The following is a 144179-nucleotide window of genomic DNA, read 5'->3' on the forward strand; positions in this document are numbered from 1 at the left end:
GGATTGCTTGATGCTGCTGGTCTGGCAATAAAAAGTCCTTCAGTGAAGAGTCTGGTCTGCCCCCCGCTGAATAACTCAGTTTTACTGTTTAGGCAAGCTACATGAAATGTGTATTTCTGATTTTTGTTTGTGCTGAGATTCTCAGCTGAACCTGTAGTTTCCTGTAAAAATGATGAATTGCATAATGAGTTCAGTAACTTCTGAAGTCCGGAGAAAACAAAGGAAAAGTAACTTGCACATACTGAAAATATCATTTAGAAAAATCTATACAAATATATTCAAGGAAAGAAAATGCCATTGGTCCAGGCCTGGTTGTGTATATTAGACTTCAAGTACAGTACAGTGATAGTGGTATTGTTAATGTGTGTTTGGTCCCTGGGAGACAAGCTACTGCAAGAAATAGAAACAAGATGTTAGATTATTAGTTAAAGAAAGTGATTTCAGATTAACACTCATAGTTTCACAGCCTCTCTCAGTCTTTGAAACCACAGTCACTTGCACAAAATATTACTGTTTCCTGAAAGCATCGTGGCCTCTTTTATAGTGGTCTTCTTCAGATTTCGTTATTCATTGCCCGAATGAGCCGGATCACCCCAAGATTCATGTGACCTATTTTCTCAAATCCTGAAAAGTTTTATTCATTTGGAGACATGAGATTCTCACCTGACAGCAAAGAGTAGGAACAAGCTTGATACCAGATTTAGAGAAAAGACTGTTTACTGTATGAGAAGGAAGCTCTTAGGAAATATAGCACAGTTTGGTTTACTAGGTGACATGATGTGATGTCTATGTCATCATAGATATTCAAATTAAATTTAATTGGAAACCGTGTATTTAACTGATACTACAGCAGGTCTTTCTGCAAACCAAACATGATTTGTACTTTACGGTCAAACAGGACCTACGGGTACAACTTCTAATAGAAATGAAAACATGTTGATTATATTCCCCCTTAGGTGTTTTTCTAAAGGAAAACGTGAGGCTTGTCAACAGGTTTTTGCAGTGAATGCATCTTACTCATATTAAAATAAAGTCTTTGTCTGCTTCCTCCCCAGAGTCTGTGGATTTCTTGCACGCTGCTTTGTCCTTGTCTGGGTTTGGAGATTGGTCCTTGGTCTTGAAGGGGCCATGATCCTCAGAGTTTGTGCGGAGAGGGCTGGGTCGCTGAACCGAGTCTGACACAGACGCTGCCTTCACTGAACAAAGACAGGGAGAGAAGATGAAGAAAACAGCAAGGGTTGGAATTTCTTAGAAAGATAAATAAGAGGTGAAGGGAGGTAGGAAATATAAATATTTTGACATATTTATTGATATATATTGCTGTAAATTTAAGTATGTTGCTGCTGTAGGGTCATCTTTTGTTACCAGTCTTGCCAGTTGGAATACATGTAGATACATACATGAATGGGCATGATGTTTCCCTTACTAAGAAACACCGCAATCCTATCTCATCTGTGCAGTTTTAGGAAAATGTCTGAACTGAGTATCCAAAGAGAAGAAACCCAGCTGTCGTAGCTAATCTGAAACTATACAAGGAAGGCACATGCAAGTAACTCCCAAGTGATACCAATAGTGTGTTCATATCTTTGGAGCCTGCTGACTGAAGCAGCTTGAAAAAGGCCAACATGATGAAAACTGTTGCTGAAAAAAGAACTACATGAATACAGTTAGATACTTAGACTTATAGGACACCAACCCTTAACAAAAATTAAATGAGCTAGGGAGAAACACTTGGCCCTCTCTTTCTGACTTCCACCTATGACAGGAACCCAACCTTTATCTATAAACCAAATGATATCGATTCAGGAAATTTTAGAACTAAATTGGTCAAAGTTGTGAATCTTGTTGTTGTCACTGTGATGGACTGGTGGTCTGCCCATCTAGAATATTTCCCTATTTTCTGCCCTATGCACACTGGGACAGGCTACAACTCACATAAGTGTGTACATGAAACAAATTAATATACATGAATCTGGCCATGGATAACTAAATTAATCCTGTTGATTTATAGACACATTAAATGAACTAGAAATACCGTCCCACAGTTGTATACCAGTCAAGTTGCAGTTTACATTAATGTCTGTCCAGACTCATAATATTTGTAGTGAAGACTTTGAAGGAATTTAATAAAAGGTATTAAGTGTATTTTTTGGGAAAATGGAGGTCATCACTATATTGACATGTATGATTCCAGTAAATAATTTCCAGTGAGAAACAATCTGTCTTCACTTAGAGACTGTGAAACTTTGTCATAATTAGCATATGAATTCTTGAGTTATGGCCAAAAATGTGTTTTTAAGGTCACAGTGACCTTAAACTTTGACCACCAAATTCTAAATCAGTTCATCCTTGAGTCCAAGTGGACATTTGTGCCAGATGTAATGAAATTCCCTCCAGGTGTTCCTGAGATATCGAGTTCATGAAAATGGGATGGACGGCCAACTTGAAAACATAATGCCTTTGGCCACAGCTGTCGCCAGCGTGGAGGCATAAAAATAAAGCCAGACAGGAAAGGGACAGGGCTTAAATGATGTTTGAAACTGACAGATACTTACCCCTGGATCTGAGAAACCATTGCAGTTCAGTATAAATCACATACATACGTAGACAATTGAGCTGATCTTCTACTACGTGTAGAAAATTTTAGCAGAACGTTTTTGTAGAACTTTTGTAGGCATTTGTAAAACGTGTAGACTCTTCTCTTGTGTATATTGCCACCTTGTGGCTTATACTGTCATAAGTTGAATGATCTGAAGCACACACTTCTTTGCATATGTAGTGATATTTACATTGCTGTCAGACAAAAAAAACCCCAAAAACCCAGTCTTTATTTTTTATTGAACCCTTCATCAAGTGGCAATAATGAGTCAGGTTCAGCGTTCCAGACATCATCAAATCTCAAATGATATAGAAGCAGTGTTGTCTGTACTGTACAATTAAAAACAGTACATTTAAAAGACACACACACACAAAAATCACTGAGCTGCCAGGCTAAGGAAGTGGGATTGAGCGAGAGTTGTGACCCAAATCTATCAGCGTGATTATTGTCATGTTGCACATGGACACATAGACAGACAAAAGTCAATCTCAATGGGAACTGTCACATCCTGACAGTGACATCAAACATCTACCATCTAACACCTGTGGCCAAAAGAGATTTTTTTTAAAAAGCCAGCTGCCATGCATTAGTAAGAAGACATTAAGTGCTGAATTTTATTTTTGTTCATCTGCACTTTCATTGCAGCTCAAAATCCATTTATTTATAAGCAACACTGCCACCGCAGCATCATTAGATTAGGCTCAACAAAGATTCATACAAGCTCAGACAGATGACAGATTTTATGACCCACCTTCCTGAGTGGTTTTGTTGGCAGAGCCTCCAGGATGCAGACTGGTCTGGCCCTCCTTCTCCTTCTCTGATAGCGCCCTCTTCAGCGTGGGAGGGAGAACTGTGACCTTAGGAGACACATTGCCACTGCTGGGGGAATCTGAGCTCTCATCTATTAGAAAGATGATCAAGAAAAAAAGCTGAAAACGAATATTCTGTCCGGTCTGCCATATAATCTCAAAGCAGGACAAAATATGGTTACTGTGTTAAAAGTTGTCTATATTCCTTTTAACAAATCTAACATTGTCAGAACAAGTTCTGGAGAAAACAAAATGTCCATGTATAATTCTCAACGGCTCAATTTGAAATCATATTTAAACTTTAACTTAAAGAGGCTTTGACTGTACCTATGCTCCTGCTGCTACTGGGGTTCCTCGGCTTCTGTGGGAGGGTGGGTCTGGCTGCCAGGGCAGGCTTCGCTCCCTGTGGCACTGGCGGTTTGGGACTTACTGGTCCCCCGGGAGAATTCGAAGAGGACGTAGCCCTGAGACGAGGGGCCGGTTCAGGTTTGGTCTCACCACGAGGTGGGGTCTTCTCTGGAGAACCTGTCGGAGGGTCAGGTTTATTGATGGAGCCACTGGGAGACCTACTTTCTGGAGTGGTGGGCTGGGGCTTGGCTGCTGCCACACCAAAAAAAAAAAAATGCATATAATAATTTAATTTATGTTTATTCAGTAGCTGCCTGAGAAAGAACAAGTAATCCCAACGTAAAGTAAGACCAGCTGCAAGAACTGGTTCTGCATGAACCAAGAATATGGTGATAATACTGGATTAAATTTTCTTTTCCCAAGTTAATTTTATCTCAATAGTCTACTAATTGAGATAAAATTAACTTGAACTTAATATTGAGTATATTAACACAAATAAATCTTAACAACTCACCTGTTGCATTACTGTCAGGTCTGTCGGGGCTGGAAGACTGGAAGAGACATAAGGACAAAATGCTCCATCACTTTTAACCTCCAGGATATACTTTAGTGTAAAAATAATGCTTGTTTAAACACTTAACAAAATATTAACATTATCCCTATTGGTACTTTACAGTCAATTTTGCATTTAAATAACTTAAAAACAGTGTTGATACATTGCTGCTAATCTGAACATAACGTAAAAATAACCATTACTTTTTGTTTCTTAGACAAAATTGTTTTTGCTTTCAATTTTTTAACCTGACAAGAGATTTTAGAGGTGTGGGGTTTGATTCTGCATTTTAACAGAAGGGGGCGCTTTTGTATTAGAAAATGTTGTGGGTACAGCTTGCACACCCAAGCTCTGTATTACTGATGACCTGCATCCTGAGTAGCTCTCTCCATTTTACCTGCACACACAGAAACACACATACATGCACATGTACACACAAACACACACACATACACAGTTGGATGCCAGCCAGAACAAGCAGATGGCTCGAGAAGCTTTAGTGCCACTGATACCGTACAAGGTCAGAAAAAAACCTGCCACAAGCCCTGTAAACCTCTTACTGCACACACACACACACACACACAGACAGTTTGCAGTGCAGTGACTTAGAGACCAATTATACATCGAGTGAACACACACACCCAGGTGCCAAGACCAACTCACATTTTAAAGATACACGTTATCTCACTTAAATGCTTTCCCTTGAATCACACTAATTGTAAAGACCAAATTGTAAATGCTCTTTCTATTGTTTTATGCTTTTTAGGAAATAAACAATTAAAAGTGGAAAAGGAGAGAGCAAAGAAGATGTGCGAACTGAGAACACATTTGGAATTTAGGAATTTAAAGTAGGTGAAATCCCAAGACATTTATGTCATATTTATTTATGAAATTTGCATATCAGTCTTCTTTCTTATTTTCATTCAGTCCATTTGCTGTTCATGTTTCCATCTTTACCACTCCCTCCTCCTCCTTTCACTGCATTGTCTGGTTGAGAAGAGTTTTTTTTTTTTTTAAATCAGCATGTTGCCAGGTGCTATGACTAGCCTGAAGATACACACACTCTGCTTCATACAAACACACTCTCTGCCATGTGGGCACGCTGCAGATGCCTCTCATTTTGCATGTCCTCCCAGCTGGAATTCAGTTAGTGGAATGTTGAACAAAACAGCTGTGACAAGTGGAAACTGACCACCTATAGCTCTTTGTCACCACAACAATATTGAATGTGTCTTTATTTGAATAGGATCTCTCAGTATCTCACCACTTATCTCAGTAATGTTGTACGACTACTGAGGAAACTTTATTTTGTAATGAATCTTTGCGTTGTCTTGGGAAATCTGTCACATAGTTTTTGACAATTAATCAATTAATATAAATATGTTAAAAAAGAAAATTTCTGTTTTTGATGTGGAAAAATCTTTTTAAGAATAGATTTTAAGATGAGATTGTCTTGATTATTATTAATAGCTTGAATGTGGCTTACATAGTGGAGTTAATATCTTCCTTTTATTAAAGCGTCCTTTTTCCAAAGTCTCAGATATACAGATGGAAATCTCGATGTGCCAGCGTGAGTACCGGGAAAATCCTGGTGGGCCGGCTGCTATGTGGGCCGCTTGAGCAGCCCATTATATAAAAACAAGAGTGAGAGAGATACGTTGTTGGCCCAGCAGCAGCAGCAGCAAGTCTTTGTTTTTCTGTCCCAGTCTGACCCTGGGTACCACTGAACTTTGCAAACTCTTGCCTAAAATGCAATTACTGAGTTTAAGACCGTTTATTATCTCAATTTTAACATATTACAATAATCATTTTCTATTTTATTGTATTTCACTATTGTCACATTCTTTTTCGGTCTTCTTTTGTGGCATGTTTACTGTATTTATTTTTGCTTTGTTTTTTCATATGAAAACAAGTGTCTTACCAATAAAACAATCTCAACTCAAGATCCTCTTGCTAGTTCTGGAGCTTTTGACCAAATCACATAGTCCTCATCAGCAGACTGAGTTTGCTCAGTTGCCATTCCATCATTGCCATCAAATTGCAGATGTTAAAACTTCCCATGATTTTGATAACATTGAGGCCTTTTCGTCCATATTGACCTAAAAGTTGATGTAAAATGGTCAAAAGCTACAAAAGAAGGTAGTAAGTGGACCTTAAGTTGAGATTGTTTTGTCAACTGCCGTTTTCAAGGTCAAGAATGTCAAGCTAACTTTGTAAGTTTGGAAAAATGTCTTGCAAATTAGGACCCAACACAAATTTTGCTGGTGCAGGATATATTTACAACCAAGTAGGCAGTCTGCATTATTATCTTGTCTTTCCCCTGAGGGTTCAAATCTTTTTGGCACATGTTGTCTTCTGCCATCTCTCTTCCTTTCTTTGCCTTCTTTCCTGTGACCCCAGTGTTTTCTGCTCAAACTACATCACCTCACCTTATACGCTCTCCTCTCCTGCTTGGCCTTCATCTCTGCCAGTAGGCCGCTGCCCATCATCTGCACACCTGGGTACCGCCTGCCGCCCTGGGGGCTGCCCCTGCCGTCTGAAGCCTCCCATGGCTCGTCTATGGAGTCCGGCGTCCTCACCTCCTCCGACCGATCTGAGCTGCTGCTGTAGTCTGCAGGCTGCGAGCGACTAGAGGCATCTCTGCAGAGGAGATAGCAATGATTGATGGGTAATTTTACCGTTTTAAATCTGAAGGCACGTAAGAAAAAGAACAGCACAAAGTTTGTTCGGTTATACCTGGACTTCAGCTCAGGTGCTGGGCTCTTTACTGCCACCTTTGGTGAGGAGGGCTCCTCAGGGATGGTGGAAGGTGGCGCTGAGCCTACAGAGGCAGAGGATGTACCCGAGGATGGATTGGACACCTGGTTTTTCTCTGACTTATCTGATTTGTCCGATTTATCAGATTTGTCAGATTTGTCAGATTTAGAAGAACGTTTGATGAGGTTGAGGAATCCTCCTTTACTCTTCTTCTTCTCTCCATCCTGAGACTCTGAACTCTTCAGACGTCTGAGAGGAGAAACAGACAGATAAATGTTCAGAAGGACCAATGTTTATGAAACCTGAGTGATAAATACAAGATTGAAATTGTTTTCTTTTCACACCATTCAATATTATGTATTATTATAATTACATGTATTTCAACACCAGAGCCCACTTTAAAATGTCTCCACTGGAAAAATCATCAAATACAGTATAGTCCTTACTTGGAATCCATCTTGGTGACTTTTTTGGAGAAGAATTCATCCACGCCTTCATCCACCCTTCCCATGAGGCCGTTCTGCTCTCCATCCTGAGATGGAGCACTGTTGATTTGCTGAAAGAAGAAGTTGAAGAATCTGACACCATGTTTGTAAAAAAACAAAAGTGTAAATCTTCTGTTTGAATTGTATCTTGCAAGTTAATTTAAGTGTGCCTGTTTAGGGGCTACTAATGTCTTTGGCTAGCCATACTGAACTTTAAACAATGTGTTTTTCTGCTAAGCTTTACTTACAGGTACTTTGCTGGACTGTGTTTTCTTGTTCCTCCGAGGTCTTAGTTTAGTGAAGTGCTGCAGCTTTTTTTCCTCCTCAGATGGCAGCTCCACCATCACACCTGGCAGGCGTTTCTCCAGTTTTGGCAAGGCCTGAGATGGAGTAGGTGGAGTTTGAGATGAAGCTGGTGTGTCCTCCACATGAACAGGCACGTTTTCCAGGGCTTTGTCCAGGTCAAACTCCATCTCTGTTGGTTGGGCAGTCATTAAAAAGTTTGTAACTGGATACTGTATATGTTGAATGTTTAGGTGTACTCTCACCTTTCAGTAAATATTAAGGAATTACTTGAAAAACCAAATACAGAATAATTAAGCATGCCACCTTAACCCATTTAGTAAACCTCTTATAGTACAAAGTGGTAGTACTAAAACAGCTTAATGTCATACAAAATGTGATAATCTCTTACCAAAGGCACGAGACACTGGCCGCAGCATTCTGCTGTGGATGCTTTTCCTCTTGGATTTTGGAGTCATCTGAAAGAGAAGCAGATAATCAGATCAAATTTGTGCTTTAAGTTTGATAATCCATGTTTGTTCTTGTGTGTGTGTGTGTGTTTGTGTGTGTGTGTGTGTGTGTGTGCGCAAACAGAAAGAAAATATCCTGAGTGAACAGGACTGCACATATTATTGTTGGCAAAACCAAACATCAGTTTATTTTATCAAGATATAAGTATTAACAAATCTGTAGAGGTTATTATTGATATCCCTATCACATACAGTATATATATTTATTGTAATGCGTATATATAAAAGATACATTTTCAGAGGTTTCAGGAAGGATGGCATTGAGATCATATGTCCACATTCAAACTTCATGAGTAAGATGTATAAACTGCCAAGATGGCAGTATTAACTAGAATAACGGACCTCTTGATCTAATTCTTACGTTCTTAAGTTAAAAAATCCAAGTTCCTAAAATGTAAAGTGAGAGAATTAGGAAAGCTGTTTGGGTTATAAAGAGACATACACATATTTCTACTGTCTTCATACTGCACATTGGTGACAGTAGCAACCTAACACATGTTGCATATTTATTTGTCCACATTTACAAGGTGGTGATGACAGACATTGAGTGCATTGATGAGAGGAGCAGTGGAATGTGGCTGGATGCATAAAGAAAAATGTAAGTTTTCAGTCATCAGCATTCAACAGTGTAAAATATAATTCAGAGAGTGGGTAAGGATATGATAGATAATATATATGCCCTACTATACTCATACTGTAGTTTTTCTACCATTGGGATCAAATACCCAAATACAGGAGGCTATTTTTACTGTAGAAAACATTACAGAGGACAGTATAGCAGGCAGCTACAGTGAGACAGACAAGGGGAAGAACAGTAAGACAAAAAGAAAGTAGACAGAAAGGAGAGTGTGGAAGGACAGTCCAGAATTACTTACACTGGTGCAGCACAGAGTCTCCATGGAGCAAAGGTGGAAAGAGAAGGAGGAAGAGAGGAAAAGAAGATTGAAGAGAAAGAAAGACAACACACAGTAAGGCCTGATGAAGGCAAAAACAGGAAAAATGAGGGAGACAGCCATGATCCCGGAAAGCACCTTTTATGTAAAACACGATAATGGTAGATAGAACACAGAGGGATCGAAGATGAAAAGAGGGAACAGCACATCTATTTAGTAAGAGACCAGAGGAACAGAGAGGGACACAGACATAAGAACATGCAGCTTCCTGCTGACTGCAGCCTTAATTTACAACACGATTCACTTTAATCTGAATCCTGCCAGATTAAAAAAATAAGAGGATCGGTTTATGAATCAAAATCTTCACAAATAAGAATACTACAAAGTCTAAACCTTCCCCAATCGACTTTCCAAGTATGCAGCACACACTCTCACAAACTTATCCCTTAACCATCTCAGTCCTCAAACCTACCATGCATGTCTCCAGATCTTCCAGCCTCTCAGCCTCCAGGATCTCAGTTGATGCCCTTTTAGGAATCTTCTCCTCTGGAACGTCCAAATCCACCGACTCCTGCTGCACCAAGGGGCGACCTCGCCGCACCAGATGGTCTGCCTGAGAGAGGAGAGGAAACAGAGCAAAGGTGATGTGGAGAGGAGGGATGAAGTAACATGGGGTGAGAATAATGGAGATTTAAAAGGAAGAGGTTAAGAGTGGAAGACAAGAGGGACACAGAGATTAACTCTAAACTGTGATCCTAAATCAACATAATGCTTTGCTTTCTGTGAGTCATTGTGAATGAACCACTGTAAGGACTGAGTCAGTTTAAAGCTCTGATTGATTGCAGTCTTACCAGTGTGTGTTGTGAAGTGGAAAGAGCTTCCAAAATCTCATCGACAATGCGATCGGACAGGAAGGACGCTAGACTCAGCTTCACCTCACTGACACGCAGAGAGGAAGACAATTAGGGTCAGAGGGTGACATAAGACTTTGAGAGGAGATACAAGATAAGTACAAAGAGATCCAAACATAACCACAGAGATATCTCAGTTACATGTACAGCCCTCATCCTCACCACAAACACACACACACACACACACACACACCTGATCTTGTTGATAATATCAACGCCAGACTGCTCCAGGAGGGTTTTAGTGACAAAGCTCTTGGGTACGACCATTTTGGCTGAGCTGGCTTTCACCAGATCTGAGCGTAGATTACTCCTCTTCATCACATGGGGACACAGAGACTCTGCTGCATCCATCATGGACTCCAACAGTGTCTGGAAGGAGTGAAGAAAAGGGTGTAGGTGGATATGCAAGTGTGTGCAGACTAATAATCCATCAACAATTACAGTGCATTTTTTCTTCTATTCATTAAAAACAAACCATGAAAACTACAAATATATATGATGATATGATATGTTCCACATCTGCAGTAAAAACTACATTCCAAGTCTTTGCTGGCTACAATTCATAGTTTAAGAGAGCATCTTTCTATCATCTCTTTATTAAAAGTTATAACCCTACCTGCAGTTGTTGGTCCATGACAGTAGTCACCTCCCCAGCCATAGACTCCAGTTTCTCCTGAATTGGTCCCACTGAGGAGCTGTTCACCTCCTCTCGGGAAGCAGATCCTAGGTGGTAGAGGTTAGGGAGCAGCTGTGAAGACACAGAGAGGAGGACAGGGAGAAAGGAGAGTGAGGGAGAGAAAACAAGAGCATATAAAGATGTCTTTTCATATGTTTTTGTTTTTTAAATAAGATTTAAAAAGTGCTAGAAAACAAATCTTCAAATGTGCTCTTTCATAAAACATGTATATCCTCACCGTTTTAGAGTTCCTAGCATCTTTGATGAGGCTTTCTGCTGATCTGACGTCTTCCACAATGGCATCTGTCTCTGAGTTCCTCAGAGAGTTCAGGTGGTCCTGCACCTTCACACAAATCCTGTCAATCATCTAGAAAACAAAGAACAAGAAGACATAAAAATCTGTATGTGAGATGTCAAAGGCTTAGTGTGTTTTTATGACAAAAGTTAGCATCACTGGACACACAGATACTCTTGGGTTCATTATGTTGTATTAAATTAATACATATATATATAGAAAATATTACATCCGACAACAACTAGTAGCTACTTTCACCTCACTTCTATTTGTGTGACACTGTGGAGGTAGACCAACTGATTAAACACTAATTTCTACATAACTATATTTATTAAATACACTGGTCAAAGAAAATTAGCTTTGTCTACACATAATGTTGATGAAATTCGACAGAAATACCAAAGTGCGGAGAGAGTGCAATGAGCTTTAAAAAAAGATTTCTTTCTAGGTATTAAATGGCACTTCAACAATTGTAGCTTAGTTGTGGTCAAAGATTACAGTGCATATGAGGTCTGTAATAATTGTGTTTGTGTGTGTCTCAGTTTGTTTACACACCTGCTGTGTAGTTGTGGTTACAATGCCTTGTTGAAGCCGATAGGCCTGTTCCTGTAGGTATTTCCTGGTTTCGTGGTTCCTGTACAGATAATTTTCAATCTGTGGAGGAAACACAAAGATGATGTCATGATAATAAACCAAAGGGAAAGTGATGTATAACTTTGTTAGTCAATTTATTCAATTGGATTCTCCCTGAAGTTTTAACCACCATTAGTTTCCAGCCTTTTATACAATATGAAAACCTAGTACCACTTTTGCGAGACAGATGGAGGCCTGATGGGAATTGTTAGCATACCTTTAGCAAGGCGTCCTCTGTTTTCTCAGGGCTGGCCTTCAGAGCCTGGGAGGCATCAATGATGGGGATGGGCATGAAACGAATAGTGAAGTTCCTAACAGACACACAGCCAGAGGATATTATTCAGCACTTAGTTCACATTATAGAGGGAGGGGGAAAATACACAGATGTGGGTGTAGAGGTGTGCAGAAATAGAGGCAAACACTCTATTTGTATAAACATGAAGGAAAATGATGCATTTGAATACACACATATAGCATAATACAATACAATGCACTGTTCAGGGTTTGTAATTTTACTCATTGTAATATGAAAACATATAGTGAAATGCATCCATTTGTGGTGTTTCTTGATATATTCATTTATAATTTAAGATGTCAATATCTGTGGCTTAATTTAATTTCCAGGAAATGTAGTTAAATGAACCCTTGATTGCTGTGTGTGTCTGAGAGAGAGAGAGACAGAGAGAGAGAGAGAGAGTAAGAGAGAGAGAGTGTGTGTGTGTGTGTGTGTGTGTGTGTGTGTGTGTGTGTGTGTGTGCATTTGTGGTAACAAGGTTGAGATAGCACTAGATGTGGCTTGGCACCTCAGCTGCTCTCACACTGGTCCATTACAGAGCCATGAATTGGCACCATTAGAGAGGTTATTGATCATGAAATAGGGGTCACCACATAGCATTAATATTCATATCATGATGGCGGAAAGGAGGGGATGGAAGGAGACGGGATTAATAGAAAAAGAAAAATAGAGAGAAAAGCAGATAAAATAAAATAGAGGGCATTTGGTGGCAAAGGAAAAGCAAGAGAGGCAAATAAAGTGAAAATAGAAATATGCGGCATTTTATATGAACCCTTTTCTCTACTGATCCAATTGCAAGCACATGGAACAAACTCAGAGTTCGATGCTGCCACATCATATTTGTGCTGTCCTTATCATATATGCTTTTATTTACACTACCAAGCTTTAAATGTATGTCCTTGAAATGTACAGTATGTCTGTAATGGTTGAAAACCATTCATACTATAGCTTTAGATGTTGGTGAATGTAGCAGACTTTGAAAAATATACACTGTCTATATTCACTTGAAAATGTCGACTTGCACATATTATTTAGCAGTGCTGAAAGTCTGGGGAAACCTTTGAGGAATATAATGTCAAGCATTATGAAAGATTTTATGACAAAATAGAACACAAGAGACATGAGGAAATTGACTGAAGGGCAGAAAAATATACACAGGCACACAGAGCTGTACTGCTGAACAGAATAGAGAACAGGAGCCAGAAGAAAATGAAAACTGTCATTTCAATAATGCAATACAGAGACTCAGAGAGGAAATGGGGAAATGTGCTGCCGGGAGAATATGATAAACAGAGAGAAAAGATGGGAGAGGAGAGAGACGTGGATGTACAGATGTGTCCCAGAAGCAAATTTAGTTAGATGCACATGTCATCTCACATGTGTCGAAAATTGAACATTCAAATCCACAGACAAAAGCAACTGTCGCCAAAAACCTGATTTATTCTCTCTCAATTTTGTCTCTCTTAATCTGTTCTCTCACTTTTCCTTCCTCAGCATCTCTTCTTCTGCTGTTGTGTCTTTGTTGTTGTATTCTGTTTGTCACTTTCTTGCTTGTCTGGATTCCTTTCTCTCATCCCCTCTCCCACTCTTCCTGTCTAAACACACCTCCAGGTTTCCTCCCGCTCAGCACAAAGCAAAGTGACATCCAGGCTGCAACACCTAACCACACATCCATCCCCTCAGCAGTTTTCATGTAGCACAATGTATGTATACCGTTAGAATAAAGGTACAGAAGTGCACTGTTACAATCACAGGATTTCAACATTTAGAGCTGTAATACATCAGCATGGTCTCATATCAATGTATGAATTTGTACACATATGCAGATAAAGCTACTTACTTCTCTAGAGCAGCTGCTACGTCCTGTAGACCCTGAGGGCTGGTGTTGTTCTTATCCCAGATCACAGTCCTGCACAGAGAAGCACACACTGTGCTATATAACAATAGTTTTTTAACAGAAAGGTGCAGTTACAGAAGATAATTTAATTTCTTACAATGTAATTGCACGTAGGTTCAAATGGCGTTAATCTTAAGCTACATGTTGGGAAGCTTTGTGACCACACAATATCAGGCAACTTAAATATATGTGACTGCACCATAACTGTAATTCTGGTCTGTTATTATTTTTGTCTATGTGTATTTTACTTAATTTTATCTAATTTTTATCTTATTTTAGTTGCATTTATGTAGCTTCATTGTGTTTTTAAATGTTGTTCAAATGCATTTCTTCACCTTATGTAAAGCACTTTGACTTGCCTCTGTGTCTGAAGGGTGCTGTACTAATAAAGCTGCCTTGTTTTGCCTTACAGGCTGGAACTACTTATAGTCTTAGGATCTACTGTGCAGTAGCAAGTCAACTTGTTAATAGCGGCGTCATAAATGAATTAAAATCCAGGGCTACAAAGGGGGCCAGTAGGATAAGTAGACCTTAGCCTGTGACCCCTAAGCATTTACTCACCTGAGTTTGGAGTTGATCTGCAGCGCCTTGGCCAGCATCTTTGCTCCCATGTCCCCCATTGCATTACCGCTGATGTCAAGTCTGGTGAGAGAGGAGTTGCTGCCGAGCGCGTTCAGAACGATGGTCAGATCACTCTTAAGTCTGGAGTCTGCTAGAGACAGAGAGGTGAGGGGCTGGGGAGGGAAGGATTGAGGGAGAAGAAAGTGTACATATAGGGTGGGAGGAGGAGAAAAGCGAAAGGTGTTGAAAGAGAAAGAAAAACATTATCATATATAAATATATTATTACCTCATATAAGAAATAAAAGGGTAAAATACAATCTTATGACTGACTGTTCTATCTAGTGTGTCTCTGGCAGTGTTATTGGAAAGTTGGACAGTCTTTAGTTTTATCTGCCACCTGCAGACTATATAATACAGGCAGAACTGATGAGCTGCCTTCCAGTTGTGTGTGTGTATTCAGCTTTGGCACCACCAGTGAGCATTTGAAAGGGTCTTTTTGGCCCTTGTTGTAAATCACTGCCAACTTTAACAAAAGCTATTGTAATTTATGTCATTCAGAGCATTAATATTCCTTTTGGCAGCTTGTTTTCCTGTCAAAGTGTCCTTGAATTTATTCACTGTCCATGGACATTTGGTTCCCTTGTGTCTTCTTTTTTATTTATTTTAATGCTGACTCTGTTTGTTCTCTTTTCCCACCCTGTGATCTTTGGCACTTCCCTTGAGAAAGTGTACAGTTGCCCATGACAGTCAGACCTCACAGCAACTCTGACACCATTAGAAAAGTCTCTAAAGTTTCTTAAAATCCCTGTAAACTACAACAACATTACATTCATAAGCTGCAAGGATTCACTTGCTGACTACAATAAGTAGATAACTAAGCCATTGTCATTACCTGGTTTATAGAAGCTTTCCTACAGTAAAAATCTGAATTTTCAAAATGGATTGTCCTAACTCTCACAAATATACCAGTAATTATAAAAAAAAATTCCCGGAGGGGCTGGTGTCTCAAAAGGGCAAACTTCAATTAAACATTTATCTGAGGTTTATCAGAGGATTAAGTGGACTGTAAGAATATTTTAGGCAAATTGCAAGAGACCGCTCTAAAATGTCAGAGATATTATCTTCCACAGCTCACGAGGCAAAATAAAACATTCAGCACTGGATCAAGTGGATTTCCTTATGATGAGAGAGCGATACGAGGTTTTACAAATCTCCAGCACAGCCCGTCTGTTCACCAGTGTTGAGCTGCTGCTGACATGCGTGTCATCTACACAGCTGGAGACTTCTGATCTGCCTTCAATAACTGTCTTCACTGTCTGACATACATGTTTCCTTTTTGTGTTAGCTTTTTGTAGGCATTACAGCGATTAGACACTTCATGCTCAGTAAAAATTAGAAATCACTCTAAGAAAATAATAACTGTGTAGCATTTTTAACAGCACAGAATTCATTTTTCCGAATAGGAGCCTCTCATCTCAACATAGATTAAAGCAGTGTGAAGGTACGGTATATGTGGTGCTCTGTGACTACACATGGATGCAAATGCACACAGCAATGCAAGAAACACTGTTAGCCCAGTGGTTTTATAGCTCAGCAACTGATGAAAAAGAAAAAAAAAAACAAGTCAAGAGATTAAATCCAGTGATCATCTGTTTATCTGTGTAGGTTTTGTGCGTGACATAAACAGAGGAGAGGAAACAAAGTAATGAATGTTATGTGAATTGTGATAGTAACAAGTATTTCCCTCTTCGTTTAAGCTTTTGTTTTTGAAGGGGGGTGATAAAGAGCTGTATTTTATAAATAGATTATTTTGGGCAGCAATGCATGTGTGGTGGTGAGTGCGTGTGTGTGGTGATGAGCAATAATATCAACATGGTTATAAAGGCAGAAAATTACTTTTTTATGTCTTGTCTGAGGATGCAGAGAGAATTATTTACTGCCTGCATGTGCTCCTGTGGGCCACGGAGCAGACATTAAACATGCAAATTTAAATAGATACAAGTTTATGCACCAGTAGCCACAGTAGCTAATTATGTCTTCAGTGCTGTAAAGAAGGAACAAGATCCCTATCACTGGGTTCCTGCACTGTTTCTTACACCTACACAAGAATTAAAAACTCTGCCTAAAAATATCAGAAAAGCAGAAGCAGCACGCCTATAACATCTGGATCTAGCAATAAATGTAGAGGAAAGGAAGTTCACAGTGACAACATCTGTATGATGAGCCAACAAAAATACAACTCCCATCCTTCCTTATGGCTGAAGCAACTGACTCTCAGCGGTTCATATTCTCAGCCTTTATTATCACTAAAACTATGAAATCATTACTCAGGATACACATACGTATCTTGTTTAATAAAAAGGAGAAAATGAGAAATTGTAACCCAAGACACAGAAATAAAAGTGACCTTATACCAGAGACAAATTAACCTATTTAATGTCCATCCATTAAATGATGAATTGTGTTTAATGTTGTAATGGATCTAAGTTATTCTTCAGTGTGTCTTCAGCAATGTAACATCATATCTCTCCACTACATTCTTCAATACCACTGCATAGAGTCTTTCTTAAACACGATGATTTTATCATTACCATAATTCAGGAAAATAGAGGTTGTACAAATATTCTTAATTGTTTTTACTTTCACATGTCTCTTGTCATCTTCTCCAATCTTGTACAGAGGAATTTGAGGTTGTTTATAGATATCACAGTGATATCAGCTTTCTCCTGGAAAGAAAACCACGTATGTATATTTTCCAAAATGTTAAACTATTCCTTTAATGGAGCAGATGATGCCTTTTCACCACTGAAACGCATAATACAGTTTGCGTATCTGTTTATCTTCTGGCAGCCAGGAGACATCGCGGGTCTAACAGCCTGAACTCAGGCCAGGACACGGAAACACAGCAGGGTAAATGTGCTGCCTGGAGCTGTGTCTCCCACTTTGTGTGTGAGTGTGTGTTTATGTGTGTTTTTACAGGCTATGCATGACGGCAGAAGAAAAGATGAGCTGTTGAATAGAATTTGCAACTTGTTATCTCCACAGGCCTTTTTTTATCGGTGTTTGCACGTCAGCTCACGTTACACATTTCTTTCTCTCTAACTGACACACACTGTGAGACATGCACGTAAACACACGCACACCCAAAACACACACACACTTTACCTTAGATATTTTTTTCATGGGCCCCTTGTCTAAACAATCCCTGAACTCTTTCTTTTAACAAAACCAACAAACCCTTCAGAGATTACCTCTATTGTTTATGTTACAAAACTCTCCTTTCTACCTTAATTTTTTTCCCTCTTCCTCTCTATCCACCATCAAAACATAATTTGGCCTAACACCTTCAACCTCCTGCTATCTCTTTCTCAGTATCCATTCATTAAGTTCCTCCATCCCTTCCTTCTTTCTTTGTATTCCAGCATCCGTCTGCACAGCCAGATAACCAGCTCATATCCCTACGCCATCGTCTCATACACATAATGAAACACACACACACACACACACACACACACACACACACACACACACACACACACACACACACACACACACACACACACACACACACACGCACTACAAGCACCAAGAGACCCCAATCCAGCACAAAGCAGTTCAATAGGACTATCAATCTAGCACATCCAGCACTGTGGGAGACAAAGAAGGACAGGCATCGGGGCTGTGTTACGGCTTCCATGATGGAGAGAGAGATAAAACGAGTTAGATGGATTGAGGGGAGGAGGAAGGAAGGGAGATAGCTACAAGCAGAAGAAGCTGTCTTCATTTCATTGCAGGTTTTCTTTCATAATCTGCCATTAGACATTGACAGACACAAAGAGAGAAAATCCAATGGACAGAAGGCTGTAGAGGCTTCGATGATTTTTGAATTCTCACTAGATGATGTATAGATGATGACCATCAGCTGAGAGTAATAAGGATGTAAAATGTTACAGTACTTGCCAGTTAGTATAAAATCTTCTGTCATAATCCATGTGTGTGTCAGGAAATATAAATCACTGACAGCAGTGAACTAAAAACATATTTTTATGATGTACTGTACCTGGGTGGGTCCTTTTGTAGTTTAATTGGACGACTCATGGTCCCAACTATTTCATAGCTAAATAATTTATTTTTGGATTAAATTTAACAAAAAGTTAACACCCAGCTTTATGCAGCTGCTACTTGACTAAGCGAGAACGCACTAAAGCATGAACACTCACATACTTAAACCAGATGGTTTTGGTTTAATATGACTCAGTTGATCAATATTGGGAAATTTTATTCACACCATCCTCCACTGGAGGGGTCAGAGGTCAGCAATAGAGCAGCTGGTGCAGATTCAGTGATTTGCCCAAGGATGCTTTATGCTTTGGTTGGGTGCCGGCTGATAGCGCATTGAACCTAAAGCATCTGTTTGGAGGAAGGCCTCTGTTACCACTAAGCTACTGTCCCTCACAAAACCAGACAGAGAAGGAAATGAAAAACTCACCGACTCCTCCTCCTGAATCATATGAACCAGGCTGTCTAACACTGGAGCGAGGTTTCTAAATCAGAGAGAAGAAAGACAAGAAGTGGAATTAAAGAAACTCACAGAGATGTGGTGAGAAAATGAGAAATGAGTTTAAAACTGCACAGCATGGTTTAATTAGTCAATTATAAAAGCCTAGTAACACGCATCTGGAGTGGGGTTGGTATCAAGCTAAATCATAACTAAGCCCAGCAGCACACACCAGCTCCACATCCTATCCTCTCGCCCTTCAATTCTTACTTAGACTTGATGTTGTTGAAGTTCTTGCCCAGAGACAAGTGTCTGATGGACCGGTTTTTGGCCAACCACACCAGCAGAGTGGACAGGTCTGAGTCCAGGCCTGGAGGTAGAAAAACACGAGTTAGAAACGATACTACATTTGACTAATCAATATTGATTTTTGTTATTGAGTGTTGTTGATATTATTTGGGTAACAATGAGGTGTTAGGGTTATTGAAAGTTGAAAAGTTGGCTGCCATCTCACCGTTGTCAGATATATCTAAGCTTGAGATGTTTGGGATCTCTGCAATGCAGCCTTCAAGGATCTGAGAACCTCCAGATCGCAACTGTAAAGACAAGAGGGCAAACTTTAGATACACAGCTACACAGACACAAATGTTAAAAGGTGATTCCTCTACTGCTTGCTGTACTGCTGCTGGACCATGGCAGTAGTTAGCAACTTCTACACTATGACTGCAAAGTAGATGCATATAAGAGGTTATAGTGCTTATAGAAAAGCTTCAATGTGCAAATTTAACAGCAGAACAATCAAGGATCTTTGAACCTGTGTGCACCTGTAAAGACAATAAAGGAGATGGTTTCAAACTAAAAGATGCACAAGCTTCTTCAGCTAAAACACGCAACTACTGATGGAATCATATCGGGAAGGCTTGGAATGTGTGATTTATCATTTAAACATGGTAAATGGAAAATGACATATAATTTAAAATAACAACATAGATGGAAGCTTCTGGATATAACCTCTTATTAATCTTTTTATGAAATGAATGAATGTGAAATGTTGATGGAAAAATGACAGTGATGATGAGAAAATTAAGTATCTGATAAAACAGGCGTGCAAACTAAAAATGAGGAGAAACGAGCAGTTAATTATTAAGAGTGAGCACGTTAGTACTTACACAATGGCCAAGCTTACAGAGGCATTAAGTAGAGAGAAAAGCATGTCAGAGCCAAGCCAACAATTACCAGCAACAAAACACGCAGATGGTTAATGATCATACTCCTATTCAAACACTTGCACACAAACCACTGACACACAGATTTGCACAAATGCAGTCAACAGGGAGTCATACGCAGTCCCTATTTTGCACACTGTCAGCCCACTCAGAGAGCAGTTTTTGCTGCCTCCACCCAACGGTTCATTAAGGCTTCGAGAAAGGACGGAACGCATCATTTCCCCCCGCAGCTTCAATCTGGGAAGATTTCTATGGGAATCTGGAATTGGATTTCCTGTGTAATTTGTATTCATGAGTTATCTTTAGCAATCCCATTGAATTTGCAGCAAGCTGTCTTTTTGTTCTTGTTTGAGCAGGAGTGGAGATGAAGGCAAGGGACTGGTGTGTGTGTGAGTAGGAGAGAGAGAGAGAGAGAGAGAGAGAGAGAGAGAGAGAGAGAGAGAGAGAGAGAGAGAGAGAGAGAGAGAGAGAGAGAGAGAGAGAGAGAGATGTGATGAAACAATTAGAGACCACCCCCCCTCACTCCCCTCTCCACCCCCCACCTGCTGTCTGCCAAGTATTCCATTATATAGCCTCTTAGCGGTGTCACTGGCCTGTCAAATGGTTTTGGAGTGGATCCTAAAAAAGCTGATTGCTTTGGAGGAGTATTACCTCCAAACTATTAAAAACCACACTCACCAAAGTTTAGCCGACACAGGCACTTCAACATATGCTACAACTACTAGAAACATGAAGTATAGAACAGAAACCCCTCTAAAATCCACTAGATAGATTTCACAGTATTTTGGAGCATTGTACTTAAAATGTGCTTTCATAATAAAACAGGAGTCCTTTGTGTTGAACAAATTTACCATCAGCATCACTGTGCTGTGCATGACATTTAACTGTAGCTGTGGGATCTAGACCTATTGTCCTCTGCAAATGCTCATGGAAAAACACTTTTGTCAATGCATTCATCAATTTAAAACACTTAAGTCATCTCTAATGAATATTACTGCTTTCACACATCGACGGGAATCACTACATTGCAAAATAGGAAACACAACCAGTGAGAGTGTACCTACAAGAGAATGATGCCCTGCTAGAAGGGTATACATGTGCAAATTGATGATATAAAGATACTATATGTTAAATTTAAATAAAATAATTTGGAAATGACTGTTCAGTGCATCTCCATGGGTCTTACCTCACAGCAGCTGAGGTCAACAGACACATCCTTCAGACTGGGGTTACTGGCCAGGCCAAGCAGTAGAGCTCTACAATATTACATGCAATTAAAAACATTAAGATTAATCAGAAATCATGAAAAACTGGAAAGGTATTAAGAGATATAATTTTGACTTTTGAAATTCTTTCTTCATGTAACTTAACATTGGTCACAGATCCCCGACTTACTGTAAGTATAATAATCATAGCTGGTGAGGATGAAAACCATATAGAAATTGTTTAGGTAGCAGGTTAAACCTATTTGTGACTTTCACTTTCTCTGGACTGAGTACTGTTTAAGAAAAGGCTTTATATTTTTCAGTTCATCTCTATATTTGTCTTTGTTCTGTCAGTGTGGTGCAGCTCCATTGTGTGATAATTTTTACCTGAAAATCTTACAAAAATTTACAGCTAAAACCATTTGCAGCATTTACAGAACATGAAGGACAGAAGGAGCTGCTCCTCAGATACACTAAATTTGAGTGAATCATTGTCTCACTTGAGGGCCTCTGGCGGCAGCTTCGTTCCTGACACGTTGATGGAGCTGAGAGACATGGCGCTGCTGAAGAAGTGCTTGAATGATGGAGGCACCTCTTTGCCTTTCCTACAGAAACAAAGAGAGAGAGAGAGCAGCAAATAAAACAATGCCAGAGGGATATGCCAAGGACTTCAAATACAACATGTCAACTTTTCAGACAATTTTTAAACCTCTTTTATAAAACTCTGTGATGTAGTTCATTCAACCCACATTCAGGGTAAGTTGTCATGGCCTGAAAACCTGTGATCCATTTTAGGTTTGATCTGTTGTTTGAGAAAATGTTCCACAAAACAAAACAAAAGATACAGAGGGGATTTTCAAAAGCCGAAGCACTTGAAGTCTTGGATACATTATTAGCATCTATAACTCAAGGATATTAAATGAAAATGATAAAAATAACCCTCTGCCACTGTGCTGTGTACATTGTCAATTGTTCACCTCATCCACACTATCCACTCGCCTCCATTCCCTTTTTATACACCCACTTCTGCTACACTCGTGTCCTCTTCTCACCTTTTCTCTGCTCATCTTCCCTCTCCAACCCCCCTTCCCCCATCCTCTGCTCCCCTCATCCCTTGATGAAGTCCTCAACTCCCTTGAGACACACTGGAAAGAGAGATAATAATTGGAAGAAAACTCCACCCCTCACCCATCTGTTACACATAATGTATGCACTCACCTATCCTGTATTTCATCTTTCTTGTTTGTAATGGCACTTGGCCACCAGAAGGTGTCGCATACCAAGGTAGTGACTGCATTTCCAGCTACTGGGAACTACTGTACTGTAAAAAGTCTGTCATGTCAAGTCATATCTGCCTTTTGGGGCCAAAACAAACTTTGTAAGACGTGCATGGACAGAACCACAATGAGCTGAGATGACAAAATCACAGCTGGTGGGATGCTGTATTAGAAACACACTGCACAGTGCTATGGTAAAGTCTGACAGGTTATTGTTCTTTTAGAAATCACTTGATGAATAATAATGTGCAGGAGTTGATTTCATATGAAAACAGATTTGGAATGCAACTGACAATTATAAATTGACATCGTAATAATGTCCCAAATTTACAAAAAGATGCAGGTAGCAGCTGTGGATAAGATTTTATTGAGAAACAGACTACTTCTGCAAGACATCATTTGAAATGCATGCATGGTTTTAGCCCAAAAAGTGTAGGTATTTAAAAAATAATAATACAGAACTCAGGGTGACTGGAGGAGGAGGTAGATGTGTAAATGGGTCAGCTAAGTGTATCAAAAGATGGATGACATCTTGTTTAACATCGCAGGGTTAAAAGGGTGCAAGCAGACAAGTCAATTTGTGTGATCCACACTGGTTAATGTGCTTCCCTTGTCATCAGACACCTATTTTACCTATTTTATGAAACCCAGATGGGTTCTCACCTGTGAGGGAAGATGCTCTTTGACACATTGAGAACACAGAGGTGTTGGACTGAGCCTCGCAAAAGAGCAGAGCAAACCTGGGAAAAAACAGGCACACAATTTCATCCTCACTTCATAACTGAATAAAACGTCTCAAGTATTGTTTGTTTTGTTTTTTCTATACACATTAAAACCCTTTCTCTTCATCTCATTGTATCTGTCTTGTGTGTTTAAAAGTGTGTAAATGTATTTATATCTGGCTCTTAGTGAGAAAGACAGAACGTGATTGAGCAGCTAATCAATATCTTCTGTGACAGACTGACAGCTGGCTACATCTCAGACTAATCAATAAGCTGTATTTGGCTCTCAGACCAACGTCAATACATCACATACAGTATTCAGACCCTTACACAAGCAGTGAATAGCAACACAGGTTGAGTGGGTGTATACCATTGGATTACATACAATGCAACACAGATATCAATGGATAACACATCTTACAATGCAATATAATTAGGTACAACTCTAATTGCATTGTTTATTTACAGAAAGTAATTCTGTATTTTTTATTTTATTTTATTCATCTTTACCCATTTATCTTCTAATTTAGCTACTTTATTCCTGTAACACAAAGCAGTATATCATATAAGCGTGCCTCCTGACTCACCTGGTCCAATGAGCAGTCGGTGTTGGAGAGGTCAAGGGTTGCCAGGCTGTTGGGTTGAGCCAGGAAATGGTAGAAATGCTAGAGAAAAAAAAGCATAAAACAAAAACAAAACACAGCACAAATTGTTAAAAAACAGATGCCTTGTTAATGTACTGTAGAGAGATGTGATCACCGTTCTGCAAAATATCTTTGTAATTTGATGCATGTGTCGATCATGATAACAAATGCTTCTTAATGTGTTCGTGTATCAGTGCTTTTGTGTCAGTTAACTATTTTCCAGCCTTTCCATCATTTCTGATTTCCCACATCAAACCTCCATCAAATATTTCACAAATTTCATGTCTACATATCTGTCCGATCATTTGTTAGATGCTGATCTTTAACATATCACTGTGATTGTGTCTTTCTACAAACTGATGGAGCCTATATCACGTTCATTTAAAGCTCAAACTAAATTGAAAATGATGTTAATAGTCTAGTTGAGTAAAAAATCTTCATTCATTCATTTCCGATACCAGCTTATCATGTTCAGGGTATTGGGGGGAAAAACAGAAACCATTAATTTCTTTGTTTCGTAATCCAGCTACACCAGTAATAGGAGTAAGTGTTTTCTTGCACAATGTAAATTAAACCATACTTTCTGTCACTGATGAAAATAACTTCTGTCTGTATGTTTTATGATTTGCTTCCCAGCTACAAATACAGTATATCACTGTGATGGATGTGATTGTGTCTGTTACACTGGATTGTGATTTGCAGCCTTACAGTTGAGCATTTTTCCCAAGTCCCTGTCACTGAACAGATGTCGATGCTCTCCAGCACAGTGACATGCTAACTGATTTATAACAGTCTGAAAAGGCCTCCTCACAACTGCAGCACTGAACTGTTTCAATCAATTAAGTGTTATCGATACTAGCTTTAAGATGAGTGAGAAGCTGTGTGTGTGTGTGTGTGTGTACCTGCATGTCGTCTCCTCGGAGGATATTCCCTGAGAGGTCCAGATGGACCAGGCTGCTGGGGATGGATGGGTTGGCACTCAGTGACTGGCAAAGGCTGTTCACCCCTAAAACACACACACACACACGCACACACACACACACACACACACACACACACACACACACATACACATACACATACAGAAGCAGCGTCAGCATTATGACAACTATCAAATCTCCACTTGATGTTTTGACAGTGTATTGGAGGAAATAGCAGAGGAAATGAGCAGTGGGTGAAGACAGGAAAGAAAAGGATCAGACTACAGAGGGAATGCATGGAAAGTAAAAAGTATATGCATTCTCATGGTTGTGTAAATTTAAAGCTATGCCTTTGCCAGTGTCAAGCTATGTTGAGTATGAGGCTTTATTTTTAAGTTGTAAAGATACATAAAGAAATAAATGTAATAAAGGCATAATTCTGTACTTAATCATTTTTAAAACATTGGTACAACAACTGTACGCAACCTAACAAAATGCTTCAAATGATAAGGATGTGTTTGAGACAGAGAAAATGTGAGCGTGTCTTCTGCACAGTGTGTGCGCGTGACATCGACACACTATGCGTACAATCACCGACTCGAGTCACGTCTGTCACATGGCTGTCACACTGAACTTGCACTTTTGTCAATTCCTGACGCTGTCTGCCAGTAAATCATGGCATGACTGTGAAGTGACTGATTTGACTAGACAGATGAGAAGAGATGAAAAACAGTGTGATGCAGGAAACATGAGAGAAATAAAAAGGTAAAATAAATAGTATTGGAGATTATTGCAATAGATGCAAATATTTCAACACCTTTGGGTTACATTCAACTTAAACTGAAATTGAACTGAGCAAAAGATTAATCTGCTCAATTACAAGCTACATCAACCAAATCAGTGCTACAAAAAGAAAAAATCATGTCCTCAATCCTCTTCCTTTGCTCTGAGCATTGGGGCATTTGGGGGTTTGGATTATGGATTGGGCCTTCAGCAAGATGAGCAGGGCTCAGTTAAAGCAGCTCTCTCACTAACCCTACACTGTGGAATATGATAGCTCTTTATTGATTGCCTGAGAGCAAAGTATGTTTACAGTGTATCCCTAAAAGACAGTGCCAGGTGCTGGAGCGCTTGCTTTGGATGAGAACCAAGAGGAAATTTCACCTGTAAGTGACTGTTGACAACAACCACATTTAATCTAGAAAATTATGAGAACAACAACTACACATCCTCTGCATTTTTTTAGCTGAAAGCTTCTGCACAATCAGCTTCTTTATGGCATTTCATTAAAGGTCATTAATGCAGAAGGACTTTTCCATCATGCCAAGAGGTTGTAGCTCTGATGAATGAGGTAAAGTGGTTTAGTGAGCAGCGTTTAAGCAAATGAAAACACGCATTCTGCAAATCCCACATATTAAAATACATAATTTTCTGTCTTCCTCTCGCTCACATGCAGTTAACAGTGCAATAATTAAGTTTAATTAGCATCACAGCTGTAAGTGCAATCTGATTAGTGGAGGATGCGAATTGCACCTGATTGTAGAGGAGAATGAAAATAAAAACACAAACAGTAATGCCAGCTGATCACAATGCAATAATTATATTATTTTTCATATGTTACTGAATCAATCAACTCCAATTCAAAACAGCAAAATGTTTCCATTAACCCATCCACCCATTTCAACAACTGCATACATACAAATGACAGGGGAAGACAGCACATACCTTTGGGTGATAGTGAGGTTTTGGAGAAATTTAAATGCTTGAGCCCCATACGAAGTTTGGCAAACTGAGCACCGAGGGAGGAGATACCTGCAGCAAGACAGATGAAACAGAAGCATCAGTTGTATCTCATGATGCTGCTACAGCTTTTTCAGTCAAAGCCAGCATGATTGTTAGGATTTTATCATTTTAAATATTTTTTTATTGCTACCAATACAGATTATTATTTAACACATGTATTAACACTGTATGCCATCACCCAACTTCTATCTCTCTGCTACAGTGGGTCAAAATTTATTTTAAAGGTTGCCTACCAAGGGTTTTATGAACAAACCTTGCTTAAATAAAAACAGCCAATAATACATACAATTCTCACCAATGCAACTGAAATGACTTCCTTATGTCAGCTTCTTTTCTTCGTAATATGTATTATGTAATCAGTTCAGTGACTACTGAACAGGCAAAAATATATACATAATATTCTATATAAATGCAAAAAATGTCTAATGTATAAATATCTATCAAGGCCAAATGACAAAGAGCCAAAATGTCAGAAAATATGTTATTGTTCTTTAAATGAGAAAATATTCAACAGATTGTGGTGATAAATGTTAAATGAGAACAAATAAGCCAGAGATTGGTGAGCCCCAGATATCTGTTGTACTATATGTTTACATCAACTTCCTGAATATTTGGTGGAATGTATCTTTAATTCATGTGTCCTGGATACACTGACAGGTCTAAGGATAGAGGTGATGAAATATTAAACTTCTCACTCAATGTACTGCAACAGAAAGCATAACTGTCTATATTAACATACTTCAAACCTCCCACAGTAGCTTATATAGTATAAACAGAAATATGCTGAACATTTAATAGTTGTCATTGTTCAATGAGTACTGAAAGTTTAATGTATTCAATATTTCACTATAGAGGAGGTCCCTGTCAAACCTGATGCTCAGGATTTTTTTTTCTTGAATAATAAGCCACAAGAAACAGTATGTTACCACATGAATGACCTTTATCCTGACTGTTTATTCTATTCTTGTCCTGCCTCCTGATGAGTACACTAGACTATAGATGAGAGCAGATAGCGCACCTCTGTCCTCCAGTGGGTTGTTGGCAAGATTGATGTTGGTGAGTCCTGAGCTGGGGTTATGGGCCAGGGCAGCAGCTAGCTTCTGGGCAAAATCACTGTGGAGTGTGAGAGACTGTATGACATTATGTTTGTATGACCAATGCACATATGCAAACTATCAAACTGCTTTGGCTTTGGTAAAGGTAACCAAATGTGTTCAACACAAATAAAATCTTCTCAAACATCTGAATTCATAGAAACAGGATTAAAAACCACTTCCCTCACAGAGTTGAAAAAAAGTAGACATCCAGCCAAAGGTGCTGCATGTATCCAAGTCAACATGCATGGGGAACTTTTAGCTTTTCAAATTCACATCAGGTACAAATTCAGAAATTAAGTATTGTAACAACACAGGAATATGTGTGAAACAGGGTTCGCTGCGCATCTTCCAGCAAAATGCAGCTGAGTCAGGTGCTTCTCAGTTCAAGGAGAGCAGACTTCCAGAGAACAAAAGGGACTGATTAATTTACATCCTTTAATTGTGCAAACAGACTAACATTTCAACACTACTGTTTCTTCATCAGAGTCAGACTCTGACTCTGATTAACCATTAAAGACTGTGAATTAATCAGTGTGCTCCAGTCTCTTTAGTTCACAGGAATATGTGTATATGTATGACATTTCCTTGGTTGCAGACACAAACAGTTTTCTCTTGCTTTGATAATCATTCAATTGATACTTTAATTCCAGTGTGTTCAAAAACTAAATCAGTACATTTTACACTTGTCATTTAATAATATGCATAATCTCACGTTTTGAGTCCTGCGTTGTCCAGAACCAACTCTTCCAGTCGACTGGACCTTGATACCACCCGGAGGATCTGCTCGCACACATCTGCAGACTAAAGATACACACATACAAACACAATTCCAATTTTTGTTGTGCATAATTTTACAGGTAATATTGTGCAAAAAGAAAAAGGAAAAAATATTGTAACGCCTTCTGTAAACTTGCTATAGTTATGTTCCTGCTCTATAACACTGTAGATTGTGAGAGATATGAAATGCAAGAAGGACGGAAACAGTTCAGTAGATCTTAGCTCACTGATCTATTAAGCACTTTTGTTCATCACTTTTTATCAAAAAAACCCCCCCATAAAACTGATACTAATTAACTGAACCAGCTCCAAGGCTAAAAATGCTATTTTAACCAGAGCAGCAAAGCTTGGACTGAAACATTCAAGGTCAGAGAAATAACACAGAAATGTACTTTTGGGACAGATGATTCCCTGTGCAAAATGCAGTGAAACCACTCCAGAAAGCTGTTCATTTATGCTAATTAAAACTCTACTGTAGAACCTAAAAAAGCAGCATACAAGTGAATTCTTTCTCCTTCACTTTAAGACCATCCATGCGTAACATGGAGAGACTGGGGACAGCAGACTTTTGGCACTTCAGAGGGAGAAAGTTGTCTCGCTTCTGTAGTCTGAGCACCACAGGAGACAGAGTCGGGGGAGCGAAAGCACTCATATTTAGACAGAATTAAAAATTCAACAGTTGGATGTTCATGCCCTACCTAGATGTTCACTGACCCAGTTCACCGTGTGCTACGTCATACTCAAACATGTCGACACATTCCGTTTCATTGCAGTTTTACTGCAAGTCTTTAATTATCTACACCAACTCATAACACAAACATTCTCTGTCGTAATAACCGAACTTTACTGGACCATTGAATCCTTGTTATTCTTGGTAATTGACATTCCTGCTATAAGGGACCGTTTCTCTCAGCCAGCAGCCTCAGTGTGGCCAAAACACTGGCGACATTGTCCCAGACTGCTATCTACAGTGAGGGGGAGAGAGGGAGAGAAAGAGGGGAGAGAAGACAGGCAGAAACAACGAGAGGGAGAGATATTGTAGAAGAAAGCGCCTGTTGTTCACATGTTTATTCTATGAAACTGTAATACAGAATAGGAATAAGAATGATGGGAGGGCAGCGAGGAATGACACATAATACAGAAAGAAAGGAGATATGAGGGTAGTGATGGATGAAATGGAGAAAAAGAGGGGAGAGAGGAGTCGGTCATAGCGCAGCAGAGAGGCAGAGAGCATACAAAGGAGGCTGTATTTTCCGCAAGAGTCACAATAAAACTGTTGGGGACGGCACAGTGACACTGTCAGCATGTGTATTGCACCATTTACCACTCATTAAAAAAGAGCGTTGTCATGCTGTGCTGTTCTGACCCTACATACTGCTGAAATATCACACATGAGGATTCCCGCTTTGGATAAATACTGTGCGATTATGAGGTAATCAGAAGTCCTCTTATCACTGCTGTCGTCTCTTCTTCCTCTCCTCCTTTCTCATTTTCGGCTCAGCATCTTGATTAGACTCCAAGACAAACAGCCTGATTGAATTGAGGATGAGCAGCATAATCCGTCGCTGTGATAGCCAGCTGTTTGTGTGTATGTGTGTTATATTATCCACTCTACTGCGCATTTCTTATCAGTTTGATGGAGGTAGTTAAAGGCTTTAAGCTTCTGCATTTATTGTTCCAAAGCTTCCTCACACTCACTTTTTTTTCCTTTTCTTCCTTCTGTATAATCCACACACTGTTCTGTTTTAAATAACCCTATAGAAACTGTCCCATCATACTGTATGGTTACAACAGCACAGATACAAGCCGACGGCCAGCGTTGCCCTCGAGTTGAACTTCTGCATGTCCACACTGTAAATTTCACAGGAACTAACTAGTTTATGTCTGGTTGTGGTAAGTGCAGACTGGTTTCCCAAGCTGTAATTTCTAGTTCCTCTTCTCTCTCTCTCTTGGGTTTCATTCTTTCAATCTCTCAATCTCTCTTTCCTGATAACTTCTGACTAATTTCCTTATTCATCTGGCATTTCTCCCTTTCAGTCTGTCCGCTGAACTCTGTACTGACCTTTTTGTTTCTGTCTCACTGCTCTGTTTGCCGTCTTTTTCCTCTCTTTCACTCTGTTCCTCTCTTCTTTCTAACTTGTTATTGTTTCCACTGGCAAATGATCAAAAACAATTCAAAATCATGCTTCAGAGCCCATCAGTGCAGTCCTTGTTTCTCCAGGTTCTACCTTATCACTGTGCAAACACATGTACACCGACAAAAAAATGGGAAAAAAGGACATTTTCCTTAAAAACAACCAAAGGAGTTTCAGTGGCTCTGTTCACACCTTGCATTAACGTGCATCTTGGGTGATCCAATCAGAAGTGATCAGCTCTAAGTATGTCAGTTCACATCTGCTATTAGAATGTGTGTCCACATGTGTCTCGAGTGACACTTGTGATCAGATCTCACTTCCCCACTCTATATGCAAATAAACCCGTATGTCATTTATATTTGCAAAGACCAAACGTGTTGTTGTTTTTAACCAGTGGGAGGCAGCAATGCACTTTCCATGCCTTGTCTGCTAGAAATTAAAAGAAGTAGTAGTTTGCAAATATATTGGCGTGCAGGCAAAACAAAACTTTTCGTCCCAAATGGAAATCAGACAGCGTGTTTCATGTGTAGTTTGAGTACTGTAATTGTTTCGCACAAACAAGTAACTACAGGGGCTTTCTCCTCATTAGCTCCTGTAGCTAACCAGAAGAAAGCCCCCTAGAAATCAAAAGACAAGTTTATTCAGATCGTAAACTCAATGCAACTAAAACATAGTGTACGCAGATATAAGCAGTGTGTCAACAGATTTGCCTTTGCAATATTCCACATTTCTCATATAGCGATAAGACAATAGAAAGAGGTTGGCCACCTAACAAATTATTATGAGATATAGCTACTGATAGCTACCAGGGAAAACAAAAGCACTATCCTCTTCCTCTTTTGTTTGCACAAAGGTAAACGCACTTCCTTTGTGCCGTAAATCGAGCCTTCATTTTCCCTGGAGATCGTACCCGTTGGCAGACAAAATTGCATAGTGAAAACGAGGCTGTTAGGGAACCAATCTAAACGCCGATGGTGTCATTATTCTATAGCCATTACACTGTGCAATCAACATTTACTTCATAATGATAAGTTAAGGCAAAAAAAGTTGTCTATTTCCACCTTAATGCCAGGTGTAAACAGGGCCAGTCAGTAACCCAATAAGCTCACAAACCCACCTTGTGTCTTTGCAAGACACACACAACCCACTGTTCAAAACAGAAGAAATATCTATAGCTAACATCACACCCGCCAAAAAGTTAAACACTATAAAACATTTGAATAAACATGCACTGACTGACACCTTACTGAGACAAAAGCCTTGGGCTCCATTATAATACAAACTAATCTGGTATAGTAAAGACACACGTCAGACACAGCGTACCCGTGTGAGAATTTGTGCATAAACATGCACATGGCATGGTGGTGAGGGACAGGATTTTAAAATCTAATACAAAAGGAATTGTCTGTGACGGAGGGGTGAGATAATTGTTTGGACCAAGGAAGCTGTGTGTGGTAATTGGCGAGACTGAGCGAAGCCTTGAGACGGAGAGTTGGTAATGGACTGCTGCAGGGGGGCAACAGCCTAAGACATTGAGCCCCTTTGTCTCGTTAGGATTAAGAGTCTTATCACACGAGAACATTGGACTGATCCTCAGTCAACTGACAGGAGGGGAAGATGCAGGAAACAAAGGGAAAAAATATTCTTTACAGGCAGATACACACAGTTTGGCAAAATTGGAGTGAGAGGTATACATGTAGAAGTTAATGCAGACAGGAAGACATAGAGGGGATAGATACTCCTACATACATACACTCCTACTACGATAGCATGCTTAAACAAAGAATTAATCAGCAACAATGCTGATAATCGATTTCGTTTTTGTTTTTTTTTAAAATTGACTGGTTCTAGCTTCTCAAATGTGAATAGTTGCTTGTTGGTTTTCTTAGTCTGGTATAATAAATTAAATTTATTTTGAAACTGTTGGTAAGAAAAAAACAGTCATTTGAATTTATCAGATTGGGCCTTGGGAAATTGTGGTGGGCCTTTTTCATTGTTTTCTGACATTTTTTGACCAAACTGTCAGTTGACTACTCAAGAAAATATTGAGCAGATTAACTGATAATGAAAATAATCAGTAATTGCAGCCTTGCATGTCAGCAGCATTTACACGACCAGCTAGAAATTCTGACCTTTCCTTACATGCAAGATTTTAACTGCCATGACAGAGTATTAAAATTCTGCCTTCACAATCTGCTGGTGTCTAGACTGCCTATCACTTGAGATGTGGTATTTGACAGATGGATGTGCAGAGACAAGCCTTCCAGTTTTATTGAGAAGGGGGGGGGAGTCCAACAAATATTGTAACGCACAAAGCAGAAACCACTGCACCGGTACTGTAGTAGTGCAGTACGAAAGTGGGAAGCAGGACCTTTACAGAAGTGACAGGAATAGAAAACAAACAGACAGGCAGACAGACACATCTATCTATTTGTCTTAAGTAGTGACTCTCCAGACTACTTAAAATTCTGAGATGGGATTAAATCTGGATTATATTGCCATTTTGTGGCAGCCAATAATCCTGTCTATTCAGCGTAATGTTGAAATGCACAGTGATGTCTGACAACCTGTTAGTAGATAAAGGAACTATCAGAATGGGAAATTAAAAGAGGTAATAAAAACTATTTATCGCCTCTATAGTATTTAATCTACCATCATTGATATACGTGAAAACATCTCTCAGTATAACTCAACACAATTCAACAGCACCACAAACTACAGCCTTGTAAACGACCATAAAGTCTACTCAACACCTCTCTCAAACAGTTTAACCAAAAACTGAAAATTATAATCTTTACAAAGAACAGAAAGAAAGAAAGAAAAGAAAACATGACAAAATACCATCTAGTTCATGGTCAGATACCAAAATGATTACCAGAATTGTGTTTTTGAGACCCCCACTATGAAAATACATCATCAGTGAGCAGAATCAGACAAAGACGGTGAAAGAAGGGGAACTAACCAGTTTGTAGTCCTTGGTGGAGAGCTTGGTGAACCACTGGTTAAACTCCAGGACTGCTATTATGGCCACCAAATCTCTGAGGAGGAGCACACAGAGAGGAGAAAAGGTCATAACTTCAATTAAACATGTGTCTTAATCAGTAGCGCCTTAGTCCAGGTGGTGACTTCAGCATGTTTTCACATTAAGAATAAATCATGTCACACCTACAGTACCTCTTCTTTCTTCTAGTTTTGTGCTTCTCTTATTCCACCAAATGTTTGGAACCACTTTTCTGTGGAAACACTGACCTGTTCTCCAGATGGCTGAAGTCCTGTAGGTTGAGTTCTCTGGTGTCTTGTGTCAAATAGATGGTGTCTACATCCTGGAAAGAGAACAATAAATTATCAAAGCAAGTGTTAACAAACATGTCTGTTATCATAAAAACATCTGCTAACTCTTGATGAGGCATATAGAAACAAGCGATTGCACAGAGCAAAGGAAACATATACAGTTAGAGTTATAGATGATTTCATTTTGGACAAGAGGCAACAAAGAGCAACAGAGAAAAGATCTTGTGACACATACACATGTGAGGAAAATGGTATTATATTCATATACTGTTGTGGCTGTTCGAATCATCAAAGGTTTTATGCAGTTTATGAATGTATATAATACTGACCCACTGAACCTCTTCTCTGTAAGGCAGCCCTAACCAGTCACAAACACATCTGTACATCTGAGAAAACCCACCTACACAAAGAGAGAGAAAGAAACATAGTGCATGAAAAAGAGATCGACATTCTCCAACAAAATGTGACTTTGTGCCAAACAGCACTTTGTTGTGTTTGTAATCTTGGAAGCAGAAACTACAAAGATTTTATCAAAACCTTGTGAATATTAAACTTCCTGTTCCACTTTATCTTTGTTGTTTTTCTCAGCAAATCATTACAGACTTTCAATGTGAACTTTTCATGTTTGCATAAAGTTAAAACTTTCAAAACCTCATTTTTTAATCATTTTTAGTCATTTTGACACTGCAATCATTTTAAACACAATTTCTTTGACTTACCATGTAAAACTACTACACCCTTGATTCAAACTTATTGCATATCTGACTCTACCCACCCACACATCATACATCATTTCAGCGATGGGATGTAGAAGCACACAGTAATTAGAGTAGAGTTACAGGTTCCTACCGCAGGGTCCAGGTTCAGCAGGTTTGTTGTTCTCCCACAGCGTCTGCAGGGAGGTCAGCCTGTCAGGAGGCTCCATGCAGAGTCTCTTCATCACTTTACTGAAAAGAGCACAGCCAGAACATAATATTTATGAAGGCTTCTTATACCATTAAAATATTTTGAAACAAGCAAAATCGCTACTTTCTCACCAGCTTGCTTGTCAATGCTACCAGGAAGCTGCTGAGTACTGCTGAGTACTCTAATAAACTAAAATGAAATGAAACTAAATCACACAATCGACTGCAGCTCAAAAACACAAACATCAGCCTCTCAGTCAAGTCAAAGACTTTGTCCTGTTCACGAGTCAAGGTCACAAAGTTGTGGTTTTTACCTCAGTGATCATTTCTGCATTTATATTTGTGCTTCCTGTTCTCAATTTAATATATTAATGGGATTAACATCCGCATTACAGTACGCAGTACGGTATGGAAGTAAGTTTTTCAGGTTTCGATATGTAGCATAGCAAAATTGTGATAAAGACTCCATGCAAGAGAGTGATTTAAAACAAATGTAATTTATTAAAGTTAAAGTTTACACAAATAGCCAAAGCACTGAAAGAGAAGAAGACTGATGACCTTCATTGTCATCTTGACAAGGACAGTCCTCTAGACGGTGGAAGGGCCTTCCCAGTATATTCTAGTTAGATACTAACATGAGATCAAGTCAAAGTGTTTGTGTGTGTCTGTCATGCAAAGTTATCTTCTGTGAATTGGGAAGCATTTTTAGTGCTTCCCTGTGTAACATGGTAAACCAAAGAGTGTGTACACACACACACACACACAAACTGTACAAACACAAACAGCAATACTATGAGCTGAATGTGCCTAAGTTGTTACAGAACAGTTGTAACAAATTTTCATTTTTGATTGATCTGCAGATAATTTTTTCAATTATTCAATTCATTGTTTTGTCTATAAAATGACAGAAAATGATTATAATTTCCCCAGAATCAAAGGTGACATCTTCAAATGTCTTCTTTAGTGCAACCAACAGCCCCAAACCCAAAGATAATCAGTGTAGTATCATGTATGACAAAGAAACACCTGAAATCATCACGTTTTACCAGCTAAAACTAGTACATTTTGGGCATTTTAGCTTAAAATAATACTGAAACAATTATTCGATTATCAAATTAGTTGCTGTCTAATTTTCTATTGATTGACATAATTAATCAACTGCTCATTGCAGCTCTAGAATGGGTACATATATATATATATATATACACATGGCTACTAGACACATACACAAGCACAAAGGTAGGACTCACCTGGGTGGTAAACCAGGACATATCCTTAGCAGACAGTTTCCTATGTGAGCGACCACCTCATTGACCTCCTCTGTGGAGAGCAGCTTCAGAGAGAAGGAGCCACGCTCGTACTCTATGAACAGCTAAAAGGACAGACATACGTGTAATTAGGGATCCATACCACCATAAATGATTCCACTTACTGTACACCTGCTTCAACCACAATTGTACTCATTTAGCTAGAAAACAGAGTTGGTCATAAGTGTTTTCTTTGCTCTTTACCATCCACTGAGTCAGTCTAGTTTAAAGTCTATAACAAGAGTTTATTGACAGTGAAAGAATAGAATGAATCTATCATGTGTCAGTACGTTATATACATGCAGTTACATCTCTCTCCTGTTTCATATTTACTTTTCTACCTATCTACTGCTATGTATCTATCAACTGAATCTACCCAGCAATAATATGAGTATCACATCCTTCCATATCTTTTGCATTAAGTAAAAGTAAAGATTTAATGACATTTACCGAGACTGGCTAACCATTTCAGTGTTCACAGCAATTATGCAAACGCATGTGCATGTAACTGGATACGTGCCACCTCTGTAGGCCAAAATTAACATAATCCTTGCTAGCACTTATTAAACACAGGAGACCATCAGACAAGATATTAAGAGGACTGACATCTCTCGAGATGAGTGGGAGAGAGGTTGAGCTGCAGGAACAGTGTGGTTAGTCACAGATTATCATATTTTGTAGGTAGATCATGCTAACTGACAGCAAGCCAGCTGTGGTCAAAAAGTCAAAAGGAAGTTCTCTCCACACGGAGAACATCTATCCCAGAGCTATCATTTCTGGGCCTGAGAAATGTTATTTTTACGTGCTTCACATATAAATGAGTTTTTAAGGATCATGCTAGCATTCTAGATATTTTACATTCCATTTTCTCATATTTGTCCATCTCCTACCAGCTACAGCATCTGTTGTGATTACAGACTTAAACTGGAGGACTTGTGTTCGAGTAGGGCTGTGCAATAAGACCAAAATCTCATATCCCGATAACGATACATATCACAATATAGAACATTTTCTGTAAATTCAATGAATAAATAGTTCCTGGTCCTGGTTTCTGATTATTACACTTACAGTAACGTAGCAAGTCTGGTTTTCATCAACTTGAGTACTTCACCTGGTTCACTGTCTCTCCTCTGCTGCGCTGTGTGTGCAGATCATTTACAGACGGCTGAGCCCCGCCAACAGTTATACGCAGAGAGCAGTGGAGAGCAGTGCGACCGTAAATGACAGAAAAACACAGTGGAGATTCTCACACTGAGCTGAAATAAAACAAGTGCACTGTAGGTAAATAACATAAATAAAATTAGTCTCTACTGCGTTTTGCTGTCATTTTTGATCGCGCTCCTCTGCTCTCTGTGGTTCAGCGAGGGTGGGTCTGAGCCCTCTGTGTGTGTGCTGTACACACGGCGCAGCAGAGGAGAGACATTGAACCATGTAAGTTCTCAAGTTGATGACAACTAAACTCATTACATTACTGTAAGTGCAATAAAAGCTTCGCAAGTAAAAAGTCAAGAAGAGTAATTTATTAATGTAATCTGAGCAAAAGATGGACAGACTCCAAATGATTAAAAATATCGCCGTAACAAGTGTGATTTGTGACACAACAGCATAAATGATAGAGCATAATATGAAATGACATACGTTATACAGCCCTAGGTTCAAGCACCCATATCAGCAAACATCCATCCTGCTAAAGTGTCCCTGCTAAAGCAAGACAATAAATGCATGTTGACCTTTAACCTTACTAGAGAGGAAAGACGTTTCCTAGCAATAGTTTTGGTTGTTCTGTACACATTTACTAGTATTTATATAGTATATCAGGTGAATATAGGATGCTACACTTGATAATCTTGGTGAGAATTCCTCCCAAATTTGATTGTTAAAATAAAACACATAGGTACCCAAGTGCATATTGCCCTGTACAAAAAGTAGTATTATAATGCTCTAGTGTTTTGCTTCTCTCCTGGGTCCAGTTTTAACGATCTCGAGCCTTCTTTTCTTAGTTTATGTGGCTCTTCTGTCATTGTAAATACGTTTATTGTCAGAAATCAACAGTGGAAACTTCACAGTAAAATTTGTGAAATTAAAATATAGAGAGGAAAAAGACAGAATGTGAATGAAATGCCAAATTTCAATAAAAATATAACAAAGATATGTGGTGACCTGGTAAACCTGGTAAAGTTCAATTTAATATTTCTGAACATGTTAGACACTGTTAATTTTGGTGCGAGGTTCTGTACCTGTGTAGGCTTGTTACAAGCAATCCCCTGGATCTCCAGATAATTAAAGGAGTGTTCCACCTAAAAAGAAAAGAGCACAGAAAAATATCATTAAAAAACATACACTTTACACAAGGATTATCCAAACAGCTGTGTATAACTGAACACAAACTATGTAAACACACTTTTTCTCACCTGCTACAGTATGAACCATATCTTTTCATAAGTCTGCTCCAAACATTACTTACAAAATATGAAAGGTAAAGAGTGCAGTGTTGAATCAGTGGATGACAGGTATACTGACACAATCTACTATACTAAATATAGCAACAACAGTATGTGTTCTATATCTATGAGAGAAATTGTTTCTAATAACAAGAATCTAGTACAGTGACTGTCTGTCTGAGGAATGCTGTGTAAAAATATGTCTGTTCCATAATTAATAGGTTGGGAAGCAGTCGTTTCTTGTTTCTTTCTCAGCTCCTGTGCAAACTTCTTCATCACTGACTCACACATTTCGATGGTTTTTCAGGTCAACATGAGACATGTTTGTAGGTTAAAAGGAAAACTAAGACTGGGATGAGATACAGTCACTTAATTGTTAAACTTAATCAGCTCTACTATCCCGCTACTCAATCCCAACCAACATAATTAATTTCATATGCAGCAGTTCTAGGATTTACTGCTCATTTGTAGGAAAGGATTTGTTCTGATTTGCATGTGGGTACGAATATTTTTTCTTCCTCAGTGTTGTATATTTTGCTTCCTGAATTGTTTTAATAAAGCAGGAGTTGAATGCTGCACTGACAGAAAATGGAAAGTAAGTCGGAAAAAGGTCTCATCCTCACTTCTCTACTCAAAAGCTAAAGACAAGTAGAACAGTCTTAAATCCACATTTTCTATTTCTGTTTCAGGAGAACATTTCATGACAATGACTACAAAGAAAAGCAGCAGTCTGCCTTTCCATACCTAAAAAGGACAGAGAAAGAGATCCTTTTATGTGAGAAGGAGAACTTGTGCATACAAAAGCCTACTACTGTTTACTACTGTATGTACACCGTTTTCCTGCTCTCTCTCTCTCTTTCTCTGTCTATCTCTCTCTCTCTCACACACACACACACACACACACACACACACACACACACACACACACACACAGTACAGTGCCTGAGGGCAGGCCAGGGAGCGAGGCCAGACTATTCCAGGTGGGCGCTGTGTTCCTGAGGCTTGGCTCAGAGATGAGAGGAGACAGAGGATAAGCAGACTGTCTGTCTACTGTCTGACTATAGTATGCACAGTGTGTGTGTGTGTGTGTGTGTGTGTGTGTGTGTGTGTGTGTGTGTGTGTGTGTTTTAGCACTGCCTGTGGTTTATTCACTCATGTTTGGTCTATGATCTAGAAATAACTCCACAATAACAGTTTCTCTATTGATTGTGGCACTATGTAAACGCACACACATGCACGCATGCATGCACACACACACACACACACACACACACACACACACAATTTATATTCAATAATTTAACTGAACAGACTTATTATTCAAAAAGGAAAAAAGTCTAATAGACAATGACACTAAATAAGAAATCAACGCTCAGTTCATCACATCTTCCTTTGTTAAACAAAGAGACAGGCAAATTATTAACAAGGACAACGTGACAGCAGCAGAAATATGCAAGATTATTCTTGTTTTTAAGCAATAGTATAACTTCTGAAATAAGAATTAACATATTCTCCTCTTAGAAATTAAAAGTTAACTTCATAAATAATAAAACACACACTTACTCTATTCAATACACTCAGGGGTTTGTGCTTCCACTGCCTTCCTTGGTCTGGTATGATCTATAGCTAATGGTGGCTAATGTTAGCTAACGCTAGCAAACAGCATTCAGCATTTACCCTTATCCCATAATTTGCTACTTCATCCACTGTTCAACAAATGTTACTTGCTTTAATTACAGACCAACAGCACTTTGCAACTTTACATAACACCTCAAACTCATCAAAGGTATCATCTTGAATGAAAGATCACTACCAGCTATCATCAAACACAACCACAGACAGAGCAGGTGAGAATGTATTTAATAATTAGTTATAATAAATTAATAATGCAACACAAGTGTGTCTCTGTTAGCTCACAGTGTATTTGAGTATGGTAGTGCAGAATACAGTACAGTATGCAGTAAACATTGACCTCTTTCAAGTTCTGGACAATCAGAACATTTCATACAAGTAAATGGCATAGGTAGAATATTAATGCGAACGTCAGCCAATGATAAGAGAGCATCCTGATACATATGAGCTCTAGCCAATGGCAAGACATCATGCTGGCAGGGGCAGGGAGTGACCAAATGCCTGAATAATTGCCTCGTTCACTCATTCGTTCATTGTCCATCTGCCACTTTAGCCGCTATCCTCCTCTTTTCTTTTTAAACATTGGGATTCTGTTACAGTGAACTATGTAAACTGTAGATTTTCAGATTAGTAGGATTAACAAACATTTCTCTGCTTGTGATTACTATTACTTCAGGCTTATTTGCATTAGATTAGATGAGATGTTTTGCATTAATTAATGAGCTATGCTCATTGTGATGTTTTGTTACATAAACTCTTATTTCTGACTTTGAGCTGAGAGAAGAAAATTAAAAATGTAGTGTATATGCGTGTCACGCATAAAGCAGCAAGAGGCTACAAGAGCTGCACAGACAAAAGGAAAAGAGAGAGAGATGAATAAATGTGTGTGTGAGAGAGAGCATGTGTGAGTGTATTTGGGAGGAGACACTGACAGACTGTAAAGCCCTGCAGCTTCTGAAGAGGAACCCAACCATCAATTGGAAAGAGACACACAGAGAAAAACCCACTATATAAGTATATGAGAGAGCTAGAGGGGGTATCAACTACTACCAAGAGAAGAGAAATATGTTTAACTGAGGGTTTACTGCTACTGCCTTACAATACTTAAATATCAAGGTCTCGGCTTCCCTCAGGAGAGCAATACTGATGAAATCTCCACCTGCAGATTGTTCTCTTGTGTGTTTCAGATGCATCTCTGACATAAACACTCAAAACTGTCTCAGCTTTGATTAAACAAAACAAAACCACTGAATCTACAGAGGATGTATACACTTTATATACAGTCTACTCAAGAGCTCATGTGTTGAAACAATTAACAGAGGCTAATCTTCATTTGCCATCTCCACTGTAATATAGATTTCACATAATAAAAAAAATCAATATACAAGGAGATATACTGTAACAGTCAGCTCATGTTAATCAGTGCTGGCAGGCTTCATCTTTTAACAATGACAGTATGCAGCAAGAACACACCCAGCACTTGCACGACTGGTGGCATAGTGGAAATCTGAATAAAAAAAAGATCTTTCATTCAAATAGAGTTTTAATAAATTGGTCAATAAGTAATTAATTTGATTCTTTTATTTCCTTCTGCATGACTTTCAAATTAGTGAGATAAACTATGGCCAATTCACATTGACAGAAAATGAATTAAGAACACTTTCGATAATTGATTACTACTTAATTAAGCAAAACTTTTAAATGATCCCTGGTTTCAGATTCTCAAAGGCAAGAATTTTCTGAACGACTAATCGAATAATAAAAAAAACAACCCATAGATTAATCAATAATGAAAATAGTCTTTAGTTCCAGACAGTTCCTGGAGAGGATGCGACACATCAGTTACTTTTAAGATAAAAAGCACCAGATTCAATTGGATTAGAATCAGACATTGTAGGTTATCCCTGCTGACCTTTGGCACAGTGGTGCGTGGGGGAAGGAAAAATGGAGCGATAAAGGAAAAGAGACAGAAGGAGAAGAGAGAGAGGGCTGAGGAGCCAAGGGAAATGAAGGTGAAGAGTGTAAGAAGGAAGTAATCTGGATTGTAGGGAAAGAATGGGAGGATGAGAGTGAGAAAGCTGAACGAAAGGGCTTAAAGGGAAGGAAAGAGAAGAGAGCAAAGGTGATCTGTGGCTGTAATCTGGCTAAGCAGAGCCAGGGAAGGTGATGCAGATTTGTTGCAAAAGATCTGACTGCCGAAGGAGGACGTCTAGTTCATGTGTGTAAAAAACACATCCAAGATAGACAGACCTATTACACACTTCATCACCCCATGTCACTAAATCAAATTTACGAGATTCACCTTAAGAAAGTTCAATAACTACGCTGAAAAGTTTGCAGCAAGACTTATCATGTTGTCCTGATCAAGCAAATATGAAAAGAGTACAAAACATCCAAAGTAGGGAGAAGAGAGTAAAACAGAGGAGTGTGAAGAGATGCAGAAAAAGGAGACAAAGAAAAAGAAAAAAGTGCAAAAGAGACATACAGTATAAGCACAGTGAGACAGAAATAGGATTCATAGTGGAGAGGAGGGTTGTTTAAGGGGGGTGGAGGTTAGTTCTTCATAAAGCAGGTGTCTAATCCCTCCAGGTCAGAAGAGATCACACCGACAGAAACCAGATGCAGAGCCAGCTAAATAAACAGATCCTAAACCTGCAGCTCATAATACTGGAAAAACACTTAATGTGAAACAGGGTCAACTTGAATGTTTATGGCCTCTCCTACCCCCAGTAAACCTATAAATCAGTTTTCAAGCAACTAATCAATCACCAAAACTGTCCCTGCAGGCATCTTATTGACTGGAAAGAATACAGCTACTAGAGGCGCTACTTGCTAGTAAATATTTCCTGGACCTGGAACAAGAAATTATGCTATGTGATCTCATAACTTGGAGAAAATACTGAGAAGTGCAGCTCTTTCCTACCAGAAGGCATCACCAGTTGGTAAAACACATATTTACAGACTTATGTTTTATGAATCTGTGCTTTGGTTAGTGTGTGTGTGTATGTGTGTGTGTATGTGGTTATAAAGTGTAACTATATCCTGTGATCATTTCACATAAACAGAGAAAATAATTAAATTCTAATCAAATAAAGTGCCTGGTAGTACAGTATGTTGCATATTTTACAAACAAAGTTATTCACACATTGGTTGGAAAAAAATACAAAACAAATATCAGCAGCTATTTTGATAATCAAATAATCATTTTAGTCATTTTTTAAGCAAAAATGCCAAATATTCAGTGGTTGCAACTTTTCAAATGTGAGAATTTATTATTGTGTTATACACAATAATAAAGTGAATATCTTTGGGGTTTGGGGCTGATCAATCAAAACAAGATGGGCATTTTTCTCTATTTACAGTCCTTGAAGCAAGTTTTTGTCAACTTTTTCCAATGACAATACAAAAGTACTTATAGTGCTTAGAAAAAATGCAAATTTGAACATCTACAATTTCATTACAATGCGGGAAATTCTATCTGCTGATGAAAGACTGGCCCTGGAAACTTAAAGCTGAATGATCTGTACGCCAACCACACTGATATCAAAATATATAGCCTATAGATGTCTACAAACTTTTCTCTTTATTAATATACTTTATTTCTCCATATATTATCTGAACACACTGTACTTTAAAGTGCATTCATGGATTTTCATGTGTTGAAGGTCTGTTTTTAAAATTTAGCAGGCTAAACCCTGCCATTGGGTTCAAAACAGAGAGGCATAAGTCTGATGTGAAGTTTTATAATGGCAATAGTGATAGAAATAGTTGCTGAATTGGTGCTGTTGAAAGTTTTAGTGAACATCTGCACTGTGTTACTGCTCTGCTGGTTTTCATGTGGTAGCAGTGACAATGATGCTGGTAGAGATGATGACAGATGTTTCATTGCCGGTGATGCAGTTGCCATCTGCGCTGTATTATGCCACCACTGTTCCATGTTAAAAAGAAAACAGGCTTCTCAACCAGTTGTATAATTGCGCTGCAACCAGGCGCACACAGAGTTGCTTTTTTAGACCCTCGTTTACTCTCATCAGCCATGCAAAACACACAAGCATAACGTAACTGTTGTATACACGTCATAACTCAAAGACTGTGTGGGGCTGTAGGAAGAGGTTCCTAAGTAACATCCAACATTGAATTTGTGATGAATATTTGCAGACATAATGCTCTATTACTGGTACTATATATTGTTTTTTACAGTAGTTACTAGAAAAATTGTTGAATTCCATTAATTTTGCAGCACAAAAACGGACTTAAGACAGAGTTGCTTCTCTTACCTTGGTGGGAATACGTGCCGTCAAGAGGTAGGCTCGGTGAGATGCAAGAGCCTGAGAAAGAGAGAACAGAGTGAATAATGAGTATGTAGCTGTAAATATACACTCTGTCGCTGTAAATACACACTCTGAACGACAAAAAGTAGGAAATGACACAGAGCACAAAGAGCTCTCCTGTTGACTCATCAAGATGAAAAGGCTCGTGACTCTGAAACAGCTCTGTCAGTACGAAGGTAGAGAAAAAACAGAGGAATGACAATGCAGAGAAACATTCCTCTCTACTTGAACATGTAAACAGACATTTATCACAAAATCATTTACATAAATGTTCTGTATCAACCAGCACAACACACCCAGATGTTTATTGCATGTAGCCATGATACATTTGTTTTTACTGGAACACCCGTTGTCTGAGTGAGGCCATCATGGGTCAATGTGTTTTTCTTGATTTTTTGTTTGTGTAGCTTTGCTTGCTGACCAAACTGCACAACAACTTCCACTGTTAGAGCACATGGTGAGGACTACACTTGCTTCTGTTGCCGAGTTGTGAAGGAAAAGTCGAAGCTCAAGGAGGCACAACTGGAATGCACAAACTTGACATTCCTATCCAGACGAGCAGCCCTGAAAGGTCATTTGGCTGGTTTATTGAGATGGCTGCCGTAGAATGTGATATTGTTATAGAGATTATTTGCACAACTCATGTGACTAAGAATGTGTAAATACAGACAAAGACATCATTTTAAGAGAGATTCCAGCGCTGCGTACATTGAATAACTCAAACTTTGAGTCTCTCTAGTACATCAGCATAACAGTATAAAACTCTGTGACAGACAAGACAATTCAACAGAGGAACAAATGTCACTGCCATAAAAAATATTAACTTTTAAAAGTGAAACAAGTTCAGTGTCTATAAAGGGCTGTTTAAAAACTGATGTCATGTGCAGGACAGCCAAGGCTTTTCAGGCCTTATGACACTAACTGTACACATGGCTGCTGCCTTAGCCTCCACGTGCCAAGACACTGGTAATTTTCCTGTCAAAAAATATCACCACACACCACAAGCTGACCTTTAAAAGTATTAGAGGGACACTGCCATCTATCTTCTTAAGAGAAAACACAAATACCCTTTTCCGTCAGTAAAGGCACATGCTTTCATTTCATTATTTTCATCGATTTATCTGTCAATAATTTTGTAAATTAAACGATTCATTGTTTGGTCTCAAAATTTTAAGGAAATTGTGAAAAAAATGCTCTTTGACAATTTCCGAGAGCCCAAGTTGATACAACAAGTTGACATTTAAAGCTATAGTATGTAACTATTCTGCATTCAAATGTCTAAAAATGACTAGATCTATGTTATATAATTTGTTCAGTTGTGTACTTTCATTATCCCAAATGTTTCCAACAAATTTCAAACCCAGAGAAATCCATAATTTTAATCAAGGTAACAATCCATTTCAATTGGTCGCCTGTCAATGGCATCATACCCCCTCTACCAAAGAGTATACGTGCGTCAGCATTGTGGTTGTCCGCCACAATAATGTCTGCCAAAGAGTATACACCTACAAGATAATGTGGGTGTCTTTTTGACTTTTATTGACTTTTATTCAGTTTTAAGCCACATTTTTATGATTAACTTTTTAGATCTTAGTCATTGTTAAATATATCCTTTAACCGGATGAAGGATTTTAGCCATTGGACGTCTGAATCTTAAGTTATCAGAGAAACAAGCTGAGCAAACGTTAGCAGCAGCTCGGCTCACACAGAGCCCCTCCTGGATGTCTTCTATCCGCGGAACAGTGTCAGAGAGACACTGATTTTTTATGTGAAACTGCTTTATTCACTGTTTTTACCAGTTTTAATCACAGTGTACATTTGTTTTGGAGACCTCTGCCAGTAAAAACCTCCTGAATAATGAACACTGAAGTAATCCTAAACCAGAGAAGCTGGTTGTTTAACAATGAAGACAACAATTCCCATAATCCCACGCTACTTCACACCGTCATCACACTCCATCTTTTGTTATTGTTTTGATTGAGAGACCCCATAGCGGAAGAAATTACATATTATGCATTTAAATTTCGTGATTTGTTTGCCTAAGTGTTCCATAATCTAATAATATTTACTTTACTCTCAAAGAAAAACAGCAAATTTTTACACTTTAAAAAGCTGGAACCAATACATTTTTTGAATTTTTACTTAAAACAATCAATTATCAAAATTGTAGTCATTGAAGTGGCTAAAAATTACCTTTGTGGCAAGCTCCTACAGTATGTTTCTATTTTCACTGTCTTGACAGCATTCTTTAATAAAACTGATATGTCACCAAAAAAAAAGATACAGCTCCAAAAGTGACTCAGACCTGCTGGTTTTGAATTCTGCAACTTACTGTAAAGATGGAGGAAGAAGCTAAAGAATAAAAAATAAAAAATAAATAAATGGATGAAAACAAGGAATATCAGAATAAAATGAAGAAATAAAAAACTAGGTTTAGAGTAGATTAAAAATATGCATAGAAGGAGAGTGAAAAGGCAAGAAAGGGAGTAAGAGACTGACAACAGATAGAGGGGAGGGAAGAAGAAAGATTGATTAGATGTGAGAGGAATGACATGAGAAAAAACTGGAGAGTAGATGTAAAGTCAGAGGAACAGACGATAAAAATGAAAGAGCTCAGAGGAGAGAAATGGACAGAGAGCACAGCATACTAACATATTGCAGATAAATAATGACTGGCATCAAGAGCAAGGAAGGAAAGACGAGCAGGGAAGGACGAGAGGACACAAAAAAAACAAGATTAAGCCAAGTCTAAAAACTGTCAGAATCTTTTGAAAAGACATAAAAAAAGAAACAGAAGGAAGAGAGACGGGGGTAAAAAGGATGACAGTATCTTCCAGCCCTCTGTGGCTCAGCTCCACAGGCAGGCTCTGTGTGGTTTGATGTGATGGAGACCGACAGGCAAGCCTGCGTGACCAAAGATAACCTCTCCTAAAGAGCACCAGTCACCACTGCTATGCTCAACTCTCCCTCTCACTTTCTCTTATTCTGTCGTCTATATGGTAGCTTTCATGTGTATAGTACTACTGTATGTATGTGCAGGTATGCTGGTGGGGGAATCTTCTATGCTAGCTTTGCTTTAAAAGAAACATTTGCTTTAGATGAGTGTTTTTTATCAATACACAAATCTGGTTTATTACAATGTGGGTCTTATTTTAATAGGTTTGGCCACAGTTTCTTTCAGATGTGGTGCCATTGTAATCATATTTTACATTAACAGCAATAGCAAAATAGTGGCCACTAAGTGTGTAGAAAGTTGCATTTTTTACTGTCTGTATTATCTCAGAAGTGAAAGAAAATGAAGCCAATTTGTAGAAAAAGTGTTAAGCTGCAGAACTTTGTAGTTGGAAAACTGGAGTAGTCTTCGACTGCATGACCACCTATAACTTCCTTTTTATTTTCCGCAGCGGGAAGCCCTGGGTGTGTGTGTGTGTCATGGTCACGGTTTTAGTTCTTCAGTTCTTCTTATTGTACTTGTGGTTTTTCAGGAGCTTGAATAGCTTCAGCTGCCGTCACACACAAGAACGATGACCAAGAACCTGCTGACTCTAGTGAACAGCAGGTATGAGCTGACCACTGAGGCTTCACCTTTTCTGTCTTAATAGAGGGCAGCAAATCATTCACTACTTATCAATGATCGCATGAAAGCAATCAGTCAACAGCAGATGGATACTTCTGTCCTTCTGCCTGCCAAAATGAATTCAGTGCACCTTAAAACTTCAACTTTAAACTTTTAGACTGATTCATGTTGCCACCACCTCTTTACCACCTCCTTTTCCTTTAGCTTTTCACCCTCCCATCCTCTTCCTGTCAATGCATGACTGCCCCTCTGCAGTGCGGTGCTCCTTCCATCTGCCCTTTTGAGTGGACAAAGCCATAACAGTAACATACTCCCCCCCCCCCCTTTGTATCTGCCCTTTTCTCTCTCTCTCTCTCTCTCTCTCTCTCTCTCTCTCTCTCTCTCTCTCTCTCTCTCTCGGACTTAAAGCTTTGAGCCTCCCCGTCAGCCAATGATTTCACAGCGGCCGCCATCCCGCCTTCAGCTCCACTCAGCCAACCAGATGGCAGCAGCATTGGAGCATGTCTACAAGACCAGAGAGAGCATCTGCTATTACACTCTCTCTCTCACTCACTCACACACACACACACACACACACACACACACACACACACACACACACACACACACACAGCTCTGCTAGGGTCTTTCTGAGCCAAAACAATTTTATTATGAAAATTTGAGACTTCGTTGATACATTTTTCGGGTTATTTTTATATAAATAATAATATAATGATAAAAAGCTACTTAAGAAAATATTCAGTACACACTGTAGAGTTTCTGCTTCACAAACACACACACACACACACAAACATCATGAGAGTAAGTCGACAGTGTCTTGAACCCTATTAAAGTGTCAGTAATAGACAAAGACCTGTGAAGTGTATGTTTCTGAGTGTGTGTGTGCGTGTTTGTGTGTGTGTTGTGTGTGCAGTGATTCCCAGATTATCTTTTTTTCTGTCAAACTGTCAACCCAACTACCCCCCGCCCTCCCGTTTAAACACCCCTCATGTGCACTCACTCACACACGCACATTGTGTTACTATGGCAACAGCTCAGCCCATATTGCACACAAATTTGTGACTACACACACACACACTACACTGATAGACACTCACTCACACATGAAAGTAGCACGCTGCAGTGCCGAGCCTCGCCTGAGAATGTCAATGAGTTTTCAGACCCCCCCCCCCCCCCCCCCCCAAACAGCATTCATGATAGCCTACAGTTACGCTGAATCTGTGTAGAAACTGAAGCAGCACAGAGCAATGTTTCATCTGCAGTCATTCAGCTGTGGCAGCACTCAGCCAAAGGAAATCTACCCCCCTCCCCTAAAAATGCTTTTATTCATCCATCATGTCTTGGGCTGCTTTCATGCTCTGTTCTTTGGATCTATTTCACCATTTTGCATCTATACTTTTAGTTTGGGTGAAACCAGGGTCCTTATAAACTCACCAAAATGCTTGCTGGAAAATGCTTCTAATATTTGACCACACTGAGGTATGCCTGACTCAGTTTGCTGGATATTTAAACATTAATGAACATAAATTTTCTTTTTTCATGTACTTAATTTTTTTTCCCCCTACTTTGTCCATTACCTGTAATGTATTTGAACAAAGACGCAGCTTGAATACTTACAAAAAGCAAACTCAGTGGTAAAATAATCAGTTGATGAATCAATCAGTCGATTGACAGAATATTGAATGATATTAGAATTAAATAAAAGTAATCTACGAAAAATTGGATAATAAATTAATTATTTATTGAGCAAAAATGCCAAACATTAGCTGGTTGCAGCTTCTCAAATGTGAGCATGTACTGCTTTAATCTGAGCACTTTGGGGTTTTGCACAGTCAGCAAAAAAACAAGCAAATTAATGGACATTTAACACTCTCGGACATTTTGACATTTTTAGAGCTGCAACAATTAGCCGATTAATCATTAAGTCAATTCACAGAAAATCAATCAGCAACTATTCTGATCATCGAATTATCATCTTAAAGCAAATAAGCCAAAAATCTGCTGGTTTCAGTTTCTCAAGTGTGATTATTTAGGGCTTTTTCTTTGTCATACATGATCACCTTCTTTCAGCTGTTCCCGTTTGGGGTCGCCACAGCGGATCATCCGTTTCCATCTCTTCCTGTCCTCTGCATCTTCTTCTGTTGTGCCAACCACCTGCATGTCTTCCCTCACCATATCTATAAATATCTTCTTTGGCCTTCCTCTTTTCCTCTTGCCTGGCAGCTCCATCCTCAGCGTCCTTCTCCCAATATAACCAGCATCTCTCCTCCGCACATGTCCAAGCCATGTCAATCTTGCCTCTCTTGCTTTGTCTCCAAACCGTCCAACCTGAGCGGCCCCTCTAATATACTCATTCCTAATTCCGTCCATCCTCGTCACTCCAAATGTAGATCTTAGCACCTTCAACTCTGCCACCTCCAGCTCCATCTCCTGTCTTTTCATCAATGCCACCACCTACAAACCATACAGCATAGCTGGTCTCACTACCCTCCTGTAAACCTTCCTTTTCACTCTCACTGGTACCTTTCTGTCGCAGATTACTCCTGACACTCTTCTCCACCAACTCCATCCTTCCTGCACCCTCTTCTTCACCTCTCCTCCACACTCCCCGTTACTTTGAACAGCTGATCCCAAGTATTTAAACTCATCCACCACACAAACACATGACTTTCATTCCTCTTCTCTCCAGCGCATACCTCCACCTCTCCAGGCTCTCCTCAATCTGTCATACATGATAGTAAACTGAATATCTTTGGTTTTCGGACTGCTAGTCGGACACAACAAGACATTTAAAGATGTACCCTTTGATTCTGGAAAATTATAAGGGGCATTTTTCACTATTTTCTGTCATTTTTAGACAAAACGATTAATTGAGAAACTAATCATCAGATTAATCGATAATGAAAAAGGTCCTTAGTTAGTTGCAGCCCTATAAGCCCTATAAAATGACAGAAAATTCTGAAAAACATTGATCACAATATTCCAAAGCCCAAAGTGATGTCTTTAGATGACTTGTTTTGTCCAATGAACAGTCCAAACCGTTGTATTTAGTTTAATGTCATATAAGCCATAGACAAGCAGTACATTTTTACACAATTAATCAACTAATTCTTTCTTCTCTTAATGGAAATAAAAGTTACAGTCCTAATATCAACAGCACAATGAAAAAAAAACACAAGTACATTCATCCCCTCACGCCACTGCTGAATCTGTATTGCATAACTAATGCCAGGACGTACTGCATGTGCATGTGTGCCTGGGTGTAAGATTAATGAGTCATGATGCGCTGGCAGCAAACTCAAATTGTCAACGCAGCACAGTGGAAAGGAGAGTATTTTTAGGGCTATACAGTGAAAGAGAGGGAGAGAGAGAGAGAACGATGGAGAGAGAGAGAGAGACAGGGAGAGATCAGCGAGTGAGCCAAGGAAAGTGGACACCAGAGAGACAGAGAAGGAGAGGAGGCGGAAGGGCAAAGCAAGTGAAATGACTTAACAGAATCAAAGTGCTGTTTTTTTCTGATAAGGAGCCAAGACTTAAATCCAATCAGGAGGGAAGATATTGAATGAAGGGAAGTGTTTAAAAACAGTTCCATCTCTGTCTAAACCAATGCTTTTGGGATGACCCCATGTAAGCTTTTAATATGCTATAATCAATCAGCTCTGCCTGGATTCAACACAGTGGATTGCTCTCTTCTTCTTATGCTGTACTTCTTCTTCTCCTCTTTTCTGTTCTTGCTCCTTCACATCATCATGTCCTCATCCTCCTTTAACCCTAAATTGCCTAACAAATATTTGCAATATATGATTAGGTTCCAAATGGTAAAAAAAGGACCATGACATCCATTTTACACCAGTATAGCTATATATTATAGTACAGTATGCAGTCAATATGTGGGACTCTGTGCTGTGGAATGTATGACTATTGGATAATTGAACCATTACTGCACAGAAAAATCCATTCTGTGCAGGAAGAAAAATGCTCAGTATGTTTTTCTTCCCCTGCAGTCTTGTTCTTTCTGTCTTCCTTATCTCAAATTGGATGCCAGGTGGACTGCACCATGAAGGCAAGTAAACTGTACATGAGGTACAGTCATCACACAACATACTAACAAACTTTGAAGTGTAATGTGAAATAGTTTTCTTTCTTTTCTTTTTAGTAGTGTAGTGTAGTGTAGTAGTTTCTGTGCCGTATTTCTGCTTTGTTTTTGTAGTACACACAGTATGAATATGCATGTGTTACAATAGAGACAACAGAGAAGAAGAAGCACATGCTCACACTGTGGTTTTATCCCTGAATAATCAGGGATGGTGTAACTCAGTGTAAAAGAGGAGCAAGACTCTCCAGGCTGTTGTTAAATAGGATATTATACCGCGCAGAGACACTGTACAGCATCATGTGCAAAGCAGGGATAAAACAAATGAAAGTTCTTGAAAGGCCATTTATTGAACCATTAAAATTTGGCATATGCATAAAGCAGTGTGTTAGATATTGTTTTTCCAGATATTAGAAATCTAGGTGCCAGTTACGTTACGAACAATTTCAACCTGCCTCTACCAATCTCAAAACTGTACATCATACATCAAATCATCCAATCATCCTGTGAACCTTGAACACAACATTTAAACCTCAATCCCTTCAGCTACAAAGGAAGCACTCTGTTCTATTTTCCTGCCATACTCCAGCAGTGGGAGTTGGCTCTGAAGCCAAAGATAACCACTTACCTACGTTGAAAGAGTGAGAATCCTCACAGGGAGACTCAGTAGGGCTGACGCAGGAAAGATCACCACGGTGGGATCGGCTCTACAGCCAACTTGAACTGAATCTGGTTCAAGAAAAGAGCCTTTTAACCACTGTACTAAACTGAGGCAGAGATATCATTTGTTCTACAATACATTGATTCTACATGGCCAAGACAAGCTGCTGCTGACAGTGCATCTGAGGTCTGATCTTGTGATGTTTGCAGACCCACACTGCCCCAAAACCATAGCACAATATGAGTATCTACTATTCTTTTTATAGTTCGGAGAAGAAGAGCTGTAGAAAAGCTAACAGGATGCACAACCTGGTCTTCTTTCTGCAGTCTCAGACAACACAGGACCCATGATATGATAGTCTGGAGCCTTCCAAAAAACCATCTAAAGAACAGTATCAAACTTAACAGCCACCAGACAGAGTGATGGTCTGTCTGCAGCCTCATGACATTGTATAGCATCACCTTACCATTAAATATTTGTAGATTACAAAAAACCCAAACAAAAACATCTAAAAATAAAAAGTCACTCACTGTTTAGGCAGCAAAAATGCTTAAAATTGTAACATTTATCTAGGAAAGGGTTTCAAGAGAACCAAGCAGCTAATCACTTTGTCAGGATACATTCCACATTTTGGGAGCAAACCATTCTCTAAGGCGCATATCCTCCCCACACTGCACTAGCAGCTAAGGAGAGCATTGAGAGAGCGACATCAATTTTCTTTTATCACTGCCCTGCTCATCATTATGTGTTTTACTGCTGAGGAGATGAGTGTGGTGAGGAACAAAGGCGGCTGACGGTGCTACTTCCTGAACAGATTTGATTGGCTGGTCACATCAGACCACAGCTGCGGCGAGCTGTGGCATGAATAAATGTGGTCTGATTATATTACATTTCATGGTTAAGTTAAGTTTTTTTTTTTATGCTACTGTTGCTGGTTTTAGTCTGAATACAAAATGTTGGCAAGTTGTACAATGTGTTTGAATAATGAATGAAACATGAACAATGTGAGCTTGAGAAATTAAGATATATATGGGGGACTTTGCAGATGATAAAACTTGCCTTCAGAGGCAATTTGTCTTTTGACTGAAAACAAAAATGGAATTGAATACCATCAACATCACTAGTTCATGTTTGCTTTTACATTATCCCTACTGTATGTTGCCTGTATCTTTGCCTTTAGATCACTCAGTAACAAGCATCAAATATTCAGTCAACCTCCTAAATGTGTCGCAACACATCTGAGGCTGACGGACGCTTCAAAGGGCCAGGCAGTGGGATTAAATGATTGTGCTTTAAGATTAAGTTTATAGTCCAGGTTGGCAAGACGCCCTCCAACACTGGATAGATATCAGGGTTTTTAGGTACTAGACGCTGTTGGGGCTGATAGAGGGGGGTTCCTCTTAGAACATTGTCAGCCTGCAGGGCGTCCCCTAAGAACCCTGTGTGTGTTTAGGTTACAGAGATAAGGAATAATCACAAGGGTTCATTCATTCATCAGCATGCCAGCCAGACACAATGGGGAGGAGGTGTGTGTGTGTGTGTGTGTGTGTGTGTGTGTGTGTGTGTGTAGCTATGTGATGGTGAGCCAAGGTTTCTGGGTAAATAGGATATTGCTTCAGACCAAAGGGATGAGAGAAAAAAAAGCCAGAGAGCGAGAGAGCAACAAGAAAGTAGAGGTGGACAAATTGTTATTTTTACAATTAACGTAACAAAGAAAACTGATGTGGAAAATGTCCCCAAACTGGAGTACAGTGCTTTGTCAAGGGGAGAGAGAGACATACTGTGCACAGGTATGACAGAGAGAGAGAGAGAGAGAGAGAGAGAGAAGAAAGGAATAGCAGACACAAAGGCAGAGCGGGGAGAAAGGAGGAGGGAGGGTGGGGGATTTCTTTCTGGGCTGGTGTTGGCATTACCCACGGTTTCCCTCTGGAATGGGTAGATAACATCTGTCAGCACTAATGACACACTTACACACACATACAAACACACACACACACACACAATGTTGAACACTGATTTAAATGATAAAAACACAGTCAGTGTGGTTTAGATCATGAATGATATTTGCCCCAAAGTGAAGCAAAGGTCCTCTTAAGATTATCAAAGTATAAATGATCAAAAGAAGATGTAGATGATATAAGACTAATACTCGGTTTCCTGTACAGACCCTAATGAGGCCCTATACACTTCAGAAGCAAAAGGAAAACAGAAAAACCTGAAAACAAGTAACTTTCAAGGTGTTGAAAAAAAGAGAAGGGGAGGCTACAAGTTTCACACATATCAGCAAAAAAATGTAGAAATGTCTTATATATGATGGGGTCATAAAACATCAATACCCAGATCAATATATTGCTGTTCAAATTCACACTCATGACTTAGACACAAGGGTCCAGGTGAATGAGAGTGTCTACTCTGTGGAATTTGAGCCCACCATCAGCTCAGTGCATTGCATGTAATGATGACAAAAGTAAAATAAAACAGTACAATGAAATAAAACCATAGAGAAAAAAAAGGTATGAAGGTTAGCAGTTTACAGAAGAAGAAGATAAAAACAGTGATGCAACATTAACTGCAAGGACACCATAAAAACCACCCTTGCAGGAAAAGCGTATGACAGTCATATGCAGTGTAGTAATTTTGCTGACAAACAGCTGCATGGGTGCATAACCAGATAGCTGTGACAGAGTCCTTGAAGGCAGATAGCACGAACTGTCCAATTTGAGACATGCTTCCTGTCTCTTCTTGTTTCTGTAGTTGGTTTCAAATTCAATGTTTAAACAGTCTTCAAATTAAAATACAGGTTTTAAGCAAACATTCACCATTGAGGCAACCAAAATGACAGGCAAGCCTCTCTAGAGGAGACAAATTATGCAGTTAGTCTTATTTTTATCACTTGGGCTTCAGTGTTTTGACAGAAAACATCACATTGATTAGATTTGATTGTTTTTGTGGCTGTTTACTATGACATGGCGCACAAATGTTGTTATCATCCAATCAATGCTGACTGTTGCTGTGACCTACAAACCCCATTCAATTACACCCAATGACAGCAGACAGACACTGTGCCATTATAACAGCCAAGAGCCTCTTTTCCCACAGTATGGTTAAACAGGATTCACTAGGGACAGGACCAGTCAAACCAGTTCAATACGTTCATGTGTAGCAGAAATGTGAAGTTTTTAAACAAAACTCGAACTAAGTTATTCATTGTTGTCACTGAAATGGAAAAAAAAGACAAATGATTGGTCCATTTCATCTAGAGGTTGAAACCAGACATATTGGAAGTCAATACTTTGAGATTATAAAAACCACAACTATCAAGCCAACGACCTGAGGCAATTATATTGCTAAGCCCGTCTGAATGACAATGACCCTGACCTATGAGATAATGAAGATGAATGACTGTGGGCGGGGCTTACATGAGGCCAGGCACTATGGCTGGTTAATATCTCTCCAGAGAGGTTTTTGTAGGGCATTGTGGGCTTGAAACATGCAAAGCCTTGCAATAAAAAAAATCCCTGTTCGGCTTGGTGAAGCGTAATAAAACGCAAAGACTGATAGATACTCAGCCACTAAAATGTGACAGTGAGTGAACAGACTACAGGACATAATGAGCATGTTCAACCTTTTCACTTATTATGGGAACAGCCACACTGGGAATGTACACTACACACAGTATATAAAACAAGGATGTATTTCGAATGGTTGCACATATTGAAACAGAAATCAAATTACTGTTGCACACAAATACACACACATATATACACACTGAGAACCAACTCCATGCAGTATTCTCCTTAATTAACCGGCTCATTCAGCTGTGTCTCTGCAAGCACTTTATAGAAACCAAACCACTCAGAAAGGGCCTGAAAAAAGCTAAGTCTGATTATAGCATGGGGTGGAAGCAGTGTGCTAAAATTAGGTTTCCTGACTAACTTAAACTTAACTCAAACTGCATTCAGCCAATTCTGAGCGACGGCTGTGGACGAATTGGTCACAGTGTGACACAGCAGATCAGCATCAAGTTGAGTAGAATCACTGAAGTGTGTTTTACTTTCTTTCATCCAATTTAAATGTGTAAGGAGATAACACATTGTGCTGTTGGATGAAAAACAAAGAAGTGTACCTAATGAGATTATTTCAGACTGGGTACACTAAATGTTTAAATGTATCAATATTTTGATCTGTGTGAGGGAGGAATCGTGTCAGTGCTGATGTCTCACAGCTGGACTGAACTATATTTGACACTGTCGCCTCCCAGCAACAAGGTGGGTTTAAACGCCACCAGGGACAACTGGGATCTTTCTTTGTTGCTATTTGCATGTTTCCACATACACTGCAAGGGAGGTGAATTGCCCATTGATGTGACTACACTATGACAAAATTCTCTATACCGGACCTTTTCTTTTGAGATGTAATGTTGCTGGATTTTTTTCAATTAAGAATATAAACCTCAGATTAATCAATAATGAAAATAATCATTAGTTGCAGCCATAATTACTAGTATTAAGACATGAAGAAAGGCTCTTGAATATTCGAACTACTGGAAAACAGTTCATGCATTTTTTAATAATTTAAAGGATGCAATTAAACATTCTTTTCATTCTTCATTACTTTGCTGATTATTTTCATGAATAATCAATTATTGTTTGGCCAGTAAAACATCAGAAAACAGTGAAAAACACCCATGACAATTCACAGCGACATCTTCAAATGTCTTATTTTGTCTGACCTACAGTCTAAAACACAGAGATACTCAGTTTACTATAATTTAAGAAAACAAAAGCAGATTATTCTCACACTTCAGAAGCTAGAATCATCAAAAGTTTGGCCTTTTGGCTAGAAAAATGACTGAAACAATCAGTCAATTACCAATTATTCTACTAATTGTTGCAGTTCTAACCAGATAAATCATTTTGGTGCAACGCCATCATCAGTCCCCCATTCATCCTTACAATGTTTTATCTTCTGTGTTTTTAATCAGTTGTGGGCAAATTTGAATTGTTCAACATAAAATGAAAAATCAGTCATTTTCTGTCTCAACTTAATCCTCTGAAGAAAAATATCACTTTAAAAATGCAGCCAATAATGTGATTGCAACAGTCTAACCTTGTCCATTTGACAAAACACAGACCATTAAAGACAATACTATAATGGACTGTACAGTCACTGTAGTCTGTACTCAGCAGGGAAATAGTGACCTGTTTGACACATTTTTCTGCCTGGTTAGCTCTGAATGTCACCCCAATTATGTTCATAATCACCACAGCATTATGGTAGAAAACACAGGGGACTTTCAAGCAGAGTTAACTATTTAATAGACACAATGATTATGTGCCCAACAACATTATAACTGTTTCAACTCGTGGGCTAACAGACAAAGAACAGTATTTCTATGTTCATGTTCACTAAAGCAAAGGTCTAAATACACACTGTATACACAAAATGATTCCCAACCTCAAAAATGAAAGCAAAACTAAAAATAGATTTATGTGAGCAGGGAAGACCCCTGTGAGGTCACTGTGGTTTTTGTCAAGACGAACAATTACCACAAATCTTAAAAAAACAAACACCCACTGAATAACTGAAACTGGAAAAGAAACAGACGGAAAGATCAAGTCATGATGTTCCCTGATACTTTAAAAATACCAAACAGAAATAAAATGACGTCTGCTTTCAACACTATGTTGCATTTAAACATGTTTAATTCTCCATTGAAACATTGATGATATAGCTTCTAACTACATATAAGCAAACCCAACAATACATTGAATTGTCTTTAAAAACTAGATGCATGTACTGCAGCAGAGTAGACAAACATCATTAATGCTCCATGATAAAAGATTACAACCATGACATAACTAAATCACTTGCAAATCGCTTTTACAAAGGCAGGTCATGTGATGTTGAAATTTGTAGTGTAAAGTCTGAAGTGGACTGTTGTTCCTCTTTGTCAGTGTACTTCCTCTTGGTCTTTGATTTTTGAGTGTTGTCCTTGGCCTATTGAATGATTGCCCTATTTTTCACCTATACAACCTGGACACTGATGATTTGAAGCTCTCATGTTGCTTTGAAAACATATCTATAACTATATCTACAGATTTTTATCAATGAATACAATATCAATATAAAAGTACAATCTATCTCTCATAACGCTATCTCTTTAAAAGTATACTATGCAGGATTTTACTAAAAACACAAAAGTAATCCCTCTCAATCATCGCTAATGACCCACTAGAAGTGTGTGGCGGTGTATTTATCTGTAGAGACCCCACGCTCTGCCTGTATTTTATTATTTTGCTGTGTTTGGGACGCTTCTGGGCATCAAACTTTGGGCAGTGGGTGTGTATCCCCCAGCCAATAACAGCGCGCAGGGTGTGAGGTCAGGACTCGTAGCATAACGACCAGGTTACATCGCTGTGTTTTTATTTGATTCAGTGCTTCCCTGTCTCCCTCCTCTGCTGTGTGCTGCTCCTCCTGCTGTTGGTGTCTGTTTGACCTCCACACACACACACACACATGCAGAGCAGAGAGTAGGTGTGTTAATTTGTGCTTTAGAACGTAACGGCTGTGAAACAATCACAAAATAATGTTTTATTACTCTGATTCACAGCTTTGTTCTCGCCAGCACTGCTCTGTTCATGCACTCTCTAGCTTGCTCAACCACCACTGCTCTCTCTCTCTCTCTCGTTGGGCCGGGGATGAGGGGCCAACTTTGAATGCTGTGTGTTTACAAATACCCACCAACAATTCTTGCACAGTATACCTTTAACTTTACTCTTAGATTATCAGTTTGTGATGACAGAAAAAATAATATATTATATTATTATCCTAAATTCTACAATATATTCAAAGGGCAAACAGATTGTGTGAGTTGTGTCTTTGAAAGAGGTAGAACGTGAGTCCCATTCTCTTTTGTACTGTACATACCATGATGATTTTACATGAAATGGCTCAACAAAAACTTAATTTTGACATGTTTAATAGTGCTAACTTTGTCATAAAACCCTGGAGGAGAAGGTATGGATTATTCAGTTACTCTGATTTCTCCAGCGTTAGGCAGAAAAATGATTTTAGTTTGTGATTTATGAATTTTGTTGTACACAATGAAGGTCTGAAGATGTGATTGTTTGTGTTGGTTTTCATTATTTCTTTTTGTAGTATTTTTTGAAAATGTATATACATATGTGTATGCATGACAGCAAAAAAAACTTCATTCATTCATTCATACATATATCGCCAACAGGATTGGGTTCACTGTAACTTGGGTAACTGCCTAAAATGTAGATTTAGCTATAAATTCACAGCTATTTCTAAAACCTTTCTGGATAGAAAGTAGTCACATGACAAAAACCTCAGCAGCCTAAAGCAAAGGCAGGATACTACAGTCTTTTATCAATGAACAACACAGAGGTTTTAGTGCCACTAACAAAAGATACTAGTGGACTGCAGGTTCCCATGAGGGGACATTACAGGTGATCATCTGGGAGTAAAGAATTGGGTCACTTCCATTTTCTCACTGCCACTAATGACAGACCTCGCGGTCAAAGAGAAGGATAGAGGAAAGACAAGTTGGATAAGATTCAAGGCTTTGGTCTTTTCTCAGATGTCAGCAGGGGTGCTTAAACATTTTCCATCTTGGGACTGAGTAAATGTAGTCTCACTGAGGTGACCAGGATTACTACGAAATATTGTTCTTACCACAGAAACTTGTCCAATATTTTTAGAAATGCTGTAGAAATGTTTTAGTGTTCTTTAGTTTCTTACTAATATTTTGGTACACAGAATTGGCCATGCTTTCTGTTGACCTACTAATAATTTATATGTTCTCAGTAAAATGGTGCAAGACTCTTCAGGCTTTCATCAGCATCAGAGTCATGTTAGGACAAGCTGTGAGAGGTGAAATGAGAAGTCACCACAGGTTGAGGAATCTGACGGAGACATACAGAGTTGTTGCTACAATTTCCACTGAAAAAAATCAATATGTATTCCAAACTTTTTATATATATGTATATAACTGACAATTGAGATTATTATTCATAGAGGTAAATACAGTATGTGAGACTATGAGGGATAAAACCACAGGAAATGTTTGGTCCATGCTGTATCAAGACAGTCAAGGTCGAAATCAAGACAAATAGAGTGAAAGAAAAAGTACAGTTTTCAACTTGTGTGGGCAGTGAAGCAAGGATCAATTTCCTGTAGTTATGCATTACATAACCCTCAAGAAGAAAAATCCCTGTCAAAAAGAAACAGAAATAAAATGAGCATCAGTTAAACTAGACCTGATGAAACTTGGCTTTAATAGTTGGTTGGTGAAATATAAGTGCATAGCATTATACTGTTTGTTACAAACATGCTGTGATGCACCATTCGTTCAGTTAGCAGATATGAGCTATATATATATTTTTATATAAATCTTTCTTTACAAACAGTTTATAGGTGACTTAACATAAAACTAGGGCCTTAGTTCATCATTTTGTATCATTATATCTGCAATACAAGAAATTCCTAAGGCCCTAATTAAGTGTGACATAAGACAATGGTGTCGCTGATTAGTGTTTAAAATGTAATGTAAAACATATAAATGTGTCAACCATAACAGAAATCTATGGTAGTTTAAAGACATCTGTTTCGGCAATAGGATCAATTCAGATTTACAAGCAATAGTTTTAAAAAAGATGTGCAATGCTGACATCCTGGGGTCAGGTATTGGTTTGAGTGACTGTATGTGAAATTACCTGCTTCATCTTGAAAGCATTAAATAAACCCTAAACACTCCAAAACTTAATTGATAAGCATCTTATGAGTATAACTGATGTGTCATGGAAATTAAATAGGATTATGCTGTAGCTGCTATGTTTCACACTGTGTCATCTGTGCAGTGTTAGTGCCACTCCTACAAAGCAAACAATGAGATGAAATAAAGCAATTATATATCAGTGACAATCTCTGACTAGGACACACCCATATACTTTACATTATTTAGAACAGGAGATCAAGAAGACATTGGCCACTAACACAACAATCTGATACCATAGTTTTAAATGGCAGCCAAGGATTTATAAATGATTAACAACGCTACATGACTGATAGCAGGACAACAGAAAGAGCTATGATCTTCAGGTCTAAGCCAAGCTGTTCTCCTTTCATATCTGTTTGGTCAATCTAAAAAACCCTGCTGCCAGACAAGAAGGTTGATATTGGATAGTTCTGAAAATCTCTGGATTATGATCAATGACAAAAAAAAAAAAATAGTGTCCAAGGCCAACATTTTGAATTTTTTCACTTTCAATAAAGTTAGTCAACTAAAACAGATGGTTAAATAAAAAGCTTAACATTTTGGAAAATTTGCTTATTTGCTTTCTTGCCTTGAGAGAAAGATGAGATGATCAATACCGCTCTCATGTCTGTATAGTATAAAGTATCTATGAATTTACCACCAATAGCTGGTTAGCTTAGCTTAGCATGAAGACTGGAAACAGGGGAAAACCACTAGCCTGGCTCTATCTGTGGGTAGATTTTGTTACTTTTAGACAGAGCCAGGCTAGCTGTTTCACCTTGTTTCAAGTCTTTATGCTAAGCTAAGCTAACTGGCTGCTATCTGTAGCAACATATCCAATTGAGAGTGGTATCAATCTTGTTAGGCATATTTCCAAAAATATTCCTTTAACATTAGGGAACGATTGTGTTAATAAATAAAGAGAATAAATCATAACTCTGGTATCCCAGACACACTGACTTTAACCCTCGCTTTTTTTTTTAAATCACCAATTATACAGGCAAATATTTTCCCAATTTAATTATTTTGTCTACACACTGTCTGAAAGAAAAACAGCAAATCCTCACATTTGAGAAGCTGGAACCAGAGAATGAAACAAAAATAGTTGCTGATTCATTTTCTGCCAGTCAGTTGTTTCTGCTCTAAATCTTGAGGTGCATAATTGTCCAATATGGAACATTTTCACAATGTTATTTTACACAGCAGATGTATACCTTCACAAGTTTACACACTGATTTGGACTTGTATTTCTGGCCTTTCCAGATTTACACAATGTTACTGGTCATTTCTGTCTGTCACAAGAGTCGCTGTTTTTCTTTGTGATTCTTTTCCTTTTTCCTCTCACTCTTCATCCTCTCTGCCTTGTACAGTATCTCTCACTGCCCATTTCCCTCTTTCTCCTCCCTCCTCTCCTCTTCCCCGGGGTGTGTTTGATGGACTGATGTTATTATCTCTACCTCCTTCGTCCCTCCGTCTTCAAAGGAGGCAGATGACTGTATCTATCAAGCTTTAGTGTGCTTAAGAGACGCCTCGGGCACTGTAGTGCTCCACTCCCAGTCTGAGCGGAGCTCGGCGGGAAAAAGGGGAAAGCCACATGTGTATTTGACAGACAAGCAAATTGATAGTGGAAATAACCATATTCCTCCCTTCATTATCTGTGTACTTTACACTGTAGATGTCTGAGGTAAATCAAACTTCATGGCTGCAGTACGTAAACACAGGAAGTTCAATAAATGTCAGTGAAAAGCATCAAATCTTGACTGTGTGTCTCAGTGAAGGATTGATAACTTGTGTGTTTAACATTGTCTGTGATTTATACTTGGAAATACTGTGCTAGCAAGGATATATTTTCATATAGCTTATGTATCAGGCAGCTAGACACAATATAATGGTAGACAGGTGATCAATATTCATCATAAAAGGATTTAAAATCTCTAACACTATCATGGAGTATACAACAGAATGAGAAGTGGAAAACTGAAGACTACTTGCTCTGAGACCATCTACATTTTCAGCTGTTCCAGAAATACAAGATTACTGTAATTTTTGAAAAAGTTGGCATTACAGTTCTGATGTATAAAACAAAAGTGACAAAAGTGAAAAGAAAGCAACATTCATTAAATTCAAAAGGAAAGACAGTGATACTCGATGGTTCTAACGGCCGCCTCTACTCTGTCAATACAGTAGTATTATCTGTGGTTTATTGATGTCACACCCACAGGTGTGTGTTTCACTCTCAGCCCCAGGAAACAGACATAGTCAGTTAATTAAATTAGTCAGCTTTCTCCTCTTATTAGTCACACAGACAACACAAAGTTGATAACTCCCTGAAAGACCGCTGCTTAATGTTGCTGGACATCTTCATCTGTTAATAAAGATTTGACACAGATGCCCACCCCCTTATCTTGTTACTTTTATTGTGTTACACCCTCTGACTCATTACCGCACTCAGCACAATAGAATTTCCTGCACAGTGACATTTTTGTATTTTTTATATGACTATGTAACCTTAAAGGGGCACTGCAGCGATTTAGTATTGACATAAAGTTGAGGGACTTGTGTGAGAGACCCTATTATGGGTCAAAAAACTGGATGCCCTCTTTGGTTAGACCCTCTCTGACCACTAAACCCCCACGTGCTCTAATTCCATTCCTGTATTGCAGGGTTTCTATTAGAAATATCTCAAGCCTAAGCCAGATAACCCTGATGACCCTCGCCGGTTATTTTCTCAGACTTAAGAAGGATCCTCCAGAGCTGTTTTCACGGTCTGAATAGTACTCCCCGTGACATGTGTATGTGGAAAATCAGTAGAATGGCCCTTTAACATTTTGCTGCATTATGATTGTACACTTTTCAGAAACATTTAAGTTTGTGTTTCAATTTACAGCCAACTTTCATTTGATTACAACATCTGATCTCAAAACAATCTGTAAACATATAGTTTTTTTTTCATCATGTCTAACTTTAGATACCACAACACTCACAGGCTACAATTCTGTGGCATGTTTGTTTTCTCTCAGTGCCACTTCCTCCATAATCGGCTTCTATAACTCTGTTTTCTGTAGAACAACTGACAGTAGTTTATTTGTTCAGTCCGGGTCAAGCAGAGCGTTGATACAAACTCACCGAGTCATTCTCATGCTCTGCGTCTGTATAAAATACCAGAACCACTCCACTGGAATTCCTCACTTCCCAGTACTGACTCCCACGTCTTTGCATTGTTTTGTGAGTATGTGTGTATGTGCAGACTACAAGTCTCTGTTACTAGCTCCCACATAGTAACATTGTTTTGTCATATAGCCAAACCAAAAGAGTTCTAACCCCAAACAAAACACTTTATTGGATCTCCCTTTGAATAAGTGGTTTTCTGGGAATTTTTGATTTTACTTTCCCTCAAACTTGGGTGACAAAAACAGAACAGAAATGATCGGTGTACTTGTGGGAAGTTTGGGGGGACCATGTATTTTACTACTGAAGTGAATTCAAGTTGAAGTTGTAGAAAATCCCTCCCAACATAAACAGGTTTTCCTTTGAGATATTCATAATAACATAACATTTGTGATTTTACAGCCTTATGGGATAACTTGGCACAATAGGACCACTTATTATTTTATTATTCTATTCATATGAAACTTATTTTCTGGATTAACAGATTAATCATTCTAAAGTGTCAGAAAATAATGAAAATTTGTCATTACAGTTTCCCCAGAGAAGCTGGAACCAGTAAGTTGTCATTTTTGATTAAAAAAGTAGTTATAGATTTTCTGTCAACTGACTCATTGTTTCAGCTCTCAACTTTTCTTTTAATGTGTTCTGTTCATTATAAACAAGTCCAACACTTTTGCACCCGTGTGCTATCAACTACAGTGAAGGTCCTTTAGTTAACTTTAAAGATCCCCTCCAGACATGTTGTAAGATATATAAAAAATACTCTGCTTGGAATAATTTGTGTCTAATATGGATTTTCCTCAAAAAAGTACAATTACTTCATTTAAACTTCACTGAAAAGTCCATTATCAGTGTATGTACACTGGAGGTTTCACGTTTCCATATCACACTTGCATACATACTGGACCAGAATTTGCTTTCAAACTAGTTGTGATGTCACAAATCATTTCTTGTAGGCCCACCCCTTCAACTTCTGAACCTGAAATTTTCTTCCTTCAGCAGATGAATATGAAAACAGCCTTCTAGTATCAAACTCTGCACATATATCACTTCTGCACAGTGAAGCTCAAACATCCAAGTGAAGTAATAATGAGCAAAACACATTTTTGAGTGGAGGGGGACTTTAATGCTTTGCTACTCTCTATAGGGAGTCAACTACAACACTGGTAGATATTAAAAGCTGACATTTCACTATTAAAACATCACACAGGGTTTTAAATGCATGTGTCACTAAATCTCAATGCCCCATGCCCATGCTGTTCCCTCCTGCTGCTTCCCACCTCAGCGTGCTCCCAGATCATTTAGCAAGTACGGGAGATGTGAAAGTGAAGCTCATCATTTCTGTCTCTCACCGCTCTCTCTCTGCTCATGTCCCTGGATGACTTTGTTATCATTCAAGTTCCAGCAGTAGCTACAAGTATCTGGATGTACAAGTTGAAAAATACTGTATGTGTACAAGAGTTATCGTGCCCAGAGGGTCTGGCTGATATTTCTGTTAATGTCAGACAATATCACATCCTAAAGCAGACTACTTGGCTGGGTGAACGCCTATTCACAAAACTTTTGAAACGTCCCCTTCATTCTAAGTCTTTTGTTGATTCCACCCAGAGCTGTATAACTAAAAGCTTCCAATTCCACTGAGAGCTGTATAACTAAAAGGCTTTTGCCATTTCCACCCAGAGCCACACATAGTAAACATTCACAGGAAGGTTTCTGATTCAAGCTATCAAACTTTATGGACCTAGCTCACTCACTGATTTACTGGAGGACTGTTCTGTTTTAACTATCTTCAGATGTTCGTCCTTGTTCAGCCCAAAAAGATCCAATATGCATTTTTAATAATCAACCAGGTATTAATTATTTAGCATTCGGTAGATTTTTTGCTCCCTGCCAACAGTTAATGGTCTGAGTTGCCATTTCCACCTGGCCAATAGACAGGCTGAGGGCTGATGTGCTTACATAGTCAGAGGTGTGACTAAATGGATGGAGGGATGACTTTAGTATTGGGGTCAATGTGCTTAACATTAGCTGCTTCTTCTATTGTTTTAGCATGACTCTGGATTGAGGCTGAATAAAGACCTTTAGTCTGAACTAAATACCTCATTTGTGCTGTTGAATTGTGGTTCCTTTGACTATCCTTTTTGTCAACCAGCGAAGAGTAGTCATATTCGTTTATTTCCAAATACAAGTCCTATTCATCAGATTGATATAAATCAGCGGTCATTCAGATGTTGTGCAACACTTATGCAATTCCGAGAGTTTCTTCCTGCACTTGATCTGTGCTCATTTATAAGAAGGTTTTATAGAAGACTGCCAGTATGCTTCCAAATATCTGGGCTGTTAGACTTTCTTTGTAGGGTACACAGTGTGCCAAAGTTTTAAGACTACTGTGTATTACTTAGATGGTTGCATTTAAAGTCAATGTGACCAGCGGGACTGAAAGATAATGACGCTTTTTGGAAACAGTTTTGAAAATTTTCCCATTACTTCATTTCAGGGGAAATCCAATGTTGTCGCCCCTCCAAGCGCTAATCATGGCTGACCCCAGTTAAGCCCTCAGATTGAATTGGACAGGAGATGCCCAAGGTGATGGTACAAATGTGTAATCTCTGTAGCTTTGAGTTGCAATGAATTACCCCAAAATCAAAGCCTTCTGAACTTAAAAAGTCAGCGTGACACTACAGTGCAGTGATGCTCACTAGGTTAAAAGAAAGAATGCTTTTCAAGAGCTGAAGACGAGAGAGGAAAGCATGGAGGTTTGGATGTTCTTAAATGAAAACTGTTCATTTCAAGAGCAGAGGAATGGAAGAGAAAAAGGCACAGTCGTTACTTCCCCTTAACGAAGAAGTAGCATGAAAGCAGCAAGAGTTGACTCACCAAGACTCTGTTCTCCGTCTTGTCTCCTTTGATCTCCAGTTTAACTCTCTTCCTCAGTGACAGCTTCACCTTCCTCCCCAACGCATCCCTCACGCTCTCTGCACAGAGAAGAAGAGAGATTCACACTCAAATTTTGAAAATTTTGCATATCTGTGCATTGGATTAAAAAAGTATCTTTGACAGCAGTCCCAAAACAAGATACACAAAGATGATGAGAGGAGATGAAAAGAGAAAGTGGTTTATCCTGCCTTACATAAAGTATCTCTTTAGGTTATTTCACACAAAATCTTAACAAAGACCACTTATGAATCAAAAGCTTGAGTTGAGCCAGAATTTCAACATTTTGACTTCCTCAGCAGAGCACAGATCAGCAGATCTAATAATTCCCCCACATCCACTGATTAGAAAAAACATACACTTGATGAAAACTGTATGAAGTTCAATTTTAACATACCGCAGGAGGTAAGCTTTCTTCTAGTTTTCATGTAATTTGCACATCATGAATCAAGACTTATTTCTCATGATCAGATTTTAGCTCTTTTTCCATTGTCTGTAGCATAGACTGTACAGATTTATGTGTGTATATCTGTGGTCAGATGTGCAACTATCACCAGGAATTCTGACAACAAATACACACATAAGAGGTTAGGAAAACTAGAAAACTAACAAAACCTGTGTTCATGTCCTTTCTTATCTATAATAGTAAAGAAAGAATTAGTTTGATTTACAGAAAATGAATGGTCAACAATTTGAATGGATCAAAATCAAACAAACTGAACAACTGATTCATCGTTTGGTTGTCAATTAGAAAAAAAACACCAAACATTTGCTGGTTCAAGCTTCATAAACGGGAGGATTTGCTGATTCTCTCAGTTTTATCATTTCATATTGTATACATTTGGGTTTTGCACTGTTTATTGGACAAAACCTGTAATTTGAAGATGTCATCTCAGGCTCTGGAAGTTAGGAATGGCAACGTCTGTCTTCCTGTTGTTCAATCAGTCCACCACTTTAGTCTAGACTGAAATATCTCAAGAAATATTGGATGGATTGCTGTGAAATTTTGTGTAACCATTCATGGTCCCATTAGAATAAACCTAGCGCCACAGTGAGTTACGCATTTTTGATCGCATGATTGCCATGAAAGTTCAAACAGAGTTCATACATCCTTAGGACTACGGTGACCCCCTGACTTTTTATCTATTGCCAACAGCAGGTCAAAGCTTTAACTTATCCAGTGTAATATTTCAACACTGATTGATTGATGCAAAGTCTGGATCAGACATTCATGGCTCAAAGATAATGTATCCTGATGACTCTGGTGATGACATTTCGTCTTGCCCACCATGAGGTCAACATTTTTGAGACATAAGTAAAATTGTCTCAATAACCATTGGCTGGACTGCAATGACCTTAGGTACACACATTCATGACATCCACATCAAAATTTCAATTTGTCAAATACTCAATGACACTCCCATCAGCCTCAGCAACACTTTGTGTTTTGTACTAATGTGTAAATGCTAGCATGGTGACAGGAAGATGGTGAACATGGTAATAGTATACCTGCTAAACATTAGCATGTTAGCATTGTCATTGTGAGCATGAAAGAATGCTTATGTTAGCATTTAGCTCAAAGCACCATCATGCATAAGTGCAGCCTAACAGAGCTGCTAGCATTGCTGTAGACGCTGTATTGTTCCCTATTTTCTGACATTTATTGACTGAACAAGTCATTTAAAAATAATCAACTCAGTAATCAATAATGGAGATAAAAGTTAGAGGCAGCTCCGATCTTTAAATAGATTTATACTGAAATGCATAGTCCATTTAAACACACACACAGCCACATTATGCCAGCATATGTTCCGGTGTTCAGATTGATTGTTCACACCCAGTAGAAGCCTCCTCAGCCAGGGAACTGGCTTAGAGAGCAGAACTGGGTCAGCTGCCTCTCCACGCTACTCATACGCCCACCACACAGCAGCTGATGTGTGTGCGTGCACGTGTCGGAGACAGAGAGGGATTCTGTGTGTGTACATCTGTGCTGGCATGCATACATCCTCGCCTGCAGGTTTCCTCAAACCATCATCAGATCAAAGTGAAACAAATAATTAGGCAAAGTGCTAGATGGTTAATCTGGCGGCCTTGAGCTGGCTCACTGAGCATGTGCACCATTTCCTACAGCTGCATTTCTAAAACTGCTAAAACACCCGATAAGTCAGAGATGTCTAAAGTGGGTCTCTACGCAACATGAGACCTTGTATATTTTAATGAGACTGAGCCGTTTTGGTCCAGGGGAGAAAAAGCTCCTGACAGATTCATACATTCACCATCATTTTCCTGCTAATTCCATTTTTCTGCTAATTAATCTAAACTGTGACAGGGGTGGAAATTTTAGGAGCAAGCTACCCTGCGGTTCATATCAGTCAATTAAGGCACGTGCACTAGGTCTCACTATGATGAATTTCAGTAGGGACTCGTGTGGAAGGAGAGGAAAATGGGAGACCTATGGCCTTGTAAAAGCTCAAACACACAACTGACAAGCCCATAAAGCCATTCTCCCATTTACTGAGCCTGAGCAGATCCAGATTTGCCTCTTGATGATGTCACAGATTATGTCCCTGGTTTTTAGCTGCCAGCTCTAGAGAGGTGTTCACGTCAACATTTTTTGCAGTGTTTGATATCATAGAAATCACATGTGAGTTAGGATTAGTTGTAGACTATGGGATAAACTAATATGAACAAATTAAGATAAATATAAATCAGAAAAATTCACATAAAGTTGTTTTATGTGGCATCATCTATCGATATTAATAGACAAAGCATTATTAGTTCTTGCGTTTAACAGCAGCTGATATCTACTTTATAAGATCACAGAGATGATGACAAAATTGTTCACCATAATCAGTGCTGCTTTGCTTTGCCTTCTTCCTACATCTGACCCTGTTTTCCTCAAAAGTTAGCATGTCTCTCACAGACAGGAACTAGTTTACAGGCAGAAATAAACACACACAACCAGACTTTCAGGTGATATGCATGTAAGCATCCTTAGCACACAGAGAAAAATATGCTTCTAACTCTTCAGTGTTCAGACAGCACAACACAGCGTCCCTGTTTTTCCTGCTTTGACGCAGCATGACACCGCTAACGGCAAAGGTGCTGCTCTGTCTGCCTGGTGATGAACTCCGATGAGTAAGTCATATCTTTGCCTTGTCACCTATAGGAAAGAGTTTCTTAGACATCATATACATACATTGTTCAAAACAGTTGGGGTCTGTTTTTTCTTAGTATTTGAGCATATTCCAGTGAGAAAACTTTTTGGCCCATAAACACAGTTTCTAAATGAGTGCACTTCAGGGTTGCAAGCTGGTTCCTGAAAAGCATTTATGTTCTTTTTGCATCCTCAGCTAATTTTATGCCGATCATTACAAGTTCAGGCAGATATAAAATACAAATTGACAAAATAATTTCTCTAACAGCAAAAGGATGATGTAGCATTTCGGATTTCACCGAATGACGGTCTGCTGCATAATGCTGACACTCCTCGTACGTGCAGGATGCCAAGAGTGATCCTGCATGATGCTGAATCACCGGCACCAGTGAATGTTTCAAACAATGGCTGGTTATATGCTCACCCAGACAACACCACAGCACATAAGATCATGACTAACTAAATTCCTTATGGTAAGTGCGCAGTGTTGGGCAGTGGAGTCAACTAAAATCAGGAATGTTCCCTATGAGATCAGGTGAAAATGCAGAGAATAGCTGCAGACAACTTGCTCACTCGAAGTGAGAGAGAAGCTGGATTATGAAAAATCAGTTTTCAGTCCTGCCAAAGATACAGATCTGCTGTCAGAAAAAACACACAACATGTCCAACACAAATCATGTTTTCAGCGTCAGCAGGCTAAATCTGTTTAGATTTGTGATACAGGAGACTGTTAGCATGGTTAATGAGATCCCAAAATTTTCTCAGAGGACAGAAGACTCAGATGGAGGACAAGCAATTTATATCACATTAACTTCTGACACACCAGTGGATTAGTCATGTAGATTCTAGCTCAAATCCCAAACTTTCCCATGACACCAAATATTTCATAAGACTGAATTTGGGGGAGATGAGTTTAAAATGATGCAACAAACATCTGAACATTTCAAAATGAATGAATTGTGCAGCCAAATTTAAAAAAAAAAAAAAAAAGACAAGAAGTCTTGGGTTTGAATATTTCAGTAAAGAGCTGAAAGAAGCTGATACAGACTGATACTGTCACACAGAGTTGATGATTTTTAATAAGCTTAAGTACTTAAGGGGCAAAATATATCAGATGTTAGCACGTAAAAGGGTAAAAAAAAAAACAACATAATTTTAACATTACATGTGATGAAATTCTCACATAAAACTGAAAAAAGTAACATATTTTGTCCACCTCTGGTTTCTGTTCTTTCCTAACTTTATCAACAACTCAATCAACAGAAACCAACATATGATATTAGTGAGGGTACACGGACATAAACTATACCACAGATACTATTAACAGAGTAAAATAAGTGCCGGACTGGCTGAATATTCTGTGACTCAGAGAGTCAATGCACGCCTGACCAAGTGACTACAATATTTTCCTCTAAGCCTCATCTACAGTATGCACTAATGTCTCATGTAAAGAAGAAATAAAGGAACACTGCATGCTTGTGTGTGTCCATGAAAGATGTAGGGAGAGCTTGTGCTTGCCCAACATTGCACTGAGGTGTCAAAAACTGAGCTACTTCGCCAAACAAAGAGACGCTGAGCTTGAGCCAAACAGCCTGCAGGATTTGTAGGTATGTCCACAATCAGTACAAATAATGAGACACATGGCAGACTAACAGTACAATGCAGAGTATATAAAAAATGCAGGCTAAGAGTGGTACATGGTTACTGTGGGGGGGAAATAATCCTGTGACTTGTATGCACAGGGATGACAGGCTTCTAAACTATTTGGGTTTTTTTCATCTGCAGTCCACATTACATTCAATGTACAGGCAGCTTGATCATCTACAGTAGGACCTGATATGTAAACAGCTTCAAGCTAAAGCAATTAGCCTACATTCTCAGTGAAAATGTCTGGCCTGTTTATACTAATGTCTGTTTTTGAGGATATGGAAGATAGTATTTTGTCAGGATACTAAAAACATGGGGATAATGGTTGGATATTTGTAATATCTGAGACAATAACTCTACTATTGTCTACTGTCTCAGCACATGGCTGTACTGTGCGGATAGAATATTATATATTGTAAATCATGTTAACACTGATGAGCACATGCACAAGGTGAGTTCCTATGAGGAATATGATAGAGGACAGTATCAGTGATTGTTTCAGTTTGGACACATGGCTACAAATAGTCCGTGTCTCTTCTTACCCAGAAGCTCTTTGGGGACCTCTGACACTTCCTCGCTCATTTTACTGAAGATAATATCCCAAAACGAGGAAGAAGAGTTCAGTCAACACATCGAGAAGCCTCCAAATTTGAGGAAACAAGGAGCGAGTGGGAGACAGAGACAGAGAGAGAGAGGGAGAGAGAGAGAGGGAGAGGTGTCAGGTGGTGCCACCGCCGCCGGTGCGTTTCTCCCGGTTACATGCTCCTCTCCTCCTCTCGCGGTGTCCGGACAATGTATCCGCGTTTATTTTGGGAGCATCTCCTTTCGGTTTAACCAGCGCTGGTTTCAGAGGTGGTGTGGTGAAGAAAATGTGGGCGAAAAAAAAACTGGCTAGCGTCCCCTTACAATCATGTTGAAACCCAGCAGCCTCTGCGCTTCACAGCAATGAAAAGACCACCTTTCGCGCACATCCTCTCTAGCCGCGGCCCTACAGTAAAGCTGTCGGTAATGCAGGACCAGCCAATAGTGGAAACCGGGGCCCCTCCCCGCGCGGTGATGCGACAGCCAGGGAGCCGATGCGATGCCGGGGCGGTGTGGCGTGGCAGGAGGGGGCGGTGGTGCTGGTGTCAGCCAGATATTAATGAGCAGGCTGCACCAGCGATTCTCAAACTGGGAACCAGGGACCCCTAGCGGTACTTGTGGGGTCCTACTGGGTCCCCTCCCCTATCCCATGAGTCTATTGTAGCACAGTATAGAGAAAGCAGAGTGTAATCTAAATAAATTAATACAGTTCTCAGGGGATAATATAGCAATAACATGTAGGCCTACTAGACTATAATAAGGTCACTATAAAGTCATGACTTGGAGTATAAATACACTCTAAATCCCTATGGGAATGTAATGGGAATGTTACACTGAATGAAGCACAGCCCCGAGGCCTACCATACACTTTGAAGATTAAAGATAAAAATAAAATGAATAAAATAGAAAATAACAAATATATGTACAGCTGAAGGCTACCTCATTGGAATACATATGCATCAGGACGATTTAAAGGTTTCAAATTCACTAAAATGTAAATATCTAAGAAATTACAGAATATTATAATTTTAAAGTTGGGAAAGGTTAAAACAGCAAATGGTAACAATTCCTGTTTTTTCACAGATGTAGAAAATGTGAACTGTGACCATTTTGGCAGGTTCACTATTATCAGTAAGGATGTAGCCTGCAGTCAAAGCATATACCTACCAACAAGAAATCTTTTCATGATCGATAAAAGTCTTATCAAACTGGGGTCATGGCCAACTGTTTATTTATTTGGGATCCTGGACGTTCAAAACACACACATCTTTGGTAACTCTGAGTACCCTTTTACCTTTTTAAAGGTTGCTGTAAAGGAACCTGAGGGGTTTAAGTATCCCACATAAGGCTTTATGCTTTATTTTAATTAGCAAAATGGCTTTATTCTTTAAGATCACTTAGACATTTTGCTTATGGACCATGATCAGTTTTAATTTCTTATTTTAATGTTTTTCTCTATACAAAATGATAAATACGTCTATAATGAGGGACAAGCTGTAGTAACTTGTTTGAAAGGCAAAATATTTTTGAAATCAGATGAATTAATGAAAATAATTCATCTGTAAACTTTTTGGCATATTATAGACCTATATGATAAAAATGTTTTTCCCTACAGTGACCAAAGAGTTAAAGAGAGAAGGTGGCGACACCTTGTGGTGATTTGGTTAAATTGCACTTCCATTGTGACTTCTCATTTAAAATGTGTTTTATTTAGCTGCTGCACATGAAAGTTTACAATTTAATATCACAGCTTTTTACAGAACTTTATACATTTCCAGAATAACATGATGTTGGGGCTGACGTTTTGGGATGCGGTAACCTGGTCTGGCCACAGCTTGGGCAAACGTCTGCCGGAGTGCAGAGGCGGGAGGGGGTGGCACCTTTCTGGGGAGACACAGCAGTACTGCTTCACCTTCCTTTTTCTTTTCCTCGCAATGCATTTGTATGGTGGCCACTGCCAGGCCGAATAAGCCTTTCAGGTCCAAGAGAAAACTCAGCTCTCAACGTCCCCTTGGATCTTGGTGTGATTTGGACTTTCACTTGACTTCAGATGCTTGAAAAAAATGTAGTGTAAGAAGTAGGGAAACTGTCTCAGAAAAGTTTCTTCTCGACAAGCAAATGTGAAATATCCAAATGTTTTAAACATCACTTAAATTATAGGTAGTATGTATACTGACAAATCTATTATTGATACGTGTGTAGCAAAGACCCGCCTATGAGCATGGACCTGCATGATGTCCGTAAGAGAGCGGCCGCAAAGCCCTTGCTGAGACCACCACGTCCCGTTATAAGAGAAAAAGGCTACCTAAAGTCAAATCCTCTACCAGACAACTTCTGCCGATTTTTCCTGAGTGGCTGGAGGAAGCGACCCGGTCATGGAGCGGTCCCCTCTCCGCCAAAAACCTCATCCAGGGAGGGTTGGCGCTGGACTGGGTTGGCATGGAGGAAAAAGGTTTCTCTCACCTGCCTCTGGTCAAACCACTGCTGGCATCCCACCTCCACCCACTGAACTGAACTGAGAGACTGGATAGATTCAGCCATCTAGCTCTCTCCTGAGCGACCAGCAGGGCCATGGCTCTTTCAGAGGCTTGGACAGCGCACCTGTGAAGATGCAGGCAGAGGTCTATCACCACGCACACTTTGTCCCACAGGGCAGGGGTGGGTGAGGTCGACATGTCATCCTGTAATTCAGCCTGGTAGGCCAGCAGCAGCAATGATGCGTTCAGTGCCCTCACAGACATGGCCACCGCCTTGTAGCCTTTTTCAGTCAGTGATGACTGAAAACACCCGGCTTTTGAAGGTAGGGCAGGACCCGCCAAAGACATGGTGGATTTCTGAGTGGGGTGGAGGTGGGATGCCAGCAGTGGTTTGACCAGAGGCAGGTGAGAGAAACCTTTTTCCTCCATGCCAACCCAGTCCAGCGCCAACCCTCCCTGGATGAGGTTTTTGGCGGAGAGGGGACTGCTCCATGACCGGGTCGCTTCCTCCAGCCACTCAGAAAAAATCGGCAGAAGTTGTCTGGTAGAGGATTTGACTTTAGGTAGCCTTTTTCCCTTATAACGGGACGTGGTGGTCTCAGCAAGGGCTTTGCGGCCGCTCTCTTACAGACATCGTGCAGGTCCATGCTCACAGGCGGGTCTTTGCTGCACACACTCCTTCCGGACACAGGCTTTGCAGCCAGTGAGGGGACGAAGGGCTCGCAGCACATGCAGAACGGGTGTCCGCTCCAGCCATCTTGTTACCACATGCACACGCCCTCGCAGGTGACTTGACCTTGTCCATGGTGAGGGAGGGTTCAGGCTCCATCATTTCGCTTGCTCCATAGCAGCTACTGTTTGGTAACAGTCTAGCTTTGTGAACTGTATTGCTAGTCTATTAGCTACACCTGCTGTCTGAGAGGTTGCTTCTGGGAGTGAGAAGAGGTTTTAGACTGAAAGGAGGACGTGACGTCAGGCTTTTATAGCAGGAGGAATTCCCTCCTCTAGGGAGCAGACAACACGTCTGTCTGCCAGTCAGGACTGGCCAAGTGTAAAATAGCTTCTTAGGACAGGCGCAGAGACCGTGTCTCATAGTGAGATACTGAAACAAATGTTGAAAGAGAACCATCGCGTGTGGGCGTAGCTGCTGCAATTTCACAGTGTTTCCAGTTCACTAAAGTTTTTAAAAGTTCACTAAAAAAGTTTTGTTCAGCGTTTGGTTGTAGTAAAACATCTATCAATGAGTCAGATGATCAATTTTTCTAGTGAGTACATTTGTACTACTACATTTTCGAGTTTCGAGTATTATCAGCTTTTGAGAGATTACATCTCTAACGGTGTATTTCACCCCAGCCTATCCATCCATAAGGCTAGAGTGCTTCAGATCACACCTAACATCCGTCTGTTCTGTATGGAACTACAACTCTTTGTCTCTATTTCTAAGATAACAATGACCAAAAATCTATCACAATCCGTGGTTAACAGTGATAATGCTAATGCTAATTTTCGCTAGCGAAAACAGGCCTAAATCTGTTAAAACAAATGTTTTTCCTCACCCGGAAAAACTGATCATCCAACTCATTGATGGATGTTTTATTACAACCAAACGCTGAACAAGACTTTTTTAGGCGACCACAATGTTACAATTAACTTTGGTGAACTGAAAACACTGTGAAATAGCAGCAGCTACTCCCATACGCAATGGTTACGTTACGTAAGCATCGTTGTCGCTGTGGTGGCAACTTGTCAATCACAACGTAGCCACGCCCTAAAGTATACACTGCTTTATTGTCTATTTTACTCTATATGGGGCCATAATTTACAAAATGAACATTATGCCGTATTGAAGAAGACTTGAAACTAGCAATTGAGACCATAGACTCACTGGGAAACAGTTTACTGAGGTAATAAATCAAAAAACTAGGGTCATTTTCTCATAGACTTCCATACAATCGGACTTCTTTTTGCAGCCAGTGGAGTCACTCTCCCATGGCTATTAGATAGAATGCAGGTTTTTGGCACTTCTGCATTGGCTTTATTTTCCCCAGAGGTTGCCGCTTGATTATAGACCTAAATGATAAAAATGTTTTTCACTACAGTGACCAAAGAGTTAAAGAGAAAAGTTGGCAACACCTTGTAGTTATTTTGTTAAATTGCACTTTCAATGTGACTTCCCATTTAAAACGTGTTTTATTTAGCTTCTGCACATGACAGTTTACAGTTTAATATCACAGATTTTTACAAAACTTCATACATTTCCAGAATAATAATTATTTAGCCATAACTCGTATCAAAAATAGATTTGTCAGTATACGTACTACCTATAATTTAAGTGATATTTAAAACATTTGGATATTTCACTTGTTTTCAAATGGACCAAAAAGTTGCTTCTTTCAGACAAAGAGGTACTGTATATGTTTTAGTCCCACGGACTCTGACAGTCCTTTGAGTACATCAGAGACTTAAGCTACAGTTAAGTGTCTGCTCAATCTCGTCCAGTCTCTTCTCCAGCTTTTCTGTCATGGAGTTGAGCTGTACAGCCTTCAGCATCTCCGGCAATTTTTTCAGCTCCTCTACTGAAGCCTTATCCAACCACTCTCTGATTTCATCCAAGAGAGGACCTTTGTGTTGAGGCAGAGTCTCCTCTCCTGACTTACGGATGTACCTGTCAGAGGGAAGTTATGCTTAATGTGCGTCTGTGTTTTAAGTGAACTGACAGATGAAAAGGGTAGTTAAGAAGATGCAAGAACAGGAAAGGAGGGGTGATTCAAACATGAATTCAGGCAAGCCTTGGACGGGTTTTTGGACCCTTTACAGGGAGTATAAGACTGTTGGCTCACCTTGCAACAAATTTCCTCAGTTTCCCCGCACGCGGCGTCCTGTGCATACTAAATAATCTTGCGTAGAATTTTCTGGGCGTTTCACCTGGAGAGGAAAATCAATAAACTCCATGAGTCTAAATTCTAGACTTTGCTTTATTTGTCGCGCCAAAAATGTATCCAAAATTGACCAAATTGCCTTGTGGACTTTGGACTCTGTTTGGCGAGTAAAAAGTAACGGTACAAGGTGACAGACTTACCTCCATTTGCAAAATCCTCGCAGGAGCCACATAATGTGTTGTGGTAAATTGAACCGGGGAGGAGCACAGTCTGCCCGCAGGGGCATTCCTGCTGTTTTACGCATGACTCCGTGGCGGAGGATGAGCTGGAGAAGTAGCCATCGGGACACTTTTCACAGACAGTGTCCAGCTCAGAAGTACCTGAAGGAGACAACGATTCATTTTGGTTAATTACAGCCTTTTAAGTCACCGCAATGCCCCTGGAGATCCCATGCGTCGTGCGTGGAGGTGCCCTGCACTTCTTTAATTTGGAAACCAGTTATTGCTGATTCTCATATAAATCATTGAGTGATTGGTGCATTGTTTATAATGATGCTACTTATATAAAGGCTCACAAATTTAGACACTCATGCGCCCTTAGGATGTACATGCACTGAGAAAATATCCATCTGAACAAAACTTAATCAATCACACTAAACCATACATATGGAAGAAAGAAAAACAGGTACATATTAGGGCTTTTATGAAATATCTTTCAACATGCAATAAATCACAGTGATAGAAACAAATCTATGACAGAAACATATATTTTCCTGATCCCTTACCTTTCGTTTTAACGCCTTCTCCGGGTTCGCACTCTGAGTGTGCCATACAGAAGTCATTGAACAAGTAGAAGCCCTCTTTGCACCGACAGACTCTGTCGCTTACCGATGAGCACTCTCTCTCAACCTCCTGGTTCCCATTGCAGAGGTTCTTGCAGTACAGACACTTGGGCAGGTAGTTCCACAGGTCGGTGAAGTGGTTTTCTCTGCACGGCAAGCACTGGGTGGGCTTGGTGGCGGTGCAGTGCGCGGCCATGTGTGTGCCTGGTGGGCACTTGTCGCAGCGGAGGATTTTCCCAGTTAACGGGTCTTGATGCTCATACGTGGGAGGTGATTCCACCGCAGAGACACCGCAGAGGACAGCAGGGAGCAGGAACAGTACCGGTAAGAACAGCTGAGGAGAGAACCGTGATATCATTGTTACTACTATTACTACAACTGTAGGTTTGTTACTACCGTACCATAACATCTACTACTGCTTACTAATTCTGATATTCTTGTTTGCCACCTGTAAAACTAATATTGTTCCTGCTCTTTCTTATACTAATATCACAACTAAATCATATGAATGAAGAATGCCACAACAATGTAAAATGATACTAGAGATAAGAAATATTATGTGACTTTAAATGTGCCACATAATAGTTAACAAATTCTCTAAAGTACTATAAAGTCATAACAACTCATTGATAGTGATACTACATTACACATTTAACAACTAAATGAGCTCATGGTATCACGTTATACAGATGATCATTTGAGTTAATATAACCTCAACATCTTCAACAGCTGTAATTTGATATATATTTGGGTCATACTCTATTTGGATTGTCCAGTAACTAGTACCCTGCCAGTGAGTTTGTTCAACACATTTTCTGTGTGAATCTTAGCAACATAATTGTGGAAAATATTGTAAATATGCTAATTATAAAAAAAAAATGCACATATAAGGAATACATTAATTGGATCACTATAAATGATTGTGACAGACATCATTTTAGAGCAGCACCATTTGATGCTAATACTGTAAATAACTGTTTATATCAAACAACAATTTTTCAATATTTTTTATCAATACACAGCAGCTGCCTTGCAACATTCTCATCAATACACAGAGAAAATAAAATAATATTTCATTTGCTTATTTCTCTGTAGGACACATGTTTCTATTTGAGTCTGTTCAGCTACAAATATGAACCAGTTATATATGAATAAAAACACATACTGTATATACAGTGCTGGCATCAGGTCTAAGACAAATACAATATGAAATCTGTTACAAGTGTCTGATGGGAGTGATCAAGTTTTAGTTAATTTCCCATTAGACCAATTAATAAAAAGACACAATAATTTCTCATCTCAATCATACAGATTCTTAAGATATTTTCTAATAATAAGATATTTACCCTTTGTTGACATGCAGTTAGATTGCTTGAGAATTTGCATAAAATCTAAAAAAAAAAAAAATAGTATCCAAACTATGACTGCCCCTGTATTTGATTCAAACTTCATTAAATCCTCTATTATTTTTTATCAAACATCATCTAAAGTCTCTACACTCTGTAATCTTGAACAGAATATTGTTGTACAGAACACTCACCATGCTGATGTCGTGTATGCCGTCACTTCTGTCAAAGACGGTTTGACAGCAGGATCTGTCTCCAATTTATAGCTCACACAGAGGAACTGTATTTGAGTGGGTGTTTGCGGATAATGTACTGTATAACCTCTATTTAAAAGGTCAAACCACTTCCACCTCTTTAGTAAAGTTATGTTTTGGGCATGAAAGCTAAATGAAGGTGATATAAAGCTTAGAGTAGGAAGTATTAGGATGAGGGCTATGTGTGTTATATAAGTACATCTTTGTAGATGCAATGCAGTGATATTTAATCAGGTCAGCTGTTTCTGAGTGAAAAGAAACTGTTGTTCCAAGTCCACAAAGCCAGCTTCTCATTTACTTGAATTTATTAAGAGTTCATACAATTTGGTGGCATGGGGGTTTAACATGCAAAATATGTTAACGCCACACCTGTAACATGTACCATGTAATATGTGTATATGTGTATATGTAAATGCCATCTATTTGTTCTCTCTCCTGACATTTTCTGTCCCTCCGCAACTATCAAGTTAAGGAAAAAATGCCCTGCACTAAATGGACATCCAACATCATCAGCACACTATGAGGTTGAAATGGAAACTTATACCCTTATGTAATTGTCTTAAAATTATGTTATACTGCTTTTAAAACCAAAACACATTGTAAGATTTTGTGTCTCTGCTTCATTTGTAAAAAATGTCCCAACAGGTACCATCAAAGGTGAGCTGTGAGACTTTACTTCTTAGGGAGAAAAGGCAGATAAGGATTCAGCTTTCAACTCTTAATGCTCAGAAGACCAAGAGAAACTCCCTAAACAGATGGTGAATTAATCAAAAATACCTGTAAATAGTGTGCACACTAATTTTCTCATGCATACATTGAGCCTTGAAAGTGAAAAGCTTGTACAAAAGAAAACTTGTAATTATTAATTTATGTACTGTGATTGAACTACATGCAATTTTATCCATCCTGTAATATATTCGACTATTATTCTTGTCAGGTCATGCACGTCATCATATTACTTATATTTATTTCAGAAAAAAAACACAAATTTTAGTTCATTTTCCACTTGCTGGCTGTTGAAACAGCCCAAAAAACGATATGTGTCAATGCATGTAAGTCACTATTTCCTTTGAAATGTGTCACATATGAGTCAGCACTATGCCAACATGCTGACTGAGCAAATGGAGATGCATTGTTTTATAATACGGCAATGAGTCAATCAAGTAGCTACATGCTTATCATCTCCTGTTTCTACAGAATATGAGAACCCCAGGGGTTGCCCATAGGGTGTGTTTATAATGAATGAATATAATACATTTTACACATTTTGTGCTTTTGAGTTAAAAAAAAAAAAGAAGTTGATCTCTCTCTTTTTCTTTTATTTTTTTTATAATTACCATGAACTTGTATGTAAAAATTTGATGTAATGGTGTTTTGAGAAAAGTAAATGCTGATTTTATGTGTATAATCTAAGATCAAACATCTACTTACTAGCTTTTCTGAGCTTTCATCCTCCATATCTGACTGATGCTGATCTTAGCTGTTTAAGACTGTGAGATGCAGGTGAAAAAAATGAAAATCTACCAGAAAAAAACTAGAGGACCTTTGAGCTTAGAATATTTTTTTTTACACAAACAGTTCCCTACGGTCAAAAAATGCTGATTTTGTATGCAACAATATAATGGGTAAGGCTGGATAAACCATTTTCTGTTTACCAAAGTAAGCTAAACTTCTCAGTTGCATCATTCTTTAATTGTGCCTTAACACAAAGCAGCATAAAAAGGAGTTTGCCTAAAATTAGCCATATTATTATTTAAATCTGGAAATAAGTAAACAACACTAAGAATCTGAAAGAGCCTTAGTTTTCAATACTACAATTTTGACACTCAGCCCTGGTTGTGAGTCATTTTGCTCCAGAGAGGCTGGACACCTCTATCTCATCACAGTGCAAGAAACTCAAGCTGGACCATCCAGACCAGAGACCAATTAACCAGTAGGAAATATGTGATGGAAAGAAAGTTGCCAGGCTTGTATATCTCCCCAAGAGGAAAGTAAAACCATCACATGTGAAAAATTTGTAAATTTTCTTGTACATTCTGCTCATCATGCTATAGATCACTAACATATAGGTCAAATCCTAGAATAAAAGTGGCCTAATATACCCACACAAAACAATATGAAACAGGAGTGTGCAGCATGAAGATATAAAATGGCATGAAGATATAAAACGTACCATGAGATTAGGTCAATCTGCAGAGTTGATGCCATACAATTTATACTGAGGAAGTTTTCCCTTTAACTCTCTGAGTTTATTATGGCACTGTGGGCAATGTTCTAAATCAACCATTAGGACTGCTTTATGGTCATAATGAATTTTTATTTTTGACATCAATGTTATCTCGATTTGTTCTGGTATTGATATCACTGGATATTCCTGTCTGGTTAAACAGTTCTGTTTTCTGGAAATTGTATTATATCATGAAACATATTTGACTGACGTCACAATGTAAAATTACACATGACAGAGAAATTTATCCAAATCGTCCATCCCTAATATGAAAATACTATTTAATGATTTGTATTAACATAATACACAAGTTAAAATGAAATGCCTTCAGGTGATCGCGTGCACGTAGTTCAAACAACATGTGTGTGACAAAATCTCCATGGCAAAAACCTATACTACATCCTGGAACACTTCCCTTTCGAAATTCTAATGAGTTACTCTGAGAGCACCATATTAATGAATATCCTCTGAATCAGATCTAAATGACTAACAGTTGATGTCGTAGATTCATTACTAATGTGTTCAAATATTCACACCAATGTTTATTTTAACAGATGAAAGTAGTCCCGGGTGATGGCTGGTTACATGTGTAAGTGTTTAGTAAAGTGAGTAAAGATTATTAGCTTGTGGTCAGTGGCTGCTGGTAGTCTGCCATGTTTCTATTAGCTAATGTTGCTTTTTTAACATAAAAGGATTTAACAGAACAAAAGCACAGCCTGGCAGAAAGAAATTTAACCTGTTTAGATTTTGTTTTTGTTGAGAGTTTCAGAATCACAGCAGAAAAGACCAAAGTTAATCTGTTCAGTCTGCCAGTTGCTTTTTTATGAAGAAGTAATGCATTTTTACAAACTGATTTTAATCAGATCATTTGACATTAGTGTTCACAAGTTACACAAGCTTAAAGAGGACCAGTCTGGCATATATACAACAGATCATACACTTAATAATATAAAGTGATAAAACAAAATATAAAACACATATCACTTCATGAACTTGCAGCATTTGGAATCCAGTATTTCTGATAAAGTAATAAACACAAAGCCTTTACATATTCAGAAAGTAAAATTATTCTTTAAATAGAAAACAATTGCACTCCTTTGTACATTCATAAAGCTGACAATTTCAAAAAAATCAGATGAGCTTTACTTGCCAGCAGTCCAGAACAAACCAACAAACAAAGGGAAACTGTAGAAAATACATGTATTTCATTATGAAACCAAATCCTTCCTCTCAAACAGCGAGAAAGCAACAATAATAAAAACACAACATCTGCCAGCCCTTCTTCCATAAAATAGTGTGCTATTTACATCTTAAATAGTTTTTTTATTTTTCACAGACTCCGGTCAAAAAGTTCCCAGGAAACATTTTTTTTAAACTTTTTGGTTTGCCTGGAATACACAGATGTGTGATGGAATTTTTTTTCTTTCATCTAAGGTCTATTTGATTCATCACTGAAAACTGAGGGTGAGTATAAAGTTATTAACATCTCTTGTTACCATTTTTACCTCATATAATGAAAACATCTTTATTGTGGCTAAGGGTTTCAATGTTTTTTTGCCTTTTTCGACAAAAGACCTCCAGGCACTTTGTATTCACGTGTATAGCTTGATATCATTTGGTGACATCTCAAAGACCTGATGTTATCATGTGACCTATATCTGTTACCCTTTCACATACATCTATCCCCCTGCTCACTGCGTGTCTCTTTGTGTGTTCACTATTTGACAATGCATTAGTGTCTGCATGTATTCCTGTTTGTACCTAAATTCCTTATTCGTTTAATGGCTTATGAGTCTTAAAACACAACTCATCCTGCAGCATATTAACAAACATCTTTTCATACATCTTGTGCGCGTAGGTGCTTCCTATGATGCGGCTGATCTTCTTCAGGCCTTTTAGCAGATAGCGTGGTGCCCCCTGGTTACGCAGGACCCTCAGACTGTCAGACAGACCTTTAGCTAGATCCAGGTCATAGTTTGCTGTCTTCCAGAGGTGAAGAAGCTGCAGGATGTACTGCCTGGGCAGGCAAGTGGAGACCACGGCCAGAATGTCCTCCTGATGAACTTTAACCCCTGGCAGGCTGTTGGTGATCTTCAGAAGGTCATCCAAGGTCAGGTTCCTTAGGCCGTTGCAGCGAGAGACCTTCCTTTCACAGTGGTTCACACCTGCAGGGACATGGTACTACATTAATACTGCACAACTGGCTGAAATGTAAAACTAAACTATAACTACAAAGTATGGATGTGTTTTCTGTCAGTACCTTGTATGATGCCATACAGCTTGTCCTGGTCTTTGTTCTGCTCCCTCCACAGTCGCAGCAGCTGGAGAACCTGCTGCTGAGGAGAGCAGACCTTCTTCAGCCTCTCCAGGCTCTTACGGTCCACCCTTCGCCCTGGAAGACTCTCCAAAAGCCGCTCCAAGGGCACCGAGGACAGTCGCAGCGAGGCAAGTGACTGGAAGACCGCCTCCTCACACAAGGTCACATCTGGAATGAAGAGATAAAAAAGAGAGTGACAGTTAAAATCAAAACGCATGACAGTGTAGACAAGGCTACACTCTCTTAAAGGATATGTACACATTTTAAGTCTATCTTAATACAATACTTGGATGGATGTTAGCAGAACAAAGTATGGTTAGCTTCAGCTAAACTTTGGAATGCATTTTTGCACAGAAATAGGACTGGGAATTTTTGGTCATATTCAAATTTCTTTAGGAGGGCATCTCTGCAGGCGGTATAGACAGGAGGAACAATTACAGCAACCGATAATGCTTTCCATGAACATATACAGTAGGCATACAAGCATTGTTTTAAGATATGAAAAAATGTGAACCTACCCTTTAAAGTTAGTGGAGGTTAACATCATTGACCAGACTGACTGAACGTCACGCACTTCCTTGTACTTTCCTGGTACACAGGTGATGTTTAGATTCTGATTACTGTTTGGTCTCCATGAGGACTCCCTTTAGTCTGTTTTTGTTTATATGTGTTTGTGTGTGTGTTTAAAGTGTTGGCTCATAGCTTGACCGCAACAGAAACAAAGATGTCCTCTTTCTGTTCCCCATTGACAGCACAGAGTACCACCGTTGACATCTGACTAGCCAAACCAAACTAAGCCCATGTGAGCTGATTTGCACCAGAGCAGCCAAAGCTGGATGGTGAAATGAAGCGAATTGAGGTGAGCTGTGCTGAAATGTGCTGCACTTTGCTGCTGAGCTTCACTGCACCACACATACGCCAACATCATTTCGTCATTACATGCCTTACATTTTTGCAAGCCAAGGTCTCTTGATTACAGCAAGTCTTCCTTATAAGGCAAAAGTATTTTTTTGTGAAGAACAAGGGGGAAGCAGGGGCTTTTTCTAACTAGGGTAACCTTTGTAAGATTAGTTATACCCAGAACATTCAAAGCTGAAGATGACGTAGATGAAACTGTCATAATATGAAATTGCCTCTGTCATACAATTAGGGAACATTTCTGTATTGATGTATGTGTGAAACTGTTTGCCCTGCTGAACTATAACTGCTAGTGAGGCACTCCAGTGGATATGAAAAAAAGGTTTTTAGCAAACTAGTGTCGGTGTAGCATGAGTGACTTTAATGTGGAGAGGATATTAAGCTTGTTTCTCTGATGTCTGGATGACGTAAGTGTGGCTTGGTCTATGATTGACAGCGACATCCTGGTGGTTTCCCCAGATCACATAGCAACTTGTGTATATTCCCAACTGCTATCAATTTCATGTTTTTTGTTTAAAAAAACTGCTAAACACTCCCAGGATTTTCTGCAGACAATCTGTGGTTGTGTAGTTCGCAGGAAGTCAATTTGTGAATGAATGTTTGTGGAGAGCATCACCCTCCCCAAGGGACAACAGCTTTGTGATGTTTTCTTCTAAGTGTGGTGCACAGTATGCATGAGTGTGCCAGGGTCTGTACATCTGTATGTGTGTGTTCTTCAGCGACTGTGGTTTCCCAGGCTCTGGGAATACAGCGTCGCATTTGAGGCTTCTCCGAAATTAATTGTCAGCATCTGTCATAGTTAGAGTCTGAGTAACAAAGACTAACCGGCTCGTATTGTGTCTCATTTCTACTTAACTCAAGTTTCCTCTGTTATTGCAGTTTGGGGATGTGACAGTCAATAGAGTAATTGATCCATCATGGGGTACTGTGACAGTGGTGCCATAACGATCCCTTTCAACCCTTTGCTCTCTGTTCTCTCTCTTGTTTTGGTTTTCAAACACGAAAGAATCTGGAGAAGAATGGAATCTGGACAACGAACCTGACCAAGGAAATCCCCTTCCTGCCTGAAATGGAATGAAAATGACCACATGCCTGAAATAATTCACTCTTGCCTGATTTTAAGTTGTTGACAACTGAGGTTTGCTTGAAAAACATCATCACATGTGTGTGCGCTGTGTAAATACTGTGCAACTGAACTCCATCCTCCATAAGTCCTTCCATATGATTCCAACAGATTGAGCCCTACTGCAGTGAATGACTGTACAGTATGTCTGTATGTGGTCTCACCAGTGTGGCACAAAGTGTGATGCTGAGAGCAATCCAGCGTCACAGTCTTGTCCTGACTGCCACAGAGGCTGTCTGAAGTGGATGAGCCCCATCTCACAGTCTTCAGGCCAGACTTTGTGCAGTTCGTGTGGGGCTGACACGGCTCCGTGGAAGAGCCACCACTGGAGAAATGACCAGCAGGACAACGCTCACACACAGTGTCGCTCACCGGTGTGCCTGGAAGAGAAACACACAGAATGATTCATAAAACATATTAATGATGCATTCTTTTACTGACATACAGTATTGTGTCATCATTTTAATGTGTCATATTTGGTGTTACAATGAGAAAACAGCCAGTTGTACAGATTTTCTTCATATTCATTTTCACAAGTTTCATCCTACACACATGAACCGTGTTCAGTGTGTGAACATGAACTGCACCGTGCACACATATAGCTGATCAAACAGTTATCAAGACGATGTGATTCCAAGAACTATGACCACAACATGTGACACTCAGTCCGAGCGGTAGATGACTGTGTGATTCTGAGAATGACTCACATCTCTTTTACTCACTATGATACACGTAAGTTTCTATATCTTGTTTTTCCGAATTGGAAATACTGCGAAGCTGGGTTGATGTACGGTGAGATATGAGTACTATTACTATGGCATGTGACTTAAACCACAACACATAATGATTTGTCAGCTGATTTTTCAGGTTGATGAAAAATAAAATGCACTTTTAATAAAAAAAAGTTTATGATTTTAATGTCAAAATGTTGCAGTAGAACAAAAGTGTAATGCTTCCATGACCTTGAAATATCAGGTACAATAACAATAATATATGATCAAAATGTGAAATGTATAAAAATCACTAAAAATCAATCTAGGACAAATTTCTTTAATAATTTTACTTATATTGAATAACTAAAGATATCTTTCTCATTATTAGTTTTTGTGATTATTTCTAATCACAATTCGATGATTCTGATGAGTTATTTTGCAGTTACCATGACATTACAGTAAATCATGACTGATCATTCTGGTATGTGATCTGTAGCACATATGACAGTGTCCATGTAGTGGAACTAGTGTTGTAATCACATCCTCATTTTATTTTTATCTCTGAAGTATAGAAGTGAAAGCGTGTGGGAGAACAAGCCACGCTCATATCAGATGTAACCTTTTAATTAGTTTCCTGCTGTCATGGCACAGTGTGATCTTTCTTGAAAGAGTTTTACCGTCTAAAACATAAAACCACCATCTGATATACCATCTGCATACAGCAAGTATACATATTTCCTGCACTGCTGATGACAAAGCATGTACAGTGCGATGTGCATCAGGATGTGTCAGACCGACTATGGTTTCATATGCTCGCTTCAATCAGTTTTTTCTCAGAATTTCTTCTGACATTTTATTTATGTAAAATCAGCATGTTGGTATCAGCAGAGGTTTTTGCTCTACTGTCTGCATAGGGAACATACAATATTACAGTAATTCACTAAATAGGCTGAAGATGCATATATTAGCAAAAAACACCTACATATAAAGAATAGTTGATATGCTTGGCTGGTTAATCGATTAGTCAATCAATTAATTGGAAACTATTGTAACTGATTAATCATATAAATCATTTTTCAAGAAAAAATTATAAAAATCTTCTAGTTTCAGTTTCTCAATTGTGAAGATTTGTCATGTTTCTTTGTCTTATGATATAGTAAACTTAATAACTTGATGAATCTGATATCTCTGGGCAAATTCAAGGCTATTGTAATCTCTATGATAAATTATTTAGTTAGTTTTTATCCAACTTTTAGCTTTATTTTGGGGTTTAGGTTTCTAGCCTCAATGTGACTTACCTGGTTAAATAAAGGTTAAATAAGTAAGACATCTTTAGATTTTTGGATTTCTTGGACAAAACAAGCTATTTAATGATATTAGGCTTTAGGGAACATTTTATCAACCAGACAAACAATCAAAAAATAACCACCAGATTAATCATTAATAAATAGTCTACCTGTTACAGACCTCAAATAAAAGAAAAAAAATACTTGTGCTGTTTCATTCATTATTTTGTTAGTTCTTCCATACTATGTCCCACACTGTCTTTTCTAGTTGCTAACACTCAGTAGAACCAGTTTCTCCGAAAAACACCTATAAACCACCTAGAAAAAAAAAAATCAAATCTCTAATTCAGAGGGGCAGAGAATAAAAAGGAGAAACAGACAAATAAGGAGATCAAGGGCAGCGAAATGGAGTCATAAAGGCATGTGTTGTTGGGAGACTGAACTATGGGTTTTCTAACATCCTGTGGTTTTTAAAGGTCTAAACCACAACTCAAGGCATTACATAATGAGTTCTTCAGCTTCAGGAAGGGGAATCCCCAAAAATGCTGTCTCATGTCTACACAACTTCAGCAGACTTTTAGATGACAGATTCATGTTTTAGAGATGTATGGAAAATGATGTTTTATCTTTGAGCGGTGTCGCCGCTACAGGGGTCAGATTATAACCCGCTGTGTACAAAGAATCCAAGGAAAATGTTGTTTCATGGTCTCCAGTCTAGGATGAAGTCATGAAATGTGTAGTGCCAGTTGTTGCTGCGGTTCTAGTAGAAATGTCTGTTCACTGGAATGTCGAAATTCAGCATCAACTTCTCTTTATGTTGCCCACAATCGCTACTGACGCAACAAGGAGAGAATCTGCAAGGAAAATTATGTCGGATACCCACCGTGATAATGACACACATATTAACATCTGTATTACTTATTAGCCAAGACTGCATTTGTTCTGTCTTGTGAGGAAAAGTAACCGTCTCTCTCTGATCTAGAGGAAATGTAATGACTGATGCTGATATTGACACCACCGCAGATAACCCATGGTTCCAGACCAACATGTAACAACACACATTGTTTCTAAACAGTTTTAAAGATGATCTTTGTTGATATTCTAGTCTTTAAAATCAAATTCAGTCAAAGGCAAAACCTAGTCTCAATATGCTGCAGCTGTCTGGGAGCTTAACACAAAATATATCTTGCAAAATGCCTTCACATTCTCGGGGAAGTTAATGCAGGTTGTACATTAACTTTAGATTGTGCAGGTTAAGGCCAGTTACAATTAAGTTAAAGGGCCTTTTCACACCTGAAAGTCTGAACCAAGGCTCATGTTTTTGTTACATTGTATACATTTGATCCGGTTAGTTTTTGTTTCACATTACAATTTATAACTGTCATCATCACCTACATGGGCTGCGTCTCCCCAAACTTGACATTGATTGGTCTATAGACGGGCATGCATCTGACGTTGGCATGTTGTCAGTTTGGTGAGTAGCCTTCTATTGCCGTTTGAATTCATGGAGAAAAATGAATGAACAGATTAATTTCATTGCCACTATAATAATTATATTATGGCATTACTTTATCCTCAGGTGCCATTGCTCTTCCGTCCTCTCATATCCCCTCTCTCTCATCCTCTCTGAAAATACCTGGAAACCATTTTTATGAGTTTTTTCCAGTTTACTGTTTATAAAGTCATCGGACCATATTTTAATTAAAAACTTGGTCTCCTCTCGCCATTTTTACTTTTTCCAATTCTGATGATAGCCTGTCGGAACTTCCTGTGATTGGTTTGAAAGTCTGAACCATTCAAAAAATGTTTTCACACTAGAAACGAACTGAACGGTGGTTCAGTTTGATGCGGACCGAGACCACCTCTTCTTTTCAGACAAAGGTTCGGCTGTTTGGTCCAGACCATGGTCCAGGGGAGGTTTCACACCTGTAATTTTGGTTCAAACTGAAAAGTCTATAAGTCTGGACCAAACAAGGTACGTGTGAAAAGGCCCTAAGAGGAAGCACAGATTCAGGAATGCAGGGAAAGGTTGTGTCATTTTCTTTACACAGAACAAGCTGATGACTTATGACACAGTTTTCTCTTTAACTATGCTGTAAAATATGCTCAATGATATATGAAGAGGAACAAGTGATAAACATAACATCCTACATTTGTTTAGAGAGAGAGAGAGAGAGAGAGAAAGAGACAGGAATTAAAGCAAAAAATATATACAAGTTTTAATGCTCGACTGCTTTAAGGGAAGAAGATGCTTTTGAACAGCTTTTCTATTGACAGATTTATTTTTTGTCTATGAAATGAAACTGATACTTAATCTTTTTTGCAAAGCTTGTCTCAGTTTCAAATAATCAACCATCTACATAACTTTTAAGTACATATGTTTTTATTTTTCTTATTGATCAATTAATTATTATTATACACATAAGATTAAGGGAAGACAACACACTGCTCCCCCACCTCCCCCACACAAATGACCTATTTTGGATTTGAAACAGCAAATTTCGCTGCAAAGGTGACAAGTTTACACTCCTAATCAAACATCTATTATATAACTTTCACTATTTGCTGTGTTACCGAAACTACCACCAGCTTATACTCCCGCAGACTTGTGGTTGAAAGGATCCTGATCTTTGCTTGAATTTAAAAGATGAGGTGAACTCTTCCAGAGAAAATTACAGTTTAAGAGTGGTTTTACAGTTCTTTAAAGCTGACAGACATTGGACTGTTGTTGTAGATATAATTTATAATAATATTTGTCATAATTAGATAGTGAAGTCACCAGGAGAACCAGGAGGAAAGAATAGGAACACGTAAAAGAGACTCAATGGACTCAATGTAAGAGGGACTATATTGAGTGCCTTTTACATTTAAACTTTAAACTTTAAACCTTAAATAAATGCTTCCTAATCTCAGATAAAACTATAAAAAGCTAACATGACACAATTCAAAACTGTGAGGAGTAAAGGTTTGGAATCAAAGGAAATGAATCAAAGCCATATGATGACCAACAAATAAATTCACTGTAGTTCATTTGAAACACGTTGCACACAGATGAAAATAAGTTAAAAACTAATTTCCTAAATGATTCCCGCAGACATGCCCTCATGGTGTGTTCGATGATGACAGCATGGAATATAATGGAAGTAACTGAGCAAGCTCAGACAGAGATTCATCACATGATGGTTACAGTAATACAAACTATACCACAATGGAATTAAATTATGCTTATCAGTCACCATCTTGACAAAGCTCACACATACAAAAAAATGTATGTTTTTAATGTAGTTTTTGAGGTCATGGAAAATATCAAGCGATCATTTTCCATACTTTTTATTTCCACTTGATAATGCTAAATTTCAAGGTTCACCACTATTTTTAGAATTGTGCAAAATCATGTTGTACTAAAAAAAATCTTAAGCAGCTCTTTAAGGTACTTTTAGAAACTTTTTATCTAGTAACCTGAAAAAGTATAATTTTCTTCTTGGACCAAGGCCCATTTAGGGCCCATTGAAGTTGTATCACTTGTTAAAATCTTCTGAGAATGGAAATTACAAAACTGATAAAAGTTTTTCATCTGCATTTCAGTTCTCAAATAGTGAGTTTTAGCCACAGTATAATTGGACTGGGTGTGTATTTGACTAGTTAAATCTTTCTAAAACTGGCAACCATAAATGTTTCAGGCAACACTGCTCCAATTCGAATCAGACCAGGTGTGGAAGTGCAACCAAGAAAGATATGCACGTACGTGTGTTTTATGTTCATGTACCTACACGCACACACACACACACACACACACACACACACACACACACACACACACAATCACTGTATATAATAGGATATAATAGGACTCTCATTGCTGCTCTTTGTCATGTGTAAGTATACAACATTGCTCTGCTAGAGGAGATGGGGACAAATAAGAAAGCCCAGGGAGATCCAGTTAAAAATTAAACTATTAGCCATGACAAATTTCTGTTTTGTCTTCAACAACAATCTCTGTGTGTGTGTGTGTGTGTGTGTGTGTGTGTGTGTGTGTGTGTGTGTGTGTGTGTGTGTGAAAGACAGAGGAAGGGAGAGAGCTAGGGAACGTTACTAAGAAAGAGTCACTTGAAAAAAAAAAAGAAGTTGATTCTGCAAAAAGAGACATCTGCATCTGGGAAAGATCTGATTCACAGAATCAGAGCAAGAGGGAGAGACAGGAGGATTTCCAGTCACACAAGGGAGAGGACATCTTAATGTGAAAATGATGGTCTGTAAGTGATGTGTATTTCTGCTTTGGCAGCATTGGAGTTTCTCCCTGACATGCCAGTGAAGCATACCTGAAGTTGAATTGATTTAAGTCAGATAGTGGCAGAGTAAAGCATGTGATGTATGAGAGGATTAAAGTTAAGATATAGAGATGAGTTTCTACTCAAAATACTGAAAACTCACACATACTCAGTGAGCACACAAAGTAACACACGCTCATGCTGCACCAGCCAACATTAAGGACATGGGATTTTTACTCTCTTGAGTTCAGGCAGTGATTCCTTCTTGGCTGTGTGACGACCGAATTCCTAATTTTCTCTGGTTTTATTATGGATACCTACTGTTATTCACTGGTCCTCTGATTTAAATCTGATTTATATCCTGACCGGATAGATGGAAAACCACAAAATAACTGTGTGTCTTGTTCATCAGATATTTAATGTAAAAACAAGGCAGTCTGCCAGTACAATAAACTGACATCCTACAATGTTAGCTAGTGTTGTTGGGTCTAAATCTAAACAGAGCATCAGGTATTTGCAGTGTATTAGGATGTTAAAGTAATAGAATTAATGGAGTTAAGAGAGTAAATCAAATACACAAACTAGTCATCTTATTCCTCTTTTTTTTTCTCTTTTATTATTATTATTGTTGTTATTGTTATTATTGTTGTTGTGCTTCTCTGTGTCTTGCTCTCCCACTTCCTCTTTCTCTCTCAACTCAACTGGTCAAAACAGATGGCCGCCCAGCTAGAGCCCGGTTCTGCTTGAGGTTTCTTCCCGTTAAAGGGGAGTTTTTCCTTGCAGCTGTCGCCAAGTGCTTGCTCATGGGGGAATGTTGGGTCTTTGTAAAATAAAGAGTATGGTCTAGACCTGCTCAATGTGAAAAGTGCCCTGAGATAACTTCTGTTGTGATTATACTATAAATAAAATTGACTTGACTTGACCTGCCTCTATAATAATAATAATAATAATAATAATAATAATAATCTTAATGTTAATCTTACCTGGAGCTGCCACTCCATGGCCAGGTGGACAGGTACTGTGTATGATGCAGAACTCCACCACTAGGTGGAAACCTGGAGCGCACTCACACAGTTGGTCATGAGTGCTGTTGCACTCCTGCTTCACTAGCTGTCTCTCCTTACACACCTAAACACAACAAACACAGAAGAGCAGTGTCACACACCACAAACCTACTGAAACGGTCAAGAGTGATGCTGATCCTTACACATGTGCACAAAAACATATGGTAAAGGACATGATTTATATGCACATATGTGGGCAGAAATGTAAGATTTGGAACACAAAACAGGTTAGGGTGATTGTTAAGCTGGTGCTTTACAAGCTGTCTCCCTTAACGTTCAGTTTCTTGAAAGATGACATAAAAGAAAATAAACAGAAATATGAAAACACCTTAAAGAGGACAAAAAGAGAACACCTTAAAGAGTGTCTCTAAACTTTGAGGGAAGACTCTACCACAAAGAGCACATTCAGACTTTCATTTTTAGTAACAACAACAAAAGTGGAAACACTGGTTCCATAAAAACACAGATTCAGATCCCAGATGACATGCCAAAATGTAAAAAAAAAACGGTATGTTCATGAATCTGAGGAAAAGACATAAGGAAAACCACAGAAGAGTATTATAAAGGATAAGCTGGAGGATAAAAACATTAAAGCGATATTGAACTTAAGTAGAATTCCAGACCATGACATGAGTTCATAATTTGTTGATTCACTTAAGTGTACACAGGAATGAAAATGCTTCTTGCATACAAAAACAGGTGTTTCTCATGAAAACTAGTCAGCCACATTCCTTAACACACACAGGAAAAAACTGTTACATGCATACAGAAACCATGCAGCACAGGGGTATATTAAATACACAGCAAACAACAGGCAACCCAAAGAGAATTAAAGGATAAAATGATATGTAAACCTTTTGGCCTCATACATACCGAGGTGCAGTATTGACATGAATCCCCCCAGTGCCAGTTCTCTGCAAAATGCCTCTCAGGACAGGGCTGGCACTCTGTGGGTGTGTCGGTGGTGCAGTGCCGCTTCACGGCTGTTCCAGGAGGGCACTGGTCGCACAGTAGGAGGTCAGATGTAACGGGGTCAAGGTACTGGTATTTTGGCGGTACAGCCTGCTGCTGGAAGGCCCAGGAGAGAGAAGCTGTGAAGAGCTGCAAGAGACGGGAAGACGATTTAGCCGTGAGTCAACAACTATGACAAAATATATAATGAAACCCATCCCAAGCACAGCTCCTTTTTGGCTACAGGTTCAAATATTTTTATATTTTAGAGCGCTCGCCAACCCAGCCCTTCCAGTAGAAACGAGTTGAAAGAAAGGTCAGAGCTGTAAAGCTGAAGCTCCTGGTGGACGTGCAGTCCTAAAGTGATTTCCTCTGCTTTACAGTGTGCAGTTTAAGGAATATGACGGGAGGATTCAGCAGTAGCTCCACATATATGGATTAATGCACAGGGGCAACATTCCAAACAATAATTGCAGTATATTTTTCATCCCTACATATTTGTTAATTGTAATCCTTGCATGAGGGGATATCTCCCCTTTGTAATGACTCACATTTTGATGATTAGTTGCAAAATGCTGAGAGAATGATTCTACCATGGCTATTAGGAGACTAAATTAATTGATCTTTTGGCATTTTTTTCGTAACATCTCGGCTGTTTTCTTCATGCCAGTATTCTACAGATATTAAATTAAAGAGCATGAAACATGATTGTAGACATCAATTGTGGAGCCCTATGTTCTCTGACCTCACCAGCAATCTGTAGATAGGCGGCTTTGTAACTAAAAAGCATCTGACATGATTCAAAAGTGATCTATAGCACTTTAATACCACCCTGGAGTAAGAGCTCACCACACCCATATATCTTTTTCCCCCCTAAAAAGCATTCCATCCATATAGACACGCTGTAAAGTGGGTGGCTGTAAGCGAGTCTTTGAGAAGGACATATGTAGTTATTGCCTCAAAAACAAGCCCATGTATCATCACTTGAGCAGGAACTGAAAAGCTCCAGCCAGACCTAAAATCTGAGATATCAGTTGGTGAGCATGTTTGACATACAGCCATGCAGCTGGTCGAGGCCACATGTGGACCAGATGTCACACAACAGGCTCCTTCCACACTGAAGTCCCTCAGCTACAGTATTGGCTCTGTGGACTTTCCCGTTGGCTGGGATACATCATCACAGCTTGGACAAACTCACAATAGGCCATCATTGCATTGTGTGTGTGTGTGTGTGTGTACGTGTGTGTGACTGTGTGTGTGTGAGGAGCGCACATATGCAGGAATGTGTGCGTTGCAGCATTTGTGTGTGTGCGTGTTTGTCAGTGTTCATGTCCAATTACTGTCTTCCTCAGTATTGGTCTGTGTGCGCTGCGGTCTCCTCTCCTGGCTGCTGTTCATAAAGAGAACGATTGGAGGTTACTGGGCTTTCCCCATTCACCACCAGAATACAAAACACTCACCCACTCTGTTCTACAGTTTACCGCTCCACACACACAACTGATCTCCTTCCTGCGTGTGTGTTTCTGTTCTTATCCCATTTACCTTAAAGTACATACAGTACTGTAATTTGCAACCACAAAACCCGATCTATGTGCATGCGTGTGTGACAACAAAAGAAAAACCAGAGAGGAGTGTTATTTTCAGTGCGAGTCTACTTGTGCGTGTGTTCTCATGCATCTATTATTCTCTATTATATTACAAAATATTTGGCCACAGATGTGTGCGGGTGTGTGTAGGAGACAGTGTACAGTATTGTTGTGTCTTCCCCATCTGCCATATGTTACAGAACATACTACTTGTTCATGTGTATGTATATTTCTATTTGTTTTCTCCCTTAATAATTCAGTATATTGCACATACAGTGTATTCCTGTTTTGAAGTCATTCATTTTCTAAAAAGTTTATCATCCGGGAATGATGCACTACAAAGAAAGGAAAAAAATGTGTAGGTTTACCTCGTCTATTTCTGTTTCCTTTTGCAGTGAAGGTCATTGAAAAAGATAGTAAAAATAGATGAATGGGTTTTACACACCATAATAGAAACCTACGCTTCAAACAGCCTGGCGAGCACAGTGGTTTTCCCGGCAAAACCTATCGACCTCCGAGCACAACATTTGGTGGGAGGCTTTCATCCAGAGCAACTTGCTGAGCAGTACCATGACTGCATGTGTTTGTTTGTAGCATGGGTGGCCCCAGCGGGAATCAAACCCATAATCATAGTCCCGCTTTTCAAATTAAGAAGTGTATATACACACTATTAAGCCGTGAGACCGCATCCAATCAATTTAGAAACATCAGGAGGGTGGAGTATACCGAGGGGACTGACAGAGGGTCACCTTGGTCGCGCAAATCTGGATACAGTTACACTTGTCGTACTGACTTTACTCAGTGGTTCAAGTCGGGATGGGTTTACTGGCAGGACTGAATGATCCTCAGTCAGAGCCGATGAGCCTGAGCACATGTGGAAGTGGTCAGGATTGAACTGATTTTCAAATCCTTCAAACAGTACAGTAGTTTGGCTAGACTCCAGCTACAATATACTGTGCAGTGCAAAGAAATTAAGAGATAGAGTAAGAAACGGTGAACAGAAGATAAAATAAAATGACTGCACATGGATACTCCCTTTGAAACAATTAAAAAACACATAATCGTTCAATGGTTTGTGCGCCCTCATACATCCTGAATTATGTGTCCAGTTTATAACCTTTGCTGCATGTTACTCGCTCTTTTATCTTTCCCAGTTTCATGCAACATTAAACCTGTGCAAGACAGGAAACGTAGCGTGCTATTAAAATAGAAAAAAGATAAACATCATATGAAGAATGTGAGTGCCATTGTAGTCTGGAGTCACTTAGCTTATTACACCTAGCCTTGAGGTGGATCTTCAACAGACATGTGTCTTGCATCTACTTTTAAAAAAAATCAAGACTCAGCAAGTGGCTTTTACTTGTTAATGTCTGCTATGCTTCCTTAGTCCTCCCTGGATGATGCTTTTATGCTGAAAACATACAGTAAGTAGAACTTACTTTGTTATTTGTTCATGACACTCAGTCAGAAGCACACTTTTCTAAAGTAGCCAGCACAGTAGCTTTCTGCTACTGAAGAAAAGACAGACTGTCAACTTTTTAAAAATAAAATTATTGGGAAGATGCTCTGTGGTGTGTATGTGTGTTAGTCCATCTATCAGTAGCTAAAAGAGATATTGAACTTTTCACCCTTCCTGTCGCCTTAGAAGCTGCCATCTGACGACATCACGGACGACCGCTGGAAACCCAAATTACACAGCAACTAGGGGCTACTGACAGCCATAATTATACTGTTAGCATCATCAGAGTGAAGCTCAGCAAGAGTCATGTCCTACATGGAGCACAGCCAGCTGAGAGGAAAGGATGGATGAAGGTATGAAACCCAACTGGGTACTCACACCAAGAGATTCATGAGCAGCAGTGGGCGTTCTGGTCGGTGGGTGCTCGCTGCCAGCCCTCAAGGCGTCTGAGGCCCTTCGTCACCAGCTTTCATTGAATGAATGAATCACTGCCAGCTGCTTTTGTCGCTTTTGAATCTTTGGGTGTGAGTGCACAGTAATGGGGCAAGGTGAAAGACAGAAAGAGAAACTGATGCATCAATCAAAGCATTGGGAATGGAAATGTGGTTATGTTGAAACTGATCTCTGCATATAAATGCAGAATCTGTAGGCAACGGGACAAGATTTGGTACCAGAAATGGTCCTGTTTCCGATTGTGGTCTGTTTGTTGTCCATTTGTAGTCCGAGTAGTATTAGTAAATCACGTTTGAGCAGGCTTTGGTTGCATGCCGGTAAACAGTCTGTGTGGAGAGCAAAAGAGGTGGAACGCTTTGGCCGAAATGCAATCTCGGAACCCATCAGCTATCGTCTGATGATGATTTAGCTTTTTATTAGCTTTTTAAAAAATTTATATGCATTCATATGCAGATATGTTTATAGAGATAGGCCGAAATGTTGTCTGGCCCACATAAAGTTGCTAATCGGACTGTAAACAATGACCAAAGGACGGAAGAGGATGTCTTGGCCATGATATCTGTTATCTATTACACCTAAATCATCATCAGACAGATAGCCGATGGGCTGCGAGATTGTGTTGAAACAAGAGTATAAACAGCAGCAAGATAAAGAGAGAAGCCCAAGGTTGCAAGTTTTAAGTCCTCTAACTGGCCGAGAACTGTGCAAGGGGACAAAGTTAATGATAGTACTCTACCTTCCCTATGCAACTACCGTCATCTTTTCTTAAGATTAGTAGTTAAGTACTATAACTACAGGTGCCCTTGAGCAAGGCAGATAAAAACTGTATGTGAAGCTGAGACCTGGTTGTTGGAAATAAGTGGATGCCCTTGGTGGTCTTCTCCTGGATAAAGAATGGTTAAAATAAAAACATTGGGTGAGCCTTAACCATTAGGCCACCAGCCTAATGGTTAAGGCTCATACCACATAACTGCAACGTCCACAGTTCAACTCCTGGCCGGGGGACCCGCGTTACATGCCATACCCCTCTCTCTCCCTAGTTTTCTGTCTCTACATTGTCTGTCAAATAAAGGCAAAAAGACTGAATAATAATAACAATAAAATAAAAACACTATATAACCCTCATCTGACACAGTTCGCTTATGTAATCTATGCCAGTAAATCCTGTTGGACTCCGAGTTGAGAGAAAGCCTGGTGTTTATGCAGAGCAAAGACGATCTTCTGCAATTCCTTAACAGAGAACATGTGTTATTTAACAGATGTTATCCTCATGAATGAAACAAACAACAGCACAAGTGTATTTCAGTCTGTAATGGGGGTGATACACTAGGCCATGCTGGATTAAGGACATGGTTCCCACAACAGGCAACACAAGCAAGACACAGAGAGAAATCCAGTCCCATGTTACTGTAACTGGCGATGAGATGATGTTTAGTGAGCAAAGTTACAGTTGTTCAAGCCTTTTCTTAATCTCTGCTCCCACAGCATGTGTCTATGTATCATTATGTTGATATATTTTGACTGGCATCACATGTAATACCTATGATATTTGATGAAATAATTCCTGAAATAACGCCAGCTGGATGGGGCTTATGTGTCTTATGAGGGATTTTGTTTCCTGTCTGTTGTCAAAATAACATCCATAGTGATGTGTAATGATGAGGTGAAACAGGATGAACTGCGCAGAGCGATGCATGACAGATGGGCTATAGAGGTATAGCTACAGTTCAGCCACCTGATAGAAACAGCCGTAAAACTGATAACACATGCTTTTCATATGAACTTGTAAAGGGAGCAACATCTACAGATAGTGGCTGGGAAATGAGCTTATTAATTCTATCCATATGAAAAAAAAATGTTTGGATGCATGACTATTAATTGGAGCTAAATGATTTTGTACTGTAGTTTTGTGCTGGAAATACAGTAAATAATATGCAAAAAGTGCATGTCGGTCAGCTTGATGATGCATAATAAAATCAGATATAAAAGACAAAAATTTTTTGCCAAAATTTGCAATACATTATAATTACTTTTGATATGATGCAAGATGTAAGTTAAAAGTTGAAAAATAAAAAAGCACAAAGCAATCCAAAGACTCTGTTAGGAGGCTGCAACTCCAATTACATTTTGAAATTGTAAACTTCACTTTCTTTGTGTTATTGTGGATATTATTTTAAAAAATGCTTCTAGAACAAATTAGCCACAGTATTTAACTAACTTCCAACAGATAGGGTTAGAGTTACATTGAATGTGAGGAATACCGAAATACAAAGAAATAAGAGAATCAGAGTTTGGGTTGCCTAAGGTCAGCTTTAAATTCATGGCATGAGGAGAAGAGCCGTGGCACAAAAGGATCAAACCACACTACACCAGCTTATCCACCAGGCACATGGCTTCAGTTAACTGTAGAACGCAGGTGGTCTGAGGGGGGATTCCAGCTCTTGGAAGTGTGTGTGCATGTGCGTGAGTGTGTGTGTGTGTGTGTGTGTGTGTGTGTGTGTGTGTGTTTTCCTGTGGATATGGAATCAGTCTTCCTTCATTCATACAGAGACATGCAGAGAAAGAGAGACATGCTTCCATGCTGCATCACAGTGATTCATAATCTTTGATGAAATTCAACACTGCATGCAAACAAATTCACCCCATCATCTCAAACCTAAAGTGCTTCTAATTTTGAATTCACTGATTAAAATCTTGTGACTTAATTATTTATGTGTGTTAGCACTTGTTTAACATATGAAATTCTGTCAAGATTTAACTGAGAATCAATAAAGTCCAGATATTCTGCTGCCGCACCATAAACCAAGCTGATTCTGTGAATATACTATTCAATTCCACTGTCTTCTTACAGTGTACATGTGATGTTGATTAAAGCCGAAAACAATCAGTAGATTAATCAATTTGTTAAAATTACCAATTGCAACTATTTTGATAATCAGTTAATCATATGGGTCATTTGTTTATCAAAAAACGCCAAAACTTTAGTGGTTCCAGCTTCTCAAATGTGACATTTGCTGGTTTTCTTTCAGACAAAACAAGCAATTTGAATATGTCAGCTTCGGCTTTGGGAAATTGTGATGATTTTTTAAACTATTTCCGAGAAAATAGCAAGAAAATAACTGGCGGATTAACAATTATTGAAGATAATATTGTTGCAAAAGCCCTTATGTCAATAACTAAAAGCGGAAAGATATTTTAGTTCTCCTGCCTTATCAAAGAATTCAGACCAATGAGTCATTTGAGACAACTACAGAAACATTTTTCTGTGTCACAAAGCTACAGAAAAAAATCAGTAGCTGTATTTGCATGAAGAAACATGACCTGTTTTTCTGAATGACATATTGCAGTTGCTTAAATCTCAAGCAAAATAAATCTCCCACCCCTTACTGTATCTTTTAACACATGTAATGTAAGATCAACTTTCACTACAGAAATTTGCATCAGATCAGTCATGCTGTTTCACTCATGCAAAGAGGAAGGCCTGTGTGTGACCTTGACACAAATACAACAGCTGCATCTGTTTTGCCTATTCTCTTTCTGCTCTTTGTGTCTCTTAACCACTCAGTCGTACACACAAACACACACACACACACAAGCACACACTGGACCAATGAGTTCATCACAACTGTGCTGCTAGGGATGTAAATTTTAAGCAATTTGTTTAGTTAGCCGTGTAGACAGTAGATTATCAGTTTATCATTAATAATTTATGAAATATACTGGATGTTTTTCCATAATAAAACCATGTTAACCATTGACATTACTATGTTAGACACAAAATAATAGTAGGCTACATTAGGAGTTCAAACAAAAAATGACTTAATTTAAAATTGCGGAGGTCTTGTCTGTTGCTATTCATCAGCTGCCTGACAAAATCCAAAGTATTAAACACAGCAAACAACTACACAACCTGCTTCATTAGAGGACATTAATTAGATCAGACTAGATGTGTTAGATATATCCAACAATTAATTACACTAAAAGCTTTCAACTGTAAATAACCTGTGACATTATCATATAAATGTTAAACAGCTTACCCCAATCTCCCCACAACAGGCTTCAGTCTGACTGGTTTAATATAAAACAACAAGACTGCACTCAGTTGAGTGCTGATCCCTGCCAGGTGTGTATCCCTTATAGTCAAGATGGCAGCGAAGATAACAAAACATGGGGATTTATTCATTTTGTATCATGACTAACTTTAGTGGATCATAACATATCAGATATGGAATTAATCTGCAGATGCTCCGCTTCAAGATGAGACCATACTTTTCTATGAATGTCAGTTTTTGAGCCACGACAAAGGCCAAAATGTGGTCTGCAATAGACTAGGTAAACCTTGTTTTTAGCCTAGCTGATTGCTGGAAATGGATGTTGTAACACATATTGTAAAATGGTGAGGACTTCTGAAAGGACAAAAGTCTAAGCTGATGAGGAATGGCTTTATATAGGTTTTTCAAAAAATGCAAATCACCGCAACCACAAGAGGTCCTTGAGCATACAGTAAATGTGCACAAAAAATATTCTGGTGATGGGTCCAGTACTGCCATATTAGCTGCGGACAGATACACACATGGACACATGAACACACACACACACACACACTGTAGCTAATGTTAGTCCAGCTGCTGGAAACTGATGCTTAACTGGACAGATGTCCCGGGATAAACAATACTGTCGCTTCGACTGTATCTGTCCCTTTACTGCCATAACTTTACCTTTACTGAATGCATTTATACTCAGAGCAAGGGGGTGTTGTTTATACAGTTCATCACATTTGTGTTGATTTTGTTGGAAGCATGTGTAATTAGAGTCCTGCTGTCTGACACACAACTCTCAGCCTGCATTAACCAAGCAGCTGCTTCTGTTGAAGACGCTAGTTTAGCATTAGCATAAGCTTCAGATAGTCGCCAAACAACTCCATGGAATTTCCACAACTTTATGCTTGAGAGTTCATCAACATGACACAGCGAGCGGATTGAGGTTGAGATTTGTACAGGCCGTCACCAAAAACACCTGTAACTCCATTGAAAAGTTAGAGGCTCCAACTGGTGGCGCAATTGTGTACTACATCAATTACGTAACTTTCTGACAGTTATACCCAATCTTTCATCTTCTGCCTTATTGGTTAATATATATTTTCATTATCAGTTGAATTATTAACAGCAATTAACCTATAATCAATCATTGACATCGCTATGTGCCACACACATAGGCCTCCTACACACTGCCGCACAAACACATACACACACACTTCTGCTATCAGTACTACTGTTGATGGAAAAGGGGAAGTTACTGTAGGTGTGAGGAAGCAACTTTCACAGATAATCGTTGCTTTCTGAATAAACGTTTGTACTTGTTTGTTTAAAACATGTTGATCCTGTACCTTCAAACACCCCAACACCCCCCCAACCCTCCCACCCCCCATGCCCCCACCCCATCACACACTTCCTCACCCTTTCACCTGTATTTGACTACAAAAAAAAAAAAAAAATCATGTTGAATCTGTTTGGCCATGTGACCTCTCCACAGCTTCTCCTGTCTGCGTGTGAACCTGCAGCCATACCTGTGGGTTTAGGGAAGTGGGGCGGCTAATGCCAACGGCCACAACAGAGGGTGAAGGAGAAAAGGCTTAAAGATAAAGAGAGCACAGATAATAGATAACAATACAGGGAGATACAATATGTTCCTACATGGCTGGATTGCAAGGTGGATAGATAGATGTCAGACAGACAGGTTAGCTAACTGTCTGATTGGTTGGCTTGTGGACAATGTGCTAACCACAAGTACAAAAGATAAGATACATGTCTCCTCCCCGACTGCACTTTTCCATCAAAGATCACTGTTCACATTTAGAAAACACACGTCTTCACAAAAACAAGAGCACTGAAAACATTAACTCCAAATTAGATGTCTGTTCCACTGCGCCATCATCCTGGGCAAAGACCCAAACAAAAATTGTGTTTTTTCAGGAGACAACCACATGTTAAGGGAACATGCAGAGGAACAGGAAGGGCACACAGGTGCAGGAGGTGCATTTACTGCTGGATTTACAAGCCCAAACAATGTTTTGGACGCAAAATTGCAGAGTGTCCCTTTAACATAGAATTTACTTGCTGACAGACTTCAGAGAGGTGCTGATTGACTTATTGGCTGTTGTTGAACTGACTCATTATTTGGCTAAACAGATGCTTGTCTGGCATCCAAAATAACTGAATGACTGACTAACTGAATGATGGATGAACACAACGAGAAAACTACATCAGAAATTGTAATAACAAAATATTTGCCTATTTTAGGTAAATCATGCAGCGCATTCTGCAGTAAGAGGGACTACTCTGTACGGATGTTATCATTTTAAATGGTGGCCTAAAGTATATGTGCAAACACACACATTCATTTGTATTCCACTGCACTATATGACTGCTTTACACACAAAGAAAGTGCAATTTACAAATATAATGACTCACCACAAACAGCATTAGATATGATCTCTCTCTTTCTTTATCTCTCTCACACATGCATACAAACATACGCACAGGTCACAAGGATAGATAGTAGGTCCAATGTTTTGTAACTACAGTATATGATCTATTTCTGCCCTGATACGTATCTGTGCGTGAACATATGCAAAACCTGCAAAGGCCCTAACACATCACAGCATGCAAACTACAGCAAAGGAAGTAACTGCTCTCAGCCTTGAGGCATACATTTAAAAAAAACCCGTAAGAAGGGTTGTAGAACAAATTAGTGCTACCACAGACATGCTGGCAACACGCCACGTGACTCTATTTGGGGTGTATGAAGTTTCATTCATTTTTAAACATGACATAGTAAAAGCAAAGAAATTTAACATAATGTAACCTTTCTTTCATTGATGAAATTTGCTTATCTTATTTGTAGGGTCCATTTTGTTGATAGTGAGTATTCACAGCAGTAAATAAAAAGGTGGACAAATAATTTGCTCCAAATATTATACAAAATTTTAAAATTACTGTATGTTCTATTCCTAAAGACAACAAAATTTGCATTCTTTTTTTTGTGTCCAGAGTGACACAAGTTTGACATGCATAAGGTGAACCTGCAACCGCAATATAGTACAATCCACTGCAACCACAACACCAATACAGCATCAGCAGTTACCACAAAGCCGTCTGACACTGCCTCAACAAAAACTAAACCTAAACCTGTACACGTTTATGTTGCAGGACTGTTGTGTGGGGATATCAGTATATTGTCAAGTGTTGTCAAGTATTTTGTCCAGTACCCTGTGCTTCATAAATATTTATGTCATATTTATCTGATGGTAGAGATCCCTTCACTAGATGAAAATGCTATGCAAATGCTTACTCCAATATAGTGGAGGAAGACAGACTCCAAGTGGAACAGGTATGGAAAATTGTCCAAATATGAACTATAAAACCTCTCACATGGCATTAAGCAACATGTCTAAACTTACCAAAGGATCAGACACGTCTTTCCACAAAACCAGTAATAGTCTGAGCAAGACAGATCTTCACATCAACTATTACCAAAGTCCCAAAACACATTTCATGACATTTCTGGGAACACTATCAATGTGAAGCACAGACATAACATGGTCCCTGTGATGAATTTCTGAATTTTGATGAATGTCTTTATAGAGAATACAGTACATCTGCACTCGGGCGACTGTCCATACACTCTATACTGATTCCCATGTATCTGAAACCGCGTGCAGTGCAATAATAATAATCCCTGTCTCGCAATAATCCCTCCGCATGAATTATCTAAAAATATCAAAAATATCACTCCTTCAGTAGAAAATTGTCTCTCCTCCAACGGAAAAGATCTGAGCACCGTAGCAGGCAGAAAAGCTGCAGAAACTCACTCACCACTATTAGTTTCATGGCCGGGTTGGATTTCATTATCCGAGCGCTCATCTCCACTGCGTAAAAGTGAACTGATGGGATCTCCATCACAGATCTGTACTTATACACAGGGAGAGAGGGAGAGAGAGGGAGAGGGAGAGAGGGAGAGAGAGAGAGAGAGAGAGAGAACATGTGCCCACCCACCTCGCACAGCCCTCTGTGTTTGCAGACCTGTCAACTCTCCCGTTTTTCCCGGGTCTCTCTCGTATTTTCACCCCCTCTCCCGCCGTGCTCCCGTTTCCTAATGCATTTATCCCGTATTTTTTTTTTTAAATGTTTACAGTTATACACAGGGCTGTAGTGGGGACTGAACGCACGTAAACGCCCCTTACCCACCTCTCTAATTCAGAAATAGCGTTTACGCAGACTGTCCATCACTTTACAGATGTTAGCTCAGACCGGCTTCCTACCGCAGTTTCTGTTGGAGCTTCTAGGAGCGCTCGTTTTGTTTTCCGTTTCAACACTGTACACTCGTATGAGACGCTGAGGGTGCTGTTACCACACGGGGCAACCAACAAATCACCGCCCGCTCCTGCTACGGGGGATTTTAAAACAAACGAACCCCGCGAGCTGAAGTTAGCAGGCAGACTGGAAACAGACGAATGAATCAGAGTTCATAAGAACATAACATCAACATGTGCGGCATCAAGTAGACAAAATACAACTGAGTAATAGCGAGCAAAAACTCTAAAGTTGAACTAAAGTTTTTAAAATCGAGATTAGTTTTGTTTTAACCGTCCAGTTTATCCAGTGTTGCTGCTTTACATTACAGTAATGTTAATGTAGCTTGATAGTTTGGATAGCTGGACTGCTGATTCATTCCCACTCACTGTGTGTTGTTTGTCCACAATTACTGTAATTAACACCATAGCCTACAATTTGAAGTTCTTCATGCTCACTCAGACTTTCAAAAGGAAAGCTTTTTACATTTCCAGAGAGTGAGTCAAGGAATTGGGAAAGAGAGGACAGAAGTGAGGATTGCAGGATGTAATAGTGTTGAAAGAAAAACAAGGAGAAAGTAAAGAGCTGATTCAAGATTGAAAGAAAAAGTTTGAGGGGGAAAGAGAAACACACAGAGGCAGCCCAGGTGTCAGGCGATGGAGACATGAACAAATTCAAAGCAAGAAAACTGGTGAGGAACTTACACCTGTATCAAGATGAATTACTGTACTGGTAAATATTTTTAAAGGCACAATCTGTTATCCAAATGTAAACTTAAGGGCAACCCCACTGAAAAAAGTCAAAGCACAAGATTGAAACCTGCTATAAAAGTATTTGCAGATCTTTTATACAGGTACTAACAATACACAACAGCTCTATTCATATGTTTTCTTAAGTTGATAAAAGGTTGTTGACCTCAGTAACTGGACCTTAATGAAACAGGTGAGACGCCAGCAAAAAAACCCAAAATCTGTCTAAATATTTAAATGCTTGGGAGACTATTTTTCCATTCCTGAACAAAAAGCATGTTTTTGAAACAACTGTTTGGAAACAACTTAGTGTTGGTCATGGTGGGAAAAATGATGTTAACCAGCATGCTAGGTCGGTTAAACATAAGCGGCCTCAAGAAGCCACAAAGAACACATCAACTGTCCGTTCAATTACAGCAGGGCAGGCTGTAAAGACACCTGGTGATTAGATCTGTGGAGCCGAGAGAGGAAACACTTTTCATAATGTGAAAATTACATTGAGGTGGGGTCCCGGAAAATCTCCCTTATTTTCACAACCCAATGTTGTGTATGTGTGCGTGTCCCCTCTGTCCCAAAAAATAATTGCATTGCAATTACGCAAAGCAGTGAAGAAAAGCATACAGTGACCATCAGGTGATGTGACATCAAACTGATGCATGAATATGTCTTTAGTATAGTATTATAAGGATAGGGGATAAAACAACACCTGGTGACTAACCGTAAAAGTGTCTACATTTGGAGCGTAGGTGAGTTTTCCTTAGTTAAGAGTGAAAGAAAGACAATAAATCATCTGTTTGACATTTTACTGACTACTGAAGCAGGTAGAATAACTATAAACTCACAACTAACAATTTCCATATGCCCAAAATGTAATTTCTACAGTTTCAAATAGTCATAATGTGTAGCCTATTTGACAGTCTGTAGCACACCCAGCAGCTTTAATCAGTATGAATGAAGAAACGTTTTCCAGGACAAATGTTTTTATCTAAATATGAGTCTTAGTGTGACAGCATGTAAATACAATGATTGACATATGTTTATTTGGACCAGCCAAAATCATTTAGTAAGACTGGTTATGCTTATTTGTACATCCGCTGAAGGAACTTGGAAATGTTGTCTCAGGGTGGATGGACAACAGAGTAAATGTGCAGAGTAAGACTGATTTAGGAACCTGAGCCTCGAAATTTCAGAATGCAGACCAAGAAATGTTTTCTCTTAAAACTGAACCATCGCAGCTTGTGTCTACTGGACCCCAAAGTATAAAGGTCTTTAAGGAAGTGTAAGTGTACAGGCAGGTGTTGCAAAAGTGTATTTTTTATTTCACTGGCTATTTTATGTTGGACTGACAAAGTGACAGGAGGCTCTGATCTTGTTTCGCTACATTACTTTATTCTGTTTGTTTTATATTCCAGAGACTTGGGGCAGGTCAAATCTTCCTGTGAATATTTGTGTGCACTAAACAAATTTTATTGACATACTGTGTGAGTGCAGTGGTGGTGTATGGTGCCATTTGAATGTGTAACACTCCTTTTAATACTGTTTAATGTGTATTTGCTGAGTATACGCAATGAAATACGTGTATACATTATATTTTAACATTTCGTAGTGCAAAGCATCATGTGATTTTCTCCATGGTGATGCAGGTCCTATCTGTTTGGCGGCACCTGGAAGTTGCTCGACATCCTCCTGATCAGATTCTTCATACATGTTATCAATCTATCTATATATAGATCATCCTGTTTGCTGTATTTCTGTAATTTTGCTTTCTTGGTCATGAGACAGGGATCCCTCCTCTGTTGCTCTTCCAGAAATTTCTTCCATTTTTTCCCTGTTAAAGCTTTTTGGGGGGATTTCCTTATTCAAATCGAGGGTCTAAGGACAGATGATGTTGTATACTGTAAAGACTGTAAAGCCCCCTGAGGCAAATGAGCGATTTGTGATATTTGGCTATACAAATAAAACTGACTTGGCTTGACTTGACTTGTCCTGTCTTCAGGTGCAAAGGCAAAGGAGAAGGATATCATATTTGTTGTGACCAGGACTGACATTTTTTTTCTACAAAGTAATTGACAAACCAACTCTATTCTTTACAAAACAAGCCTTCAGTGACTCAAAAGATGGTTCTTGTAGTGGAGGATGGGTTGTCTTATTAACTGAGACACCTGAAACTGAATTAATTTTCACTATTTTCATTGAAGTGTATTTCTCGGAGGTTAGTCTTCCAAACTAAAAAAAGTTTGACCAGTCTGGTTATGATCAATTCAATCAACAGAACATTTAAAGAAAGAGAAAAACACAGTAATTTAGACACACTAAAGGCCAATGATATATGTATAACAACGAGTCAATCCAATGACATTTACCAATGACATTTCTCTCCAGTCCTCTGTGTAATATCTATGTAAAGTGTTCCAGTCAAACATTAAATGAGTTATGTTAAGTACAATAGTTTTAACCCTCAGTTTGTCAAGGTTTCAACCAAAAGGAGAACGCCCACGTATACTGTAGGTCAACGTACATGATGAATACAGGACAACGAAAGTAGAAAACCCAAAAGGGCACTCCCAGGCTGTGATGTGAATGCATGTTGACACAAGACCTCTGACGTCAAAGTTCCCAAAATATTTCCTTTTGTCTTTCTGTAGCCACTCACTATCCGGCCCATGAAGAGTCATGACAAAATGTCACAGCCTGCTGACGTAGAAGCACTAGGTCTCGACGTAATCAAAGAAAATACACACACTCACCCACCTATGAGTCTCCAAGGCATGTGAGGGAAATCTTAGTGGTGAGGTCACAGCTCACCACAGGATGACTTAACACACACACACGCACACACGCACACAGGCACAAATACAAAAACACAGAAAAATTCACTCACACACACACACACACACAACTTTCAGTATCGAGGTCAGCCTAAACCGCAACAATGGTGGAACGGAAACTGGACGTCTACCCTCTCAAACACACACGCACGCACACATTAAAACACTCAGAACAAGCTTTCCTGACGTGTTAGCTGGTGCCGAGGCCTGTCATGTGCGAGTAGGGTAAACGTGGGTGTTACGAGGTGAACCAGATCCTGCAGCACAACTGTTGCACACAAACACACACAGAGGATAGCATTTAAATCAAAATAAAGCAACTTGCTGACTTGCTTTGTGCCCATAAATTGTTGTCTGGTTTTGGCCTGTCAACAACTATTTTATATTATTCTATTTTTTTATTTATTTTATACCCTCTCAAAATGTACTGTAAGATGCCTCCATATCTATCCAGAGACTGTAAATTAAGCAGAAAACTGGTCACATTAAAGTCAAAATAAAGTACGCGTAAACGAGATAAATCTTTCATGATTTAAATTAAACTGTAAAGATGTTGAGATTAGGAATCTTATTTGCATACGACAAGCAGATAGTAGATTTCTCACTACCATTGTCTATTATTGTTGGTAACAATACACAGCATACACTGTATTTGTCTGGTTGTATGGGAGCCAATATTGTGTGTTCATACACTTATTATCTGTGTGCTGTGTGTGTGAGTGTGTGTGTGTGTGTGTGTATGTGTGTTAACCAACACTGTGTCCACTCATTTCCATAACAGATTTCATAAACGAATGAATAGAAAAGGGAACTGATAACTGTTGCTCTGTTGATGGTGATCTGAGACAGTGAAAAGTAAAAAAAAAAAACCCAAAAAAAACACAGAGTGCTTTTTCAACTTTTGCAACAAAGGTTATAACGCACTCATGCAAATAAGCGTATTTGTATTTAAACTTTGGAGAGAGAACGAGATAGAACAGGAGATGAGGTCGTCCAAACATCTTCTTGACAGGCTTACAAAGACAGTAGAGACAATATGAAAATATTACAAAGTTTTTCATTTACAGTTATGATAGTACCATAAAATCCTACATTTATAAAGGTTTTGTTCTGAACGGGTTTTGCATGTACTGTGTGTCCATGTGCTGATTTTCATTTGCTCATTGCTGAATTGTTCATATCTGACATGCCTGTGGTAGCAGCTTTTACAGGCCCTTTGAACATTTTCAGTGCAGTTAAAAGTGGAAGATTTCCTCCTCTATTCCACATTTCCATATTGTTAAAAATGCCTGTGGAAGCTTTTTTTTTCTCCTTTCTTCTTTTTCTTTTTTCTTCACTGCTTTACTGATCAGCCACTGTGCCATTTCAGATGTTTTGATTAAGGTTTTGTGCATTGTTTCTTTCAGTATTTGTAATAATACTTGTTGATTTGTGAGAAATACTTGCTGATGCCAATTCAGTTTTTAGTATTGTTTCAATGATAATTAGGGCTGTCAATTGATTAAAAAAAACCAAACTAATTAATCACACAATTTGCTGTGATTCATTTTTTCCTCTTAATATTGAAGCTTGTAATAATGGATATTAAAATGTAAAATCACAGAATTAATGTAGAATCAGCACCAAAGAAGTAAATTCAAATACTATTGTTTAATAGCATCTTTTTAACTTTGAACACAGATTCTCTGCTGTGAAAGACATATTTCTTATATGCACTAACAGCAATAATAACAAAACCCAGGCCTACATGTTAAAGTGCCAGTTGAATGTCAAAACCAATAATTTCTTATATGTACTAATATAAATGATAATTAGCTTTAATCTAGCTTTAAAAACTGAGCCCGCTACAGCCTCTGAAAGACAGTACTGCGTTAATTGCGTTTGCATTTTATGCATTCAATATTTCAAATTAATTCAAAAATGAATGCGTTCATTTTGACAGCATTAATGATAATGATACTACTGTGTACAATCTAGCAGTCTGTAATCTGCAGTCTGTATAATCTCACGTAGCCAGACTTCTGATCAAGTTTATAGAAACACAGAGAACATCACATCATAGTACTGGGGTCAAGATTTCATAGATGACATTTAGCAAAAATTCAATTGGCTCTGAGTTACAAAGTCGGGTATTCTTGAAATGCAGATGGGACCTCCTTGTACTGGTGAGCACCCTCAGTGGTCCGTTGTATAATTTTATTAGTTATTAACCATCTTGTGTACTTGTATTCCCACATGTAGAACATTTTGCATCATTTTAATAATAAATGTGCATATGTACAAATTCAATCATCCAATCTGTCTTCTTCCCAAAAGCATGAATACCATTAAATCTGTCTCTTCAGCATTGTGAACATGCAAATTCACCCACTGTCACCATATTATCTCTGTCATGCAAACACGCTACACAGACATTTAGTAGATATAATTATGCTGCGTGCTGAAATAACTGTTATTATGCTAAGCTAACAAAGTGATAGGAGAACTATTTATTTCGAAGGTTGTTTTGATAACATCTATGGCAACTATGGAATAGTGGTGTCTGCACATAAGACATCTAAAATAATCATCTAAAATAAACTCTGCTCTCCATGCGCTCTTTACTTAAGATCAGTTTAGTTCTCTTGTAAGTCAATGGGGTAAGATGACCTTAGTACAAATGGTTTTTATGGAAACCCAGGCCACACCACTTTAATCTGTGTTGTTATACAGACAAGGAAGAACCATGTTTCCTTGTTAAGGTTCTTGACCTTCTCATATTCTCCTCTCCGCCCTCCTGCGGTCCACCTCAGAGCTCTTGTTTCAGGATATTTTATATCTTTCACTGCCCGGGCCCCTCAGATGGAAATCATAGTGGACAAGTCTTTATTTTACTAACTGATGAAAAAGCCTCAACAGGATACTGAAATTATCAGTATGGGGCAAAGACATCGTATATAGAAAAAATGTGCACTCATGCAGAGGGAGGCAAATGAGAATGAATGTGAAGAGGAAAAGGAGAGCGATGCAGTGGTGCATTTGACGAAGGCCAGTGTGCAATACATTGAGAGTGTGTTAAGAGAGTGAAAGGGAAGCAGCGAAACAGAGAGAAACACAGAGACAGGCATGAAGGATGGATGAGGGTTCCAGCAGACCTTGTGCCCGGCGTTGGAAGTCTTGCCAGTCAAAGCAATGAGTCACAAGTGACCTTGAGAGAAAAAAATAATAGCAGAGGGATCCCTGGACTTCCACGGCAGCCGATGTGGTCACCTTGTTTTCTCTTGTGAGGTTTCTGAAAATGATTTAAGGAAAAGTCTACTGAGCTTATGAAGTGCCTGGTGTCGGGAGTGACACATGCAACTGTGAAGTGTCACTTTCTGCAGACTGTCATCACTTTAATCCAGTAAAAGTATAAAACTGAACACATACCAGTTTTTATACAGCCAAACACCACAGCAGGCGAGTTAACTAGTTTTTGGTTAAAATAAAAATGATGGGCTGGTATTTTAAGTACCTCATGGGTCAGTGTAGTAAAGATCCCGATTTTCTTTCATTTTTCCACTTCCTTTCCTAACCTACCTCACTTCCTTTACCTCACTTCCTTTCCGCCCCTCATTTACCTGATTAAAGTTAATCTGATCGCTACTTATTTAAAGACTGCACTCCCTCTCTCTCACTCTCTTACCTTCGCATGGGGCAGCAGTTCTGGTACAAGGAACTTATCTTACTCTTTAGCTCTTATTCTATGTCCATGTTAGTTTACTACTTTATTTATCCTTATTTCTATAAGATGGACATGTGAGACTAGTTTGGCTTATTGTGTTAACTTTTAATCTTGTATTTGTTTTCATTCAGATTCAACAGCCCATGTGCGTTTTCTCCCTTTTTGTTTATAAATTCCCATGATGATAGTCAACTTTTTATTCAGAACTTCCTAATTTACAGTGAGACTAAAATTTGTATGTATGTGAATATCAATATCAATACCAGATATGTGAACCTCATGGTGGCATTGGAGGAAAAATCAAGGTATCACCAAAGTCTTCATGAATCATCCTCTTGGGACCATGAATGTTTGTACAAAATTTGATGTTAATCCATCCAGTAGATTTTGTGATATTTCAGTCTGGACCAAAGTGGCGGACAGACGACTGACCACTAGCATGGCCACAACCACGGTATAAAATGGAGAGCTGAGCAGTAAGGACACATTTACCACGTTCATGTCAGGTATGATAGAATAAGCCAACACAACATGATACATTTCATGGCAACATTACCCTGAGTTGTTTGAAAAATCAATATTAATGCCAATCAATTAGAATCCTTTGATTTGCCAATTACAAACAAAGACAATATATGTCTTTGTGACCAGGGACATAGTGACTATTTATATCATTCAGCAGCATATTCTGCAGACATAATTGCTACCAGGAAAACTCCCACACAATAGAGGGCGCAAAATGATGAGGTGACTATAACTGTTTTCTGTTTTCATATTATAAAAACACTTCTGTGGCTTCCCACTAAATGCCGCATGTGTAACATATATTCAAATGAATGGACTTCATTTCAGTGTTGCTCCTGTTTCCAGTTGACCTCGTCATTCCCTGGTGTGCACTGCCTTGTTTAGCAATGTGAAAAATAAGAAATATTTCACATTCCCGCCACTGGCTGACAACCTGATAAGGGCTTTCTGGCAGTGCAATATATTAAACAAAGTTGATGCTGCTGAAACAACACAAGTATTGTTTTGAATGGGAAATGCGATACTGAATCTCCTGGCCATGATAAACTTTGCTGTGAACTAGACCGTGGACTATGCACCAAGAGGAATTTATAGCAAAATTAATCCAACGCAGTAGCAATATTTATGAGCTCCATTAGGTCAGGTGCACTGCAGTTTAAGAAAAAACTGAGGGAGGACTACAGTTTATTCATTTTTAAGCATGAATGAACTAGTTTACGGAAACTGCTGGATACTGTAAAATGCATCTCAAACAAACTCACAGTTGTACAAGGACGTTTTTTTTTTACAGCATTTTAATTATTTTGCCACCAGCAGGGGAAAAGTGATGGTCAAGGAAAGTCAACAGACAAGAGGCAGCAGCAGCCTGCCTCCTTGTTTGTCTAATTCGTTTCATGAGAGGCGTGCTGAATGTGTGTATTTGTGCCCGATGTTTACCATCTAAAACGAGCGAGTGGCAAAGAAGTTCTTAGTCACCAGCCACAATCTACAGTGGCGTGGGCCCAAAGTAAAGATGGCCTTACTGTGCAACTACTGTATTTACAGTGTACGCTACAAGGCCTCACCCCTGGCGACCTCAGTTACACCTCCATAAAGTAACCAGAGTAAAAATAAAACACATACTATGAAGAAAAAGGAAGTAGATTTTGGCTGCAGGCTTCTAATCTGACACATAATTTTGGAAAATTTTTGTTTATATGAGAAATATTTAATACTCCCCACAGTCAATTCCACCATGTCATAAAAAAACAGTGAACAAGTACGGGATTTACATGCGGTATGATTAAGTATTCTGAAAGTAATAAGACTGAGACAGAGAGAGACAATGACACAGACACAGAGGAAGATGTAAGCCAAAAAACTGGAGTCAAATCACAAATTTAATAGGCCACTTACGCAAAGGCTTCTGAAAGAACTTTGATCACTGAAACAATGGAGCAGAGTGATCCATCATGCTTGCAGTGCAGTAGGAAAATCACTGGGATGCACTAACCATCATCATCAACTCTAAATAATTTTCAGGTCCAATCCCTTTTTTATTTGTCTTTGTTCCCTCTTTATCTTAAAATAACCCTCTTCAGCTTCACAACATAGCAAACACAGCCAATGCTTATTTTAAAATGACCTGATTCCTACACTGGGTTTCCAGTCTTTTTTTTGCTGTGCTCTCTTTTTTCTTACTATCTCAGACACTACTATCACCCCATTATTTCACATTTAATGTTAAGTATGCTTATTCAAAAATGACATAATCAAGACTTGACAACGGGGTTTCCACTTGAGTTGTACATTTTCACTTTGTTGTCTTTTTCCGTCATTATCTCTGTGAGTATTTTCCACTGGGCTAATCTCCTGCAGTCTCTGGTTACCTTGGAAAAGATGACAAACAGGCCAGCTACCTCTGAAACAGCAGCATGTTTTCCTGCTCTCTCACCAGGATGCCACTGTCAGGTCACTAGGCTTTCCCAGCACCGGGCATTTAGCTCCCCGCAAAGAAATGGCTTGCCTGTCTGCATGCAAGTGTGTGTCGAGGAGTGTGTGGGTGGGCCGTGGGCGTGTGTGCTACATGCAGTCGGTGGGTAAGGGGTGATAAAGACAAATAGCAGAGAAGGTGAGTGTGTGGATGTAATAGTGTGCACAGTTGGAACAGGCAACATTTTGAGATGATGAACTTTTGGCCCACATTTTTGTTGTCTTTCCCTCTTCACCTCCAATCAAATAAAACATTAATATACAGTATGAATCAGTGGGACTGGGCCACTGAATGAAGGGAGCCAATATCTATGTATTCCTCAAAATCCATTTAAAATCCTAGACTAACATCACAGTATAATGGCATTGTGGCCATGCACAAAGAAATCCAAGGCTTAATATCCCTATCTTGATGACTGTAAGCAGAATAGTGGGATAAAGAAACCTAAATGTTATCTATTCAAATTTCATTTCGGCAAATTTGATAAAGAGGGAATTTATGGTTCTTTTCAACCACCAGAAGCCAAATGTATGGAAATGCATTGCGTTTACCAAAGAAAAAAAAATATGAGGCTTTATCTCATAATTATGACTTAAGTATGTCATAATTATGAGAAAAGATCTCATAATCAAAGATCTCATAATCATGAGATCTTTTCTTGATAGAGATACTTAAGTCATAATTATGAGATAAGGCCTATAATCCTTTTGTGAACACAATGCACTTCTGAACAAATGAACAAACATAACTTGCAATCAAATATGTTTAAAAAAAAGGTATTGATTTTGCTTAACTGTAAAACTGTAAATCTGACTACTGTGGAAAGTATTTTAAAAGTTTGGCTATGATACACTACGCTGCAAAACACAAATATTCCCCTGACATTGTTTTCAGACACACATAATGCAATCCGACTTTTCTGAGCTGACCACACATTTAATGAGAAAATGAGGTGTCCAATGTTGCAACAGGAATTCCAACAACAATACATGCTCAGTTTCACTTAAGTGAGCCACACACCTAATAAAGACATGTGGAAAATTTAATGACTTTCAAGTAATCTCAGATGACCTCATAGGAATCACTTGTTTCTTAGTAAAGTCTGATTTTGGTAAGAATTACTTCTGTACTGTACTTCACTACTGAAAACAACAATACACATCTTAAACCTAAAGTGAAACATCAAAATATATTTATGTGTTTATCTGGTTTTGTTTTTTATTCAGTAATACTTGATATAGGTATGCATGTTATGGACCTGTGCAAAGCATTTAAAGTTTCATAAAATAGCAAACAATTTTGAAAAATCCATGTTTATTTTATTAAAACATTATGCAGTTGTTGTTGGGTTGTTTTTTTTTTTTTTTTTTTTACATCTATCCATCCTTATTTTCACAGTTTTGGACATCATTCTGACAATATTTTACATCATTCTGATAACATCTTACTCACCAACTTAATTACTGTGCTCCACGCACATATGGACTAATTAAGTCCAGGCAGGCAACAAGAACAGTAAGTCGAATTTGAGCCAGGAGGTTGCTGTGCAAAATCTAATGGATGTTTACAATAGGAAATTTGGGTTATAATTTGGCTTTGTTTTCTTTCCAAAATAAGCAACAGTGGGTGCTTGTTTATAGCCTGTTTGATTGTCTGATTGCTGGTGTTGCTTTCCTTGTTGGACTCTCTACAAGCAGTGTTGTCACCTTCCCTTAATCTCAGCAATTAAGTTGGTGAGTAATACCGATAACTGACATACAGCTATATATGGGACCTGGAGGCTGACACAGGACTTCCAGTCAACTTCTCTCCTTCATTTACAAAAAATTATACTTGTTTGCCTTTGTAATGAGACATACTTTAGCCCTAGGCTAGCTTTATGGAGATGATGACCCATGGCGTGAATGTACAACACTACTAGGTTGTACTGAAATGCATAGCCAGACATGCTGTCATTCTTTTTTTTTTCACGTGTTAAATTACCAGCCAGCAAGGAGTGTGAGCTAAATCCACTGATGGGTGCATTGCCAGTAAAAGGGCGTTGAAAACTATATTTGTCTATGCTGGGGTCTGACTGACTGGAAACGGCACAGAGGAAACCGTTGAATCCTTCAGGAGAGAGAAATTGATAGGTGCGCAATGATGGAAAAATGCCACAAAAATGAGAGCGAGAGAAAGAAAAAAGGAGAGAAACAGCAAAGGAATTGGAAGGAAAATAAATAGAAGAAAAAGTTAATCTGATATATAGATCTCAGCTTAAATATGACAAATAAGGAAAAAGAGATTGGTGGAAACAGGGAGTAAATAAATATCACTAAATGCGTTCCTTTGGGCCTTCACCACACCGTGCTGTTTGTTTAACAGAGGTTGTCAGGAGGAGAATTTTGTCAAGCTTCGCCTCATCCATCCATGGGAGGTTTTCTTTTCAGCAAGGTCTCCCCCTCTGACCACAGCAGTGGTCTGCTGACGGTCACGCTGCGGCCAAACCCTCAGGCTGCTCGACTTTCTTGGAAGCGTCATCATGACCACATGAAGAGAAAGAGGGAATACCATATCGTTCTGTTAAAAGAAAAGGGGGACCTGTAAGTATGTATGCAAGGCCAGCAGCCAGGAAACATTTACACACACACACACGCACACCCACTTGCACACACACAAATCCTGAGTGGACAAGTGACCTCTGACGCTAACAAAAAGAGGTGGGATGGGAGTCATTATCAGAACAACTGCCTGCCAGGAATAGTACCATCATGTGTGTGCTTATATGAAACAGAAGGGATGCATAAGATCTTGTTTCTTAAAATGTAATTTTATCAGTTGTTTGTCCGATTTCTGTGAACTATTTTGATTATTGTAAGTGCTGTTGCGGTTCAGTGCATAATTAGTGATGGCGGATGCGCACACCACCTGTTTTTATGTTCTTGGAAGGAAGAACAAAGAAGTGAATCATACCTTCATAAATAGGACTGGGGACACAAACAGGAACAGGAAGACTGTTCTACCAAAAGTAAAACAGTTCGGGGTATGGGTTGTCTGTTGGAAGCGCAGTCAGGATGGATCACATCATTTCTAAGTCAAGAAGTGCGTGAGCATCGCAGATTGAGTCTAACGCGAGATCCGCTCACCCCCAGCTTTCTCTCTGATTTATTTTTTGACATGATGTAATATGGCATGAGACAACAGCACACAATATGACAAAACAAGATACCATACAATACAGTATAACATGACACAGCATGACAAGCTATACTACAATTTAATCACTCTCAATTTTTCAAAGTAATTGTGCTTAACTTACTGTTCCTCTTGAATTATATGAGTTTCTGAGCAGTTAGTGGTCAATGTCAGAGATAAAATTGGGGTTGAATGTATATTAACAGCATGTTAACAGCAAATGTGCTTCAAAGGTTTAAAGTTTATTTAAATCCTTATGATGTTTGTAATTCCACTACAGACACCATCATGGTTTTCATAAAATAAATACATAATACAATTAGATTTAAAGCCCCTATGAGTAGCTTTTGAAATTTTACTGACTTTGGCGACTGCCTGTGGAAATGTCAAAAAATATAGTGGCTGGCAGTAAAGTACACCTACTGCATACACCACTCTCCTCCCCCCATGGATCTGTTATTTTTCTACAACTTACACCATCAGAAAAAAAAACTGACACATAGCGGCTTTAATGATTTTGTTCATAGTGGAATCATGAATGCAAAAATCCATGATTCGTTCATTCCTGTAAGTCTTTGTACATGTCATACATCACAGATATCACTCTCAGCTCTGGGTGAAGTCAGATTTGATGTGTTATCTCTATGAAACAAAGAGAACAGTGTGCTTCAGCCTCTGCTACTGTTACTGTAACCATTGCTTCGATGAAAAAAGTCCTTTAAATTGCACACAATGTACTAAAGTGTTGTTTTGAACTGATTAGCAGTAATGAGACAGCTGTAATAGCTGTGATGTATTACTAAGTCACAGCAATATTTTCAGTATTGTTTATTTCCAGACAGGCTACTTAAATTTATTTATTTATTTTAGGAAATGTGTTTTAGATTATTTGTCACATAGTTAATGCAAGAAATAATCTGAAACACATGTCTTAACTGAATGACGGTGCTATAATCTCATAACACTGTATCTTGCATTTCAGCTTTGAGAACAGTGCTCTCAGAGGACAAGTCAAAGTTGATTTCTCATGGTAGTTTATTTTTATTAGATGAAAGGACTAACATTTTGATGAAATATACGTAAGTCAAACAGTTATGGGACACAGTTGGCTCTAGAGGGGGAAGGTAGACTCCCATTAACCAATGCCACAAGTACAAAAGTTCAGGTAACTTATCCAGCAGCACCAAACATGGCGGCTTTGAAAGTATTTAACCAAACATTTTAAACAAGCAAAGATGAACATTTATCTGCCATACTTTGATAAACTGACTTTAAGGTTGTGTTTGATTTGATTTTTTTTCTTGTATGTCTTCATATGAATGTTTTAACCTTCCTGTATAACACTGTATAGGTTTCACAGAAGTGATTTCAGGCTCCTGGTATTGTGCATGCTGTCACACCACACTATCGTGGCTTACTGGGACACTTGAATAGAAGTGAGCCATGTTAATGTTATTAGTAACACTTATGCTTTTATACTTTGACAACCCAAAATGTCTGCTCTGAAAAAGGCCTATCATTAAATGTATTATCAAGTTTAGGCTCACCTAAGGCATATCTTATACTATATGGGTCTTGATGAAAGATTTTATATTTTTAAAACGTACAACATTACAACAAACATGAAAAGCACATGTGTAAAAGCGAACTATTTCCCTTTTCATCGACTAAAACTTGCCTAAACTGACATAATGAAATGTCTAAACTGTGAGTAAAACTAATAAATAAAACTATTTTTGTCAAAAGATTAAAGCTACAACTAAATCAAAATCAGCCCTGCTCCCCAGTGATCTGTTCCACCAAAATGTGTTCTGTGCTATTTGTACTTGTTTCCAATGTCATAAACATTTAGGCCATGGAGCATGTAAGGTGCTGAAACTATACAGATGTTATGTTTTTCATTAGATCAGATGTGTTCAAAGAGAGTGTATGTCTAAATTATTCCTAATTGTTAGCAAATTTCCTGTTAGTTTCTCTGTGACCTTTGTTGTAAAAGTAAAAACATGTCAGCAGATAACAAGACATTTTAATGTTTTAAACTGAGTTTTATTAATAAAGTAGAGGATTAATCAATGTTTTTCTCGAGGTCATCCAATATTCTTTATTCTTATTGATTGTAAGCGGCACAGGGCATAATTCTCTTTTAACAACACCAAAAGTCTCAGGTATACTATCCTCAATACAGTTTTATGATGTTCTGTATGACACTTGTAACATCAAAGTCAGCGTAACAAAGATGGTTTGGATATTCACATCAGTCAAACAGCTGTTCTTTTTTCGGCCGGATTCTTATCAAAGCCAGCTATTCAGGGTTTTTCCCTAAATTTGCCTCTCTGGTCTGAAATAAATAATTAAATATGACCTATCTGACATAGTGCTCAAGAGAGAAACTCAACATCCTCTCTCAAAGTACTATATAGGTGAGACACATCCAAGGGCAATTTGAGGTTATTCTCTGCATTCCTATTGTGGAAAATCAGTGAGATCTTATTGTTCTACAATCTATCCTGTCATCTCCCTGAACCGCACACAGAATATGAACAACACTGGGAAAATACATAGCATGATGTATAAGTGTAATATGAGCTACGTATGAAATTCCTGTTTGTATTTGTCATCAATTTACTGTATGAACTTAAGAGTTTGTGGATCATTTTACTAAAACTATGTTGTTTTTTCCCCTTTGTTGCCCAAAAGTGATGATGCAGACAGGGCTGATGAAGACGTTTCCTTCAGGATTCATTATATTGAGACATCCTGTCAAAGAACATGTCTGTACTATAAACAGTTTAAAATTGGATTTTTTGTTCCCATGTAAATGTAGCCTTACAGGCCATAATCAGCAACGCTCTGGTGATGCCTCTAAAAACAGTTCAGCAATCCCTGTCTAGTCGGAAACTATTTATTTCCACATTCAAAGGCAATAGGAAACATAAATGAATGTTCCCCAGTGGAATTACACAGTGGCTCGGTGCTGGGAAGGCAGTATGAGCCCGCCAGGACAACAGACTGGTTATTAATTGGTGTGTGGGCCAGCCAGTGCCTCTGCTGGTAATGCTAAGCAATGGGTGGTAGAGTGGTGGAGAGCGTTTATGTGTCAGGGGTGAATAAACAATGAGGTCTACTGCTGTAATGGTTGGCAGAAGTTCTGGCAATTAGAATCACCTTTATTAGCTGCTTGTGGAAAGCAGCACATGTTCTGCCTCTGCATAAAGGCAGTGACACTAGTGATCCAACTACCGCCCAATCTCCAAACTGTCATGTTTAGCTAAAATTTTAGAAAAGCTCATCAATAATCAAATGTGTCATTTTGTATCTGAGCATTGCATTTTAAACCCCCATCAGTCTGGTTTCAGACCTGGATACAGCACTGTGACAGCAGCATGTAAAGTAGTAAATGATATAATCCGTTCTCTGGATAGGAAGGAGTGTTGTATTGCTCAGTTAATTGATTTGTCTAAAGCAATTGACACAGTGGATCATACTCTTCTTTTGGATAGACTTAGATTTATTGGTTTTGATACAAATGCATGTAACCATTTTCACAGTTATCTTACTGGCAGCACTCAAGCAATAGTTGACGACGGTCATCAATCTGACTTCCTTGAAGTTACAATAGGGGTGCCACAGGGCTCAATACTAGGTCCTGTTCTGTTCACATAAATGACCTGGGCTCACTGATTAGTAACAGGTCTATTCATTATTATGCTGATTCATTATAATGCTGATTAAAATTGAGCTTTTCCAAATCCAGATAAGACTAATTACACAATCTTCATCAGATTCCAAATGAAAAATCCTCAAAGTTTTACTATTAGTAGAATATCTAGGGCTCAAATTTAAAAAATCCTATGTTATAAGTACCTGGGTACCTGGTTAGATGAAGATAGCAGATATTTTTATCAGTACTTGACTACGCAGATTTAATTTACATGCATGCTGCTGCCCATACCCTCAAGCCCCTTGATGCTGTATATCACTGTTCTCTTAGATTAATTACAGGTGACAGTTTTAGAACACAACATTATGTTTATGAGAGTGTGGGGTGGACATCACTTACCAGTCAAAGGGAACATCATCTTTTTTATTTATTAAGCCATCCTAAATAAGCTATTGTTTTAATTATCAACACTTTTAAGACTCAGAAATATGGGATACCGTACCCGTTCACAAGAATGCATTTCCTTAGATATCCCTTATACTGTATAAATAAAGAACTGGGAAAACTGCATTCACCCACTATGCTCCTCATAGGTGGAATAAGCTATAGGACTCCCTTAAGTTAGGAAATTTTTAAACCTAGAACAGTTTAAGATTCTGTTGGATGATGTTTTATATAATGAATGTTCCTGTTTTTTTTAATGTGTCTGTTTAATCCCTGTGTAATTGTACTTATATTACTGTTGTTTTTTTGTGTCTTGTCATTTGTCTTGTGTTTGTGTTGTATTTATGTTTGGTATAAGATTGTTGGTTTTACACTTTTGTTATATGACTTGTTTTGGTTGTGTATTTGCAGGGCAACATTGTAAATGAGAGTGCTGCTCTCAGTTGGTTTCCCCTTAGTAAATAAAGGTTATTTTATTAGCTGTAATGCATCACACGTAAGCTCGATTTAGAAGGGAATTACCACAGAAAGAATAGCTATTAATTCTCTTCTGGTAGCAAAGCGGTGTGTACGTTTCACCATCATGGACATTGTGTGATAGTATGTGAGAGAGATAAGGTGATTTACATATCAAAAGATCCAACTCTAATGTATTGATATATGGGGCATGCTGTCTTCAGCAAGGATGCAAGATTATGCACCAGACAAATCTTTGGTAAAATTTTTATATTGTCTAGTACATGCTGTGGTGTGTTTTACACAGCAAATACTTTGATAGTGGTCTTCCATTTTTTCTCATGAGCCATGATTTCCATTGCTGCTTAAAGGTGCCCTGTGGAGTTCTCTTGTAAACAAACAAAAGTTTAAAAAGGGTTTCATTCAGTGTTTCTCACTGTTACGCACTCCCCCCCTTCTTGTGTTTTTCTCCCTCTCTTCTCTTCTCTCTCTCTCTCTCTCTCTCTCAGGTGCTCCTCATCAATTGATTAGTGGGTGGCCCTGCCCCATATTCAAGAGACACTGGAGGAGAAGGAGTTCTCTCTCCCAGACTAAGCAGCCTTCTTACCATTATAATGTTTTGTTCCTTTGCTCCTTAATTTGTGTTATTTCTATTGAGGATAGAGATCTGATTGTTCAGTTTTCACGGCTTTGTTTGTTAGTTTAGTTTATGTACTGTTTGGATAGTTTAGGGAGGGAAGCTCTGCGTCCAACGGCCCATTTTGTGGTTGGCCCAGACTTCCCCCATCTTTTTGTTTTTTTTGGCCAGGCCTCTAGACTCTCATAGTTTTGGTTCATTTATGGCAAACTTCTTGTAAATAAAATGACTTTGCTTTACAACTAATCGTCGGGTATGGCGTCCTCTTTATATGTTGCTGGTCACGAGATTGAAATAAAAATACGTTGTGTGTCTAACAAATGTGTTCAGAGCAACATAACGTATTTGCATATCCAATTTTTTAAAAATATTTTTAATTGTTCATGGTTTATATCCATGTTTACTTCCCATTCTTTTCTGGCGATTTGCTACACTGCTTTGCATGTTACTGGCACCACCTATCGATCGGTTGAATAGTTTAAAACCAGCGTCAGGAATGTGTATCACATCATTCATGCATATGCATCTTCATGCACGTGCACTATACAAGCAACACAGAACCCACTTATAAAAACTCAACAGGATGCCTTTAAAGAGTAACTAAATACCAGGCTGAGAGGTAATGTCTCACTGCCCTCACTGGTAGAAACTTTTTCATCTGCTGCACCTCTAACCCCACTCAGCATCACTGACAGGTGGTTGGGTGTGGTCACCACTATGTTCCTTTGTTGCATCTGTACTTGCACCCAACAGGGATGAGAGTATCCTTCCAAGAAGCTAAACCATTGGAGGTCATCAAAAATAAATGTTTTTTTCTCAAGAAAGACATACCTGACAGAGATTAGCAAGACAGGCATTTTAATATCCAAACACTGCAGATTAGTATTTGAAGGAAAATAAGAAGCTTGCTTCTGCTGATGCAGCTTCAAAATAATGCCTTGGCCTTAATAATAGGTAGTACAGAATGGGCCCATAGAGCACAGTGTGGGCACTAGCTGGCATGATAGCTTGTAACGTAACAATAACAGTGGTACAGTTAGCTTGTGTAATGAGGTGATTAAACAAGAGTATGCTGCTGTAAAAGCTAGCAGAGCTGTGTGGCCTGGATCCTATAATGACTGGTGTGTACATTACACAGTACTACAAACCAATAAAATTACACCACAGAGCATTACTTTGGACCCCAACAGAAGACTAACTGAGGTGTTGTTTCCTCACAGTCAGTTCAATGGCTGCCTGAGGATTTCGAAAGTCTTACGTTGTGTTTTTTCCTCAAGATGTTCTCCAGACCTCCCTGAGCTTGATACAAATGAGGTTTGGATTTGCAAGATCATAGTCATGGTGAACAGATGCAACAGATGTAGAACAGTGTTTGGCGTAGACAACAGGGTGGTGGCTGTAACAGATCTAATCTCAGTACAAGATTGGAAAATCTGGATGGGAAATTTTAATTAACAAGGGTCTCGCCTCCCTGAAGAACCACTGTCAAGCCGCTAATGACCAAGACGCCCAAGCCTCCAGCAGTAGCCGACAGCAGTGTGTGAACTGTGGGGCGTTGCAATCCTGAGAAATAGTCTGTTTAGCAAAGATTAAAACATGTTTGGATTAAATATGAGTTAATATTGGCAGTGCCTGGAGAGGCAATGAGTTGCTGAATTATATAAAAGGAGACAAGGTTATGGATGATGAAATTTGATTTTCTTACTTTTCTCATGCAATCTTTGTCTTTTTAACAAAGACACATAGCGAATAAGGGTTTGTTTCCAAGGGTTTGAATATGCAGCAGTACATATTCTCATTAAATGCTGATGGTGGGTATAAGCAGCTTAGCAATTTTGTGTATATGTACAGTAATTTAGCTGAAATGTGTAGTTTAGTTAAACATTTCAACCATCCATGAAAGAGTTTACCTAACATCCAGTGACTGAACTAAACTCAACTAATCCCACCACTAAGTATATCTTTAAAGGCCCTGTAAACCCATTTTCACAATCAGCTTCTTACTATGAGCAGTATTGTTCTACATGACAACAACGACAACAATTTTCTATCAAAGCAGTTTTGGTTATGACACATTAGTGATTTCCTGAAGCAGATTAGCTGAGATTTTTGGTGTTAAACTCCTACCCTCAACCTAAGCATGGTTTTAGTTTAACTTTAATTTTGATTGTTGCATATTTAGTCATGAATATTTAATGTCATAAATACTTACTTATACTTATCAGCCCTCTTTCTTGTTGTGAAATTAAAATGTGATTGAGCAGTGTGTGTTCAATATGTTTCTTGCAATAACTTGCTTTGACTAATTCTGATTCTGACATAGCTACAAATATCTCTCATGTGGACACACGTAACAGACCAGCAACCAGCCCAGCCAGTAACCATCTACCCAGCTCTTTCTCTGTAATGCCCACAGTCTGAGTCACTGCAGTTCTTTTCACACTGCCTACACATTCACGGTCATGTTTGTCATTTACTGCTATGTTTGTCTTTTTAGGGCTGGAGTTAGGAAACCTCTTCAAATAGTTTTTTTCCTCTCAAAGTTTTCCCTGCTATCTGTCATAAACACGGATGGGCACATTTGCCTAATTTGGTCTACAGGCAAGATGTGTTTAGGAAGCTTGCAGCACTACTGCCTAGATCCTTACACACAGATGATGCAGTGTCATTTCGGAGACCTGAAAGCCTTTCATTTTGATTTGTGAATTGTCTGTGACAACTTGTGCCTTGACTTAGAGATATCCTTAAGAATTTGAGACTTGCTCTGACAGACTTGACTTGAACTGGCTGGTGTTATTATTAATATATTTTCCCTATTGCAAAAAAATCACTTCAAAGGACCCTAACCAACAATGCATTAGTTTGTAACTCAATACTTCAGACCTCAAGTCCAAACTAATCACAAACATATAGCTTTGTTAAAAAAAAAAACAACATTACTCAAACAGGACTAAATAGTGTAGTTATATAAATAATGTAGTGGACTGTTCTTAGCAGCAGCTTAATACACATTTGGTGCTCTAGTAAGTATGTACTGCATAGGATTGTGTATTTGTGATTGATAGCCGTATTCATTCCAGCAAAGGAACATGTAATCTAGTACAACATTGGCTCAGATGTGTTTTCAATAGTTTTTGAACATTAATGGAGTTCTGTGGCACAGATATATAATTTTGGATACACAGACAATACTTGTTAGTATGATCATCTTATTGAAGGTTTTGGTAATTTTATGACTTAAGACTTATCCTTTAAAGTGGTCAGCTGGTATCCTGTCAGTTATGATATACCTGAGCAATATCATGGAATAAAACCTGTGATTAAGCTACTACATTCACATCAAAGCAAAAACAGCTTCCTCATTAAGGCTACTGTTGCTGAGCTGTAAACTGTATCAAAATTAAGACTTGGAAGTCACAGCCCTTCAGCAACTCAAGCTAGTAGAGAGTCAAAGTGAAACAGGATGAGTTTCTGAGTCTGCTTTCACCGAGGTGGGAGATCTCTCACTTCTCTGTAGCCCAAGAGGAGGCATCAGCATGTGAATTCTCCAATGAGGGTAATTATATCTCGCCAAGATTTAACAAGACCATCTACGCTGTGACAAACACACGAGTCACCAGTGAAGTATTTAAAGAAGGTTGTGAAGTGAAAGGGAGTGGTAAGCCTTCCTGTTGAAACCAAAATGATCATAGTCATACAGGGTGTGTGTGTGTGTGTGTGTGTGTGTGTGTGTGTGTGTGTGTGTGTGTGTGTGTGTGTGTGTGTTTGTGTGTGTTAGGGTGTGGTTCTCACAGGGTGTGAAAGCGCAGATGCAAGCTGACTAAACTCACTGATGTAGGAAGTGTCCCATCTTTTCTGTCTATGAACCAAACCAGGCAGGATGTCCATGGTGTATGACTGGACTGAGACGCCACATATTTATTGTTTGAATCATGGGTTTCTCTGTGGCTGAGCATTTTCACACTGTGATGTTATGTGATCACTGTTCCTGCTGTCCTTCCCACATGTTGTTGCACTAATAACATCAGAGTCACTGAGCTGGGCTCAGCTTGATTCACATCTCCCTTGGTTTCAAAAAATTTCTTCAGCTGATTAAAGTGTGCCAATCCCTTTTAAAGAAATAGTTGTGAATGTTGGGAAGTAAGCTTTCTAAGGTTTAATTTTATTGAAATAAAGGGGCAGGTATACTTCCTCAAACATGCCAGTTGGATGGTCGAAAAACTTCGGAAACATCCTTACCCCACACCTTTTTGACTGCAGATTGAGGGGGGCTTTGCACAGCCATTTCTGTAACTTACCGACACCAACAACCTCACATTAACACCAAGAGGCAACTACCACAGCTTAAGGTTGAAGCCACTGCGGAAGTACCTTAAAGTGCTACCAGTACCAGTGCCACCAATGGCTGCTAGATACTGGCTCCAAAAATCCCAGGTTCCAACTGACTCATTCAAAAAAAAGCCAACTTCTCTCTAGAAATACTGAGTCAATAATTTTTTTCCAACAAGTCATTATGGTCTCAATCACTAAATCCAAGCCCTCTAATAAGTGTGCTAGTGGTCATTCTGGAAGTTATTGCTCCATTAATAAGATTTGAAGATGTATAGTAGCTTCGATTGACAGATGTGATTGAAAGTTGGCTCACCTGCTGCTCTCTCTCTGCGGGACTCACATTATTGTTGCAATATTTCAGTAAGTTTATTGTATACCTGCCCTGTTAACATAATTTAGCTAAAGTAGCTAACATTAGCTCAAATGTGCACCGCCCGGTGTTCCCAGTAAACTAGTGTTCACTTCAGCCGGAGGTAGAGGGGCGTGTTTTCACAGCATGAAAGGCAACACCTCGCACTTCTTATTTTGAAGGTCCTGGCTCCAGACATGGCGTTAACTATGAGCAGCAACTCTGGCCTTCAAATCAGCTCCAGTGCAAACCAATGGGTGACGTCACACCTCGCTACGTCCATTTTCACATAGAGTCTATGATTCACACCCACTTCACACCATGTTTGGCCAGCTGTGTGGAGGTAAGGAAGGAATCAGGGTTTGAACTTCTCTCTCTAGCTCTCTGTCTTTCATTCTTGACACAGCTATTTCTGTGACTTTTTATATCAACAACAGAGTGCAGCACTATCACACTATGATTCTCCTTCCAGGAGAGACTGTTTCAAAATATGCACCATTATCCCTGTATTCAAGGATCTCATGTTTCCCCATCCCCCTCCCCTCTCTATGAAGATTGACTTTTCACTCCACCTCTAAGTGAAGCCATTCAAAACAACTATTAACACGGATGATTTCTGACAGAAAACACGTCATAAGAACCAGTTATGATCAGCTATAAATTGGCCCTTAGACCTTTGTATTTCCAACATGTAATGAGATCTGTAGGATCTCCTGGACATTTGTAGGCCAAAGCTGTACACAAGTGGTTGAAAAGTAAAACTTTTTCCATAAATTGGTGTCATTGTAAGATGCCATATTTGTTTACTTCCACCCACTACTCGGATTTAGTCTATATAAAGTCCATCTTTAATAAGCATTTGACATTGCAGAGTCCTCATATTCTGAGGCAACAGTGCAAGTCACTGAGCCACACTTCCTTTGTCTAAAGTTTAAATTGTTTCCATTTCTTGATTAGAAAAAAGCTTTTGGGGGGACAGGAATCCAGTAAAGGGGCATTCCCTGCATCTTCTACCGCCATTGCAACCTGCCACACTACAAAGAGCTTTGCTCGGCCAAGCCTCGACCATCAGCCAGCTGCATTGGGCCTCTGAAGGTAACATCAGAGAGCACAATGTGGTCGCTAGTGGCTAACCAGTAACCATATTATGAGCTGAGCTCCTAAGTCTCACTATAAACCTTCTGGAGGTTCAAAGCAGCGGTGAGGTTTGGGGAGAAGGCCACTCTGTCATGCTCCCATTCAGATGGCTGAGTATTCTGGTCCAGCGTGAGTGGATCAGCCAAAACGGTCCATAGTTTATCAATGAACATCTGGAAACCGGGTCTGTGTGTGGATGTAGGTTCAAATGGTCAACAATGGTCTTAAATCATCTATCAATCCTCATGTTCTACGGCAGGATTCAGTAAAAGACACAAAAAAAAGAGACAAAGATCCTTTGATCTGAATTTCTGAGTACGGTGGGAGAAAAACATGGAATTATATAAGGAAGAGCAAGAATTGAGCAATAGTGTGTTTCCTAAGGAGAGCAATGTCAAGAACATCACTTCACACCTACTCTCTGATTTTAACAGATTTTCTGTTTTGGTAAACAGATCTGCAGGAAAGATGGAAGACACATGAAGTTTGCTTGATGCTTGTATGTAACAAAAGTTGTGAGCTTTATTTGAACCAAGGTCAGAGCACACAGTATTCCCCTTAAACAAAATCAACAACCCTGGTTTTATTGCGGGGACATTACCAGTAAACTGTTGTGTGTCTCGTTTAAGGTCAGTGCTGTCTTGAAAGATCAGAAAATCCTCGAAATTTGAAGAAAAATTTAAGAGCACTTAAAGGTTGGCCAGAACTCCTCCCTGAGTCTTTCATGTCATTTTCCTCCAGACCGCCACTGCTCTTTCTTTTAAACTCTCTGGCCAAGACAGTAATAATCATATAATCATCTTGTTAGAGTTCTTATTGTTAATACAGTTTCTGGTAAATGTAGGACACACACATTTATGGAACATGAAAAGCCAGCGCCTGTGTAAATATGTGCACATGTGTATATGTTCCCATGTGCATGTCATGTGAAAGCCATGTGTGTTTCTTAGGGGTTTTCTGCAAATGTTATAGTCTATGTGTTTTTGTGCGTATATATTGGGTTCTGTGTGTGCATGTGTGTGTGTGTGTGTGTGTGTCTATCTGTGCAGTGAGCATGAGTGTCTGCTTTGCAATAGATCCCTGTCCCTCCTAAAATGTGGTTCAGATGTCCCTGAGTCCTGACACTGGGTCATTTCTTTCCAAGTCTCTGTTTTAGTAATTGACTCTATTCCTCTGAGGCGGTGTAATATGATTGAAATAGCTAAAGAACGACAGACGTGTTTTCTTAATTTACCCAGTATCTGTGTATTCTCGGAAGTGAAGACAGTTGATGTGGGTTTGTGATCCATCATGGTAGACACTACTCATGGTCTTGCCATGTCTGTTCATTTTAAAATGTCATTGTAAGGAGACCTGAATAGCTGTGTGACAAACTGGGCAAATTAAGCAGTCACCACATTATTGCCACCACCCCTTAGCAGCTGTGAATTATGAGTTTTCTTAACAGTTTCCATGAAGATGGTGCAATATTGAGGTATTGATTTATCATTGTGTGCTGTTTCTTTGGATTCCTGTGAAATGGGAGCTCCTGGGTAATGTTACAGTTTTACGTGATTTGGCGGTAAGAAAAGTCTGACCAGTGCAGCTTAAAAAATGCAATAATAGACATTCTTTGAATTCCAAAGAAGAAGCTCTCAGATAACCAGAGAAAGACAGACTCAGAGACAGATTCAGAGACCAAGACAGAGAAAGTGGATGGAGAGGAGGAAAGCAAAGAGAATGCGGGAAATCACATTCCTGCAGCCTCCATGTGTGTGACACACCGCACCCACCCCGCGCCCTGCCTGAGCAGCTGGTCAGGTCGCTTGCGAAAGAAACGCCGCCGAAACCCCCTTTTGTTTTTCTGGCTTTCCCCTTCTTTTTAGTGGGGCATATTAAAACCGTCTATGGCCTTTCTGTGGTCACACACTGTTCCAATTTCCTCCTCTTCACTTCAAGTCCACTTTTCTCCTCTCCTCTCCTCTCCTCTCCTCTCCTCTCCTCTCCTCTCCTTTCCTTTCCTCTCCTCTCCTCTCCTCTCCTCTCCTCTCCTTTCCTCTCTTCTTTATTCTTCCGTCACATCAAGGAACCAGCAAATTAGACGTCTGAATTGGGAGCTCTAATCATACCAACAGCCCAGTTTCATTTGGTCAGTGTTGGAAGAGCTACATAGTTGTTTTTCTACCAACAGTTATGGGGAATTTGGGGGAAATATACTACAAGTTCATGCTGTACTAAGACCAGCCTCTGTTAGAACAGATATATCCAGTAAAGATATAAAGGTGTGCTAGCGGAGAAAACCCTCATGAGTAGGATAGTGGCTCTCGTCTCTGTTGTGTCCTGAAAATCGCTTTGAGAATATAAGAAAATAAGAAGTAAATTTTAGAAAAAAGCTGACAAGAAACAGATATTTGAGAACTTGATTTCCAATTGTGATGAGAATGATATGACAATGATACTGTATGATGATCATAATGATTTGTCCCTATTTCCTTATTATTTCTGTTGTTTTGTGAAACAAAACTGCTGCTACTTTTCTTGAATATTTGTAATTATATATTGTAATTTAAGTTCATTTTACTAGCATGTTATGTTTAATTTATGTTCTCATGACTTTTGACAGAGAGAAAGTAAAAAAAAAAATGTCTTATTAAGGCCTATTAAGGACTTTCTTCCCAACAACTTCCAAACCCTTTTTAAGGCCAACGTTATGTTTTTTTTAAACAGTGAAGATTTACACCTTCTTTCTTACAACTCTGGTGTATGAATTAGGCCTTTTAAATAGCACTAAACTTTCCCTGTACGTAGTTTTTGCAAAGTGAAAAATCCACACCACACCCATGAATAAATCAAATTCAGCCAAAAATACAAAAACATACAACATGACAATTAGCCAAAACAATCACAGGCCTCAGTGATTTAGATGGCGTGAAAACAGCCCCATAATGTTATATGAAGCTTTGCATGTCAGAAAAGGAAAACCCAACAGATTTATTGAAGTTGCAAATTTCTTTAAGTATATGAAATGTGACAGACTGACTTAGCAGGCCAACTGTTTATGTCTTTCTCACAGCATATACTGTGTGTGTGTGTGTGTGTGTGTGTGTCTGTGTGTCTGTGTGTTTGGCTGTGACAGGGGAGTTTCCAGACTCCACAGACCCTGATGAATGGGTCACTGTGTGTCCATGTGTGTGTGTGTGTGTGTGTGTGTGTGTGTGTGTGTGTGTGTGTGTGCGTGCGTGTGAATGTGTGTGTGTGTGTGTGTGTGTGTGTATGAACTGTAACATTCGTACACGCGTTTTGTCATCAATGCAAAATATTCTCCCCCTCAAAACACGCCTGTCTCTCCTAACTGCACCATCCAATGAACACACACACACACACACATGCTCTCTGCTGGATGTCGCACCATTACAATAAGTGAACTGTGTGATTCACCAGAGCTTGTTATTTCACCTGCCAGACGTCCCTTCTCCTGTCATGCCACGGATCATTTCTGACCCAGAATCACCGAACCGCCGGTCCATTTGGTGACTCACACCCACCGACAAGTGGCAATCTGCTCAGCCTCCAGACACGCGACCATGACTAAATATCAACAGGGTTCCAAGCTACTGTGGCTACCCGGATTAACAGGCTAAGACAGGCAGAAACCCTTAAACCCCAGTCAAATATGATGTATTGGGGCTAAATACTGCCACAGCGATTTCTGCCACGAAGCGATGATCCTTGTGTGAGGGCAGACTTTGATCCTGCCAAGAACCAACCAAAAACCAGGTTCAGTTGGTTAGCTGCAGGACTCTATTTGTTCCAGTAGCGTGGCCAGAATTCATTAATCTACTGTAGTTCAACATATGAAAGTGGTCAGTGAACCATCTCGTTTACATTTTGAAGGCTTACTGGAAACGGTCAGAGATTTATTTTAGCTTCAGTGATCCAACTTCAAATATTCCACCAAATGTTTTTTTCTATTTTATGCATATAGAGACAGAGAATTAAAGCATATAATAGGATTCAATGAAGCAGAACTACACTGAATTAAATTAAAGTGAGATGGCCCACTTTAAAGTCAAGCTGAAATTAAACTCAATTGTGTCAAAGAAATCACTGTATATAAACATACAACAACATATGTATCCTGTGTATTTGTGTTGACATGTGTACTTATTTAGTCAAAACTGACTAAAAAAGAAGGGTACATTTTATTCATTTTGTTGCAGTGATAGTGGCCCCAACATTATTGTTCTCAAGGGGACATGAACAGTTGGCTGCAAGTGATACTGGTAACTTGATCTGTGTTTACTGGCACTATAAATTGGTTGTAATATTGCTTCAATTCCAGTGGCCACAGAGGCAGTTAACCCTCGCCTTGCATAGTCCTGTCTGTGGTTTGAGTATTCCCTACATTGCTCGGTGTCTCTGTACGTTACTCCATGATGTGATGAGAATCATGGAGTAACATGCGAAGTGCTGCAGTTATGGGACCACTTGTCTGGTCATTTACCATCAGTACTACAATTGAACCCATAAAAGATAGCTACAACGCCTTCCTTTCTACAATGCAGGACGAACACAGCACCACAACACATTCTGCGTGGAATACAAACTGAACGGCACGATGTGTCCTCGCAAATGTCAAATGTTCTAAAGGGACAGGCAGCTTAAAAAGTACTTAACAAAATAAAAAAGGTCTTGTATGAAAGTTTGGGGCTATGATGTGTTCTAGTCAGTAGCACAACACAGAGGTTTGCAGTTAAATCTCAGATGCTGTTTCCACAAATATGTCTTAGAGATGTTTTACACAAAAACAGAAGAGAAAGTCAGAATTTTCAGTTTGACTTTCTCAGATTTACAGTTTTTCTCACTGGTTACCTGGGCTCATCTTAAGTGAGGAACTTTGCCCCTAGTTTTTTTTTCTCTTCACTTGGTTTGTCCCTGAGCATCCCGGGTGCATCTTACGTGACCTTTCTGGTCTGCTTTGATGACGTAATGTTTTCTTGCTAATGGTCCCTTTCTCCCAGACAACCTCACTGTAGTACTGCCAGCGCTCTGTCTGCTCCTCTCATCAGAACCAGTGAGACCAGAAAACAGTCGCCCTCTGTCCTCCTGCTTTTACTTTAGTGCTCTGTTTATTTCTCTAACAGGACAGTGACAGATTTAGCCCATCAGACAAGGAAAGGGAACGACTGACTGGCAGGAGAAATGAAAATAAGTGCAACAGAGAGAAAGTAGGGAGATGGTAAAATGATAATGAAAGAAAGAACGAATGACAGAGTAGAGGAAAGTTATTGTAGCTCCTGTGGCTCTAATTTGTCCACGTCTAGAGAAGCTGAACGGTCTTTTGTCAGTGCAAATGGGCTGAACAACCGCTGTGTGTGTGTGTGTGTGTTTTTAGGACTATGAATATGATGATGTCAGTGGGTCCCAGTCAGTCTAAACAAATTAAGATGAGCAATGGTTTTACTGTTTAAATAATGGGAGGAAAACAGACAAAAATATGTCACATTAAAAATGTAAGAAGATAGTGGGGAATTTTTTTGCATAGAATTGTGCATAGAATGTGATGAAAAGGACTGTAGAGAGTCAAAAAAGCTGTAGACTGTGAATCCCAATGGCTTTGGATCGAGTCCGGCTGGAGACGTTTGTTTCCCATCTCTCTCCACTTATTACTTGTCATCTCTCTACAGCCAGATCTCTCAAATAAAAACATAAAAATGATGAAAAGATAAAAGACTTAAGAGAAATCAAAACAGGGGGATGAAGATGGCTGAAATAAAAAAGACTTTATTAATAAAGGAGAGGAAAGGTGTGTTAATAAATCATTAAAATGTGAGTATAATACAGGATTTCAAATTTTATGATGAAAAAAGAGCATATACGGCTCTGGTAAACATTGAGAGACCAGTCTAAATTTTTCTTAAATCAGCATCTCTACCTATGTGGCAGCAGTACCATCCCAGTGTCTATTGAATTTCAACACAAGCACACCTCATTCTACTTAATGAGGTACTGTTAGGTAATCACTTGAACCAAATCTTTTGGTTCCTCTTTAACAAGGAAAAGTATAAAAATCACTGCTGTCGTCATCACTATCCTCTTGCAATATGAGCAGCTGGATGGCAAAAACAGTGTAAGTAGTACCTCAAAAGTAATTGGAATCAAAACTATTAACCATGCCAAAAGAGTTGAAAAGAAAAGTTTTGAGTGAGGAAAAGAAGGGTTCAGTTCTGGCTTTACTGGCAGAGGGATACAGTAAGCGCCAGGTTGCTTCCATCCTTAAAATTTCAAAGACGGTGGTTCATAAGAACAAGGTCAAGCAGCAAACATAGGGGACAACAAAGCTACAGACCGGCAGAGGGCGAAACGACTCTCCACTGACCGGGATGACCGCCAACTCATGCGAATGTCACTCAAAACCCGTAGGATGACATCAAGTGACCTACAAAAAGAGTGGCAAACAGCAGTTGGGGTGAAGTACACGGCGAGGACGGTTTGAAACAGGCTCCTGAGGGCAGGGCTGAAGTCGTGCAAAGCTAGAAAAAAAGCCTTTCATCAATGAGAAGCCAAAAAGAGCCAGGCTGAGGTTTGCAAAACACCATAAGGATTGGACCGTAGAGGACTGGAGTAACGTCATCTTCTCTGATGAGTCCAATTTTCAGCTTTGCCCAACACCTGGTCATCAATGATTTGACGGAGACCTGGAGAGGCCTACAAGCCACAGTGTCTCATACCCAATTCAGTTTGGTTAAGGATCAGTCATGATCTGGGGGCGTTTCAGCATTGCTGGAATCGGGCAGATTTGTCTTGGTCAAGGACGCATGAATCAAGACACGTACAAGGTTATCCTGGAAGAAAACTTTCTTCCTTCTGCTCTGACAATGTTCCCCAACTCTGAGGATTGGTTTTTCCAACAGGACAACGCTCCATGCCACACAGCCAGGTCAATCAAGGTTTGGATGGAGGACCACCAGATCAAGACCCTGTCATGACCAACCCAATCTCCAGACTTGAGCACCATTGAAAATCTTCTGGAATGTGATCAAGAGGAAGATGGATGCTCACAAGCCATCACACAAAGCAGAACTGCTTGAATTTTTGCGCGAGGAATGGCAAAAATTCACCAAACAGCAATGTGAAAGACTGGTGAAGAGCATGCTAAGACGCAGGAAAGCCATGATTGAAAATCAGGGTTATTCCACCAAATATTGATTCCTGAACTCTTCCTAAGTTAAAACATTAGTATTGCGTTGTTTAAAAATGAATATGAACTTGTTATTCAAGGTCTGAACACTGCATCTTTTTTGTTATTTTGACCAGTTGTCATTTTCTGCAAATAAACGCTCTAAATGACAATATTTTTATTTGGAATTTGGGAGGAATGTTGTCAGTAGTTTATAGAATAAAACAAAAAACATTCATTTTGTTCAAACACATACCTATAAATAGTAAAACCAGAGAAAATGATAATTCTGCTGTGGTCTCAATTTTTTCCAGAGCTGTATTTGAGCTCAGAAGTCATTAGAAGCCCCAGTTGTTGTTTCTGGTTGACTGGAGACAGTGACACAATAATCCTGTGACTCTTATAACTACCTTTGACTTGAATATTCATCAAAATTTCAACACTTACATTTGAGTTACCTCCAGTGAACAAAGAGAAATCTGTTGTGAGACAGTCTAATGTAATGTAAATTTAATCTCAACAAAGATCAATCATATGGAGCATTTTCAAAGAATGAGCCAAAATCGGCTGCAACTTTTCAAACTGGACAGATTTTCCTCAGGTGGTGAGAACTTTCAGCACAGTGTGTGACAAAGATTTATGTACAACAATCACATTACCACATGTTGTGGTGAAAAGTACCTCAAGATGTTCCTGCGTCAAACAGCACACGCCTAAGCGTAAAAAATGAAGATATGAACATATCTTCAAAAGTGTTGCTGTTTTTTTTCAAATCCTCTCCAGACATATTCATCATTTTTGCCAATATTTCTTCCATTCAGTACTCTTCACTATAGTCAAAACGCAACACACCTCAGGAGCAATTCCTCATTCTCTTGCAAGTCTTAATTTCCATTTAAAATGTTGCCCAGATAAATAGGGCGAGCTGGTGACCAACATGTTTTTAATCATGATTTTATGAGGAACAGTGAGTACTCCAGAGGTGCAAAATGGTCCAGGATCCTAATAGATTGCAGAATAATCCCAAACCCAGAGTTGACAGCATGAATGAACATTTATGTTACGACTCCAATGTTCCATAAAATCAATCATCCATCACGATCCACTTTTTTGTCTTTCCTGTCTTATCCCTCCCTTCCTGCCTTTTGCCATATCATATGTTCCACCGTATGTCCCAGGGGGAGAGAATATACGCAAACTCTCATCTCTAAGTGACATGTAGTCATCACTGTTTGGGTGGAGGGAGAAGGGGGGGAATAAGAAGGGAAGAAAGATGGAGAGAGACAGAGTGGGAATGAAGTGAAATGCGGTCAGAGATGACACCTCTGTTGAGGTGTGGTGGGAAACATGCAGAAGCTGAACGAAATATATGATAGAGGGGGAAGGTGTAGTTGTGTTCTTCTTAAAAATTACAATTAGATCACTACTTGTTACGTGTGTTACTGGGAGGAGCACTTATTTAACGCCACTTATCATGTTTTTACTCAAAATAAACAGAAATCTTGATTTCTGGATATTTGGCTTTCTAAACAGAATAATAACAACAGCAGATTTTTATTAAGTGTACCGACATGAAAGCCAGCCCAGGCTCTGTATTTAGCATCTCACAGAAGATGAATGGACAAGGGAAGTTCTGCAAGTCAAGTTATTCCAAGCAGCTTAAGGTGCTGATGGGTGGGGGCCTGGCCATCGCAGTATTGCGGTCACACATTTTGACAACCTTGAAGGCAAAGCTGGAGAGCGCCGGTGTGTAAATCTGAGCCAGCAGGATGATGGAAAGAAGACAGAAAAGAGCTCAGATGAGATGAGCACATCTTGAGAATTAGCTGTGTGCGTGATGACCTACCAAGCCCATCAAATCTCTGGAGAAAAGTTGATTCACCATCAAGTCCCTGAGCCAGGGAAGAGGAACACTCTGTGCTGCAGCCCCAGGAGAGGATTGCATGGTGGCACCATGACTGTGTGCTCAAGGCAATTACGGAAACTACATATCTGCACTGGCAACAGTAACAGCGAACCTAAAAACAGTGATCACACCAGATCTCTGAAACAATTTATTTGGAGATTATTTTGGTTCTCACTGAGGAGTTGCTAACCAGTTTCCTGGATGAAATGCTGGAAATAATCTAATAATGTAAAATAATGTAATGCAATAAAAGATGAAGATCTGGTAGAGCAGGTGGGGTAAATAAAAATTAGAAGACACATAAAAGCAAATAAATAGAGGCCTTTCATTTCTCTAGTAAAGTGTTGACAGTCAAAGCAGTCTTGTAAATCAAAGGGCTAAATGACTTGTTTGTGAGACTCAACTCTGAAAGGCAAAATGGGCTTCAATTACGTGACATAAAAATTCCTTCCATCACCATGAAATAAATATGTATAAGTATAAGGGAATAGCTGGACACTTGCTTATTATGTGAAAAAGGTTAGTAAGATGAAAACATGATGACATTTGGTCATGATTAAATGAGAAACACTTCAACTAAAAAGAAAACATTTATTCACAGTAGAAAAAAAAAACTTCTCAGTATTATTTTGGCAGGTTATGGCAAGTTATGACGAGTTGAAGACAAATTTGTACACACACACACACACTCACACACACAACCACACACACACACACACACACACACACACACATACTGTACACTTTCCATCGCACTGTTTGAATGTCAAACTACAGCTGTTTCCAGTTGTGCCTGCCTCACATAATCCTTAAGTGGTCTGGAATGGTTTTCTCACTTCTCATGAATAAAGCTTGTATTTTGAACATTTTGTCATTAGGTGCATTTCATGAAATTTCAGGGGACAAGTAATAGGAAAGATACAGAGGGAATAGAGACATGGAAAGAGGGGAGGAAAGAGACGGGAAAAAATGTGATGAGTTAGTGGGTGATGGTCTTGCCTTAAATTGGTTTTGTCAAGTTCTTAAAGTGCCTTTTTAGAAGAGGTTTTTAAATGTCAAATCTCTGAAATTTGAATAAATCTCCGGTATTACTGTTTATTTTGGAGAAGAAAAAAAAAATTAAAGTACCCTCAAGTCAGCTAGATTTTATATAAGTGGATTCCTGTTTCTTTGTATGCACACATCCAAGTCTGAGTGTGTGCTTCTGTTTTCATGTATGAGTGTTCATGTATGAGGCTAGATTTCTTTGCTGACACATGGGCCATCTTCTTCTCTCAGCGGTCAAGAGATAGTTTCCCCACCTCACCAGCGAGGGAAGCATGAGGAAGAGGAGAAGAAGACAAAACAGAAAGAAAGATATATCAGGGGGGAAAAAAATTTAAAAATACAATTTGGAACAACAACAAAAGTAAAAGAGGATTAGTGTTATCTGATCCTAAAAAAATTCTCTCTGTTGTCAGGAATAGAAGCTGAGACAGACCAGAACCAATCTTACTGAGCTTCAAATGTACAGTAACAGACAGGAAATCTTCCAAACCAAAAGAAAATACAATAAGTGGTTTCTTTTTGACAGGTGAGTTTGAGACAAATTCATCTCCTTGTAGAAAAACATTTTTTTTACAAGACGATCCCCACATCTCCTTTTTCAAAAGGCCTTACAACTACTCCAAATAACAGTGAGTCTGTAAAAGGAAACGCAAATGCTTATTATACAACCAGATGGACATCAATTATACATGCAGGCTTCTCTTGATCTTATCGTTATGAAGATATTGTTCATATTTAAAAGTAACTATTTATACACAAACTTAACCATTTACACCAGTGTTTATGATAAATATTTCTACACTAGTAAGGTGAAAAGCCTCTGAGACAGCATTTAAATCACAGTCAAACTAATGCACAATATGTTCTGAAAAATTTGTACCACTATAGAATTCTGGTGTTACTCAAGTGTTACAGACAAAGAAGAGGTAAGGAAGAGGACAGAGTCAGGTGACAATCAAATAATACTGATAAAGGGGTGATATAAACACTAAATATAGATTTTGCCACAGAACATTCTACAGTGCCCAATAAATATCAGGAAACCGCTGCATTTAGCAAGATTGTCATGTAAGTACACTCCTCTTACCAACCTCTAGACCTTGTGGATTCACTGTATTTTCCTAAATGAAAACTGGGTGTCAGATGTGGAGACTTTTCTAATACAGAAAGCAACAAAAGATAACCATAACCTGCAGCTGTAGGGAAAATTTTAGGGATAAAGGTTGGATCTTTTTCATTTCTCACCCCTACACCCTAAACTTATCGGGTTCGTAACTTAACCGCTCCTCTGTGCTTTTGAGTAACTGCATCAATTTATTTTTAACCATTCTCAATTGGTATCAATTCCTTTCAGCTACACAGTAAACCAAAGTTTCGCCTCTCCACCCTTCCTCCTGTCAGACTTTAACAATTTACCCATTGGTAAGATTTATAGGGTGAATGTGAGAGCACGGAGCAGAGTAGCTCTCGCGAACTGTCGGCGACACGGACCCATATTTCAAGCAGCCTTTCAAACCACACATCAGTTTCAACCCACACATCATGATCTCAGCCCACACATCATGCTACAAACTGTAATACAGTCTGTTGCTTGTCAGGCCAGCCTAGATACACTGCAGCTCCTTTTGATACAGCAAACTGAATACAGGAGAAAACATACTGTAATTACATAGCACCAAGGTGAACAAATCTGCATACATGAAATAAAAGATTATGGCTTCTATTGTAACTCTAGGCGGAATCCAAATAGAGAATATCAAATGCGTGCTTCAGAAACACACACACACACACACGTACACACTTAAACACAGGCAGGACTAGCTGTGCCTAAAGCAACACAAGAGGCTCCAACCTCAGTCCTCAAAAGCCGTTCCAGCCTTCTGTTGTCATTCCATAAGTCATCCACCACAAATTAAATTTTCTGTGTCAGTGATTTATGCTGTGAAGAAAAAGCCATAGAAATAAAGATCTCTGTTTGAGTCCAAGAGCTTCTAGTAGTCTCTTCTGAATGTTTTATTTTTTCATTCTGAGAAATCAGAGAACAGCACTGAACATTCAGAAGTGTTTTCGTTGTATCTTGTCATTTTAAAATCTTGCATTTTTAGGAGGGAAAGTGTCATTTTTTTTTTTTTTTTACAACCTTATTGTTATAGCTTATTGCAGTTATGACATAACTTTATAGCTGAGTTCAACAGGGACAAGCAAGTGAGGTAAAAGCTCATTAATCAAGTTGTAAAAACAGTCATTAAT

The 144179-nt window shown here is 39.0% G+C and overlaps 3 protein-coding genes across 5 annotated transcripts; all 3 read right to left on the reverse strand.

The window, feature by feature from the left end:
- Positions 1-699: 699 nt before the first annotated feature.
- LOC121905547 (F-actin-uncapping protein LRRC16A-like) lies at positions 700-73884 on the reverse strand. 3 transcript variants are annotated; one of them, XM_042423857.1, is made up of 38 exons: positions 73298-73884; positions 67896-67993; positions 44684-44734; positions 38571-38630; positions 36277-36398; positions 34971-35068; positions 34451-34521; positions 34080-34153; positions 33793-33868; positions 28631-28719; positions 27840-27934; positions 26744-26830; positions 25001-25104; positions 24042-24119; positions 23396-23472; positions 21956-22060; positions 21437-21506; positions 19539-19620; positions 19295-19394; positions 19016-19070; positions 14525-14697; positions 13907-13975; positions 11989-12082; positions 11694-11792; positions 11082-11210; positions 10784-10915; positions 10361-10536; positions 10108-10195; positions 9729-9869; positions 8246-8312; positions 7800-8026; positions 7513-7622; positions 7046-7315; positions 6739-6949; positions 4271-4307; positions 3736-3933; positions 3351-3500; positions 700-1196 (listed from the first exon to the last, which is right to left on the reverse strand). In XM_042423857.1, the coding sequence occupies exons 1-38, from the start codon at positions 73335-73337 to the stop codon at positions 1018-1020; spliced, it is 4182 nt and encodes a 1393-aa protein (XP_042279791.1). In that variant the 5' UTR covers positions 73338-73884; the 3' UTR covers positions 700-1017. The 3 variants fall into 3 exon arrangements, with proteins under 3 accessions (XP_042279791.1, XP_042279790.1, XP_042279789.1); XM_042423856.1 differs by having other exon boundaries at positions 3736-4005; XM_042423855.1 differs by having other exon boundaries at positions 3736-4008.
- Positions 73885-77864: 3980 nt separating this feature from the next.
- On the reverse strand, positions 77865-81137 carry LOC121904885 (tumor necrosis factor receptor superfamily member 6B-like). Its single transcript, XM_042422671.1, has 5 exons — positions 81075-81137; positions 79478-79868; positions 78894-79073; positions 78655-78739; positions 77865-78479 (listed from the first exon to the last, which is right to left on the reverse strand). Exons 1-5 carry the CDS (start codon positions 81075-81077, stop codon positions 78269-78271), a joined length of 870 nt encoding a protein of 289 aa, XP_042278605.1. The 5' UTR covers positions 81078-81137; the 3' UTR covers positions 77865-78268.
- A 3676-nt stretch (positions 81138-84813) lies between these two features.
- LOC121904884 (tumor necrosis factor receptor superfamily member 11B-like) lies at positions 84814-107449 on the reverse strand. Its single transcript, XM_042422670.1, has 6 exons — positions 107374-107449; positions 95924-96151; positions 94970-95114; positions 87884-88099; positions 85622-85846; positions 84814-85526 (listed from the first exon to the last, which is right to left on the reverse strand). The coding sequence occupies exons 1-6, from the start codon at positions 107419-107421 to the stop codon at positions 85132-85134; spliced, it is 1257 nt and encodes a 418-aa protein (XP_042278604.1). The 5' UTR covers positions 107422-107449; the 3' UTR covers positions 84814-85131.
- Between the last annotated feature and the right edge of the window lie 36730 nt (positions 107450-144179).

The sequence above is a fragment of the Thunnus maccoyii genome, chromosome 10, assembly GCF_910596095.1.
Source record: "Thunnus maccoyii chromosome 10, fThuMac1.1, whole genome shotgun sequence".
Taxonomy (NCBI): domain Eukaryota; kingdom Metazoa; phylum Chordata; class Actinopteri; order Scombriformes; family Scombridae; genus Thunnus; species Thunnus maccoyii.

What these genes read in the sequence shown, in the direction of transcription:
- LOC121905547 (XM_042423855.1), bottom strand. Translation starts at nt 73,337, where the DNA reads ATGAGCGAGGAAGTGTCAGAGGTCCCCAAAGAGCTTCTGG. An exon ending in CCACCAAGGACTACAAACTG is followed by an intron (nt 28,720 to 33,792) that starts GTTAGTTCCCCT and finishes GTGTATCTTTAG; the next exon opens with TCTGCAGATGTGTGCGAGCA. An exon ending in CTTAGATATATCTGACAACG is followed by an intron (nt 19,395 to 19,538) that starts GTGAGATGGCAG and finishes TTCTACCTCCAG; the next exon opens with GCCTGGACTCAGACCTGTCC.
- LOC121904884 (XM_042422670.1), bottom strand. Translation starts at nt 107,421, where the DNA reads ATGAGCGCTCGGATAATGAAATCCAACCCGGCCATGAAACTAATAGTG. An exon ending in CGGCCATGAAACTAATAGTG is followed by an intron (nt 96,152 to 107,373) that starts GTGAGTGAGTTT and finishes CGTCTCTTGCAG; the next exon opens with CTCTTCACAGCTTCTCTCTC. An exon ending in CATGTCAATACTGCACCTCG is followed by an intron (nt 95,115 to 95,923) that starts GTATGTATGAGG and finishes TGTTGTGTTTAG; the next exon opens with GTGTGTAAGGAGAGACAGCT.
- LOC121904885 (XM_042422671.1), bottom strand. An exon ending in AGAAGGCGTTAAAACGAAAG is followed by an intron (nt 79,074 to 79,477) that starts GTAAGGGATCAG and finishes TGTCTCCTTCAG; the next exon opens with GTACTTCTGAGCTGGACACT. An exon ending in CGAGGATTTTGCAAATGGAG is followed by an intron (nt 78,740 to 78,893) that starts GTAAGTCTGTCA and finishes TTTCCTCTCCAG; the next exon opens with GTGAAACGCCCAGAAAATTC.